General features: G+C 36.5%; 2 protein-coding genes across 3 annotated transcripts; one reads left to right on the top strand and one right to left on the bottom strand.

Annotated features, from left to right (window-relative positions):
• Positions 1-35,955: 35,955 nt before the first annotated feature.
• Positions 35,956-64,419, top strand: TEX9 (testis expressed 9). The gene is made up of 12 exons (XM_033107024.1): positions 35,956-35,995; positions 36,098-36,189; positions 40,503-40,566; positions 42,194-42,273; positions 47,776-47,824; positions 48,583-48,659; positions 50,176-50,351; positions 52,934-53,016; positions 53,391-53,564; positions 59,497-59,631; positions 62,634-62,768; positions 63,383-64,419. Exons 1-12 carry the CDS (start codon positions 35,969-35,971, stop codon positions 63,458-63,460), a joined length of 1,170 nt encoding a protein of 389 aa, XP_032962915.1. The 5' UTR covers positions 35,956-35,968; the 3' UTR covers positions 63,461-64,419.
• An 81-nt stretch (positions 64,420-64,500) lies between these two features.
• Positions 64,501-97,002, bottom strand: MNS1 (meiosis specific nuclear structural 1). Of its 2 annotated transcripts, none has more exons than XM_033107089.1 (10): positions 96,895-97,002; positions 95,918-96,139; positions 86,563-86,690; positions 80,209-80,311; positions 77,367-77,596; positions 75,634-75,850; positions 75,420-75,527; positions 67,488-67,745; positions 66,422-66,547; positions 64,501-64,966 (listed from the first exon to the last, which is right to left on the bottom strand). In XM_033107089.1, the coding sequence occupies exons 1-10, from the start codon at positions 96,895-96,897 to the stop codon at positions 64,874-64,876; spliced, it is 1,488 nt and encodes a 495-aa protein (XP_032962980.1). In that variant the 5' UTR covers positions 96,898-97,002; the 3' UTR covers positions 64,501-64,873. The 2 variants fall into 2 exon arrangements, with proteins under 2 accessions (XP_032962980.1, XP_032962979.1); XM_033107088.1 differs by having other exon boundaries at positions 96,880-96,967.
• Between the last annotated feature and the right edge of the window lie 47,177 nt (positions 97,003-144,179).

Below are 144,179 nucleotides of genomic sequence, written 5' to 3'. Positions count from 1 at the left end.
CTACTGCTCTTGATGTGAACATAGTTTTCCTTTTTACTTGGTAAATATCTAGGAGTTGGATTGCTGTGTCATATGGTAAGTATACATTTAAATTGATAGGTAAGTGACTGAAAACTCATTTCCAAAGTAGTCATACCATTTTAAAATTTCCACCAATAATGTATAAAAATTCCTCATCTTCATTAGCCCTTGATATTGTCAAGTTTTTTTGTTTGTCACTCTAGTAAGTGTGTAGTGGAATCTCATTGCAATTTTAATTTGCATTTTCCTCAAGATTACTGATGTAACACATCTTTTTTATGTGCTTATCCATCTTTTTTGATAAAGTATGATCTCGAATCTTTCACAAGATTTTTTTTCCTGAGTCATTTGTATTCGTTTTAGTGAGTTTTTAGAATCGTTATATATTTGGGACGTGAGATCTTTATAACTGATAAGCATTTTTCAAATATTTTTTTCCCAGTCCTATCACTTATCTTTTTATTTTCTCATTATGCTCTTTTAAAGAGCTGAAGCTTTTAATTTTGTGGAAAAAAGTATCAATTTTTTTCTTTTATGGTACATGAAATTATTAACTAAGAAAATCTGTCTCTGAGATTTGCATAACCTAAGAACACAAAGACTTTATCCTGTATTTTATTGTAATGGTTTTATAGCTTTACATTTTTTCATATATCTATTATTCATTTGACTTAATGTTTTATGTCATTTGTGTTATGGATTTGAGATTTTGTTTTGTTTTGTTTTTCAAATGGATGTCCAACTTTTCCACACTATATTTGTTGAAAAGATGACTAATACTTTCTTAACGAATTGCCTTTGCAATTCTATTGAAAATCAATTGGCTATATATGTGAGGGTCTATTTTTGGATTACTTTGTTCCATTGATCTATGTGTCTATCCTTTCACCAATATCACACTGTCTTGATTATTTGATTATGTATAGTAAATCTTGAAACCATGTAGGAAGAGTCCTTCAACTTTGTTCTTCTTTCCAATTTTTTTTCTGTACTAGCTCCTTTACCTTTCCATATAAATTTTCTACTTTCTTAAGATAAAACTTAGATCACTGATTTGAGACCTTTCTAATTTTCCAATATAAGCAGTAACACTAAAAATTTCCCTCTAAGAACAAATTTATCTGCATCCCAATAGTTTTGCTATGTTGTATTTTCACTCTCATTTAATTCCAAACATTTTCTAATTTTCTTTCCAAGATCTTCTTTGACCCATTAGTTATTTAGAAGAGTTTTTTCAATTAGCAAATACAATATTTTTTTCAGAAATTTTTCTTTGTATTTTAATTCTGTTATGACCAGGACACATAATTTGTATGACTTTAATTCTTTTAAATGTGTTGTTTGTTTCATGGCCCAGAATACCATGTATCTTGGTGAATGTTTCAAATTTTCTTGAACAGAATGACGAATCTGCTGTGGTGGTTGGAGTGTTCTATTAATTAGGTCAAGTTGGTTGATAATGTTGTTCAGGTCCTCTAATTTTTTTTTTTTTTTGGTCTAATTGTTTTATTGATCATAGATAGAAAAATGTTGAAATAACCAACCACAATTTTGGATTTGTCTATATTTTTTCAATTCTACTAAGTTTTGCTTCATGTGTTCTGAAGATCTTTTGTTAAGTGCATGTGTACTTAACATTTTTTGTGTGTGAGTGGTGAACTGATCCCTTTGTCATTCTGTAATTTTCCGCTTTATCTCAGGAAATATTCCTGTTCTGAAGTCCAATTTTCTGATGTTAACATTGCCACTCCAACTTTCTCTTGAATAGTATTTGTGGGGCTCCTCAAATTTCCAATCTGTCGTGCCAGCCTTTGCAACCACCTAAAGATCCACTGGTTTTTCTTTAATCCACTTTAGTCCCTTTACCTGCACCAAGTCCAATCCTTAATCCAAACCCAGAATTAGCCAGTTTTCCCAGAGAAGAAAATTGCTTGCCAGCACAAACATATTAGAAAGGGTTCTTCCCTCTGTGGAATATTATGCAGTCTTTTTGCTTCCACATCACTGTGATATTTTTAAAAATTTGATTTTTGTCATTTATCCATTTTGTTCTAATTGCTTCATTTGAAACATTGGCCTGATGCAACCTATTAAATTCTATCCATAACTTGTACATATTTTTTTTAATTTAAGGAAAACCTTGTGCGTGTACTTAACTGTGACAGAGATTTTGAAAAATACACTTTGATTGATATTTGCATTCATAAATATGTCACAGGAGTTTATAGTTTTTCATGTTTTACAGAATTTGAATCCACTCACTCTCATGTTTTGTTAAAAAGAGCTTGGGAGGAGAATAATACATAGAAGGCTTTAGCCTCAAAAGTGAGCTATGTGTTAAACATGAGAATTATCAAAGTATAACTTTTTAAAAATTAAGACTCCTTTTTTATACAAATATTGTAGTGAGCATGTATTAAGGATTTCTTAACTCATTACTGAGGGAACCATGAAGATGGTAAAGCTGGTTCAAGGGAGAATTTGAGGAACTCAAGATATATAGTTGTTCAGAAAAAGGAAAGCTGAACTGTATTTGCTAACAGATGCAAACTAATTAATGTCCCACAGGGCAAGAGAACCATAACCATTGGGGTTACCTTTACTTCCAGAGAGAAATCTAAAGTTAATACCTAATTTCACAGAATCTTGCCCCTAATCAAGAGCAAACAGTAAGTCAAGCATAAGTAAAATCCCCACTTAAATAATCCTTAAACAAAGTCATTAGTGCTTTGGAGTGACATGAAAAAGGTATATACTCATCTTTTGCCTTATTTCCAAATATCAGAACATTTTTCTTCACATAATTATATTAAGCAAATATTTCAGAAATGCTAAGTTTGTGTACAGTAAAGCAGATTACAAGGATTGAGAGATAATTTGGAGACATTTTTTCTCCCTGTGATCTTTGCTAACAACTTTAGCTGGCCTTGTGGGAAGAGCCTTTGGTGTCAGAGAAATGAAGGATGTTGTTTATTTTATTATTAAACCCTCATATTGTGTAAGCCTTGAAAAATATATGTGTTCTCATGCAGGAATAATTTTACCAGAGGGATAACCGTCCTTCTATCTTCTCAACATTCTACCCAAAGGCAAATTTTGGAGGGGTAATGATAGATGTAATTTCTGTGCATAAGGAATAAATGACATGAGCCAAGTTAAATAATGTCTGAATGCGATTGATACAAATAAATGCAAGATTATGCCCATTCTATCCAATTTCAAACAGATTTATAAGAAAAGAAAACCTCATCCATAAGAAAGACACAAAAGAACATAACCCCAACAGGACATTTTTAATTTCAGAGAATTGATGTCCTGAAGAAATTTATCTGAAGAGGAACATAAAAGAATCATTGGAGCTGGGAATGATTTCCACATCTGTCAGTCCCTGCTGAATCTTTTAAATTCTCAACCCAGATTTTATGCCTAAAAGTGAACATTAATTAGAAAAACCAATGTTATTGCAAAGCCAGAAGAATAACCAATGCCTGGCATATATCTGCTAAAGTAATTTTTGTGTTGGGGTATCAGTAAGTGGATTAAACAAGAAGCCCAAGCAAAGTTGGCCTTTATAGCTTCAGAAAGACTTAATGAGTTCAAGATTCTTTCTTTTAAATTCAGTGGTATCTAGAGATTTTTTCCCCATGTTTGTTAATTAAGTGATAGAAACCTTGTACTGAAGCATTTGAATGGCATCTGAGTTACTTTCATATTACCTCCAGAATTATAAAAGTGCTGGTATTTCTGAATATTAGGGTTCCTTAAAAGACATTTGTGTCACAGACTGGAAAAGGGAAGACTAAGAACCCTGTTAAGGCAAATGAAAAGACTACTCAGAGGTTAGCATATAAGTGCAAAACACTCAGATAGTCAAAATAAGTGAAGAGCAAAAGCAATCTAATAATTTCAAAGTAATTTTACACTTTGAAAACAATTTTTTTTTTACTTACGAACTTTTAGTGAGAATTGGTGGGACTGACTGTTTGCAGTCAGTTCTTATGGCTGTTACACTTTACACCTCTGCCCCAATACAGTGTTCACTCCTAAGAACTACAGGTTGAGAAATTTGATGCACTCAAGGATAATGAGATGATATGGGTTTATGCTAATCAAATTCACAGGATACTGTTTCTATCTCTGAGAATATGAGTTTTATCAGTTCTTGTTTTCTTAAAATACATTTCCTCATTCCATCTCAAGCATGGATAGGCTATAACCTCTCCATGATTTAATTACAAAGCCATTGCTCTTCCCAGTTTGTCCCACCTTTGAACTCACAGAGCATTTAGATCAGGTTGGAATTTTTTAGCATTTGATTAGAGAATGTTGCAAAAGTCCTGGAACAAAGAACCTATTCTTCAGAAAATATTATACAATTTTAAAGAGGACAAGATTTTAAAGAGGGGAAAATAATTTTATGTGAAAAGTATAAAGAAAACCACCAAATCAAATTAATGATAGTGGTTAAAATAACTTGAGTTGGACTTTTTTGTGGAATCTAATGAAAAGAAAGATTTATGAAGATACATGCCAGCCCTGAGGAAAGATTCTTCTCCGATAAGGTACATAATGCAATAATGGAAAAAAATACAACTATGGATTGAAACCTCACCTACAATGAGCTGAGGATAATATGAGATGGAATCTTTGAAGAGAGAGACCATGTTCTCTCTGGTTCTGGCTTTGGAGCTGAAAATGGGATTCTCAAAGTCAGAAATTTATTGTATTTTAAATACAGAAAAATGAGTTATGGCACTAGGACTAGAATGTCTAAAAGGAGTATGTTCAAATTATATAAGAGCTTCTTATATACATGAAATTATTACTATGCAGTCATTATTATTTCATTGGGGAAGTGAGGTAACCAGCATATAAAGAAATAAAATTAACAGTATAGGGAGCTTTGTGATCAGGCTTTAAAATGATCTAAAAGAAAATAGAAGGAGTGTCACATAAAACATAAACAGCAAAATTTGGCATGAATCTTTAAGACTGGAAGGCTGGAGTTTCAATCAATAAGATATGCTAAGACGAGTGCCCCTCTACTTTCTTTATGGTATAAAAGATTAAAAATGTACACCTGTCTAGGGCTCTTACCATGAATGGAGCTTGCAGGACTGGAAGTTGCTCTGGGTGAGTCAGTGAGTGAGTGCTGAGTGAATGTGAAGGTCTAAGGACATTACTAGACTACTGTACATTTGGGCTAAGCTAAATTTATTAAAAACATTCTCTTTCTTCAATACAGTACTTTTATATGACTGGCAGTGCAGATTTTTTTATAGCAGCATTACGGTAAACACTTAAGTAATGCATTGTGCTACAACTTTCCAACATCACTAGGCGATAGGAATTTTTCAGCTCTGTTACAATCTTAAGAGATCACTGTGGTATATGGACCCATCACTGACCAAAACATCGTTATGTGGGGCGTGACAGTACTATAGCATGTTTGACTGGAATTGGGAGGGAGGGGACCTCCTGGGATGGACTGACAAAAAAGGTGTTTAATTTTCTCCAGCATTTTCTAGGACCGGGAGTCTGCTCTGCCCTGACAAAAGTCTGCTTCTTCATTCAGACTATTGCTGTTGCTGCTTCTTTTCCTTTCTTTTCCTGCATCAAAGAGACACTCCCTTCTCATACCTAACTTTGACCTTCCTTCTCCCTTCAGATGCCAAATATATCCTTTTTGTTTATTGACACATCTGTTATTAGTTTGCTTGGAAATCAGTCTTATCTTAGTGTTGCAGCCTTCTTTATCTGGTGCACATATTTACATGTTACAACTCCTATGCTATTTTTTTATCTCTGGAAATTGAGTTTCTAATTAACCGTAGATTTTAATTATACATATTCCTTTATAATGAAACTTCTTCGTGGATAAATGTACTATGCATCCATAGCATCTTCTTTATTATTTTAAGGATCCTGTGGTAAATTTTTCTAAATATTTATTATCCTAACTAATAATATTACCTCATTCTTTAGCTTTTCCTGTCATCAGGTTTCAGGTGCTTGAGAGTGGTTGGGAGGAGATTTCATGGGAGTGTTTGGTTGCGACCAAAAGACATGGAGGAAATACAGATTGGAATTTGAATACCAGCAGATTTTAAACACAAGTTGTATTTTACTTAGGATTAGTGTAGGAACTGGGGTAATGTATCTGTAGACCAGATGGGGGAGTAAAAACCCTGACACTAAGAAACCAAGGCAGAGATTAGGAAGGGTAGACATTATCTAAAGATTTCACTAATACCTGAATGAGAAAAGACCAGTGAGCATTAGAACATCACAGTAGTGGAGCCTATATCTTATTTTCATTTTGCTATATATACATCTATCAAAGTAAGGTTAAGTATATATGTAAATGATTTTTTTTTTTTTGGCTCACTGGTAATAAACAGTCTATGTTTTATTCCATAATGTCAGTCTATTTCTTCTCAGCTGCTTTCCTGGAAGCAGACCCAGTTCAACAACTTTTTAGCTGAGTGTTTGAGGGCGATCTACTGTACCTCTCTGAGTCTTAGTTTTCTTACCAGTAAAATAATAAGTCTCACTACCCTGTAGGTTGTTGAGAGCATTATAGATAATTTATGAAAAGTGCTTGGCTCAATAGAGGTGCTTAGTAAATGTAGGTATTTCTCTTAGCTCTCATAACATTTTGGGTTTAAAAAAAATCAACTCACCAAGTATCTTTAAGGAAGTACCACTTTGGTGTCCTAACTGGATGTACGAGTTAAGCAGCATCCTCTTTTGAATGTATCCAAGTACAAACTATTTCTTTTCGGGTACTCAATTCTTTCTAAATTCTGAATAACTTTTGGAAGACTGGACTCTTCCCGGTTCCTGCCTTCTATGGCCCTGCTCTTTTAAAGGCACTGACATTCAGCCTCACCAGAGTCCTAACCATCTTGCAGCCATTGCTTTTATCTGTGTCCATAAGAGGTAATATTTTATCAGGTTCAAACCAGAGCTATTGGAGTCTTGGATTAGTCTTACTGCGTTAAGCCTGGGTTTTGTGTGTCTGAGGAGAGCCGTGGCTTCTCATATGCCCAAAGCCACAGCCTCTGGTCATCCCTCTGTATTATCTCAGGCCGTTTGAATTGATTTCTCGCTCAGGCTGTTGAGAATTCAAGCTCCCTCTTTGGAACAGGAGGAGCACTGAACCAAATCCATGTGAATGGGACCCTGCCTGCTCTTGAGGGGCTGGATCCTGTGCTCCATAAACCCGAGGCTTTGTTGGACGTGTCCTGCTGAAATACAAAACCACTGCCTCTCCTGACTTCATTATTTTCTAGTCTCTATACCCTTACCCACAGGAATGGGCCAAATTTCAATGCCCGTCTGAATCAGTAGTGAATTTGCCATTTGAACATTAGCTTGCTTCCCCCGTGACGTAATCCTATAACTGGATCGGTTCCTCTTCCTGTCCCATTCTGGATTTGGGCCCTAGTAGATCTCAGGCTCAAGCTCACACAAGCATCAGCACTGCTAAATGTATTCAAGTATTATATCTTTTAAAAAATTCGCATAAATTACATTCCATACAGTATCTTGTAGAGCTACCTACTCTCTACTGTGTTACCTCTGTGCTTCTTTTAAAATCTTCTAGTTATCTAATTTTGTGACAGTTATTCTAGCTTGTTACGGAGTTTCAATTTCCATTTTGTTTTAGAGCCCTACGAAAACTGGACATGTTGCTTTAATTAGTATTAATTTGGTTGTCAAATTTTCAAGATAAAGCCATTGTGTTTTAGCATTATTTAAAGCTGGGGTATTAAAACTAGCTGGGGATTTTTCAAGAATCACTCATTATAACCCAATTTTAAAGTTATTTTAAATATAACATTAAGAAGAATCATTAGCAAGTCTGTATGCTATCTCTTTGGGCTACAATGTCTCAAAGTTATGTAAAAAGCTAATTGCTAGCCAAAGATATCACTGTTCGTTGTGTAAAATATGTCAACTCAGTTGTCTGTATCATGAGAAGCAGAGGTTAAGTATCTAAAAATAATTTATGTTTGTCTTTGGGATGTTTTTGCCCTTAAATCTGAATATGGGTGAGTCCAATGTCTAGGGACTTCAGGTCAAAATAATGAAACTATATTATAAAGATCTTAAATCAGGAAGCTGATAAGTACAATTATTCTACTTTTTCCCCCTTTTTTTAGTTGCTCTCCCAGTTTGAAAGAAGCAAGTTAAGCAGAGCTCCATTCCTCTTTGGTAGATTAGAATACTGAACACGGATGTTAAATCATGGGTCTGGGAAGAATTCAGTAGCAAATTAGAAGCTACTGAAATAAGAATTTTTAGCTTCCTATTGGGTTATGTGATTAGGCTTTAAAAAAAAGATAGAAAGAGAGAAATGCAGGAGACAAAAAAGGAAGATAGATTGTATGATAGAAAAAATGTTTAGAGAAAATACTGTAGAAATTCTGTAATGAGAACAGGGAATGATATCTGGCCAAGAATTATACTGGCTTAGAATACACCTACCAAGTTCTGCATGTTGTATGCCTTTGGGGGAGAGGTAAATTGGAGAAGGAAATGAAATAATAAACTAATGAAGTGAAAACTAGTGTCTTCGAAAATTAGGACATTTCTTATGTCCTAGGATATAAGAATTGCATATATATATATATACATACATACATATATATATATATATATATGTATATATATATGTATATATATGATATTTAAAAACAAACACTCTTTTGCATCATTTGAATAATTTTTGTATCATCTATATCTTTTATCTATTACCCAACAGCAACAAACTTGAAAAAAGACATCCTGAATTTGAACATATGCAAAATTGAACAGTAACAGCAAATGTTTCTTGTAGTGATAAGTATCACTCTACCTAGCTAGCTTAGTTTTCCACAAAATTTCTAAATTGAAAGACAGCATGCTTTGTTTACTGTCTGCAAGTAGACTGTGCATGACTTGAGGTCAATTATTATGTCATAGTTCTTTATATCTATCACAGGCTTTAAGAAAACACTTTGCACTAGTAGGTGCATAGTTTTTGAATGAATGCAAGCATGTAACTAAATGCATGAACATCTTTGGTTAACTCTTGATGCTCCAAATAACAAGAACACAGCAATCTGATCATTTCAGCCATTTTAATGTCCCACCAAATTGCCTCTTCCATGTTGATTGTGTGATCTGCAGGGAACAATTATGGCTACTGCAATTTCTTTTATTTATACTCCACCTCGTTTACAAAAAAGTATGTAGACAGGACCAAAATTGCTCTATTGATCATGCCACTCTGGTGTTTTTGTTTTGTTTTGTTTTTAATGCTAACCATTTTCAAACCGCTGTGCCATGTATGTTTAGTTTTTTTCTTTCATAGTCATTCATGTTTTGGTAAAAACATTCTTTGCTTCTGCAGATGTACTGATCTCACTTAACTACACTGCACCATCTTTGTTGTAAAATAATGACATGGGACAGTCCTTAATACTTCTAACTATATTTTAATAAAGGAAATTGATTTAATGGTGTGTAGCTAGCTAGGCTTTTAAAAGATGACTTTCTTTCTTCCATTTCTTAGTCATATACAAGGTCGGACAATTAAGTTCATGAATTCATCCTAGAAAAAGTGCTACACACTTCATTGCTGAATATCACTACAGTCAGTCACCTTTGAAGTACTCCCCTTGGGAAGCGATGCACTGATGCCAGCGCCTAGTCCACCTTTCAGAGCAATTTTGGAACTCTTTTTCTGGAATGGCCATCAGAGCTGTAGTCGTATTACCCTTAATGTCTTGCATGTCATCAAAATGTCTTCCTTTCAATATTTCCTTTATCTTTGGGTAAAGAAAGAAGTCATTGGGGACCAGATCAGGTGAGTAGGGAGGGTGTTCCAATGCAGTTATTTGTTTACTGACTAAAAACTCCCTCACAGACAGTGCCGTGTGAGCTGGTGCATTGTCGTGATGCAAGAGCCATGAATTGTTGGTCAAAATTTCAGATTGTCTAACTTTTTCATGCAGCCTTTTCAGCATTTCCAAATAGTAAATTTGGCTAACTCTTTGTGTAGTTGGTACAGATTCATAATGAATAATCCCTCTGATATCAAAAAACGTTAGCAACATCATTGCAACGAGTTTGTGAACGTAATTGTCAGACATCGTATTTAATATTATGTTAGGATTCTTTATTCTCTTGGAACTTAAATAGACATTGTAGTACATGTAGAAATGCTGCTGGGCAACTTGAAACCTAGCTGAAGTTGGAAAGTAAGAATTTTTCCTGGCTCCAAAGCACACAACTGTATGATTTTTCTCTAGCAATGTTCCAAAGCCCAGGTGTATGAAGAAGACAGATGGTTTAATTAATCTAGAGTCAAGGTTTTGCCAGATGTGTGTGAGGGATGAACAAAGGGGCCAAAATAATATTACCATAATTCACACTACAGTGTTAATATCAATCCAGTACATAATCATATTACAAAAGACTATCACATGGTAAAGAGAGGAGGATGTGAAGGATAGTAAGAGGACAGTAAGAAGAATGGTAAAGAGAAATAGGATAAAGGATGATAAAGAGAGGATAGGGAGAAGGGTGGGGGAGAAAATGTCACAGGGTGCTATCTAACAAAAATACATTATGAATGATGCAACTTCAGGTCCTTTTGGAGAGCAGTCCTTCCTGGAAGCCCTCATGTCATATTTTTACAACTTTATAATTTAGTTTAGAATAGTTCATTATGGACAGTGTGATATATATGTGTTTAATTTTAATCTACATCTCAGGCAGGCTAATTACCATTGAGTTGGGTACACACATCATTAGTGAGAAAGTATATGTGGTTCCAATGATAGCCATATTGTGTGACAAATTAGACTCAAGAATTAGAGACGCCAGATTGAAAAGGATTTTAAAGATCCTTCAGGCCAACTGTCCCTGTCAAGGGGTCATCCAAGTTCTGTTCACACACTCACTTGTCACTGACTGAAATGCTCTTTACCCAGAGACAGTTAATTCTTGGGGCAGCTTTAACGTTCTTATTTGAATAAAAACAGTTCTTATTTAAATAAAAATACTTCTCCTTGTGACTTCCACCCACTAGACTCTTTTTCTTTAGTTTCTTTGGTGTCATGATGAATAAATACATCCAATTTTCCTTTTACTTATCAGCCCTTTAAATATTTGAAAGTTCTTTTCGTGCCCTCATCAGAGCTTTATAAAGAAATTATTGAAGAACACAGAATGAACGCTTAACTTTTCTTCTGATTATGCTTTTATACATCTGATATATAAAACATCTGACATAAAATATTTTAAAACTTTTATTAACTTTTTACATAAATAATCAAGTTTAGTAGAAGTATTTGAAAATTACAGATAAATATGAGTATTCCCAGAAACAGATGAGACAAAGGTTTGAGTGTAAGCAGATTATTTGGGAAATGCAAAATATCTTAGGGGAGTGGAGAAGTAGTATAAGGAAGAGAATCCGGCCAATGAAAAGTGTGTTATTAAGCCAGCCATCACAGTCTGCATCTAGAGAGAAACCTCATGGAGAAACACTGGGAAACACTGCAAAATAAGTGCCTCAGAATTATGCCACCTCAGGAGTGAGCTACTATCTCAGCATTTTCAGCCTTCTCACAGACAAGCTGTCTTCCACAGTTCTATAATAAAAAGCTCTCAGGCGCCAAGGAAGCCATTAGAAGTTGGCTCGATTTGTGCATGGGACACTGACAGGATCTGGGATAATAAGCAAAATAATGATAATTATAACTATTAATGATGAATATTTTGATGGACTTCCATCCAGAATTTTTTAAATATTTAGATTTACCAGAATATAAATGATCATAAAAATGAGGTCATTGTACGATATTAATTTTCAGCCTGCTTTAACACTTAGTAATACCATATATTACAACTTTCTATGTCAATAAATATATATCTACTTATATCATTTATTTAATTCCCTGGTTAGACATTTAGATTGGTTCCAGGTTCTTGCTGCTCTTAAGGGAGATGCTTTATTTCAGTCTCACTGAACAATGAATTATATTTGGTTCAGTTGCCACTTGACTATATATTTATTATGATAATGCTTGAAAGATATAAACAGTGTGGGAAAGAGTACTATATATTCAAATTCCAATGATTCATACTTGCTTAGAAATATTAATACAGATAAGTTTGAATTCAAAATACTGTTTTATATCTTGTGATTGTATCACAAGATACAGCCATTTAGATTACAGAGATTCAACTTGATGCGTTTCATTTAACACCACTACCACAACTTAGGATCCGTTTCTTTATATTTACAAAGATTGATTTGGATTTTAGCTCCATATCACAGTTCAGATCCATCATGGCCTCTCATGTGCAGTTATTTAGTGGGAGTACTTTCCTTTCTTCTCAGAGTGCTTGCCATTTGTTAGTTTACAGAAATGCTAAATTATGCATCGTATCTCCATGGTTTCAACTTGTTCAGTGAGTGTGATATTGTCTTAGGTAGGTCTCCTGGGAAACAGACAGATGGAGATTTGCATGCAGGAGGTTTAATGGGGAGTTGTCTGAGAAACATAACTTGACCTCATCTGGAAACAACTTATCCTGGATTCTAGATATTCTTTTTTTCTTGGAGAAATTTATAAGAAGATTAGTGGGAAAAAATTCCAAATCCTGACGTTACATTTGATCCTGATATCCATCACCTCTCTCCTCTTCCACACACCCCATACCCCTTAACATCCAGTTAGCCCTCCTGTGGGACTAGGTGGCTTGTCTGGTGGGGCTATCCAGACTCACTTCCTTGAAGGATCTGAGCCACTAGTTACCATGTCAGTTGTAGGCTGTGGATGCTACATGTATCCATTTTCTATCCACATTGGTTAGGGGAGTTATCAGGAGATATTCCAGTGGATCACCTCAGGACTAACTAGTCTTGCTTTCCCCCACTGTGTAACAGCAGCGCCATCTCATTCCAGTTAATTACCCTGCCAGGATGGGAACTCTTTTCCTTGCCTGCTAGCCTTTTGGCACAATCTGAATCTGAAATGACCAGGTGGCAGCCATAGCTTAAAGTTTAATGCAACTCATTACTGGGTCCATTTTTGGAATCGTGTTCCCTGTGCAAACTAGAACCTCTAGGCCAGCAGAGGATGGAGCTGCAGTGACAGGAAGCACTTGGAATGCTGTTGAGAAAAGGTCCTCCTACTTCACAACTTTGGGTTCCCTGTTGGAAAATATCACCATACAATGGTCGTTGATTTGAGGTGTCAACCCTATCCTGAAGTATAGTGCCCATCCACATATGATGCTGTGCTTTCAAAAGTCCATTCCACCTATCAGGCCTCCAGGTTTTGGGTGGTGCATTATGTAATAGGATCAGTGAATCCCATGGTCACAGGTCCACCACCACACCTTGTTTGTAAATAGCTCAATTGGTCTGCGACAGTGATCCTTTGTATAATGGTGTTGGCTGAGGCACTTTGGGCAGGAAAATTAAACCCGTACCTAAAATAGATGTCAATATTTAATTTGGAGGGGATGTCTCAGCAAGCCCCAGAGCACTGGACCCCTAAAAACTTCAATGACGTGGGTAGGCCGGAATTTTCATAGGATTTGTCTCCTATGCTCAGGAGTACATGTGTCTTACCAAGGTGTATGGAGTACTTGCCCATGTCACACTTATTAAATCCAACTAACATCTCTAATGTTATAGAACAATGTGATGTTCTATGAGATGTCCAGATGGTCCAGGTATTTTCCACTATATTATAACAAAGTGTAGAAGAGTTAACTTATTTCTGAGGCAAGACCATTAATGTATACTATTGTCCATCTTATGAAAACCAAACTGCTAATGCTTTTCCGGCTTGCTAGGTATTGAAAACAACACATTTGCCAGATTAATAGCCCCATACCACTTATCCGGGGCTATGTTAACCTGCTATAACAAAGATATCACATCCATCACAGTAGATACAATTAGGGTTACAGCTTAGTTAAGTTTGAGATATTATCCAGTTTGCATTTTAGAGGCCAGACTAGACAATTACATAGGGATATGATGGGTATCATTTAAGTCTTTGAAGACGGTACTGACTTCTATGAGTCCCCCTAGAAGTAGTATTCTTTTTTATTTTACTGTCTTCCAAGGATGTAGAGGGGAATTTCAGGGGTTTCCACGTGGCCTTTCCTATTATGTTAGCTCTTCTTTCATGGGTCAGGAAACCAATGTGAAGGTTCTGCCAATTGCTGAGTATGTCTACTCTAATTGTGTATTAAGGTACCAGGAAATCACCATTAGGTCATTTATATTTACTTTTATTTTTGGAACCAATGGACTCACTCTGAGATGGACTTGGGCCAAGACTCCACTTACTACCTGACCTCCTTTCTTATTGCAGCAGATGTGTCATGATAACACTTTGGACCACTGGGTATTCAACTCAGTGTTCACTCAGACCTTGTATCCAACATTGCTCAAAAACTTCTATATATTCCCTTTCCTCAGTTTATAATTACCCAAGAAAAGACTTTTTGGAGAAGCACTGGGGAAATCACTATTGTATACACTTACTACTGTGTTGCAGTGTCCTTCCTCAGGGGGCCTGCTTTCTCTTTTAATTGATGTGTTCTGAGTCTGAAAACTGCTTCAGGTCTGGAAACTAGGCAAGGTCTGATATCTTCTCACTGGGGCAGCTGACCCCAATCTTCTGCTCCTCCTGTGGATATTGTATATAGTAAGCAATAGCCTTGTTGGATGCCTGTCTTGCTCCTGGATACATGTTTTATTAGCCGTCTCCATAGATCACCTTGGGTCAGGCTTCCCTGGCTGCCATTCTATCCTCGCTGCCCAAGAGAATAATTACACCACCTTGCTTCTGACAATTAAGTGCTACCACATGGCTTCTATTCCAGAATCATACCATTGCTATCAGGGCGCCCAGCTCTGTTACAGAATTTCTCACTCTCAGTGCCTTTTCGTAGAAGACAGGCACTACAGCGCATGTGCGTGTTGCTGCTGCCCATCCTCACCACGATGTTACTTACTGCCTTGGTAAATGGAATATCCTCAGGGCCAAACCAAGGAATATAATTAGATGTTGAATTTTCCACTTCATTTAACATAGGTCATTGCTTTTCCCAAGCTCCTAAGAGCCATCCCAGCCACTGATTAAAACCGGATGTCAAGATCCTTGCCAGAGTGTTAAATCCAATGCCATGGTAGAGTGCCTCTATGTCAACAAACTCTCCCTTATTCTGCTTTATATTCTACTCCCCTTGATTCAGCATCCTTGGAATCTGCGTCCTTGCACATGATCCCAGTTCGTGTCGCTACATGTTACTGCGATGCTACTGCTCATTTGTAGCTCATCCCTCTCCTGCCTTAGCAGACCTGGCACTTCCTGATTATGCTGAGATTTGACCCTAGTTATTGGTCTGGTTGCCAGGAGAAGAGTTGGTGGCAGATCCTAAGAAGGGCAAGTATTGTCTTATAAGCCACCTGCCTGTCTGAAATATCTGCTTATTCTTCAAGCAAAGCAGTACCCACCTTCTAGTAAGAACGAGTGGAACATTTCTGCAGCCTAGAGGATTTAAACATAGTAGAGGTTCAGAGTTCTGAGATGATCTACCCAGAATCCTTAACCCAACTCTCAGGGTCTCCTTCCTTCTATCTCAGGGCCCCGCCTTTGGCATAGAAAACTTTTAGGGTTGAGAATGAAATCTTTTCTATAATTCTACTACTCTTAAGATTAGGCCGTGAGCCAACGAGGTCTTCTTTAAGTGCTACCTAGTAAGATCTTTGGTATTTACACTTTGCTTTGAATTGATGAGGGGGCATCCTGAGCCTATTATTTCTTTTTTCACTTCAAAGCATTGATGGTGTTCAGCAACAGCTATACAATTCACAATCCTTATAATTATAATGCCAGAAATATTGCACAAGCCAGTGCATCCTCATCCAGAGCCCATCCCCGTTAGCCACAGTTAGAAAGCCTTAATGATTTTAGTGCTTCAGCATGCCAGCTCTACCTACCATTAGAAATGAGGTCCTCCTTGGCAGGCGGCCAGCAAGTGATCCGACTCCTGAATACCATCCTTAGAGTCTGCTTCCTCTCCCATTCCTAATACCAGTGTGTCATGGGAGGGGTTTTCTAGCGGCAGAATTTGAGACAGGGATTCAGGTGCAGATGCCTTACTGTAGCGCCCTTCAGGAAAACCCTAAAAGAGATAGAAGGAAGCAGGATAGGGAAGGGGAAAGGACATTGCTGTGATGTGATCGCAGGTTAAGTCTGACTTTTGCCTGAACAGTGTGGGTGGGCCGTCTGAAATATAAATCATAGTGGGAGTTTTCCCAGCTTGTGGTATGGGGCCAGGCTTTTAGATTCCTGTATTAATAATTTATTTGCACCTCCACTACTACCACGTGCACGTGGCATGGAACTTTTGTACTTTAAGCAAAAAAGGACATATACTTTAAGCATGTACTAGACATCGGGATAATTTTTTTTTTTAATAAGTGGTCTCAGACCTTTCCTGCTGTTTCCTTTATTCCAGGATCTCCTGGTTAATTCTATTGGAAAGTAGTCCTGAAACCAAAAATCTGTAGCTCCTGAAGGATTTCCATTTGTCAAACTATGATATTTAAACAACAAAATAATAGTGTTAGTAATAAAAATTATTTAAAGAATTGATGAAAAAGGTGAGACTGTGAAGGTCATGTGTGGATAAGAATATGCAAAAGAAAAAAATTCATATAAAGTATGCAGAAAGGTAATTATAAATACAAAAATGTTGATTATGCTAGACCTAACGTTAATTCTAGATGCACGTGGGAGTTGATGATGGGCAAAGATGCTGATAATTTTAGGAATAGAGGTGGAAAAGATAGTTCTTTTTAAAAAGTTATGAGTTCATAGTGATCTTCCCAATTTACCATATGTGCCTATACCCAACTTTTCTTATCAACTATGTTTTTTTGGACAAGTGAGATTTCCTATTACATTGACACAGATTCAATTTTATGCTCATTCCTGTGATGAAGCTCAGAGTCTGGAATTGTGAAAATTCAAACATGAGCTTTCAACTCAGTACTGAAATATCATTCCTTCCTCTTCACTTGGCACGATTATTGGTGGTCACTTCTCTTGTGGTTCCATAAAAACATAACTAATATATGCCAGAGACTCTTTTAACACTTCATATTATTGCTCTTACTCTTCACAGTAACCTTATGAAGTAGGAAATATTGTTATCTTGATTTTTCAAATTAGAAAATTAAGGCTTTGAGAAGTTAAGTGAAAAGGTTGCACAGCTAGTAAACAAATGAGTCACACGGCTATTGCCATTCATTGTAGAAAATGAAATCCCAAGATAGCTGGTTTTCAAAAATAAAAAAATGAAGAATAATTTTTCTTTCTGTGTTCATCTGTTTTACTTGCAACAACAGCCTTCTATCTACCCATCTGTGGCAAGAAAAGAAGTAAAAGCAACTATTATGGTTCAGAACATTTAGTGTTTAAAAGACAGAAAAGGGAAGCTCAGTTTGCAATAGAAAAGTTGGTATTAGGTTGGGGGGTGGCAGACATAAATACACCTAAACACTGACCCAGTGCAATTACTTCCTAAACAGATGGCAAATTACTTTAAAAAACAAAACAAAACAAAACAACAACAACAACAACAACAAAATGCCTTTATACAAGAAAACAAGCATGAAGTTACATTGCACTAAAATGCAATCCACAGAAACAAATACGGCTTTCTTAAGGATACTATTCAAGAAACTTCCTGTAGCTGCATTTAAAATGGTAGCTCCTGGAAAGAGAGGAAAAAAAAGGAATCTCTCAGCTCTTATTTCAGTTAGTAGGATGTATACATTCCTCCTGGGATAAAGTTCCAAGTTACCTAACTCCAAACGTTATCAGCAAGGTGAGGAGAGAAATTAAACATAGTACTCCCAGCAAAATGGTTTTAACTTTCTCCTAAAGGGACAAATTTACCTTGAAATGTGCCAGGAGCTATGTAATGCTCCAACTTGCCATTCCAAGAGGCTATTGGAGCAAGCAAAAATAGAATGCCAACATAGCAGGAAAAAGTAGAGAAAAGGAGTTAAGGCCGTGGAAAGAAAATCCTATGATTAAGAGAATAAAAGCCAAAGATGTTTATAAATCTAATTTTAAATAATTCATGGATCAAAGAAGAAATTGCCACATAAATTAGAAAATATTTGAACATACGACTTTTCAAAATTGTTGGATGCACCTACTACAGTACCTAGGGAAAATTCATAGCCAACATACATTTATCAGAAAACAAGAAAAGCTAAACATCAATTTTCTAAGCTTTCAAGAAAGTATAAAAAGAATATCAAGTCAAACCTAAAGAAAATAGAAAGAGGGAAATAATAAAGCTAAGAGCAGAAATCAATAGAAAACAAATATAGCAAAAAAACAACAACAGTAAAAGTTGATTCTTTAGGGCAGGCCCGGTGGCTCAGGCGGTTAGAGCTCCATGCTCCTAACTATGAAGGCTGCTGGTTCGATTCCCACATGGGTCAGTGGGCTCTCAACCACAAGGTTGCCAGTTCAACTCCTCGAGTCCCGCAAGGGATGGTAGGCTCCGTCCCCTGCAACTACGATTGAACACGGCACCTTGAGCTGAGCTGCTGCTGAGCTCCCAAATGGCTCAGTTGGTTGGAGCGCGTCCTCTCAACGTCAAGGTTGCCATTTCGACTCACACAAGGGATGGTGGGCTGTGCCCCCTGCAACTAGCAACGGCAACTGGACCTGGAGCTGAGCTGCACACAGCTAAGACTGAAAGGACAACAACTTCAAGCTGAACGGCACCCTCCACAACTAAGATTGAAAGGACAACAACTTGACTTGGAAAAAAAAAAAGGCCTGGAAGTACACACTGTTCCCCAATAAAGTCCTGTTCCTCTTCCCCAATAAAATCTTAAAAAAAAAAAAAGTTGATTCTTTGAAAAGATTAATAAAATTTATAAACCTTTAGTAGGACTGATGAAATAAAAAGGGAGAAATGGCAAAAATTACCAGTATAAGGCAGAAAGAGAGCACTTCACTACAGGTCCTACACTAATTAAAAAGATATGAAAAAGATGAAAAAGTTTATGCCAATAAACTGTATTAAATAATGAATAAAAATTTGGATGAACTGGATAGTTACCTTAGAAACATATGTTACCATATAGAAAGTGAAAAGACCATTCAGAGGATGGGAGAAAATTGTTGTAAATCACATATCTGATAAGGAACTTGTGTCTAGAATATAGAAAGAACACCTAAAACTCAATAATAAAAAGATAGACGACCTAATTTTTTAAATGGGCAAAAGATTTGAATAGCTATTTTTCCAAAGAAAATATATGCATGACCAATAAACACGTAGAAAGATGCTCAACATCATTAGTCATCAAGGAAATGCAAAGCAAAACCACACTGACATACCACTTTACACACACTAGGATGGTTATAAACAAAAACATAGATAATAACAAATATTGGGAATGATGTGGAGAAATTGGAACCCTTGTACACTGCTGGTGGGAATGTAAGATGGTGCAAACACTTTGGAAAACAGTTTGGCAGTTCTTCAAGTGGTTAAACATAGAGTACCTTAGGACACTACAATTTTATTCCTAAGTACATACCCAAGAGAGTTGAAAACATATGTTCACACAAAAACTTGTCCATGAATGTTCATAATAGCATCATTTATAATAGCTCCAAAGTGGAAACAACCCAAATATCCATTAGCTGATACATGGATAAACAAATTGTGGTATATCCATGCAGTGAAATACTATTCAGCCTGGAATAACACAATAGGTAAACATTTGCCTCTATTATCTTGTATATACAAAGCCTAATATGAAATTTTTTGTTTGTTTATCTTTTTAAAATTAAGAATACACTTGAAACTTGGAAGAAAACAGGAAAGTTAGATCCTTTTTCATTAGTAAAACTTGTTCCTGTCCAAAAATAACACTTTGACCCATCTACGAAGCTGCTATTATACATTACTCCAATGCAGTCTACTCAGTAAGCAGGGTAGATAGCAGCTTTGTATGGTTTAGAGAAAATATCTTCATCTTGTTTGTTTGTTGTTTATTCATTTACTTAGTTACTTATCTATCTTTTTTACCTATCTGAATTCTTCACTTTCTTCCTCACATCAGTGGTAATCTTGTAAATGTAGATATTCCTAGAACTTTTTGGATCAACTCCCATAGTAAGACATCCCCATTGAATAAATACAAATTGGGCATGGTAAAGTGAGTGAGTGGTGAGACAGTAGATATTTTGGAAGCATAGACATCAATATTAGGGCAGTTCTCTATGACATAGTTGGGGGCTACAGTCATAACACAGCAGGGTAAAAGGGCAGAAATTGCAATGCCAACCAACTTGTAATATAATATGTGCCTGGAGAACTGTTGAGAAGGATTCTGAGTCTGTATCCTAGATTCAGAGGGAAAGTGTTTCCTGGCTTATTAAGGGAGAAAAGGCAGCATGTCTATCAGCCAAGTTCCATTCCTTCAGTGGAGGTTTCCAGAGCAAGAGCTGCCTGATTGTGGGTAGTAGGAAAACTTGAACAAAGGAACCAACCACCAACATTAGGCAAAGGTTGAGATAACATGACCTAGATTATGGCAATATTATGAAGGAATCAGACCTAAAAAAGACTGGATCAATGAGTAATAGCTGTGAAGTAAGGAACATTCAATTCAATGATGCAGATGCAGAAGGGGAATACTTTTCTACTCGTAGTTTGGGGTCCCTGTGCTAGAGGTCTCTGTTTCTGGCTCAGACACTTTGCTGTGTTATTCTGAAATAAATGTGGCAAAATTTCAGAGCTGGAGTACAGGAAGTCCTTCTACAGTAATGATCAGGTACTATCACTCCTCACTTTACCTAGTTTGTGATCCAAACAGAATACCTAGTGTAAAAAAGTATAAAAAGTAGCAGCCGGGAGAGGTATCCAAAGAAGACTTCAAAGATTTGACACCTAAGAAGAACACAGATGCTTTTAGATTTCATGAGGGTGTGATTTCATGAGGGTGTGTAGCCTCCAAAAATTGAGTAATCAAAACTGCATGAGGTCCTCAAGCTGTAGAGCTGTTAATACTTGCAGAGGCTATTGGATTTCCAGAATCCAAAAATGTATCCATCACTAGTATGGGTACATTCTGAGAATTTTGGACCTTTGGGAGACTGGAGATACTGAAAATAATTGCCATGAAGTTGGCAATAATTCAGCTAAGCTTTTTAGTTGGAAAGAATACAGATTTTCAAGGGACTTCAAGAAATGTGGAGTCGAGTGTAATATAGGAATAGAAATGGGACAATGAGGAAGATAGGGATTTCTGAGGAAGTAGAAAACAGGGCTGTACGAAACTTTGCTTTATAGAAACTGGCACTGGAAAATCCTCCTCATTCATTTTTTAGTTCATTTATTTATTCCCTCACCCAACAACAAATCTGCTTGAAATCTGTCCATGGATGTGTAATTCAGTGGTCAGCTGGGGATTTGGGTAGAGTGTATACACAGAATTTTGGACTCTTTCTCTCTGGTGCTCTTTTCCTGTTGCCCCAAACTCTATCCTGTGGTTCTTTCAGCCAGGAAGACTGTGGGTTGTGTTTTTTTTTTAATCATAGTTTTAGCCGCCCTGTGTTGTGCCAACTGTAGCTTGTCCTCAGGTTAAAATCTATAAACATGGGAAACTAATTCCATGCCATTCCCTTCAACCAAGTATAATTTTTCTTCCATAAATTGTCTGATTTTGGTCACCCTCCAGTGTTGTGTTTTGTTTAGTATTGTGTCCAGAGTTTAGTTATGTGCACGAGGGTTGGTCCAATAGATTACTCAGCCATACCCAAATTTGAGCCTCTTTCCTTATTTTTTTTTTTTTACCAAAAAAACCATCTATTCACTTGTCAAGAATCAGTTAAGACATTACTTTCTCAGAGAAACCCTCCCTTTCTCCCATCTCCTGAAAGTTATTAGCTACCCAAGGGGTGGTTAGGTGTTCCTTTCATAGGATCTTGTGTTCAATTTGCTTATTGTGTATATTTCTTTTACAATTGACTATAAGAATTTGAGCTTAGGGACCCTAGTTTATTTATCTTTATATCACTAGTGGCTAGTATAAGATCAGTATATAGGCTAAATATGTATTGATAATACATATATACATACATGTATAATTTATATATATATGTGTATATATATACACACACACACACATATATATATGTATATATATATATATATATAATTTCTATATACATACAGATTCTCTCCCTCTTGGTAAGTGTGTAGTATCCAGACAATCAAGTCACAGAGTTCAAGGGGCATGTCTAATCTAACTTTTAGTCTAGTAAGGGTAGGATGGTTATGGAAAGGGTCAGGTAGACTAGGGTCGTAGGAAGGGTTCCAGACCCAGCAGTGGGAATGACCATTCCAACTAGGAATGGAGGTAAAATTTATGTCCTGTTAAGCAGGCACCGATGGTACAGGGGCCAGAGAAGAAGGCAGTCACAAGGTAGGTCTATACGAGTGGGTACCATGAGAATTCTCATTTCATTCACACCAACTAATTCTAAATTCTACACAGTTTTGGATAGCTTTGGGACTGGGTGAGTCTGGCCTTCAGTCTGGTGATCTTCAACCATTAAAGTGTATTTCTTCTAGGGGATACATCAATCCTGGTCCCAGAAATGTCATAATTTTTTATTCATTTCATTAGGCCTTGAGCTTGTACGGGCCCTTAAAAGGCCCCTAACTTAAGTGAAAATACCTGTGGCAGAGATCACAGTTTAGATGGTAGTCAATAATTGATAGCTGATGCCAAGATCAGGCAAGAATGTGATACATGATGAGTGTTTAAAGAAAGCGTTAGCGGTGTATGTGGCAGTGTAAAGGGTAAGATGAAAAACCAGCAACTGTAAAACATCTCCGTAGCTTCACTGAAGGTCACTGTTTCAGGAGACCCTTGGTCAACTTTCCCTTCATAGGCTACCAAATCCCAGATACTTAAGATATAATGAATAATATTTTCCTTCTCTCTTATGAAAAAGAGGAAAATAACTTGTGGCTGTTAACCATGATTTGTGAGTAAGTCATACCCAGATTTTGTACACCTTTCTAAGAAACATAAATTTCACATTATGGTATCAAACAAAGCATCATGGATCTAAAGTGACTTTGTTTGAAATGTATGCTAAATTGCTGTTGATTGTCTCTATTAAAGGACAAAGAAATACCTGCCTAGTAAATCTATCTCAAACGAGATAATGGAGTTATGATAGGATACCATTACTGTTGAACATTTCAGCCCAAAAATCAACTGTAAGAAGGTTAGAACTCCATCCTCCTTAGAAGAAGATACTCGATGGTAGGCAAAAGACTCTGGTTTTGCCCCCAAAATGTCGGGGTGTGCAGTTCCATTTGAATATAAAAAAGTGTGTGTCCAAGCAGAGGACTGAAACTACATAGGAGTTGAACGGCCAATGTGGTGGTGTGCATATTATGCAATATTATTTTGAATAGAGAAGAATGAAGGGACAGCAGAGTAACCTTTGATTGATCTCTAGGTCTCTAGCTAGGCAAAAAATTAGGCCTAGCTGAAGGTTATTAACTCTAGTTTCAGCAAATGTGAAGCAGTCAGACTTAGCAGTGGCCAAAATATTGAGCTAAAAACATTTCTGGTTTCATGAAATCATTTTAAATGTAGTCCCAAGGCTTGAGTTAATAATATTTTATGTGTGAAAGAGAGAACTGCTATTATATTTGGCATTGTGAATTTCTTAAATTCCAAATAGTATTTTCAACTAAAGTTCAGGTATACAAAACACTTCCTGTTTGGTTTCTCTAAGTCCTATTTCTCTAAGTCCTAGTATGTAACTTTGTAGACAAGGCGCTTTAGACACTATGGTCATCCTCCTTAGTAGTCTAGAGGAATGGGAGGGGATGCATGAGAAGTGTATCATGAAGCTCTTGGTCTGAAGGTATGCCTTTAAGTGAGCTTAAAGCTATTCTAAAGTCAACAGGATTGAAAAAAAGCAGCTTCAATGCTTTGGATAATGAACTTAGTTTCCAGGAAGTTCGCATGTGCAGGGAATCCCAGAGAGGAGTGAGTTGGAAAGTGCTGAGTGATGAGGTGTTAAAGGCACACCCAGATGTTAATTGCTGCCTTTCTATTTCAAACTTTCCATGTGTTTTCCTATTTAATTTACCCATTTAATAAGTATAAACCTATTTAATTTACTCTTCTTTTGATAATGCAATGGCTCTTCTCTTCTTGTTTATTATCTCTTTTTTCAATATTCTTGTATGATGCTTTATATCAAGTTACTGGAATATATTCGTTGTCATATCAGAAATATATTGCTCTAAAATTAGAAACTAAGCTTTTCATGCAGAAAATTTTAGTTACTCCTCCCAATTTCTGAAATAAGATACTCAGTCACTTAATAAAGATTGAGTTCTGTTACATAATTTCATACTATATGAGTGCTTGAAAAATACATTTCTAAATACCTTTGAATCATTTTCCCCTCTCCATCATCTCTCCAACTCAGCTCATTATCTAAACCACCAAAGGTAAATTCTTTTCTATTCTTATGAAAAACTGATGAACAAATATTTGAATCTGAGTGATATAGGGTATAATATTTGAGTAGCTGACCTGCACACAGCCCCTTTCTGGACTAGACCAGAAGCAGCCCTTAAACATAGGTGGCCATGCTTAGGTTTATAGGATCTCTATATGCTAACTACAGTTAATTAGATCCAAAGGTAGCAAACAACTTGGCAAACAGGTGAGTGAGCCTACCATGAGAGCTTTGTCTAAGAGTGGTGCCCTCATGCCCAATAACTGGTCAACACCAAGAGACTTCTCTTAGAGAGTGCGGATGAGACACCTGCTGTGAAAGGGCGATTTCATTGTAATTGGCAGGAACAGTAGCAATATAGTAACTGAATGGCCGAGTACTGCTAGAATTGGGAGCAATACAAGTCCACTGTTGCAGTATGATGAAGTAAGCAGATTGCTAGTTGTGTTGTTTCCTTAATGATACCCCCGTTCCCTATGGCCTGGCTGCATGGTTCTTGAGACTAATTCCTTTTCTTCCAATGATCTCTCCTCTGTATATCCACAATAGAGCTTCATTAATTGAAATAAGAATGTTCCTTACCGTCATGCGGAGCGGCCTGCGGGGTCTCTGGTCCCACTCCCCACATAAGAACGCAGGACATGGTGAGGCCAAAAAGGAGCACCCACGGAGCCATAGATAGGGGAGTCATACCACTATACTCTCACTGGCAGCTGGGTTGGAGACACAGGAACCAGGAGCAACACAATTCTCAACCCTCACTGTGCCGCTTGCAGACTCAGCCACCATCTTCTTGCTAGCTTCCCCCTTTTCTTTTTGCTAGTAGCCTAGCCACGGCAGTTATATTCATGGCTAATGGCTCACTGGTTACAGCTGACGGCCAACTAGCCACAGCTGCTGGCCATTTGATTGCAGTCGATGGCCATTTACTACCTGAGCCAGCACCTTTCTATGTGAGGCTGAGAGCCTGGAAACTGCTTTTTGGGGCTCTGTCCCCACACTTACAATCTTAAAAAGCCCAGAGCGGTGCTTCTCAAATTTTAACATATACACTTGTACGTATCTCTTAGGGAGTTTGTTAAAATGCAGATTCTGATTCAGTAGGTCTGGGGTGTGGCCTGAGATTCTGTCTGTTACAAATTTCCAGGTAATACTGATGCTGTTAAGCCATGGCTGTGGACAGGGCTTAGAGTACACCTGTTCTGTGGGCTACCTGCTGAGTGATTGATTAATCATTTATAAGATCCTGCTAAGACATACATCTATAAAGATCACTTCAAAGTCTTCAACAATAGAAGTTTAACACTGAGGAACCATCTAGTTCCATGCAGGCTTGTATAACTGGGGGGCGTATAAACAGCAGAAAGTCGTTTCTCACAGTTCTGGAGGCTGGAAGTCCGAGATCAGAGTGGCAGCCTGATCGGGTTCTGGTGAGGGCCATTTCCAGGGCTGCAAATGGCTGACTTCTAATTGTATCCTCGCATGGTGGAGAGTAGAGAGAGAAAGCAAGCTCTGTGGTGACTCTTCTAAGGGCACTAATCCCATGCATGAGGGCTCTGCTCTCATGATCTCATGTAATTCTAATTCCTCCCAAAGGCCCCACCTCCTAATACCATCACATCGGTAAGTAGGGTTCCAACATATGAATTTTGGAAAGACACATTCAGTCCCTAACAAATGTCTCAATCGATGCATCGATCTTTTCTACAAAATTCCATGATGTATATATATATAGTCTTATTCACCTTCTGCTCGAATGCTTATTAGCGATGAAGAATTCACTACCTTACAAGACAGTCCATTGGATTGGGAAACAACTCTGGTTATGAGGCCTCACCAAGTCAGGGCCTAATTATAGCAAAGCCTAATGAAAATGTGTAAAAACTACGAATCGTAGAGCATTTAAAAATAATTGTATCCAGCACCCATTGATTGTCATAACAACTTACAATACGGGTTTCTCTGTTTTACAAATAAAAATTGAGGCTCAGGGTAGTTATTTACCCAAGGTTGCACAGCTATTAGGTGTCAGAACCAGGAATCATGCCCCGATGTGTCTGTGGCTAAAGTGGGTATTCTTTGTACAATACCATATTGTCTTTCAAAGTATAATTTTGTTTATTTCAAATACTTTAAATGTCTGGATTACCAAGATAGTTTCTTAGCTAGGACACCTACACACAGTTTCATTCTACCTATCCATTTTATTTACTGCTGTTAGGTGAATTTTCCTTAATTTTTTTTTTTTTTTAACTATGGTACTGCTGCCAGGTTCATGAGCCTTCAGCGTCTTCTGATTATCCTTCACACCTTGTTACTCACTGCTGCCCACCATAGACATCTGTTCCAGACATCCAGTCTCTTCCCTTCTCTCCTTATCCAAATGATTCTTGTTCCCCAATGCTTGCCAAATGTTACAGGTTCTTTAAAACCCAGATCAAATACTTCCTTCCCTGTGATGCTTTTCCTTATTTCTCAAGATTTCCAGTTTTCCCTTCTTGATTTCCTATAACATTTATTACATGTTTCAGTCATTATTTAATCACACATTCTGTCAGGTCATTGTCTTGACTTTTGCATTTTTTCAGTCGCATTTCCTCCAACATCATTTTAAACATTTTATGAACTCCTAACACCATTTATATGTAATGAATTTCCCTATCCAGCCCAGTTCTCACCTCTAAAGTACCAGGTATATCATTTTTATTCATATTATTTCAATTATAAAAGGTCAGCTGGACATATAATGTCAGAATAGAATTTTTTCTTAAACTTTGTACTTTTAGCATTTCTAAGGATTACATTTTGATCGTGAAACACATAACAGAAAATACAATAATTATACTGGTTATAAAAATACTACTCTAAGAAATGTTTGTAGTAAAAAGAGTTACAAGGTTAGTGTCATAAAACTTGGCTTTTAATCCCAAATCTACTGTTAATGAACCATGTAACTCTGATTGAATTTTTTAAATCTCTCTAAAAATTGATTTCCTCATTACTGTAAAATGAGGGACCTATGCCAGATTATATACTGTTCTAAAATTCTATGATTCTGTAGTACAATTTAATCAGAACTTCAAAAAGACATTATCTTGAGTAGATTGGGAGTCTATTCATAACAAATATTAAGGACATCTTAGACACTCTTATTTTCCATGTTGTATTTGCTTCACGAACACATTGAACTGAATTCCCATTATATCGCATCCCCTCCTCCATTGGCTTTGTCTCTATCCTGTTACTAGCTCCATATTATTGAATCAATGTGGATGTTTATTCAGGTCATATTCAAAGTGATGAACTTTATTAGATAAAGATTGAGAATTCACAACATCCTTTATAAACCTCATTTTTTCACAATGTTTCCAAAAACAAATGCTATATTTTATACATTCTCATTACCCGGAAACATTATTTCAAAACAGGTGTGGTTGCTACATAGAATTATATAACTTTATATAAAAATATTCAAGTATTTGTAGAATTGAATTATGGGAGACTAGTTTTGAATTTGTAAGTTTTATTTATAGTGTAAGTAATCAAAAACATTGTTATCACAGAGTACATCCTTATTTGAGAGAGGCATGTGAGAGGTGATCTGTGCCATCCGTCACTTGACTTACAGCCGATTCTTTTGTGATTTAATAGGTAAGCAAGTATTATCTGAAAGACACTGGAAAATCGGTATTATCAAGGCAGGATTTGAGGAGACCTTTGTCCTTTGGGGGATGACAGATCAAACTATGGTGCAACTTTGCAATTTGCAATTATTAATCTAATAATTAATGCCCATAAACACTGACATAGAGAATAGTTTGCATAATTACAGCTAATGTTCTGCATTTGCTCAGGAAGGACTACAGATTTACCACACTCTTGTCTGACCTTATCTGACATTAATTACACAATTGTTGAAGGTAAGGAACAGCTGCTAAAAAATACATAACAAAGAATAAGGGGTGTGAATGTGTCTTGTTTGCTGCCAATTGTCAATCTGATGAGAAAGAAGAACATTCAGAAATCACCCTTCCCTCCCAAAATAAATTGTATAAACATATTTAGGGAGAGCAGTGAAATGGAAAAAAAAATTTTCTTCACTGTTCGTTTTATGTATTCAGCATGACTCTTATAGGAAGTTGACTTTTCTATAGCCTATTACTCTATAGTACTAGACTAGTCTGTTTCTTAGCACTTAAAAAATATTTTATTCTGGTAATAATTGTAAAGCAAGTTATTTCAATAAATAGATTGGTTTTACTTAGGCATCTACATTTATTATAAAATACCAAAGAGATAACCCATATTTTAATAGCCATAGCTTTTTCTATAGCTGAAGAGAAAGTGAGAACTTTATATGAATTTGCGTTACAAAGTTCTTTGATAACTGAAGCTGAAAATCACATTTAAAGCATTTCTATTAAACTTCTAACCAAGAAGAGATAAAATTAAGTTGGTTCCATAATCCTTCTCTTATCGCCCTGACTGGACTGGCCTTGTTTCCTTTTTATCCACTCATAACTACTTTATACATTTTAATGTATATTTGATTGATTATATTGTTTGCTTTCCACTTGTTTTAATTAAATTAATGTATATGCTGTTGTTTTTAGTTCTGGCTATTACCCTTTAGAAAGCAATGTTGAAAAATTAATAGTCACTTCCCAAGGGTTCCACAAAAAATGTTTAGCTTTGGATATTTTTAAATAAAAAAAGGAAAATAACAATTATTACTCAATTTCTGATATCGCTATAAAACTATTGGGGAAAATATAAAATAATATCAGTAATCTAATAGAGAGCCCTCTTGAAAATTATAACCTGCAGCTTTCTGAGTTGTGAAAAACAGCTTTTTTTAAGGTTACATTAATTTAAAAGAAATCAAATAATCATTATAAGAAACTTTTGACCATGATTAAAATTGTCATTTAAAATTATTTTAAATGAAATCCAAAAAAGGTAGAAAAAATATAACAAAAGGAGATGATGTGGTAACAATTTAAAGTGACATGTAAAGAAACCAACATGAGGCAGTTGAGTTGGTCAGTCCTCAGCCTCAGATTTTTGGATATGGACCGATTCAAAAAAAATTTGCAATCATCCTTTGGCACCAAATTCCTCAAACATATTGTTGTAGTAATTTCCTTCCACTCAATTCCCTTCTAACGTGGCTTCTAATTTTTCTACTTTACTATAAATATCTTTCCTGAGGCCAGCAGGAACTTCTTTCTTGCCAAATCCAGAGGCCTTTTCTCAGTCTGCCTATTGCTCAATCTTTCCATTGTATTTTAGATGGTAGCCTCATATTTGTTTCATTTTATTTTTAGCATTCATTCTAAATATTACAAAAGTAACATATATTCTTTGTAGTAAATTAGAGAACGAATTTAAAAAATCATTTGTGTTAACCAAGGCTAACATTTTAGTGGAATCTTTCCTGGCTTTAAAACACATTTATACACTTTACACACTTGTATTCTGAGTTTACTCAGTTGGGGTGAGAGATAGGACTCATTCTCACATTAATACTCAGACATTGCTGGCTCTTGCTCTCCCTGCTTACAGAGAACATTGCTCACTTCTACACTGTCCTTCAAATATTTCTAGTCCCTACAGCTGTCCCTAAGACTTACAAACAAGTCTTACCTTAACTGTACTAAAGCTGCTCTGGGGGTATCCACCTCCCTCTTACCAGGCATCGTGGGCTCTGCTGAACAACATTGGCTCTTTAGAGCCCGTGAGTTGTCAAAGCAGGGCTGGTCTCCAAAAGTAAAGAGATGGGGAAAAGACAGACCAAGAAAGTGATGAATCAAAAGAATGCTAAGTTAGTTATATTTATGTCAGATAAAATTGACCAACCCAAAAGCATTTTTGGAGATAGATTATTACATAATAATAAAAGGTTCATTTCACCAGGATTTAAACCTTATTTGCTTTTAACACATTTCAATTCCAGATGCCACCACAGTGCAATTGAAGACACTCACGAAAGAGAATTTCCGGAACTGCTTCAGAAAGTGGCAAGAACGATGGCATAAGTGTGTTCGAAGTGAGCGGGAGTATTTTTGAGGAGCATTAATGGCAATGTGTCTTTTACTGTAATAATTTTTTTAAAATTTAAATATTCACCATATTTTCTGATCACACCTCGTATTTCTCCTTGTGTAAGTTTTGGTAGTTTGCATCTTTCAAAGAATTTGTCCATTTCATCTAATTTATCAAATTTGTAGGTGTAGAGTATTTTGTAGTATTCCTTTATTATCCTTTCAATGTTCATAAGACAATTAAGGATGATCCCTATTCCATTGCTGATACTGGTTTTGTATTGTTTATATTTTAAAATTTCCGGTATATTATGATGTTTTGACATCTTAAAAAATCTTTCTGGCTGGGAGAGACTGTTTCTTCTGGGGTGAGCCAGTTCTCAGAGATAGCACAGGGCTCAGCCAGAATTTGATATGCAAACTAACCAATCCAGTTGTACCTATTCTGTCTGTCCTGTGTACCCCAGACACAATATTCCTCTGCCTTAATCTCCCAGGGCTAGTTACCAGGCACCTAGTGACAGCTCTTATGCCCCAAGGCCTGCCAAAATTATTCTAACCAGCCAATCTTAAACTGTGCTCCTTGCTTCTCCTGCAGAAACCCCAATAAAGGCTCTATCCTAGGTTTCCCCCTCACTCCTGTTTTCTGTCTCCTGACCACCCTGAAGCTTTTCCACGTAGTCCTGTGGGTCATGCAGTGCCTCTTTTGACCACTTTTTATTTACCCATTACAGTTTACACACCTTTGTGTATAATAAGCTTTGTTTTCCTGAGCCTCTCCTGTCTCCTTGTGTGATCGTACCGAACTGACCATCACATAAAAGAACACAGAACACGTAATTTTATGTCTTCTCTCTTTTTATTGTGGTTAGCAGGCTAGAAGTTTATTGATTTCATTGATTTTTTTCAAAGAACCAAATTTTGGTATTTATAATTTTCTCTATTTTCCTGTTTTGAATTCCATTGATTGCTGTTCTAATTTTTATTATTTCTCTTCTTTTGCTCTCTTTAAGCTTAAATTGCTCTTCTTTTTCTCATTACCTGAGGTGGTACCTTAGATTGTTGATTTTAGATTTTTCTTCTTTTCTAATATATGCTCTTAGTGCTAACCACCCTGTCTAAGCACTGCTTTTACTGCATCCCTCAAGGTTTAATAAGTTGTGTTTTCATTTAGTTCAAAATGTTTTAAAATTTCTCTTGAGACTTCTTCTTTGACTAACGTATTATTTAGAAGTGTGTGTTTAATATCCAAAAATTTGGGGATTTTCTAGCTATTTTTCTGTCATTGATTTCTAGTTTAATTTTACTGTGGCCAAGAACATGGTTTGTGTGATTTCTGTTATAAGTTGAATTGTGTCCCCCAAAAGACATGTTGAAGACCTAAACCACCACCACCCCAACCTGTGAATATGATCTTATCTGGAAATAGGGTCTTTGCAGATATTATCAGTTAGGATAGTTAGAATGAGGTCAATAGGGTAGGTCCGTAGAGCAAGTGCCTGGCAATAAACTTTTTCAAATTGTAATATGTGTGCCTGACATTAAGGTTTTGGTTGCTGGTACATCCATTTCAAAGATGTCCATCTTGAATAAACATACTGCCATCTGGAATGACACAGCTACTAGCTAAAAAACTAGATAAGGAGCCAGTCCTCCTTCACCATGAGGTTCCTCTTTTAGAAAGTCCTGGGTAACCTAGATAACTGACTGTCTGAGTGACCCTGTGTTTCCCTACCTGTACCCTAATTCCTACTCTTATGTTTCAAAATTCACCAATAAAAGATGAACCTGCAAAACCCTAGTCACCCCACCCTCAGCTCCAATAAAGGCAGAAGCCCAGGTTTGAGTTCTCTCTCTCTCTCCCTTTCCACCCCCCCGACCCCACCGCCTCCTCTCCCAACATGGCCCTCAGGCTTGCCATGTATTCTCCAGGACTTGTGAGTAATAAACCTTGTCTTCTCAAAGTTCCATGATGACTGTGGCTGAGGTGCATCTTGCAATCATAATAAGAGCCACAAGGTCTAATCCAGCCACAACACTGGCTATGATTGGGGAAATATCTGTATGTAGGGGGTGTTTGTGGGGGCTCACCACAAGTAGCAAGGGCCTAGATGAGTGTTCCTAGGCATTCCTAGCTCATAGCATGTGTCACTATCAATAAGCTGAGACTGACATAAAACTGAGTCCTAAGCCAATAGACTGCAGTCTTTATGAGAAGAGGAAATGTAAAGACAGAGACACACAGGGAGAACGCTACGTGAATACAGAAGCAGAGATTGGAACGATGCAGCTGCAAACCAAGGAATGCCAAGAAGTGACAGCTGCCACTAGACACTAAGAATTGGCAAGGAAGGATTTCCCCTACAGGTCTCAAAGGGAGCATGGCACTGCCAACACCTTGATTTTGGACTCAGCCTCCCAAATTGTGAGACAATAAATTTATTTTCTGTTACGCCACCCAGTTTGTGGTATTTTGTAACAGCAGCCTGAGGAAACTAACATAATTTCTATTCTTTTAAATATATTAATGTGTATTTTATGGCCTAGAATATGGTCTATCTTGGTGAATGTTCCATGTGACCTTGAGAAAAATGTATATTCTGCTGCCTTTGGGTGAAATATTTGCTAAATGTCAATTAGATCAAGTTGATTGATAGTGCTGTTCAGTGCAATTATATCCTTACTGATTTTCTGCCTGCTTGAACTATCAATTACTGAAAAAGGGGTGTTGAAGTCCTCAAATATATTATGGGATTTATCTATATTTCTTTGCAGTCCTATTACGTTTTGCCTCATGCATTTTGACACTTGATTTTTAGGTGCATACACATTAAAGATTGTTATGTCTCCTTGGAGAATTGACCTCTTTATCATTATAGAATACTCTTCTCTGTCACGGATAATTTTCCTTGTTCTGATGTTAGCTTGGTTTGAAATTAATATAGGTACTCCAGCTTTCTTTTTTTTCTTTTCTTTTTTATTTCATTTTAATTTATTGGGGTGATCAACTTTCTTTTGATTAGTGTTAGTATGGTGTGTTTTTCTCCATCTCTTGACTTTTTCATTTTAACAATTTATTTTTAATGTTTCAACAACTTGATTGATGTGTTTCATATACCTACAATTCACCCACATAGTGTAGTATTCATGGCTTTTAGTATACACACAGAGTTGTGCAACCATGATCACAATCAATTTTAGAACATTTTCATTAACCACCCACCCAAAGGAAAAAAAAAATAAAACCTTCTGATTACTTAGCCAACCCCTCATCATCTGCCACGGCTAGGCAACCACTAATTTACTTTTTGTTTCTATAGAGTTGCCCGTTCTGGACATTTCATATATTATATGGTTATATTAGAATAGAATCACATAATATGTATTTTTTTTGTGAATTGCTTCCTTAATATAGCATGTTTGCAAGGTTCATTAATATTGTAGTATGAATCAGTACTTCCTTTTTGGTGCTGAAGAGTATTCCATTGTATGAATATACCACTTATTATTTACCTATTTTGGTTTATGATTATTTGGATTATTTTCACAAAATTTTGGCTATTCTGAACAATGCTGCTATAAACATTTGTGTATAACTTTTTGTGTGTGGTATATATTTTCATTTTTCTTAAGTGTATACTGAAGAGTGGGTTGCTGGATCATGTTGTAACTCTATGTGTAACTTTTGAGGAACTGCCAGACTGTTTTCCACAACGGCTGCACAATTTTATATTCCTGCCACAGCATGTGAAGGTTTGAATTTCTCCATATCCTCCCCAACACTTGTTATTGTCTGTCTTTTTAATTACTATATTGTCATCCTAATGAACTGTTATCTCACTGTGATTTTAATTTGGATTTCCCTGAAGACTAATGATATCGAGCACCTTTTCATGTGTTTTTGGCTATTTGTGTATCTTCTTTGGAGAAATGCCTATTTAGGATCCTTCCCATTTTTCACTTGGGTTAGTTGTCTTTTTGAGTTTTAATAACTCTTTACATATTCTAGACACAAGTCTCTTATTGAATGTAAGATTTGCAATTATTTCCTCCCTCTCTGTGGTTTCTTTTCACTTTATTTATAGTCTCCTTTGAAAAAAGATGTCTAATTTTGATATTGAGTCTATTGATTTGTGGCTTGTGTTTTTGATGTCAAATCTAAAACATCATTACCTAATTCAAAGTGGTGAAAATTTACACCTATGTTTTCTTGGAAGAGCTTTATAGTTTTAGCTCTTAGGTTTAGGTCTATGATCTATTTTGAGTTAAGCTTTATACATGGTGTGAGATAAGGGTTCAACTTCATTCTTTTACATGTGGACATCCACTTATCCCAGTACTATTTGTTGAAAAGACTATTCTTTCCCCCATTGAATTGTTTTGACACCCTTGCTGAAGATTAAATGATCCTAAAGGTGAAGGTTTATTCTAGGCTCTCAAGTTTATTCTCCCTAAACTGGACTATTTTTTTGATTAACGTTTGTTAGGGTGACAATTGTTAGTAAAGTTACATAGATTTTAGGTATACAATTCTGTATTATATCATCTATAAATCCCATTGTGTGTTCACCACCCAGAGTCAGTTCTCCTTCCATCAGCATATATTTGATCCCCTTTACCCTCATCTACCACCCCGCTAAACTGGACTTTTTGACTGCTTACTGTGTTCTAGACACAATTCATTTACTCTTCATAGTAACTCTGAGAGATGGGCATTATTCTTGCTCCCATTTTACAGATGAAGCAGTGGATAGGGTGATTTGTCCAAGACTGACTCTACAGCTAGCAAGTAAGTGGCACAACCTGGACATAAACTTAGACCCACTGACTTGAGAGTCTGAGCGCTTACACATGCTATAAATAAATGTGAGAAATCAGAACTTAGAATTCCACTGAATAGTTGTTCATTGTGAACAAAACAGTGGGAGGTCAGATTGGCCACAAACTTTGGAAAAGCACAACGGAGTAGGGACTGTACTATCTTGCTTTCTATTGAGTATTAGAAATGGACCTGCCTTTCTTGGCTGACGTAAGAATTTATAAGTTAACGCACTACGTTGGCTTCTTGTGCTCATTGGGCAGCGCAAAGTCGCGTTTGCGGTTACCGCTATGTGGCAGAGGAGGTGATGGCCACGCCCACACCCGTGCCCCAGCCTTTAGGCTCCGCCCAGCTTTTAGGCTCCGCCCCAGCCTGGGGCGTGAGGCTGCACCAATGAGGTAGCTCTCGCGGGAAGTTGAACTGTTACCTTGGCAACGGCGTCGTGGTCGCGAAAGATGGCGGGACGAAGTCCTGGCGTCAGGGTCAGTTCACCCGACTCCTGGATGGCGAATGGGTTACTGGAGGGCCAGAGATCGCCGAACCTCATTTTACTCCGGGTCTGAAAGTCTCGATCTCTTTTACAGAGACAGACCGGTTCAGGGACTCCGCTCCCTCCACGCGTTCAGCAACCTACCACATCTCGACGGGACCTCCTCGCCAAGGAGGAAGAATATAAGTAAGAAATTTGGCGTTTCAGCTTTTCCTTCTTTCTTTCACTTAATGAAGCTGCTTACAAGTACTTTTCCTGGTGCCTGGCTGAATCTTGGGTACCACTCACTGGCCAGCATTCTCTTCCATCATCCCGCTCGCATGCCCTTCTTCATCTTTTCTGTTTAACTTGAGTTCGCCTGCGTCCTAGAGGGTATTTGAAGTGTATGAAAATCTAATTTAACCCAGTAAACATCCTCGTTGGTTAGATGACACTGTCAGAAGTGGTTTGGATAGCAGGAATTGCCTCCAATAGTTCAGTTTCTAGTTTAAGGAATTCCACTTAATTCCCAGTTCCTAGAATTTACGTATGTAAATTTTTTTAGGCTTGGTTTCTAAATTGAAAGCATGTTTCAGGGCGTTTGGAATTACCGTTCTCTTCCATATTTGGTGGAGTTGGGAGAAGGATTTCCTTTCCTTACCCGTTCTCAGTGTAACTACAACTACCTGACAACATGTGCTTTCATTCTTGGACCATTTCTCTCTTCATCCTCCAGTTTTTACACAGATGCCAAAGAGTAATCTTTTAATTTGATCATGAAACTCTCTTGCCTAAAACTTTGCAGTGGTTTCAAAAGCTCTGTCAGATCTGGCTTCCGCCTCTTGTTTGATCTTGTGCTCTCTCCTTTTTGCCCACCACTGTCCAGCCTAACTGGCTTTTTAGTTCCTCAGGCTTTTCCCTTTCTTTCCTTGAGGGCAATCACATATGCTTTTTACCTATAATACTCAGAGTGGCCTTTCTTGGCTATGCTAAGTAGGCTCCTGTTACTAGTTTTTTGTCTTAATTTTTCTTTGCAGTTAGCATAATGTTACAATAAATTCATTTGTTAGATGAGTTCCGCAAGGTCTGAGAGCATGTCTTTTATTTACCATGGTATATACTCTTTACAAAAAATCGTATTTTAGCAGTTCACTTTCTTTTTAAATTTACTAATTTAATTTCAATTTGTAAAAGATTCTGGCAGCTCTTGAAACTGTTAAACAGAGTTACCATATAATTTGTACCGAAAATTAAAGCATATTTAAAGTTAAAACTGAAGTGTGCTCTTTTTAGATAAACGAGACACATGCCAACTTGCCATAGCATGTGGGAATAATCATTCTTTTCTATTTGATGAAATGGTCTATAATTCCAGTTCAAGAGTATACTCAAGCAACAGATCCGTTGTTTATATACAATTCTGAATCAGCTGTATTCAACCCAAAACCGTTATTTTCGTTACCACATACCAGATAGCACCAAATACCTGTATTGATTAGGTTAATTCATTTGTTTATTTAAGGGTATATTTTGCACCTGGCTCTGGCATGTAGTTCGGGATATGGTCCTGCTTAAAGGCAGACCTCTACAGGAGCTGTTCTATTTTAGCAAAAGTTGTTTTGTGGTAAAAGTACCCAGGCATTAATTGTTCTGTTACCTGTACTCTGGTGTGCAAATATGAGGCATTTGAACAGAGTAGTTCCCAGGCTCTGCCTGAAGCTTATTGATCACTTCTCTATGGAGACGAGTAAAATGTCTGGCCTTTGTTTTCTTAAATTGTAGTAAAATTGGTGTATAATATTATATATATTTCAGGTGTACATCATTATAATTCAATATTTGCATACGGTACATAGTGATCACCATTGTAAGTTTTAGCTATAATACTTCCTCCCCACAACCTCCTGCCCCTCTGGTAACACCAGTCTGTTATTTGTATCTATGAGTTGTTTTTGTTTTGTTTGTTCATTTGTTTTGTGCTTTTTTTTTTTTTTTTTTTAGATTTCACATAAAAGTGAAATCATATGGTATTTGTCTTTGGCTGTTCTTATAGGAAAGAACATGAGTTCATGACAGTATTTTGACACACGTTTTGGTGTTAAGCAAAAGGGTGTCTTTTCAGTCAGGTGGACACAGGACTTCCCAGAGTGGACCCAATCAGCTCATGTCAAACAGAAGAAATGATCACTGAAAGGATAGATTAAGGAATATTCTGATCACTGTAGTCAGTAGATTTTTTTGCAAGCTTCATGCATGTATCATAAAACCAGAAAGCTAAAGAGATTATGTGACATCTGTTTTAACTGGTCTTGATAAAAGGTAGGGCAAGCCTCTACTCACCTGCACAACCCCCCTCCCGCCTTTAAATGCCAATTACATTGTATTTATAGATTAATTTGCAGAGAACTGATATCTTTATGCTATTGAATCTTCCCTTCCACAAATATGGTACAGCATTTACACAGGGTTTTTTTTGTGTCCTTTAATAATATTTTATCATATTACTACATAAAAGTCTTACATACATAATTTTTTTTCATGGTACTTTACAGTTTTTGTTGCTGTAATGAATGGCTTTTTTTCTACTACATTTTCTAATTGATTAGATGTGTAGGAACATTATTGAGTTTTGTATGTTGATCCTACATCTATATTTATATAGATATAGATCGTCAGCTCTGCTGAACTTTTATTCTGTAGAGTTACTTGGATTTTTTATAAAGACAGTTATATGCAAATTATGATTGTTTTGTCCTTTAATATTTTTTCATGTATTTTTTTTTCTCAGTCTGGTTAGAACCTCCTGTTCAATGTGGAATAGAAAAAGGGGTGAGCATCTTTATCTTGGTTATGATTTTAAGGAGCCCACTTTTTAATACTTTATCACTGTTTGATGTTTGCTATAGAGTTTTGACAGATTTCTTCTATCAGACTGAAGGACGCTGTTTCCCTTAATTACTATTTTGAATGAACATTAAATCTTATCAAAACTTTTTTCCTCAAATTGATTTAGGTGATGAAATGTTTCTTTCACCCCCTTGTTTAAGGTTTTAACATACTGAACTATAAAGACAGATTTCTTGTTTTCCTTTAAAGACTGCTGGATTTGATTGCTTTATTTTATGTAGGTTTATTGCATCTCTAAACAAAAATGAAATTGGTCTTACACTTTTTTTATGGTCTTTTCCTTTCTGGTTTTGATATCAGTTTTATCTTTGCCACATGAAATAAGCTGAATGGTTTTCCTTTTTTGTTTTATCCCATTCTTGGAAGCTTTTTGTTATCAGGGATCATCTGCTCTTTGATTAAAATTATGTAACAGTCGATGTGGGGTTTTTTTTGCTTATCAGTTTAGTTTCTTTAAAAATTGTTGCTTCCAGAATAAATTTTGGTTATTTGATAGTTTTCTAGAAAAGTGTCCATTTAATCTATGTTTTAAAATATATTAGCCTAAATTTATTCTAATTGTCTCATGTTTTAAATCTTAACTGTGTGTGTAACCTTATACACATCTTTTTAGGGACTTGCCAATATTGTTTATTTTTGTTTTTTTCTTTCTTCTGTTAGTCTTTCTGGGAGGTTTATACTCGTATTTTGTTGGTCTTTTCAGAGAATTAGCTTTTGGTTTTATTGCTAATCTTTATTTTTTTAAAATTTCATTAGTCTTATCTTAATTATTTCTATCTCTTCTAATTGTGGATTTACTTTTTTCTATTAGTTTTATTTTTCTTATTTTTTCTGGGAGTTGGTGTCATAAGTGGTTTGTTACTTCTGAATCACATATCAAAAAAACAACAAAATATCTCATTTTAAAAATGGCTCAACATATTTCCTTCATTTAACTTCAAAAGACTGTAGGTGGTATAGAAATGTGGCCTATGAATAGAATAAAAAAGTTATGTGTTTTTGAATATGTTTATTATAGTGTTAACCTTTAAAAGTCAAAAAGGGACTTGAACTAACAATAGGAATATATTAGTACATTATGTTAACTTCAACTCATTAGAATATTTTATAGCCATTTAAGGCACTAATTATAAAGATATAAACATATTCTTTCTATTTGTTATGGGAAAACAGTACAAAATTGTGTATATGCTGTAGGTGAAAAATAGAAAGGAATATTAAAAATAAAAATGTCACAGCAACACTCCAGACCAAAGCAGGCCTCTCCCCCCGCTGCCCCACTCCTGTCCCCAGTTGGAGTTGATCTCAAGAAGATAAAGAGTGGAATTGAGTTGAACCCACCAGTTTATTCTCCCCCAGACAAGTCATTCCACCTGAAGTGAGGGTCAGAGAGAGGCCAGGAGTTAACACTGTTTGAATTTCTACCACAAAGGAGGAATCCTGGGGAGTTGGAGATAAGTGTTCTAATAGTTATGTTAATTTTAAAATAAATTGTCATGTGTTTGTTTTGGCATTTGTTGATTAACTAAAGTGTAGTTAATGAAATTTAATTACTTTTATTTTTATTAGAATCTTCAGTATATCCCAATTTTTAAATTATTATCTGCTTTTAGGCGGTTAAATGCAGAATTGGAGGCAAAAACAGCTGATCTTGTTCGACAAGCTGAGGAAGTAATAGTAAGTAAATGTACAGTTATTAGTAATTCCATGGAAGTGCTAACATTTTAACTTTTTAATTTGATTTATAACATACATACTAAAAAGTACCCAAAGCATTAAGTTTTCAGCTCAATACATTATCACATATTGAACAGAATATATATATAGGTATGTGTATATACTCATATGCATTTATATGTTTTTGATAAGCACACATTTTCTAAAAGCTACTAAAAACGTGTTTTCCATTTAGATGTCCAATCATCTAATAAGAACATTAATATTTAATATTTCCTACTATTTAAAGATTAATATTTGAGAGTAGCTATATAGAATGAACACTGGTAATTTAGAAAAGAAAGAAAGAAAATGGTCTCTGGACAAAAGTTGAATGAAGGATAACAATCCAGATGGTAATTTGTTTCTTAAACTCTGCAATTGGATATAACTCAAATTTTTAGGGCTAGACCATAGTCAGATTTACAGTCACGAAGAATGTAGTGAGGTTATAACACTGAACAATGTAGCATGATTTGGCCTAATTTGGGTACCAAATTGGTTATTCCTACTTTCAGCATCCCTCCTTTAGCATCAGCATTCCCATTATTAATTGATAGGATATAGTAGTATTCCTTAGAGGAATAAAGTGGCTGTTTTCAAGCTTTTTAAAAAGTTTTTATTCTAATTTAATTATAATTCTTTCTTTTAAACTCCAACCCCACCCCACCTTGGAGTTGATGGGGGCAGGGAAGAATAGGCAATATTTTATTTTAATGCCTTATATAGCTCCACCATTATTTGTTAGCTTAGGAATAAGTAACATAAATATATATGTAATTTCAGGTAATATATTTAGATAATGGTTGCAGATTTGCTAGTTGCATTTGTAATTAAATATTTCACTAAAAAGAAATATTTTTATTACATCTTTTAGCTTTTGCCAGTGTCTGAAAAGCAGGAAAATACTTGAACAAAGAAACCCAATGTTGTAGTAGTATGAAGGATTCGTTATGTATTCTGCCGAAGGAGCCCTCTAATGAGGACTTATTTATTTATTTATTTTTTTCTTTCCAGAAAGAGTAGAGAAGAAAACTGGGAATGGCTGGGGAAGGGATAGGGCATTCCTGTCCCCACAGAAGCTAATGGATAGAACTTTTGCCATATTGAATTGTTTACTCACTTTTGTTTCTTGATATATCTTTGCCAAAAGCTGTTCTTCTTAGTGCTTCCTTTTTAGAATTTTCATGGTTTTCTTAACATTGAAGCTTTGGGTGATTTCCGACAAGTTTTCCTACCCAATAAATGGATTTATGCTTTTATTTCTTGTGAGTCTAATTTCCTTTGCATGTTACACAGATGGAAGACGCTGATGTAGCTGGGGAAGCAGGAGTTGGCTAAGATCATACGAAGGCATTGGTACTCTTACATTTTTTCCCTTACAATTGACTTTCTTAACCCAGAATGGATGAAAGGTTAAACTACGTTGTTGCAGACTGTATTTTCATACCATAGCATTTAGAATGCTGTGCCTTGATTTCATGGAAACTGGACAACTCTGAAATGATTAACGATCATAAAGGCACTTGAATAAATCCTAGTTTTGTAGGGGTTTTTCTATATGACTTATCTTTATTCATTTAACTAGAGAAATCAGCAAGAAGTACAATCGAGGCCTATTTCAGCACAAATTAAATCACATGAAGGGGAAGATGACTACAGCTTAAGGTACGTGACTTACAAGTCTCAAACTTTTTTTTTTAGATGCATAAATGCTTTAAGATTGCTTTACTATTTTTATTTTTTTTTTTTTTACTAAGGTATAATTGTCTCATTTTAAAAGTAAGGAAACTATAGCTTAAGAGTTCAGTAGTTTGCCTAAGGAGGTATGGATAGTATGTGATTTCACTGAGATCCAAACCAGAGTTGATATGATTTCTAAACTTATTTTCACATACTATGCTACCTTTCTTTTAAAATAGCAATCAAGATTAGGTAAAACTAATAAATTTGTAAAAGTAAAATGTATTCAATCTTTTTTTCTTTGAATTTCATGTGAACTTCAGATATGTCAAGAAATTAGAGACTGAGAACATACGTGGGACTAAATTTAGCAGGAAAAAGTATAATAGTAATAGGATTTGTGTGAGTAAAATCTTAGAGACAATGGTGATCACCAAACATTCCAATTCCCTTGCTATGAGCAGAAGACATATTATTCTCTTCCAGGCCTAAACAGACAGGAGTTGGTCTTTCAATCTCTAGTTGACTCTTTCTCTGTCATGATCAGTGAAAATTGAGTTGGTGAAACCTCCCAGCCTGGTCTCTCGGTGACTATGAGGAATGTAAAGAAAAAAAGGACCCTCTCTCCCTCACTACTGCTGCCTTGAGTGTGTTAAGTCACTGAGATTTTGGGGTTAATATCCTAGCCTAACCTAACTAATACAGCATTTGGTATTTAGAGTTGGGTGTTGATTAACAAACTCGAAAATTGTGGCTTTGGCTTAGCAGTTAGGTGGTAGCTAGCAAGGAAACTGATATTGGAGGCTGGAAAGGTAGAGGAATACTTTTATGTACTTGCAATTAATTTAATAAAACTGTCACCTTTGGTAAAGTGGAAGGCAGAACAGACGTCTAATGAACTTGTGCACTAGGGGAAGAGGTCGGTAAACAGTATTAATAGTATGCGCTGTTACTATTAGCTGTAGTTGGCATGGTATTTTAAGAAGGAGACAAGTCTGTGAAAGCATTGGCTGTTTTGCAAGCAGAAACGAAAGGGAATATGGAGATTCTAGGAATTAGAGGCCTTGAATATTGGAAGAGTCACCTGCTTCTAATTTTGATGAGGTCCAATTTATTTTTTTTTCTTTTGTGACCTGTGCTTTTGGAGTCATATCTAAGAATCTATTGCTAAATCCAAGATCACTAAGATGTATTCCTGTTTTCTTGTAAGAGATTGATGTTCTTACATTTAGGTCTTTGACTCATTTTGAATTAATTTTTATATGTGGTATGAGATGAGGGTCAACCCTCATTCTTTGCCATGTGGATATCCAGCTGTCTCAGCACCATTTGCTGAAAAGACTATTCTTTTCCCATTGAATGATCTTGGTACCCTTGTCAAAAATCACCAAAGATACATGATTTCAGTTTTGGACATTGATTCTATCCCATTCATCCATGTATCTGTTCTTATGCCAGTACTACATTGTTTTGATTACTCTGGCTTTATAGAGTTAGTTGCTTGTGGACCTCAAAAATTGAGATAAAATTGAGAAAAATCTTTGAGGAACAAAAGCCTGTTAAACCTCAACCTTGAGGCAAAGATGAGACTAAAGGTGCGGTCTTCACAACTGTTGATAACGTTTTCCAATGGATGAAGGCTCTTCAGGACGAGGATCATCATATTTCAATGGCACCATAGTCCCAATTGAATGAAAACGCTCAGGGCAAAGATGTAACTATAGGTATAGTCTCCACATAGAAGCCTGATAACCTCAAAGCAACCCATTTTTAAACTGGGGTGGAGGTAAAGGAGACAGAAGAGAGGGAGGGGGAGAAAGGTGTTCAGGGTAAAGGAATACAGTCTTGGAAAGAATTGTGGCTGTTCTCCTGGGACATGGAACTGACTGGAATCAAGGAAGAAACGGACTAGTTTTTGAGAGTGCTGTACCAGCACAGAAACTTTAAGAGTGAATGGATCTAAACTGCTATTGTTTAAATCTTAAAATAGCTATGGATCCTCCCAGTCGGCTAAGATGAAGAAGCAGGCTGTGAGAGTTGCACAGCCCTCATTGGGTATAATATTTAAACACCTTAGAGGACTTAGAAACAAAAAATAAATGTACGTAAGCGGCAGTATATTGGGCTCATAGTTGAAATATTGGAACATTATTCAGGTACTCAAAAGTAATTATTGCATACTATCCAGCAATTTCTCTCTAGCTATTTAACCAAGAGAAATGAAGAAAGATGGCCAAGCAAAAACTTGTATACAAATGTTTATGGCAGTTTTTATGCCAAAACCAAGTGGTGAATGGATAAAAATATCACGGTGTATCCATGAAATGGGATACTACTTGACAGTAAACTCACAGCAGTGAGTTACTGATAATGCAACAAAATGGGTGCTAAGTGGAAGAAGCCAGACTAAAAATGTATATTTTTATTATTTTTTTTCAATATTAAACACAAAAATGTATTTACATATTATCAAATACAACCTCTTAAAGAACTAGAAAAAGCTGTGGAAGAAAATAATATCTTAAAATTACAGAGACTAAAGAATCTCACATATGACATGAAAATATTTTCAAATTTTATGTATGATTCCATTTATTTGACATTCTGGAACAGGTAAAGCTATAGGGACAGAAATCAGGTAAGTGGTTGTGTGGGGCTAAGGGAAGGGGATTAACTACAAGGGGGCACAAGGGAACTTTTTGGGATGATGGAAATATTCTCTATCTTGGTGTTTTTAGTGGTTACATGACCACATAAGTTTGTTCAAATTTATGCAACTAAGATGTATACCTAAAAAGGATGTCTTTTACTATGTGTGAATTAAAGTTCAGTAAACCTGAAAAAGTCGTTTTTGAATACCATTAGTGCCAGGTATAGCTACTAGTGGAACAATGGTAAGTAAACAGATCAGGACCTGTTCCCAAGGAGTTGATGTCCAGTGTGTTGCTTTTTAATTTTATTTTGAAAAGTTTGCATAAAAAATATTTTTTACATCATTTGATAGACACATATCTATGTGTACATGTAACATGAAACTGTTTGTCCTCATTATATGTAATGCTCTGATATTTTATGTAAAATGTTTGCTATCAAAGTTCCAAACTTTGGATTACAAATAAGATTAGGCATGGCTTTAAAAGATTAAAATGATGGTAACAACACCTGATCTCTAGTTTCTGTTGAAGCAAGCGAGAGACTGATTTCACAAGCATAAAAATAAATCTGTTGATTTTCTTTTACTAAATTTTCCTTAAGTGCAAATTGGTGATGAGACTTCTGTTTACCTACTAGCTCAGGTGGCTTTTTTTTTTTTTTTTAAATGATTCTGTTTGAACAGATGGCTTTTACCACATGAAACATGGCACTTGACTATTAGTGGGGAATTGCTGAAGATGGGCAATAATTAATTCTGTAAAGAGACAATCGACAATCCATTTCAGCTTGGAACAATGATATTTATCTAAATTATTATAATCAGGAAGTATGTAATAGCTCTTCACCATCCAGGGTTACTCTGCCAAACAATATGATAGAAAAACCAGAATTTAGTTTCCTAAAAGTCTAGTGTACATATACTTTAGTCTGCTGGAGCAAGATTTACCACACAAATCATTTGTGGGTTTTTTTGTTTTTTTTTGAAAATTGAAAATTGCTTTACTGCGTTATTTCTTTAAGCTGATGGTAATTTTTTTAAACATTTTTAAAATTAGTTTCAGGTGCACAAAACAATGTAATAGTTAGACATTTATCATTTATATCCCTCACACAGTGACAATCCTCCTCCTGCCATCCATTACCCCTCTGACATTGCACACAGCCATTACATTTCCACTGTCTCTATTCCTAATGCTGTACTCTGCTTCTTGTAACTATATATACATATGTGTATATAAAATTGTAGTTGACGTTCATTATTGTTCAGCTTCAACTTCAGGTGTACAGTGCAGTGATCAGGCATCTACATCATCCCTGAGGTGGTCTCCCTAATGAGACAAGTGTCCATCAGAGACCCTACAAAATCTTTACGACATTATTGATTATATTCCCCAAATTGACTTTCATATCCCCGTGGCAATCTCCACACAAATCATTTCAATCATATTACACACCAACCTTTCCTGGAGATGTTTAACAAAAATTATTAGAATACGTGTACTTTGTGTTTTAGTTCATTTTTCTTGGAAATATAATAACAAAGTAATAGCATTCTGCTAAAACTGATGGAGACAGATAACCATTAAATGTCGTTTGGCTGATATGTATGTGTATGTGGCAGGGAGGGGAGTGGGAGATGTGAAAATGTAAGAAAATGGCAAATACTAATTTAAAATGAGGGTGATTAAAGAGGACACTTAAAATTGGTATAAAATTTGGAAATATTTTCATGTTATATGTGAGAATGGTTCTTTAGTCTATGTAATTTTAAGATATTTTGAATGCCATTTTTTTCTTCCAGAGCTATTTCTAGTTCTTTAAGAGGTTGTATTTAATAATACCTATCTAAGTATATCTTTGCGTTTAATATTGAATAAACCTACATATAACTAATTCAGTAGGTGGTATCTGATGGAAAGTAATTTTGTTTTTATGTCCTCTGCTGTGGTTAGGGGATCTTAGAGGATATGATGGAGTTTCTTTCTTTTTTAAAATTTTATAACAATAGATACTAATGTAGTAGGTTTTCTGAAATATTAAGACGTGTTAGAGATGATCTAGAAAATTGATCAGAGGTAGGCAGACTTTTCCTGTGAAGAGTCAGACAATAAATAGTTTTGGATTTGTGGGCCATACATTTGTCACAACTATTCAACTTTGCGGTTGTAGTATGAAAACGGCTATAGACAGGATGTGGGTGGATGCGGCCTGTGGGCCGTAGTTGGCAGACCTCCACAGATACTCTTTGTTTTAACTACTAATATATTTCGAAAATTTTGTGCATAAAAGCGAGTTGTATTTTATGTGTATTTATTTATACATCTAAAAATATGTAATAAATATTAACACCAATTTAAGAACTTATATGCCAGGTACTATGGCAAGTACAATGCATAGAACAGTGAATGGTGATTTCTGTCATCATGGAGTTCACAATGTAATGGAGAACAGACACTGACCAAGTATTTAAATGCATTAGACAAAGGATAACACTGAGTGAGCTCACAATATAAAGCCCTGTGGTGAATCATTTTGTAAAATAGATAATCCCTGTGTATAGTCAGTGATTTTCCATTCATTAAGATTTGTGCTACATTTTCCTAATAAAATAGTATCATTGTAGTGTATTTTATCAAAGGTGAATTATTTAACCAAAGCATTTTATTTGTAACACTCATTTAAAATAAATGTGCATGTGCCTAAATAGAATTATACCAGTCTACTTGATGTATATTTTTCCTTTCAAATATAATTATTATTGAATTTTATTGTGTCTCAGCTTAGTTATTAATCATCTGTTATTAATGTGTAATGTTTATTTTTGATCTGTAGAGGTCTATTATTGTCTGAAGGGACAGTTCATCTACATTCAGAAACTAAGGTATGAAATTAAACTTTTTGTGAAAGTAATTACATTCTGTAGAATTTAGGTTATATTTTAGACTTTTATTAGACAAGACAGAAGGGTTATGACTCTAGAAATAGAATATAAGTCTTGATACTAAGAAGAGATGCCTTCATGAAATGTTGCTCATAAAATAAATTGAATCCTTTTTTGTCTCAATTTCACTGAACAGTTTGGAGATTCATTGGAAAAAAATTCTAAGTGAAATGAGTCTGTAACCTAAGGATTTTTAGTTTTCTCTCTGAAGCCCAAATTTCCTAGATAGAAGACCTGAGAAAGTGTGTGATTTAAAAGGTTTATTCATTCATTGAAGTATTTACAGTGTAGAGATCACTATCGCAGGTGCTGGGCTTACTGGGATCTCCAGTTCCCCACCTCTGGGCATTTAGGCTTATGTAACAGTGTACCTGAAGGACTGTCTGGGGAATAATCAGTAAGAACTAAATTCTGTGAGTCAGAACATCCAGTTTAACATTCCACCAGGTAGCTGAATATCCTGGAATCTTTGGGACTCATTTTCCTTATCTGTGAATCTCTTGGTCCGAGCGATATCTAGGTGTTTTCCAGCTGTACAGTTGTGGGATTGTTTAAAATACATTTTGATTAATTTCATGAAAATAGCAATTCTTTTATGTAGCAAACTAGCAAGTCTGTGTATTACAAAATTGCTTTCGTTGGCAAATGGTTAGAATCTAATTAATCAGTAGTTTAAATTCTTTTCATGTAAACCAAAGACCAAAAACGTGGATCCAGTCAACAAGGTTCAAAACAAACTACACTCTGCAAGTCAAGCAAGGAAAACAAATTCAAGGTACAGAGCAGTTTTAAAAGTATACTTTCTTTTTAAAATTTTATAATTCACAGTATCATCATTCTTAATTATTAAGCTCCTTCTGTTTCACCAGATCTTTTTATACCCATAATATACAAAATTACATTATGTGTATTTATCCACATTCAATAATTTAAAACATTTTTCTACTCAGAAATGTTCTTGCAGCTGTTAATTTTGTATTGTTGTCTTAAGCAAAATCACATTTCAGATTTTTAAAGTGTTATTTTTAGTGAAACATTTTCTTAGAACTAGAGCTAGAATTAGAACTCTGCCTAGTTTTCTCAGACTTAGTCATATACTTTTTGAGCATTTAACAGGCACTATACCATATTGTATATATTGAGATACAGAATGATTTGGCATGCTCTAAGACTATAGTATAATTATAATTTACATTCTGTTGTTTTTGATGAGAAATAATCCAAAACTGTTCTTAGTATTTTAAGCATAAAATGGGACCCTAGAGACTCTTTGGGTTGGAGACCTTCTAAAAAAGTAGGGTCACACCTGCAGTGGGTTCTTATTCACAGTAAGTTATTAAATTTATGTCTATTACTTACCCAAACTGATGCTTGCATTATAATTCTGGAAAAATCTTTGTTAATTCTTGTGTCTTTTAGTTGGCTAACTTTTTGTTTTTTTCAATAAAAGAGAAAAAAATAAAAGTGCCAGGATAGGAGGAGAAAATCTAAAATTGATTGAAGAAAAGAGAACATGTACTACATACATAAATACATACATACAAAACTGGAAAGGGTTATATTATTTTTAGACTTCAAGTTTACTTTTTAAAGAAGAGGTTTTTCTAAATAGAATTCAGAAAGAACCCTTTGCTTATGTGTTAAAAGTAAGTTAGACTTAAAATAAGTAAAAAGGAATTTTTGAAACCATAAACTTGATGGGTTAGGCCTGGCACCTTCTGCAGTGCCTTTAGAAGTGACTTTTATTTCATACTCTTCCCTTTATAAAAAAGATACCAAATCCAACATTTTGGTCAACTTTGATCCTGATTAGAATGTATTTCTTTAGGTAAAAAAGTTTGAGTTTGAGCTAATAACTGTTCACACTGTAATTCTTTCCCAAGAGTTATTATTCTTCAGTATTTGCAGAATTATGACTAGAGTGCTATCAATTTGTACAGTTCTTCTCCAGCATGTAAAATTAAAAGCCACAGACTAGTTTTGACCTAGGAGGCCAAGTTTTGTGCTCTTAGTTTTGATGCTCACTTGTTTGGAGGCAATATCTAAATGAACTGTCTTCATAAAGGCTTCTCTAGCTCTGTGGTTATGTGATTCATAAAGGTTGAAAGTCTAAGTGTCTTATAGCCCTTGAAAGTATCAATTATAGATTTGATCATAAATTTAAATTTTATAATTTTGATCTTCTTTGTTATTTGGATAAAAATTGTATCTAGGAGTCATACCTTCTTTTTATATTATATATGTATATATAATATATAATATACATTTACATATGTATTTTTCTTTTTTAGTATAAAATTGAAATACTCTGTGCAAACTGCCAGTGATGTTGCCACTCTGGATGATTTCTCAGACTTTTCTCTTGCAAAAACAGTTAGCAAAATTGAAGGGCAACTGGAAGAAGAAGGCTCACCTGATTATATAGATGATGATATTTTTTGTGGTGTTAATAAAGACATTGGCACAGGTAGGTTTTATTATCTTTATATCAAAATTACTTAGAAAAAGATATTTAACTATTTTTTGCATTTAAAAATGTATTGTGATATCTTGCATTTGTTTCACAATCATCTAGTGGGACGTGGTGGGAGGAATGAGTGGAATTATAGATAAAATAAAATTGGTTATGAGTCAAAAATTGTTGAAAATGGATGATGTGTAAGTAGGATTTCATTGAACTTGTCTCTATTTTTGTGTATATTTGATATTTTCCATTATAAAAAATAAAAATAAGACTATGTGGTGTTTCATTGCCCACTTTTCAACTAAGGTTAAAATACCCCAAAACTAATTATTAAAATATTAAAATGTAAAAAAGTTTCTTTGAAGTTTTTACATTTATGTTACTGTTACTGTAGTCTATTTATTGCATCTTAACACATGCAAAAGGACAAATGAATTAACAATCTAGCATTAGGTAAAATGATCAAATGAGTTTTCTAACGAATATAATTTTCTTATAAACTCATTTTCTTTATACTACTAGAAAAATAATACTAAGTTTAATCTAAAAACATATTAGTTACCAGTAATGTCTCTAAAATTGTTAAACTTATGAGGTGTCACCTATGCTATATTGTAAACAAAAAATAAGACAATTGAGTGTATATGAACCGTGTTTCCCCGAAAATTAAATAAGACCGGGTCTTATGTTAATGTTTGCTCCAAAAGACACATTAGAGCTGATGGTCCGGCCAGGTCTTATTTTCGGGGAAACATGGTAGTTAATGCTGAACTATAATTGTGAGTTCAGGCAAGCTACTTAGACCCTTGATAATAGCAATTTATTAGTTTGAAAATTTAGCAGTTTATATTAGATGATCATAAAGTTTATCTTTAAATTTCTCTGCTTCTGTGAAAATCATAACAGTTATATGTATAATGATTATTGTGCTGCATGCTAGTTAGTCATAAATGAGGAGCAATTTAATTTATGCGTTTATTCCATTTACTGACCTCTCCAGGCTTTCTGGGCTAGTTGTTGGGAGGGAAATTAAATGAAGCAGGAAGTTGCCTTTACATCTTTGTTAGTAAGATGCCTTCAAGGACGGACACACTGGTTAGATGTTGGCTGTTCCTCAGTGCACAGTACCTAGGATCCTGCTCCCCCTCCCAGATCCAGGAACCAGCACAGACTACCTTGAATTGCTACTTTTTCTAATTGCTAAATCACCTCTCTGCCACTTTGCCAACCTATCTTCCCTTTTGAGAATTTTTGGCCTAGGTTTCTCCCCTTTTATTCTTTTACTCCAGATGATTGCCTAGGGTTAGATGGTGGGGGCGGAGATCAAAAAGTAGTTTAGCAGCGCGGATTGCTCTGTAAGACTAAAGTTGGAGTGGGATGGGGAGGGTTGGTTAATGCTATGGACCTCCAGAGATAAGAGCATTCCGTTCCTTTACGATACTACTAAGGTTCGAGTTGGGGAGAGAAAGAGATGGGAAAAGTCATGTTCTCCCATTCTTCCTCCTTTTCTGCTAGAGACCAACTACTGCAAACTGTACACTCTTGAATTTATCATTTAACTTCTACCCCCTGCTAACCAGAAGTTACAGGGGAGGCTAACAGAAGAGTTGAGGCTAGAGAGATCTAGGTGGATTAGAGTCAACCATAGCTCCTCAGCTCCATGGTTACACTGGAGACACATCGTTAAGAAATGCTTTGGGACAGGAAGTGTGTGTGGAAATGTTTTGTGCTGTGCGGGATTTATCCTAATGATGTCTCAGAGACAATTCAGGATGTTTACTCAAGCTCCATGATGGCAAAGCTTGTCTTATAATATCCCTACTATGCTTGGAACATAGTAGGGACTTAATATAGTATATTTTTAGAATAAATGATTGAATGAATTACGAATGAGTTCTAAGTTCACTTTCACTTTATTTACTTTTATAGGCCTATAAACCTCAAAGATTTACTGCTGATGTTATTGAATAAAGAATTTTTGCTAGCAATGAAATACTATGAGGGTTTGTGGGAGAAAGCTTTGGCAGTAAAGTATTAGTGTTATTTCTTTGTTTCTAAGACACATTCAGTACACTTTAACTTCTGTGAAATTGGGATGTATCTTACAGTCAAAGGGATTGTATAATCACAATGGCTGGATTTGAAGTAGAGTTTTGCTAGATTGGGTTTGTGTTTGTTTCTGCCAAACACTTGGGAACATTACTGACTTGAGATCACTTTAAATTCTGTTTGAGGTGTATTGGACCACCTTGGTAAGTCTGCATACTTATTTGGATTTCAATCTGCATACTTATTTCAATATTGGTTTGTGGTTCAGATTCTCAGGAGTGGTTTTTGGGTTCCCCCCCATTTTTACTTGGTTCCATTGTTGAGATGTGAGCAGTTCATTTCTGTTGGGTGGATTTGTTTTTCATTTACCTTTTTACATTAGGGGTATTTAGGTTCTTTAGTGTTCCCAAACAGGGATCTCTTGTTAGGCTCCCCATCTTGAGCATTCTTCCCCTCATAATATAATGGTCTGTCTTACAGTTGATGACATCTTAGATTCAGTGAAAGGCAATAAATATAATTATTTAAATCCGCAGAAGCACAGATCAGATTTCTGAAGGCCAAACTCCGTGTCATGCAGGAGGAATTGGATAATGTTGTATGTGAATGCAATAAAAAGGTAAGTTTTTAAAACGGCTCAACATAAATGCTCTAACATTCAAATTTTAGGAGTAATTTCAATTATATTTTTAAAATAGCTTCATTGAAATATAATTCTCATTTAAAAGTTGAATTCAAAAATTATATGTAAAAACTGTATTTTATTCTGTTCTGAGATGAATTTGCAGAGCTAAATAATTTAAACTACTTGTTAGCAATTAGGATTCTCTATATTTAACTTAAAGTGTAAGCTATTAAACACAAAACATCTGACTTCCATTTTTGAGGATGAAAATAAAATGTCACATGAATTTCCTTTTTGTTTTCCTGCTTTAAGTTTTGATACCAAATCTTGTGTGTTTTTTCACATAATCTATAATTTCATAACTATAGGAGGGTGAAATTCAGGATTTAAAGTCTCAAATAAAAAATTTTGGAGAAGACTGTGTGAGACAGCAGCGAACAATTAATTTGCAACAGTCTCAAACAGAAAAATATAAAACTCTTTTCGAAGAAGCAAACAAAAAATGTGATGGACTGCAGCAACAGCTGTCTTCAGCAGAAAGGGTAATTATTTTGCTATTTTTCCTAACCTAATGCCTGAGATGCAGTAAAACATTGAAGTCACACATTTGTATAGACACCACTTTTGGTTAGTTATTTTGTTAGTATCAACTAAAAACTCTTCCCCCACATATGGGAGAATATTTTTTTAACAGCTTTATTGAGATACAATTCATATACAGTACATCTCACCCTTTTAAAATGTACAATTCAGTGGCTTTTAATATATTCGGAGTTGTGCAGCTATCACCACTATCAGTTTTGGAACATTTTCATCACCCCTGCAAAAGACACCCCATACCCTTTAGCCACAGTACCCTAACCCTCTTCCCCCAAACCCCTCTAGCCCTAGTCAACTTCTAATCTCTTTCTGTCTTGATAGATTTGCCTATTTCATTTACATTTCATATATTTGTCTATGTTAGGTTAGTGCAAAAGTAATTGCGGTTTTTGCAGTTTTTAACCTTTTAAACCACAATTACTTTTGCACCAACCTAATAGAATCATACAAAGTGTGGTATTTTGTGACTGACCTTTAGCTTAATACAATGTTTTCAAAGTTTATCCACACTGTGTAGCATTTATCAGTACTTCAGTCCTTTCCATCGAGTATATAGCTATAACAAATTTTACCTGTTTATCAGTTGATGGACATTTGGGTTGTTTCTACTTTTTGGCTATTTTGAATAATGCTGCTGTGAACATTGATGTACAAGTTTTTGTGTGGATGTGTTTTCATTTCTCTTGGGTATGGACCTAGGAGTGAAATTGATGGATCACATGCTAACCCTACATTTAACCTTTTGAGAACCTGCTGACTGGTTTCCAAACCAGCTGCACCATTTTTACATTTCCACCAGCAGTGTGTAAGAGTTCCAGTTTCTCCACATCCTAACCAACACGTTAGATTACCTGTTTTCATTATAGCCATCCTACTGATGTAAAGTGGTTATCTCATTGTGGTTTTGATTTGCATTTCCCTGATAACTACTGATGTTGGGGATCTTTTCATCTGCTTATTGACCATTTGTATATCTTCTTTGTTCAGATCCTTTGCCCATTTTTTAAATTGGAATTTTTAAATCGTTGAGTAGTAAGTGTTCTTTATATATTCTAGATAAAAGTCCCTTATCAGATATATGATTTGCAAATATTCTCCCACTCATTGGGTTGTCTTTTCAATTTCCTTATGATGTTCTTTGAAGCATAACAGTTTTTTATTTTGAAGTCCAATTTATCTAGTTTTTCTTTGGTTGTTTGTGCTTTTGGTGTCATATCTAATACTCTAAAAGCCTGTGCTGTCCTATATGGTAGCCACTCACTATATGTGACTAGTCCAAATTGTGATGTTCTATAAGTATAAAAAAATCAGATTTGAAGACTAAATACAAAAGAGAATAAAGAGTGTAAAATCTCATTTAATATTTTTATATTGGTTACATGATGAAATAATATTTTTGATATATGGGGATAAGTGAAATATAGTATTAAAATTAATTATACTTGTTTCTCCTTAAAGTGGCTACTAGAAAATTTATACACATGTAGTTGTGTACTCTCACAATATTTTAATTATATAGATCTACCCCTTCCCCTGTGTTATTTCCTTCTTCCTCAGCTTAGGTTCCATGATACACAATTATCCATTGTCTGTTTTCTTAATTTGCCTGTCAATGTAGTGTATGGGCAAAACCCAACCCTGGTTAGCCTAATTTTCCCCCTACTGCAGGTCTGCTCATGACCAGTGAATTATGGCTGGACAAAAATGCACTGCCAAGTGGATTGGTACTACTTTAAAATTATTTACAAATATCAAGTGTAATGCCATTTTCCTCTTCCACTTTGAGAGGTCAGTTCCCTCTCCTACTTTCAGAGGTGATTTTTTTAAACAGGTGATCTTTTCACCTCAATTTTCCAATACCTCTTCCAACCTTCCCATCCTTAGTTCATGACTTTGCCCCCTATTTTACTCAGAAAACAGAATCAAGAGATAACTCTTCCTCATCCTATCACTAAATCTATCGACTTTTCTGCCTCTATGCTCATCTACTGTGCTTTCCCCCTCGTTACTACCTCTTCTGTCTAAAGCTGATCACCGTACACTGGATCCCGTGCCCTCTCTTCTACTTAGGGACTTTGTTCCTGTACTTAACCCTTTCTTCTTCTTCGTCTTGCAAAAATCAGATTTACTCTATTTATTGGATTATTCACATTAGCATACAAACATGCCATAGAACCTCTAATGTATATATTTTAAAAACCTGTAGCTTTCATTGTTCCTCTTTACAGTGAAGCATCTTAAAATAGCTGTCTATATTCAGTGTCTCTATTCCTCATTTGCCGTTCTCTCCTGCAACTATTCCAGTTAGGCTTCCACCTCTACTCTGCCTCTGAAACCATTCTTAACAAGGTCACCAGTAATCCACATTGTCAGTTCTAGTCAGGTGTTGTTCCTCATGGTAATTTGTATCTCAGTAATATTTGACATAGTTGATTACTCCCTCATTGAAACAATATTCATTTAGCTTCTCTAGCACCACAGTCATGATTTTCTTCCTAATTTTCCTTACTTTTACATTTTGGAGTACCCAAGGCTCACTCCTTGGATCTCTTCTCTGTCTACACCCAACTCTGAGATGCTCTCCATTCATTCCCATGGCTTTATATACCATCCATATATTGATCAACCTCACGTTTCTATTTCTTGCTCTGAGCTCTTCTTTGAGCTCCAGACTCTTACATCTTGCTGCCCACTTGATATCTCTACTTGGTATGTTAAAATTCATGTCCTAAACGGAGCTCTTCCTTACCTGTCCTCTGTAAACCTGCTTCTCTTTTTCTCTCTCTCAGTAAAAAACATTGAGTTGTTCATGCCAAAATCTAAGAGTCATCTTGATCCTTCTTTCTCCACACCTAAATCCAATCCATCAGCATGTCCTGCCAATTCTGTTTTCAAAATACAGAGTTAACTTGAACCACTTCTCAGAAACACATTACCCCGCCCCTAGCCCAAGTTCTCTCTCGTATCACTCCAATGACCTCCTAGGTTGGTATTCCTACACGCAGTAGCAATACCACAAGAGCTAGATGAAGCCTTAGAAAAAACTCTCTCTCTCCTTAAACCTTCCAAAGGCTTCCTATGTCATTCAGTATAAAATCCAAACTACCAGGTCCACCTAAGCTCCCCCTGCCTGTTTCTCCTACCTTAAGACTTAGCACTGTGCCTCTATCACTCAGCAGAAGCCACATCGGACCACCTAAGTGATCTTTGAATATACTACCGTGTTTCCCCGAAAATAAAACCTAGCTAGACAATAAGCTCTAATGTGTTTTTTGGAGCAAAAATTAATATAAGACAGTGTATTATATTGTATTGTATTGTATTATATTATATTATATTATATTATATTATATTAAAGACCCAGTCTTATATTATAGTAAAATAAGACCGGGTCTTACATTAATTGTTGCTCCAAAAGATGCATTAGAGCTTATTGTCTGACTAGGTCTTATTCCTCTATAATGCAAGCTTTATAAGACGAAGAATTTTGGTTAATTGTGTGCCCATCATGAATTATACCTGGCACATAGTAAGTGCTTGATAAATGTGTTGAATAAATAAAAACTATTAGGTACAGATATTATTTCTCCCAATTTCAGATGTGGAAACTGAGTCTATCACAGCTGGCAGGCTGTCAGACTTCAAGTTTATTGCTTTTTTGTTCCTTAGCCAATTGTTTCTAGACTCTTATCTGATTATTTGTCCTCCTCTGATTATCCCTCATCTGAATTACTATGATTTGTGTTGCTCTTAAAACATGGCTACTGAGACATACCTTTTTCTCTTCTTGTCCTCTTATAAATGCTTTAAAAATAATGAGAGAATGACAAATTATTTCTTCTTGGATCTTATAGTATTTGATTTGAGTTTTAAAGTTAGACTTGATGTCTTTTTAAGTATCCAGCTTTTCTTTTAAACTAATGGAAAATTCAGGGCTTAAGATTTTTAATAAATTTTTTTCTCTAGCAATATGAAAACTTAATTTTTGTAACAATAGATGTACTTTATTGAGCATTTTTCAGGATGCAAGCTGTCATAACAATATTGGTATCCTGTCTGTACTTTTTAAAAAGTACTTGAGTGTTACTGAAAATAGAAATGTTTTCAAGTTTTTTATAAGGTTTTTCCCTTTCTTTAGTGGATTTACTTATACAGGAAATCTTTATTTCCTAATTTACTATTATTCTATCCTTTTTCTTGTTCACTCTCCCAAGAGAGGGGGCAGGCAGTGTTGCTTCGGGAGTAGGGGGACATCATGTGGTGAAGGATGGTTTTCATTTTTCTAAGAAGTAGCTTATAAAGATAGGTAGAATGGTGGACTTTGTAGCTAATGAGACTCTGCCTTTCCCATGTGAACAGTGAGATAAATCAGGCTTGGTCTTAGTGTAAGCTACCACCCACAAAGCTGTGAAGAAGGCTGGTGATAGCAGATGGTATCCATACACAGTTTGATTTGTTTAGAAACCTACATAAAGACAGCATGTGTTTTGTTTTGTTTTCCCTTTAATTACTCAGAGCCAGGGAGATCCGTTTTCAAATAAAACATAGTGATTCTGCCAGGAGAAAAAAATTATAAAGGAAGAAAGCAGACAACTGTATTTTTAACTCCATCATTTCAATTCCATGATATTTATTATGGTCTGTGTATAAGAGTGTATAGTAGGCATTGTAGGTTATGCAAAGAAGAATGAATTAAGTATTACAGAATAACTTCTATTCAGTAAACATGTCATTAGTGCCTCTTACATGCCACTAAAGTGCTGGGAATATAGAAATTAAGACAGTTCTTGTCCTCAAGGAGCTTATACTAGTGTGTGTGGTGGGGAATGAACTACTAAGTGGATAGATTCAGTTCCACACAAGTACTATAATATATGTATATCAAGATGCTATAGAAGCCCTGAAGAAAGAGGTTACCTAATCCAACCTGGGAGGATAGTGAGGAAGATAGTAAGGGAATGCTTCTGGGAGGAGGGAAAACTCTAGTGAACAGCCCTAGCTGAGTCTTGAAGGATGAGTAGGTGCTAGCCAGGTAGAAATGAGTAGGGAGGGATCAAGACAGATGGAAGAACGTGAGCCAAGGCTCAGAGGGGAGAAGCATCATGGCTGTTTGACCAAGATTCAAGTTCTGCTGATACAGCCAAAGGTAACATCTATGGCAGGAAATCAGATTATGGTGCCAAATTATCGTGGTTTGGAGTTTATCCTATATGTTAATGTTTCTTCATGTGTGGCCTGTAGACTCTCTGTAACTGCATCTCTTAGAATATTTGCAGAAGTGCAGGTCTAAAACCACCCCAGTGTGTGGAAAATAATCCATAGGGATCTGTTGTTTTTACTCAGAATTGGGATTTCCCTATAAGGCTAATGTAGTATGCTCTGTATTTAACAAATTTATTTTTTTTAATGATATACCTTGTCAGGTTTACACAAACAGTATATATGAGAAAGTTTGTGCTGTACATTGGTGTTTTGGGAGGTTCCTGAAGTAAAAACCATAGTTATAAAGAGTTGCTTATAAAATATAGAGGACATGTATACTGTATCTTGTGGTCAATAAAAAGAGGCCGAAAATCCCAAACAAAAAATACTTTGAAAGCCTAATTTGCGACTATAAAGCTATATTTTCCTAATACCTACTCAGGGTAAGAATTCCCTGAGACCTCTATCACTCAGTGCTCAGGCTCTAGCCGTGTGTGTGTGTGTGTGTGTGTGTGTGTGTGTGTGTGTGTGTGTGTGTGTGTGAGAGAGAGAGAGAGAGAGAGCGCGCGCGCGCAAGTGAGCGCAATTTGGGAGAAAGCAAGGGAAATGGAAAATGTGCCAAAATAATACAGGAAACATTTATAAATGTTCCATATCTCTTTTACTTTACAGGAATTAGAAAATAAAAGAAGACTACAAAAACAAGCTGCCACTAGTCAAAGTGCCACAGACGTTCGCTTGAATAGAGCTCTAGAAGAAGCAGAAAAGTATAAATTGGAGCTAAGTAAATTAAGGCAAAATAACAAGGTATGGAAAAAAATTAAATAGTTTTGTTAGTGATCACCTTTGGTAACTTCCTCTTTTATGGAAGAGTCAAAAATAAGTTTTTAAGTTATAATTCTTGTTGTCATAGTGAACATGTCTTTTTTCAGAAGAAATAGATTCGTTATCAGTATGTACATTTTCAGTAAGTTAGGATTTATTGCTTGGGCTATCGCTATATGTGGATGATAGTGCAACTGTTTGGAGGATTCATTCCTTTTTTTTATCCATCAAATCTTTATGCATTCCCTTTTTCACCCAACACATAGAATATTGGGCCCAAATATTATATGCCAAATACTTTTGTAATCTCTGGGGATAAATGGTGGGATCAAGTCTCTTGTGTATCTCAAGTCTGTTATATCCTTCTTTGAGCCTCAGTTTTCTAATATATAATGCAAGAGGCTATTTTCCAGGGCAGTGGTTCTCAAACTTGAGCATGTATCAGAATCCTTTGGAAGGCTTGTTAAAACATAGATTGCTGGGCTCCACCCCCGGGGTTTCTGATTCAGTAGGTCTGGGGTGAGGCCTGAGAATCTGCAATTTTAACAAGTTCCCACTGGTTCTGAGATAAAATTTTGATAACCAGTTATAGAGTTATTGTAAGAATCACCATTGTGTTCCAGTATCTAGCTAAAGATTGACCTAGAATTAGCACTCTATTCCTAAAATATCTGTTGAATAAGTGAAGGCTTAAATGTTGCGTGTATTTAAAACTGTTTTACACTCTATAAATATTGGCTATTAGTTTTTGGTTTTGTGTCAAGCTAAAAGTGATGCTCCATTGGAATCTCTTCCTTAGGACAATATTTAGTAATTTAACAATGGCTTGGGTGATGAAATTAGGAGTCACTCTCATTACATACACAAAATGACATGTTTTGGATTAAATTAGTAGCATTATAGGGTATAGAACAAAACTGATCTTGGTAAGTCCTCCAACATGTTAACAGAGGCAAATATTACAGTGATTACAGAGTTTTAAGATATCTTCTGTGAAGCAGTTTATACTATATGATCAGACGTACTCATATTCAGGAGCCATCAGTGATGGTATGGTGATGGGGATTAATAGAAGTTATGAAATGAACAAGTTAGGAAGTCTTTACAAACTTGCTAATAATTAGCATGTTAGTAGAGTATTATTTCCAATTTGATGCACTCTAAAGGGATTTTGAAGAAAATGAACTGGAATAACTAATGACGTCAGGATTTGCTAATTCTGTTTGTAGATTTGATCTCTATTTTAGCACACATTAGAGAAGTAGAAAGAAAAACTTGTTTCCATGACAACAGATAACTCGCCGAATTCTAGCCAGCCATTTTGCAAATTCAAGTAATGAGACTTGGTATGTGAGCATCGCAGTTTGAAACTATCAGTTTACACACAACTTAGGTGTGTTCAAGACACACTTCCCACCCTAGGCCTGCATTGGGGGTGACCGATTTAAACAGGTGAAGTTTTGTGTGTATATTACTTACTATTTACGATCAGGTAGATATTTTGAGATCAGAGTTCTTAAATGTAACTTATTTTAGATTTCTGAAAAATCTGTATGTATCTTAAGTTTCTGATTTTTCAATTATTTTGCCTTATTTCTAACTTTTTGAGGGATGTGTTTGGGATATGCAATCAGTTTTTCCTTGGAGTCTAATAAGTATATAAGGTTTTCTTTTCTGAGCTGGTATGTTTTTTTCCATTTTAATTCTTTGTACCTTGCTTCTCATTCTTATTAGATATGTAATTAGGTAAGCAATTAAAATTAAATTTATTCTCCACAGAGGTTAGGAAACAAGTAATCTGGCTTTAGAATAACTTAAAATGAAGTCAGTCAACTTAAACCAGATGCTGCATAAGTGCAGGAAACCCAACTGTCCATTCACTGCTGTGCCTCAGTGCTTGGAACATAGCAATTGCCTCTGAAACACACCAAAGGAAGGAATGATGAAAGACAACTGTGTGATGTTCTGACAGGAACTCTACTTAAAAACGGGGCATTTGATTTGATGGTTGTTTGACGTTCATTTAAAATATGTTAACCAAGTCCATGTCACTGCATTTAGGAACAGAAAATTTTAATTCTTCATTAATTCACTTAGAAACATCTATGAGGGCCTGCCAGATCTTTACTAGAGGCTGGAGATATGAAGATGATAAATAAAAGTGGTACTTACAGTGAAGAAGTTATTTAGACCATTCATCCAGCAAAACTAAGGGGCAACTGTGATAACTTCCTTAAAGGAAGTTACATGGTGCTTTAAGCAGGTAACCAGGTCAGTGAATGCTTTTTAAAAATGTAATTCTAAGCTAAGACCTGACTGAGTTATGTGCCAGGAGAAGAGATTGTGGACGCATTGTCCATAAAGTGCTTCAGAGCTCTTCCAGTTAATTTTTACCAAGATTACAAACTCAGTGTCCCTTGTCAGGGGCAGTGGCAGAATTCTCTGCTCAGCTCTTTAGACCAAAGCTGTTGCTTTTTGTGGGTTCCTAGGAGTCTCACCCTGTACCTGTTACTTAGGTATCTGCCAAGGATTTGAGGGAAATACATGTGCAGATTTTGAGGATCTCCTTCTTTCCAGGTTTCTCACCTGGAAATTTCTACCACCCTGACAGCCCTGTTCCTTTGTTAGCCAAATAAGACTGGGCTGCTGCTTTTTGCTTAAGGTCTGTGAACCCATGAACTGGAAAGTGCTTTCAGAAGCCAACTGAATGTGGATCTCAATAGTATGCTTCACTTACTATTGATTCCATTCGTCTGTTCCTTCAAATGTTTTTAAAATTGTGTTCAGAGTTTGTATTTGCTACTGTCAGGAGAATTGGCCTAATACAAGCTACCTTGCTATTATTGGAATTAGAACTTTAAGAATGTTTTTTAAAATGTGAGATTTGAGCATCATTACAAGTTATCAAAGAGAAATTTACCAGAATTTTTATATTTTAGTTAAAAGTTTCCATAATTTCTATAATGTTTTTCTTCCTTTTGTAGGATATAGCCAATGAAGAACACAAAAAAATTGAAGCATTAAAATCAGAAAACAAGAAGCTAGAAAAACAAAAAGGAGAATTAATGATAGGGTTCAAGAAACAATTAAAATTAATTGATGTTTTAAAAAGGCAGAAGGTGAGTCTACCCTAAAAAACAAGGTTAAACCATAGATACTGTTTGGACCGCTCTACTAAAATATTTACTATTTGTACTTTAGGTATGTTTGACATGCTTAGGCACAAAATTTTATCAATATATAAGATTTATATGTAATGTTACCTAAGTAAATGGATATTTTCATGACAGTAAATCAGTAATGTGGAAAACGGGACTGGTAAATACAGTATGGGTATTCCCTAACTAAAGAAAGTACCCTATACAAAAATATCTATTAGAGGAAAATTGATTCCAAACTACTATTGTTCCATTCGCTACATGAGTTACCTGGTAGTGAGAAGAAATGAATTCATTGTTCTGCCATGTTCTCTTTTTGCAAAGGTTAGGTATTACAATATTGAATTGTTCTCTCAACAGTAGGTTGGTACAATCCCACCATTGAACAAATAGGCTTTTTTATAGACTGACCCCTGAATGTAATTACCGTTTCAAATATGTTTATTGGAATTACAGTACACAGTCCTTCAACAGAGATTATAACTTCATAGCATATTATACATACACTTTTACAATTTTCCTGTGATCTATTCTTGATACTAAATTAGACAATATTGATTTTTTAAAAAACACAGATGCATATTGAAGCTTCCAAGATGCTGTCTTTCACCGAAGAGGAATTTATGAAGGCACTTGATTGGGGAAATTCTTAAGTGATCTACTTAGTCTCTAGAACCGACAGTGTGTGGTGGATATACATAACGTGTACTGGTTTGAATTATTTTTACTCTTAATAATAAAGATATTCGATAATGAAATCAAAAGAATTCCCTGTTTATATTGGGGGAAGATAATATTGGGGGAATACAAAATTGATATGTAATTAAAAGGAATTATTTTGTAAAATAAAGCAATAGGAATTTAACTTTTGATTCTGCTATCTTATGACCTACTAGCCCTTTCCCAACTGTACTTTATGTTCTGGAGATTCAGCTCTAGATAATTTATCTGAGAGAAATTATGTCTTTAATATCTTATTGACAATTAAGCACTTTGAAATTTCTCACCCTTTACTTTTCTCCTCCCTTACAGTAGACAGAAAAGGTTTTTTTTTTAAAGTCTTTTTAACAGTATTTACATTAAAATATTAATGTTTAAAACTACATACCATGTGAATAGAGACTTAACTTTGGATTAGTGTGCTAGGGTGCCATGAAAGTACAATGGACTCAGTGGCTTATACAACAGAAATTGTCTCACAGTTCTGGAGGCTGGAAGTCTGGTCAGGTGTCAGCAGGGTTGACTTCTTCTGAGGTCTCTCTCATTGTTTTTTGGAAGGCCATCTGCTCCCCATGTCATCACATGTCAGAAAAAGATGTTTAAACCCAAAGTAATTCTAAATACTTATTTCCCTGGACAAATCAGGGAAGTAAAATTCCTAAACACAAACAGAGAACTGTAGCTTGAATGGAGATACAGAAAAGCTCTGAACAGTAGCAGTGGTATGGAGAAGTTAGTCTCCTGGGTTTGGCCTACAGTCTACCAAGGGTACCAAAAAAATGTATTTATATGACTTGTATTTATTTTTTGTTATCGGTAAATATTGAATATTACAATTTTAATAGCTTTTTCCTTTCTTAAAATGTGTATACAGCGGTACCTCGGTTTTCGAATGTAATCCACGAGTTCTGAAACGTTCGAAAATAGCCGACAGCTAGGCCTCAGGATCAGCCGTGTGACATGTTTGACTTCTAAGTCACGTTTGAAAACTGAAGCACTTACTTCCGGGTATACGGCGTTCATAAACCAAAATGTTTGTCAACGGAGACGTTCAAAAACCGAGGTACTACTGTACATTATTTTTGCACCCTCTGTATTGCTATATATGGAGTGTTATGATATGGTGGTGTTATAAAACTCAGATATTCAAATCACTCAGTAATTTTAATTTTTATCAGAAAGCAAATGTTTTCTTATACATAAGTGTTTACAAATGAAATACAGAGGTGTTTTAGAAAAATCCATATAGACAATGGAGTCCTATCACTGAACTGTAAAACAAAAGTTATACTGACATCTAGTGGTACCATACAAAGGAATCCAGGTTTTACCAAATCTTGATGATATCACTTCTCTTCACAAATTTCACTCTTTTTCTGATATGCTTTCCTAAATTCTTCACCAAGCTTATCAATATCATCCTCTTTTTTGAATACTCCCTAAAAGAAAAATATTTTGAGTTACTTTTAATGCCAGAACAGATCACCAAATGCTTCTAAGACTAACAAATAGACATGAAATTTGTAACATTATCTCCAAGATAATGAAATCTATTTAATAGATTTATGAAAAAATAATTTTCTGAAAATTACGACCACACACACACACACACACAGAATATTCTTTGACTGACTTGATTTCCCAATTTATCAGTTCCGTTGTTGGAACTTGTCATAGGAATCTGGGCCCTTCTATTTTACTACAATTACTACTGCTTTGATTGGCTGAATGGGAAGGAACTGAATCTACCCTGTACTCTGTTGAAACAGCGCTACAATACAATATGAGGGGCTCAGGTGAAGAGACTGAGCTTTGCCAGGTTCCTGCCTCAGTTCTATGGCTAATCAGCAAACATTCAGTCTTATAGGAAAGAATCCAGGTTTGGAGTTAAGCCATTTAAGTAAGCCCTTTGAAATTCTTTATTCTTTTCTTTTCCCTTACAGTAAAAGGCTCTTTAAAACAAAACAACTTAAATATTTACTTATAATTAAAGGATCTAAAGAATAATTTAGGTCATTTGGGACCATTAGGACCTAAAGGATAAAAGTCATTTTAGGATATCAGGTTTATTAGGCTCTCTCCCCATCTCCACAACTATTTCCCTACAAAAATATCTAAACCTTAAGATTCTTCCAGAATATGTAGTCTATTTCATGGAATTTATCAGTTCCATATGGCTTTTGTCATTAATACATCATTTTACATTCATAATCCTGTCTAAATAATTAGACTATAAAGTCCTGTGGACAGGCAGTAATTACTCATGTTTCTCTTTCGCCTTCCTTCCTTACTTAGCACTGAACTAAACACAAAATATTCACTTGATCCTTCCAACTGAATAAAATATCAAATGGCATAATTTCTGTATTTGAAGGGTAGAAATTTTATTTAAGAGTCTAGATGTTTATGTGGCCTATGAAACTCAGTTGTTATTTTGTAGTCACAATGTATCTCAGATGTGCATGAAAATTTGCTATCTTCTTTTAAAAACTGAGGTTACCTGGTACCTAGTTATAACAGCCTCCTACTATAGAGCAGATCTGTCATAGGCTAAGTTCAAGTACTGATAACAAGATTTTCTTATGTATCATCACTTTGGTGTACAGAGTCTCACAATTACTTTACGGTAGTTACGGTAGTTTAGTTTTAGACCTCCTATACTGAAAGGGGAGAAAAGAATCTCTAAAATTTAAATTCAACAAATCTAGCTCATACTTCTAAAAATGTGCCAAGACCAACTCATTTTGCAAATGTTCACTGACAAGCCAAGATTCCACTGCTGCTTGGTGACAGCAAGAAGTGAGTGAAAACCCAGGCCGTCTGGAATCCTAAGCCATGGTTTCCTCCACTAGTAGAGGTCATGAGCATTACACTTTGAGTTCAATCTTACTTACTTTAGGGAGATAGCCTAGTAATTTTACAGCATGTTCTTTGAGAAGTTTCAGTCTTTCTTCTTCAACAATTGCATTAATACAGCCTTGTCGTCTTTGCTGCAACTGCCACTCTTCCAGTTCATGTTGCTGGAAATGTAAGTAAAATTTTATGGTCACAAAATACAAAATGTTTTAAAAACTTATCAAAACTACTTCTGCAGTGAATTAGATAAAATTGATGAACTATTTTTTGACACTTCAAAAGATACTAGATAGTATGTATATATATCTTATGTGTATTATATATACATATCTTTTACAGTCACTAAACTATTCCTTTAAAGTTACAAGAACAATAATTATGACTGGGATTTTAGGGAGGCAAGTACATATTTTCACGACAATATCTTCATTACCCAGAAAAAATGTTTGAAGAAGTTATTTCCTAATTAATTGAACAAATATTTATTGAATGTGTACCATGCAGCAGGTGCTGAAGGCAGCTTACAGTGTAAGACAAAAAAAAAAAAAGTGGCTAAAACAGAATAGGGATATCTAAAAGACAACTATTCCTATATATTTCAAGTTTTGAAAACTCTGTATGAAGCACAAGAGTAGCAACAGGAGTTCTACAGGGAGAACCAGTATTAGGACCAAGTTCTGAATACTCAACCACACCAAGTCTGTGCCACATGATATGGAAGAGATATGTGCCACTCGTTTTTAAAAATTCTGGGGATTAAAAGAAGACTTATGGAAATGTACCCAGAAAATCCTGTTGGATAGGGAAGATGCTAAAGGCAGACCACTGAAATAGTGATGAATTTCTGCCAAGAATTACATTAAAGTAGTATCAATGCAAAGCTTTTCTCTGAAATAACTAGTTTACTAGGGTCACTATTTCTTCAGACCACTCCTTGTCAAAATCATGGAAAATAGAAAGGAAAAAAATTTATAGGATTCGTAAACATATATCTAACATCATCTGGCACATAAAAGGTTCTCAGTTAATGAATACATGAGGTGATTGCTGTTAAAAGATAGTAACCAAAAAAAAGCCACCAAAAAACAAAATATTTTTTCTTACTTTGGCTGCAAGGAACTGGTTGCGACGCTCTTCAATAAGTTTTTCCACAGCCCTCTTGTGTTCTAGTTGCTTCATTCTTTGTTTCTGAGCATTCATTAATTCTATTCGATCATCTTCAGCAAATTTAGCTAACATAGCTTTTCTAAAGATTTCCTCTTCCTCTTTTGCAGCTTGTAGTACTAGTTCCTTCAAGGCCATTTGGTCTATAAAATTTTGCTTCAACTCCTTTTGCTTTCTCAATTTCTCTTCTGCTTCTTCCTAAACAAAATATATATAAGTTCATTCAGTAACTGTTTCTTTATAGCAGATTTATAAAGGGTGGGAGAATTTGGTTAAGCTTAGAATTGTATTAACAATATGAAATAAAACTAAAACTGCCTTTTCAAGATAATATTTTTCTTTGGGATAATGGGCGTATAGTTTGTGTTTATTTGCCACAGAGTACATAGAAGTCAAATGGCTCATTGAACGGTAGAGATACTGTCTCAGTCTTAAATTCCTCCAGAGATTCTCATAATACTTTACACACAGGAATTTAGTACATATTGAACCAAATGAACTGCTGCCATTTCCCAGCATCCATCTCCCATACAAATTTTAGTTTAATCCAAAGAAGACATCTAGCTGAAAAATAAGGAAGTGTTTCGCAAAATAAAACAATTTGTTACATTTTCTCACCTAGAAAAGAGTTCAAGTACTCTGTTATGTCTGGGTCAGGATAATATCGTTATATAAACTGCATAATTTTCGATCCTTTTCTGTGTTCTAAAACCCATTATGTGCTTTGAGAAATAGTTGTTCACTGAATGTTTGAAATAATTTTCTGTAAAACTACTCTGAGCCTGCAAACTTTTAGAGATATCTTAGTCTGGGTTTTCCTCTGAAAGCAGAGCCTTAAACAAGGACTTGTACATAGATATTTTATAGATATTTTATCAGGGATGTAATCTCAGGGAGCAGCAGTGACAGAAAGAGTGAAACAGAGAAGAAAGAAAAGCCAACACGGGGGTACCTCACTGAGCAACTTAACCACCAGGGGTAACGGAGGCTTAATCCTGCCAGGACCTATGAGGAATGCATGGAACACCTTTCAGGACCTTCCTTCCTCCACGCCTTCCCAAAGGCCAACAGGAAGAAGCATTTGTCCTTTAATTTCTGTCCATTGTTTTTTGAGGGATACCCCAGAGGATGTTAATTCCCTGCCCCCACTTACATGCCCACACTTTAGGAAGCTGTCAGCACAGAGTCAGTCTAAGCCTTCACAACTGTCACTAAAATCAGAAGTGAGGCTGACAGGCTGTGAGGCAAGGCACAAAAGTCTTTTGATGTAGGAAATATCCTTAATCTTATTTTATCTGATTCTTCTACATTTTTTGAAACCACTATATTTTGAAATCAGAAAATTGTGCCATTGAGATTTTCACATTACTAGTGTACAATTGAATGAACTTTCACTATTTTTCTAATCTTTTTTATAGACTCTTTATTCCTTCAAATTGTTTTCACTTTTTTCTTTTGTATGTCTTTTCCAGAGTAAAAGCTTTCCCCTCCAATATTAACCAATTGGATTAATTAATGCTAATGTTTTTCTGATTTTCAGTTTATTTCCACCACTTGTATCTTTACTATTTCCTTCCATATTCTTGTCTCATACTTGAATTTGTATTGTTTTTCTAAGTTACTGAGTTGATTGCCTAGATAATTTTTCCAATATTCTTGTTTAATAATTAATTTGCCTCAGAAATCGGTTTTACAAAATATGATAGATTTTGATATATAGTAATCTCATCCTCTAAATTGTCTGCTAATTTTCTCTTCAACCAATCTTGAAAAGAATATTTTTAGATTTTCAGTTGGTAGGTTGAATTATTTGTTATTAATTTCTAGTGGTGTTAAACACTTCCCCTTGCATTATTCTGGTAAATTTTCTTTGGAGCTCTAGCAACTTTTAAAATTATGTACTTCAATGCAACGTTACATGGAAGATTAAATGTTCATTATTGATTATACCTTTTATCTGTGATATCTGGGTTAACTTTATGTTCTACTAATCTGGTGATAACCCTCCTGTTTCCCATTTGTTCATATATATATCTGTAATATCTTCATCCATCATTTAATTCTTAACATTTTGGGGTAATTTGATATTAGCTATATATAAGAGGGTTACATTGTTTTTAAAAAGAAATATACACATTATATTCTTATATGCAGTTAATCATTAAGAATATACATGCAATAGGTTTTGATATCAATACATGATATCTGTTTCTTCCTCAATGAAGAAACAGTGTTATCTAAAATAATGTTTTGATATAGCTGAAAATATTTAAAATAATTTTAAAAAATATTTTAATTAATAGCTATACTTTAATAGTTACACTGATAGCTATACTTTATTGTGTGCTTGACTATTCATATATCTTGTTTTATGAAGTGTGTATTCAAACTTTTTGCTCATGAAAATAACTGGGTTCTTTATAATCTATTATTGAGTTATAAATGTTCTTTATATATTCTGCATAAAAGTTCTTTGTAAGGTGTATGTATAGGGAATATTCTCTAACAGACTGTAGCTTACATTTTCATTTTCCTAACAATGGTAGAAACTTAATTCTGATGAAGCTCAATTTATAAACTTTTTCTTTTATGGCTCATGCTTTTTTTATTCTACTAAACATTTTTCGCCATTCTCAAGTTCATAAAGACTTTTTTCTGTTTTCTAGAAATTTTGTATCTTCAGCTTTCTTATGTGTCACTCATTTTGAGTTCATTTTTGTATATAATATGACAGAAAATAACAAGTGTTGACAAGGAGGTGGAGAAACTAGAACCTTCCTACACTGGGAGTAGGAATGTGAAGTGGTGCAGCCACTGTGGAAAACACTTGGGCAGTTCCTCAAAAAAGTTAAACACAGAATTACCGTATGACGTAGTAATTCCATTCCTAGGTTTACCCAAAAGAATTTTTAAAAAATATTCAAACAAAAACTTCTAGACAAATCTACATAGCAGCAACATTCACAATAGTCAAAAGGTGGGGGTAAAAAAAATATCCATCAACTGTTGAATGGATAAACAAAATGTGGTATATCCATACAATGATTTTTACAATGGTTGGTGCAAAAGTAATTGCGGTTTTTGCAATTATTTTTAACCTTTTAAACCGCAATTATTTTTGCACCAACCTAAGCCAAAAAAAGAAAGGAAGTACTGATACATGCTACAAAATGGACGAACTCAAAATTATCCTAAGGAAGAAAAGGCAGACACAAAAGGTCACATACTGTATGATCCCATTTGTATGAAATATCCAGAATAGCCAAATCCATAGAGACAGAAAGTAGATTAATAGTTGCCACAGGCTAGAGGGATGGGAAGGGGGATTGACTGCTTAATGGGTACAAGGTATCTGTATGGGATAATGAAAATGTTTTGGAACCAGAGGTGATGGTTGCAAAACACTGTGAATGTACTAAATTAAATGCTGCTGAATTGTGCACTTTAAGAGTTAAAGTGGTAAATTTTATGTTGTATGCCTTTTACCTCAATAAAAAAACACTTTGTGAAGGGAGAAATACACAAATCCACAATTATGGTTAGAGACTTCAACAACTCTCTCTCAACAATTGAAAGAACTAGATGGAAAATCAGCAAGCATATAGAACTCAACACCACCATCAACCAACAGGATCTACTTAACATTTAGAGAATATTTCCCCCAACAACAGCAGAATACACATTGTTTTCAAGTACCTACCTAACAAATTTAAAGGAAATGAAATATATTGTGTTATTTGTCCACATGGAATCAAACTAGAAATCATTAACTTTAAAAAAAACCCCAAAACCAGGAAAATGTCTGGACATTTGTGGGCTAAGCAACACACTTTTTAAAAAATCCATGCTTCAGAGAAAGTCTCAAAAAAAAAAAAAATACATTGGAGTTAATGAAAATGAAATTAAGACATATCAAAACTTGTGAGATGCAACTAATCTCTGTTTTAACTAATTAAAACAACATTGAGGGAAATTTATAACACTAAATGCATACATTTAGGAAAATACATTTATAGCAATAAGTTCATACATGTAGGAAATGTCAAATCAATAATCTAACCTCCTACCTCAAGAATCTATGAAAAGCAAAGTAAATCCAAAACAAGCATAAGGAAGGAATAATAAAGCACAGAAATGAATGAAATTGCAAACAGAAAACCAATAAAAAATATGAATGAAGCAAAAATGAGCAAGTCAGACTACATCAAACTATAAAACTTCTGCATTGCAAAGGAAACCATCAACAAAATGAAAAAGCAACCTAGTGTATTGGAGAAAGCATTTGTAAATCATATCTGATAAGGGGTTAATATCCAAAATACATGAAGAACTCATACAACTCCATAGAAAACAACAATCCACTTAACAGAAAATGGTCGGAGGACCTGACTAGACACTTTCTCTGAAGAGGACATCCAGGTGGCTAATAGACATTGGAAAAGCTGCTCAACATCACTAATAATCAGGAAATGCAAGTGAAAACTACAATGAGGTAGCATTTCACACCTCTTAAAATGGCTATCATCAAAAAGACAAGGTAAGTGTGGGCAAACGTGGAGAAAAGGGAACCTTTGTGCACTACTGGTGTAATGTAAATTGGTGCAGCCACTATTGAAAACAGTAGGCGGTTCCTCAAAAAATTAAAAATAGAACTACCTTACCATATGATCCAGCAATCTCACTTCTGGATATATACCCAAAGGAAATGAAAACAGGATATTCGAAGAGATATCTGCACCCTGTATTTCAGTGCAGTCTCAGTCAATAACCAAGATACGGAAACAACCTAAATGTCCATCAACAGATGAATGGATAAAGAAAATAGCTGTGTGTGTGTGTGTGTGTGTGTGTGTGTGTGTGTGTGTGTGTGTGTAATGGAGTATTATTAAGCCATAAAAAAAGAAGGAAATTCCGCTATTTGTGACAACATGGATGGACCTTGAGGGTTTTATGCTAATGAAGCTGGATAGAGAAAGACAAATAATGCAATGGTAACACTTATATGTGGAATCTAAAAACCAACGGTCAAATTCAGAAACTGAGTAGAAAATTGGTTGCCAATGGCTGGAGGGTGGGGAAAATAGGAGGAGGTTGGTAAAAGAGTATAAACTTCAGCTCTAAGATGAATAAGTCCTGAGAATCTAATATAAAACATGGTGACTATAGTTGATAACACTGTATTGTATAATTGAAATTTGCTAAGAGAGAACTGTCCTCACCAAAAAAATAAAATAAATATGTGAGGTGATGGATGTATTAATTAACTAGATTATGGAGAATCCTTTCACAATGTAAACATATATCAAATCACCACGATGTACACTTTAATCTTACACTTTTATGTCAATTATAATTCAGGAAAATGGAATAAAAAAAAAATCAGTGAAATTGAAAAACCTAAGTCCAGAGTGACCAAATAAATGAAGAAACAAATGACCGATATCAGGAATGAAATATGGGATAGCACTAGAGACCCTGCAGACACCAAACGATACTAAGGGAATAGTATGAATAATTCTACAGACATAAGTTTGACAACTTAGACACAATGGGTCACTTCTTTGAGAAATACAATTAACTAAAACTCACCAAATATTAAATAAGATAATTTGAAGAGCCCTATAACTATTAAGGACATTGAATTAATAATTTAAAACTCAAAGACTTAAACTTCAAGCCCAGATGGTTTCACTGAAAAGTTCTACCAAACATTTAAAGAAGAATTAACACCAATTCTACATACTCTCTTCCAGAAAATAGAAGAGGAAGGAACACTTCCCCATTCATCTTATGAAGAGAGTATTATCCTGACACCAGTATAAAAAAACAAAAACAAATGGGAAAAAAACCCTAAAAATCAATATTCCTCATGAATATGATGCAAAAATCCTTAACACCATATTAGAAAATAGAGTCTAGCTGTATATTAAAAGGATTACACAACACGACCAAGGAGAGTTAATTCCAGTGATGCAAGGGGATTCAGTACTCAAAAAAAGCAATGTAATCTACCAGGCTAAAGAAGAAAAAGCACATCGTCGTATCAATGGATGTAGAACATTCATTTGACAGAACTTAACACCCTTCATGTTAAAAACCTTCAGGGGAAAAAAGGCATAGAAGAGAACTTCCTCAGCTTAATAAAGAGCATCGACAAAAAAACAATTAAGAGAACGCTTCCCCTTAAGAAAAGTAACAAAGAAAGTTGATGTCTACTCTCATCTCTCTTATTCTTCATAGTGCAAACCAGGACTAGAAGTTTTATCTAGTGCAACATGGCAATAAAAAAAAAGGAAGTAAAAGGTACACAGATAAGAAAGCAAGAAATAAAATTGTCCTTATCCATAGAAGACAAGACTGACTACGTGGGGGGAAAGAAAAACTCCTAGAGCTATTCAGTGAATTCAGCAAGGTTACAAGATAAATATACAAAAGCTAATTCATTAGCAATGAGTAAACACACACTGAAATTAAAACTAAAATTCCATTTACAATTGCTAAAAAAGAAATAGTAGTAAATCTAACAAAACATAGGATCTGTATGCTCAAAACTATAAAATGCCAATGAAAATGGAGAGTCCGATCGTGTTCATTGATTGGAAGACTTGACATAGTGAACATGTCAACTCTCCCCAAACTGATATTCAGATTTAGTGCAATTCCTATCAAAAATCTCAGAAGACTATTTGTAGACAGTGATAAGATTATTCTAAAATTTATATGGAAATGCAAAGGAACTAGAAAAGCTAAAACAATTTTGAAGACTCACTATATAGCTACAGTAGTCAAGACCATGTGGTAGAGGGACAGACATATGGATCAACAGATAAAATAGAGATCCCAGGAATAGACCCATACAAATATGCTCAACTGTGTTTAACAAAGGTATTGCCAAAGCAATTCAGTGTAGAAGAGAGAAGCTTTTTAAAAAGTGGTGTGGAGCAATTGGACATCCAAAAGCAAAAACTGAACCTTGACCTAAGCCTCATATCTTATACAAAAATACAAAAAATTACCTGAAAATGGATCACAGGCTTAAATGCAAAAGTCAAAAACTTTTAAGGGAAAAAAAGGAGAAATTCTTCAGGATCTAGGCAAAGACTTCCTAAAATTGATACCAAAAGTACAAACCATGAAAACAGAAATTGTTCAGTTGGATAGAAATTAAAAACATTTGCTCAGAGAAAGACCCTGTTAAAAGGATGAAAAGACAAGCTACAGACTAAGAAAATATTTGTAAACCACACACCTGACAAGGACTAGTATCTAGAATACATAGTGAACTCTGAAAATTCTACAATAAATGAATAACCCAGTTAGAAAGGCAGCAAATAATCTTGATTTCAGGTCAGGTTTGTTGGTATTGTTGTTCAATACTACATCCTGTGGTTCTCTGACTACTTATCCTATGTATTAATGAGAAGGGATATTGAAATCTTCAGTTATAATTATGGATTTGTCTATTTCTCCTTTTGGTTTTGCCAGTTTTGCTTTATGTATTTTGAAGCTTTATTTAGGTTCATACACATTTAACCCTATTATCACCATGATTTCTACTCCAGCTTGCTTTTGATTAGTGTTTGTATGGTATATCTTTCTCCATCCTTTTGCTTTTAAACTATGTGTCTTCATATTTAAATTGCGTTTCTTATGAACCACATAGTTGCATCATGCTTTTCATGGAAGTTTGTGAACTGCTGCTAGGGTTTAGCGTTTTTTATCCATCCTGAAAATTTCTCTCTTAATTGTAGTATTTATACCATTTACATATAATGTAATTATCAATATGATTGGGTTTAATTCTGTGTTTTACTGCTTCCTCTCAAAATGATATTCTCTATGTTAATCATGCTTTCAATTTCCAAAACTTACTTTTAGTTTCCTATTATGAATTTCAGCTTGTTCTTCCTGGTATAATTCTTGTCGTACTTGTTCCAAATCTTCACGTTGCTGCAGCATCTCTTCCAATTTCTGAGTCAGCTATTAAATTAAAACAAAACAAAACCCTTAAACATTTATAGGAACCAAATCCTGTAAGAAGCGTTTCAGAATTTCTCCAGTGTTAAAAAAGTGGTTATTTTAATACCATATTCTGAAGCTGTAGTCGTTTTTCTTCATTTTCTTGAACTTTTGCCATCCGATCTTCTTCTCTTTGTTGCTGCATGTTGGCAAACTCTATGATTTTTCTGTTTTCTTCTTCCATCTCCTCACGTTTCTTTTTTCTCCAGAGAGCCTGCTCTTTCTGAAACTCTTCTATATGTCTTCGAGTTGCATTCATTTTTTCTAACTTTTGTTGTCTTTCCCTAAATGCAACAGTGAGTGCAGTTTTATAGCAACAGAAATAATAAAATATCGAAAAATAGGTGTTATTTACTTCAGTCAGTAATATGGAAAAAGTGGCTTACCTATTTATAGTTTGTTCATTCATGCAACATAGTGTTTACAATGTGTCACTAAGTATGACAGGTATGAATTTTCTCTGAATATAAAATACTACCATGCCTCGTCTCTAACCTATTAATGAAGTTTTATGATCTCATTTCAGAAAAGCTACAACCTGTTTACATCTGCCTCACAGCACTCTATATACTTCAAGTGTCCACCAAGGAAACTCATTAGAAAACAAGTCCTTTAACATATGATACGGGCATATTTAAGAAAAACAAAGGACTAATAAGTACTTATTAATTACCAGATAATTATCATGCTAACAAAGACAGTTAAGAGTTGGTCTCAGTTTATGTGGTCATAACCTATGCTAAGGACTTCCTGTGTATCAGGCACTGTGTAGGTACTTACCTCTTCCAAACAACCCTGAGATCAGTTTAATGTAAATATATGTATTTGGTCTCTATTTTATTTTCTCCGTAACATTTCTCATTATCGGAACCTATCTTAAGTATCGACTTACTTGATTATTTGTTTCTTACCAGTCCCCTGCCACCAGAATGTAAATTCTATGAGGAGAGGTACCTTTATTTATTTTGTTCATCAGTATTTCCCCAGTGCCGTAAAGTGTGCCTGACACAGAGTGGGTACTAAAGTCTGGGTTGAAAAAAATGAATGAAAAAGAATGAGTATCTGAAGGTAAAATAGTCATTCACTTCCAGCCTAGTACATAATTGACACTGAGTGAATGAAAAGGTCAAGTCGTTATCCATACAGTTCCTATGAAAAACAAAGCATCATTTTAAAATGAAGTACAATAATTAACAAAGGGATAGAGTCTTGTCAGATGGGTAATACACATAAAGCCTTTGAACTGTTATGTCCTGGACGTTTTCGTGATCACTGTGATGTTGGCCTCAGTCCAGCACTAACGAGAGGGGTGTCCTGAGTTCCAGGTTGACCTGACGGTTTCACAGCTTCATATACGAACTGTCCATTTTTCAAGGAAAGGTTGGTTTTGTTTTTGTGCCTGGCTTTCTGAGAGCTGAGAGGAGGCAGTTTATGTGGTGGTTTGGTGTATGGACACTAGAATCAGTTGTCATGTGTTTATCCCTGTTCACTACAAAAATGACCTTGTGTGAGTTATTTTACCGCCCCCAAGTTTCTTCTTCTTTGCCTATAATCCTACAGCACTTGCCTCATGTCTTAGTCTGCTTGGTGTATTGTAACAAAATACCATAGACTGGGTGGCCTTTGGGAAACCCAAGGTCAGAGTGCCAGCATGGTTTATTCAAGGCAGGACTCTCTTTCTGGCTTACAGACAGTCATCTTCTGGCTGTGAGTGAGAGAGAGAGAGAGAGAGAGAGAGAGAGCGAGAGAGAGAGCGCTCTGTAAATCTTTAGGTATGTAAGAAAGTTGGGATTAACTTACAATTGATCTTCTTCATAGATTTTCCTAACAATTTCATCAATCATGAGTTTCTCTTTCAGCAATTGCTCATAAGCTTCCTGCTTTTTCTTTTCTTCTTCTTCAAGTTGTTTCTCTAAGTCAAGATAGTATTGTACTTTCAATTTATTTCGTCTGTCCTCTGCAGCATTCTCTTCCTTTATCATTCTCTCGTGTTCTTCCATCATGGTTTTGGCTATTTCAGCATCACGTTTCTGTTATTGAAACAAAATTCATCATTCCATTTTCAAATCTGAGCATAGTATGATAGACTATTAAACAGATGTAACTGAATATTGTAAAGCCTGTTACAGAAATATTTTCATCTGTCCAGGTAAAAAGCAATGGTAAGTCACAGTCACCTGAAGCGTTTGAATGACAAGTCAGACCCTAACGAGGCTTTCTTATTCCTTCAAGTAGCTCTCAGGACAATGCATAATAAGGAGAATTAATACGTCAATCTTTGAAAAACAGTAAGTAAAATTAGAAGTACTTTATTAATAACTATGTTAACTGTCAAAGCAGTAGTCATCTTTTTCTTGTATTTTTTATTCTATTTAACGTTGGCAGTTTTCACAATTTTTATCTCTATTGTGTATCAGCTGCTATCTGGAGTAAGGAGAGTACAGGCAGACCTCAGAGACACTGCAGGTTCAGTTCCAGACCACGTAAGAAAGCAAGTATCGCCATAAAGTGAGTGGTGATCTTTTTGCTGGTGGAGGGTGTTGCCTCCAATCTGTAAAAAACACAGTATGTGTGGAGCACACTGAAACAAAGCACAGTAAAATGAGGCGTGCCTGCCCTGTTTTCATACAGGGCTGCTATGAAATCACTCTGCGCAACAAGTTTCTCCCAGCTGAAACCTTCTCCCCTGCCGCTGGCCTTTGAAGTCTCCCTTTGCTCATTTATTAAAGGCTCTTTGCAATCACCTTAACTTAAAAGGGTCACATATGTCACTGTTTGTTTTCTGCAGCTTTTATTTCCCTCATTCAACACCAATCCTTCTGCGTGAGAGACAGTCTTGCTTCTTGAATGGGTTAAACCCCTTATTTGTTTTGAGCATTTTGAAGTCATTTAACAAAATGTAAGTTTTAACTTAAATATATTGGGGCAATTTTAAAAATTACCCTTTACCATTGTGATCACATCCCAACTGGTTTGATGCTCAAATGGTTAGCAGCATCAAACATAAAAGAAACAAATTCAAATACAAATGTTAAATGCCGTTCCTGATCTAACCAATGCCTTTAACATAAATGCTGTTAATATGACTTGATTAAAATTCTGTTTTCTTAGCATATGTTGTACTAGGTTATTCAAAAATATATAAAATGCCAAAAACATGTATTATAGATTACCACACACTTACAGAAAGACAACATTCTCATTTCACAGATTAAAAAAAAACAACTAAGGCATAGAAAGACTGAGCCAAAATTAGACCCTAGATATCCCGACACCTAGTCAAGTCCTAGGGGTATTTGACTTTATTTTTTGTGGATCAATTTTCTTTAGAAAATAGCAATTCTTTCATGAACCAGATTAAAATGTCTACAATTGCCCTGAGCAACCTCAATTATCAGGGCAATTAAAACTGCAAACTACTGGCCAAACAATATATTGTTTATGTTCCACTGTATTTTGGAAAGGGTAGAACTATATGGCTGAGGGAATGAAGTCTCACCCTTTCCTACCACGTGCCAAGCACAGGCCATCACTGTTAACAGCAGGCTGTGTAACTCTCCAGATGTTTCCTAACACACACGCGCGCACATACACACACACACACACTGTCAGCACTGCTCTTATTTGATGCCTATATTGCAGTGCACCAGTTAAATATTTTATATCACCCCTCTAATTGTAAATATGTATGAGCATGTGTTGCTGTATACAACACGTGTATATATATATGCACACATGTATGTTGATATCCACATACATATAGAATGTACAGGCTTTTAAAATAAAAATGGTCTACAATATGTATTATTCTCTAACTTGATTTTTCTGCAACTTTCCTTTTAACCTATAATATATTCTGTCGAACTTTAAAAGCCAGAACATTGACCTCTACCTTTTTCTTTAATAGCTGTATGACATCTTTTGAAAGGGATCTGGGAGAGAGGGAACTCTACCACCAAAATGCTCTATATAATAGTAGAGAAATGAGAGAAAGGAACTTAAAAGCTGTGTAATATTGCAATCAGGCCTTTTCATCTATGTTTAGCCTTTCTTTGTGACAATGAGAGCTCAAGTGATGACGTGCACCTGCTTGTAAGTGTTAACTCAGTAAACCCTATTTTGTATTATATTGTATAACCACTGGTGAGTGTGTCTGAAACGCCCTCACCCATGAGTAACTCTTGCCCTGAAGTTGGCAGTATGTCAGGAGTTAGAAAAGGGCATAAAATAGAGGGAAACATGATAAGAAGAGATTGCTGTTTATAAAACAAAAAAGTTTGCTATCTAAAATTATAAAATAGTTTATTTTTTAGGACACTTTAAAAAATTAAAAAATTAGTAACAACTTGTACTGTATTGGTTTGTCAAAGACCATAAAGAATGCTGGAGTTACTGAATACAGCCACTCATTTGAAGCAGCAACCCAATACTTTGTGTCTCTGAAAGGCTCTAATATTAAACAAGGCTCAATAGTAAATAATCCATCATTTCCTATACATTAAGGATCTATCTGAAAGGTATAAAAGCATTTGAGAAATCTAGCAGTGTAAATTCTTTATAAATGCAACAATTTTCAAAACGTTCTTACTTTTCTAAATGATGCTAAAAATACAGAAAACATAATGAGTAGAAACATGATTACCATTTGCTCGTATTTAATGGCATCCTTTTCAGCAATCTGAGCTGCCCTTTCTTTATTCATGTAAGCTGCTTTTAATTTCTTCTCCAATTCTCTGAGCTCAATACTGTTTTTAAAAAAGACAGAAATTTAAATTTGAGGACCATATTGCTCTTACTATTTTAAAAATAATCTATATTTGAAATTTAAAATTCTTTCTACATGTGTAAAACATATTTACATTATTATTTAAATATTTTGAGAAAATATCCCTTTCTCCATTCATCGAAAGAAAAATCAGAATGCATGTGAAATGGGACATTGTAATTAATTTTTTAGACAAACCAACCCTTTTATTTTCAATAATCATCACTAAGAGTCTTTTTGCCAGTGCCTGGCTCTGAGAAGGTGCTTCATCAATATTAGTTAAAATTTTTGTCCAGCTACTAATACTATCAAGCTAAAAGAACTGTAGTGGTGGGGTTTAAACCTAAGCAAGTTACTTAAATTTTGTTCCTTGATTTTACTATCTGTGAAAGGGGTAGTTGTGGGAATTAAATTAGTTAATTGTGCATAAAGAGCTTAGAAAAGAATCTTTTACACAGTAAACACTAACACTCTATAAATGGTAATTATTTTTTGATGATGATGAAGAGGGAGTGACCACAGGAAAGTTTGCTTCTCTTCTCTGGGCTTGTTTACTTACCTGCTTAAAAATGGGAATTGAGCTCAGATCATCTCTGAATTACTTTTGAATCTATCATTTTCTTAATCTTAATGAAAACAATATGCTATACAAAACTTCATTTTAATATGCCAGTCATAATTCTAAATGTGACAGAATATGAGAATTCTGAGTTGGAAGGGTCCTAATATGTCACCTAGATGTACTTCTGAATTCTTACAGAAACACAGAGGGACTTACCTAATTAGAAACTCAACTTACAAGTACCCCATATCTACGAAGAGAGAGTCGTAAGGAGTAAGGAAGAGAGATAGCCCTGGTGTTAGGATTACGTCCTTGCCTTTACTGCTGTACGTGCAAAGGTGTATGGCAGAGAATTGTCCTCTTTCATAAAAATATTATAAATGAGGATTACATTTCTAGGTTAGTCTATATATTTTACTCTACTAAAAGGCTGAGATACATTTACAAGGGTTTTTTTGGAGTTGGGTATTAATGATTGTGAGCCAATGTACAACCCAATCACAATTTATAATATTGCCTCTACCAATTTATAATATTGCCTCAAATTTCAAATAGCCAATGTGCAAATAAATGACATTCATTTGAAGGACAAGTGCACACATTTCTATAGAAGTGAAATTTCTGAGTCACAAGGTAGACTATGTTCAAATTTAGTAATAATGCTGGTTTTCCAATGATTTGTACAGATTTATATTCTCATAAAGAGTCCCAAAATGTTTCCACTGCTACACATCCTCAGTAACACTTTTTAGGCTAGGCATTCTTTTAAATTTTAACCACTTTTGTGGGTGTGTAATACATGATTGGGGTTTGAAGTTACGTTTCCCTATTACTAATGGAACTGAGACCTTTTCATATATTGTGAGTCATTTATATCCCTTCTGTGAAGCTGTTGTTCAATATTTTTTGTCCCTTTTTACACTGGATTGTCTACTTATTGTTGCATAAAAGTTATTTATATATCATGGATACAAATCTCTTGGTTATATGCATTGCAAATATCTCTTTCCAGTCTGTGGTTACTCTCATAGTGATTAAATGAAAAGAAGTATTCTAATTCACCAGTCTTTTTCATCATTGTCAATGACTTTTGTGTCATGTTTTCATAAATGATGCCCACCCCACAGACATAAAGATATTTTCTTATATTAGTTTCTCAAAGCTTTGTTTCACCATTCATTTTTAGACTACAACTCTTCAGGAATTGATTTTTGTGTGTGGTGTGAGATAGAAACCAACTTCATATTCTTCCATACGGATATATAATTGATCCAGTACCACTTTATATTTCTGAATGCTTTGCAGTATCAGTTTTATCATAAAGTAAGTGTGCATACATGCATGGAACTGTTTTTGGATTTTCAATCCCAACTTTCCTAAACTGGGGTTCCATAAGAGTATTAAGCCTCACAGAAAATTGAGTAATTGTATTTTTAAAAATTTTTTCAATGATTGTATGTCGCTGGTATTATTTCAGATCCGTAGAAGGTTAAGTTAACTCATTACATATAATGGATGCCTTAGGTCATTAGGGCTAAATTTTCTGGTTTGGAAGAGCTGCTCTATTCTATTCCATTGATCCATTTGTTTATCCTGTACTAAAACGACACTATCTTAATTATTATAGCTTTAAAATAAGTATTTATATTCTGGAGAAGAAGTCTCTAATTTTGGTCTTCATAAAGACTTTCTTAGGAGACTTCAGGTCAAAATGGCAGAGTAGGTAAACGCTGTGCTCGCCTCCTCCCACAACCATATCAAAATTACAACTAAATTAGAGAACGATAATTGAGAACCACCTACTTGACAACTAGCTGAACAAAATTCCTATAACTAAGGACATAAAGAAGCCACATCAAGACTGGTAGGAGGGGTGGAAACATGGATCATCTGGCCCCACACCCACGTGTGGCAGTTCAGAATCAGAAGGGATACCTCAGCTGCAAGGTTCCGCCTGAGGAGTGAGCAGTCCCAGCCCCACACCAGACTCGCTAACCCAGGCACCAGTGCTGGGAAGAGGAGTCCCCATAACAACTGGCTGTGAAAACCAGTGGGAACTGCATCCACATGAGGAGGAGGACAGCTGGACACCAAAGGATTCTGCTTAAGGAGCCCACACACAAACTCGCTCGCTCACAGACTCGCTCACAGACTCACTCGCTCCCAGACTCACTTGCTCTGGGCTTCAGCGCAGGAGCAGCAGTTCAAAAAGCACAATGCACACATGGGGAGGAACTAAATTGACTGACATCAGGACAAGGCCTGGAAGGGCGGGGTAAGGGCAGCTTTCTCCAGGGAAAGAAGCTGTTGTTCCTTTGCTGAGTGCTCCTTCCACCCAGCCGACAGGCACCATATCTAAGTCTCCATTAACCCCGCTAACACTGTTGGCACTGTCCTGATGATTCCCTGAGATCCTGCCCGACTCAACTGACATGTGGTGCCCAAACCTCTTCTAGCAGCTTTCCCATACAAGCAGCCTGTATTGGCTCATGCTGTGGACTGTACCACTGGGCCCCACAACACACTTACTACATAAGGTCACTTTGACAAGACTGGGAGACATAGCAGCTCTACCTAATACATAGAAACAAACACAGGGAGTCAGCCAAAATGAGGAGAAAAAGAAACATGTTCCAAATGAAAGAACAGGGCAAAAATCCAGAAAAAGAACTAAATGAAACGGAGACAAGCAATCTACCAGATACAGAGTTCAAAACACTGTTTATAAGGATGCTCGGTGAACTTAGGGGAAGGATAGATGAACTCAGTGACAACTTCGACACCAAAAAAAGGAGTTAGAAAACATAAGAGCAGATTAGATGAAGCACAGCATCAAATCAACGATCTGGAGAGAAGGTAGCAGAAAACACCCAATTGAACAACAACATATAAAAAGAATTAAAAAATAATGAAGATAGTATAAGGGACCTCTGGGACAACATCAAGCATACTAACATTTGCATCATAGGGACTTCAGAAGGAGAAAAGAGAGAACAAAGAATTGAAACCTCATTTGAAGAAATAATGATGGAAAACTTCCCTAACCTGGAGACAGAAAGAGATATACAAGTCTAGGAAGCACAGCAAACAAGATGAACCCAAAGAAGTCCACAACAAGACACATCATAATTAAAATGCCAAAGGTTAAAGACAAAGAGAGAATCTTAAAAGTAGCAAGAGAAAAGCACACAAGGGAGCTCCCGCAAGACTGTCAGCTGATTTCTCAACAGGAAATTGCAGGCCAGAAGGGATTGTCATGAAATATTCAAAGTGATGAAAAGTAAGACCTACAATCAAGATTACTGTACTGAGCAAGGCTATCATTTAGAATCCAAGGAAAAATAAAGAGCTTCCCAGACAAGAAAAAGCTAAAGGAGGTCAGCACCACTAAACCAGTATTACACGAAATATTAAAGACACTTCTTTAAAAATAAAAAAGATCACAAATATCAATAAGAAAATATAGAAAAGAAAAATATTCTCATTGAGAAAGGCAAACAATAAGAGTGGATCAATCAACTATAAACCCAGTACAAAGAGTAAAAAGCAGAAGTAGGAAGATCATGTGTAATTCAACAATAAATGAAGGGATACACACATACACACACTAAGGTAAAAAAAAAAGACAACAAACATGAAGGGAGTGAGTAAAAACTGTCAGTGTGTTCAAAATTAAGCAACCATCAATTTAAACGAGACTGCTATAAAACATAGCTGGTATATATGAAGCCCATGGTAACCACAAATGAAAAATCTACAAGAGATACACAAGAAATAATGAGAAAAGCATCCAAACACAACATTATAGAAAGTCATCAACATACAAGAGAAGAGGGCAAGAGAATAAAGAACAGAGAAGAACTATAAAAACAGTCAGAAAACAATAAAATGGCAATAACTATATACCTATCAATAATTACTTTCAATGTAAATGAACTAAATGCTCCAATCAAAAGACATAAAGTGGATAAATAGATACAAAAAAACAAGACCCATACATACATACACAAAAACAAACACTGAAGTGCACAAATCTGAAGCGTACAACTTGTAGAATGATGTAAAACCCCTGGCCATATGCTTATTGGCCAAACTCTGCTTCACTTAACTCTCAACCATATTTCTGGAATCATCAGAAATCTACAGGAGAAATGCAGCTATAAATGCCAGGCTCTCCATTCTGGTTTCCTTCCTCTCCCAGACCTTACTTTTATACTTTCTCCAGATAGTCTGTTCTCAATGGGAGCATTTATCTGAATCACCTAGTCTACAACTGCTAGAAATGGAAAGCTTCTCTATTTAATTCTTGTATCAGTGAATTAGACAGACAGGGTGAAATATTTCACCTTCTGATAATATAAAACCATGAGTGACAGCTAACAATGATTGGCAAATTAAGGTCCAAAAAGATAGTTTGAGACTAGAACAACATGAAGATATTAACAGTAATTCTAAATCTTTTTTTTATGAATTAATCCCTCAGAGAATTTGATTCAGAGAAGTTGTGGACCTAGAAAAATACACATGGGTATATTTGCCGAACATATAAATACAGAGGGTGCCAAAAAAATATATACACATTTTAAGAAAGGAAACAACTGTATTAAAATTGTAATAATATATACTGATAACAAAGTCATGTGTATACATTTTTTTGACACCCCCAGTATAATTTAATGAGTCTAAAAATCCCTGAAGCTCACCCAAGGGTCATATCAGATTCTGCAAAGCCCTGCTCAGTTAAAATAAAACGTAACTATCAAAATAACTTTCCAATGTATTCAACTATACAAGTACAGAATGGGCATTTAGTTAGCCCTGAGTTTTAAACAACAGGATGACATGGCTGCCTCTAAAAAGTAATTCGATTTTAGGCAATGACATTAAGAACATATTCTACAACAATGTGGGTTAACAGTCCCACTACTAGGGGTACGAAGCAGTACCCTGAAGTACAATGATATAAAGAAAGAAATTGTGGGGGCAACATATTGTTAAGGACCACCGTAATCTAAATAGATCTACAGAGAGAACCCGAATGGTGAACAAATAAAGGAAGGAATGAGGGATATTTAAGTTAGAAGAAAACATTTAATGGATTCATAAATACGAAAGGATGTCATACAGAAGAACTAAATTTGGGTGGGTTTTTTTTTTCATCAAATAGCAGAACTGAGATAAATGCATGGATGTTACAGGGAATTTTACTTTGAGACAACAGGGGGAAAAGATTATTCATGTTAGGGCTGAATGAAAAAGGAAGTTCCTATCACAGTCACCTAGAGGTGTTGACCACAGCTGACCAGCCACTTTCCAGAAATACTGTAGAAAATTTACTTAAGGATATAAAATTAAATGAGGTATCACCTAAGGTTTCTCTTAAGAACAGGATTCATGAGTCTATTTTTTATAAGAGGTCACTTTAAAAATTATGTTTAGAGGAAAGAGCAAAGGAAATTGATTTTTTTTTCACCTTAAGTATTAACTTCCAAGAACACAATTCTTCTCACAAATGAATATATATACGTGTCATAAAAAGCAACAAATATTTCCAGGCAAAATATTAGCTAAGTGCAATGATGAAAGACATTTCACTCTTAGGTGCTAAGCATTACATAAAAGTTTAAAGATAAAGACTAACTAAATGAAATTTATAGAAACCAGGATACCTGTTTTCTCTAACTTGTTGCCTCATCTTTTCATCCTTTAAACTTTCGTGTTTTAGTTTTGCCAATTCCATAGCCAATTTTTCTTCTTGTTCAAGCTGGAGTTCCTTCAATCTTTTGTTTTCTTCTGCCTGAATGAAAAAATAAATAACTTTAGTTATGTCCTCCAGAATCAGATTTCATTTTTCATCTAGGTTTAATTTTTTTGTAACAGAAAATGACAAGTGCCTTCAGAGCAACAATCAACTATTTTAAAATACACGCTATTCAATAAATACTTTTCTAAATATTCCAAGTATCATAGAAAATTTCAAACATCCAATAGTGAGAAACTATTAAAGTACACCCTCAGGTAGCCATCAGTCATCTTCAACAATTACCAATATTTTGCTAATCTTTTTTCTGTACTCTTCCACTCCACTCTTACTTTTTCTTTGTTTTTTTTTTTTTTTTTTTTTGGTAGAGTATTTTAAAACAAATCCTAGACATGTCATTACCATGTATATAATTCAGTATTGATCTCTACCTAATAAGAATTTCTTCCTTTAACAACCATACCATTAACATATCTAAATAACAATAATTCCTTAGTAAGGTCTAATACCTTGTCCATATTCAGGTGTCCCCACTTGTCTCAGAGATGCTATATTTTTTTTTTTTTTGGTCAAATCAAAATCCAAACAAGGTCCACATATTGTTTCTAGTTATCATTTCTCCTAAGTCTCTCTTATTCTGCAATAGTCACCCCCAACCCCCATACACAAACACTCTTTTTTCTTCCAAGCCATTGATTTATTGGAGAAATTAGGACCTAACTCCCAGAGAATGTTCCACATTCTCAATTTGACTGATTGCATATCCAGGATATCATTTAACTTGTTTCCATTTTGTGTTTCCTGTAAAATGGTAGAAAGATCTAGAGGCTGATTAAATTCTGTATTTAGGAAAGAATAAGCACATGAATAAATGTTCAACATCAATAGTCACCAGGAAATGCAAGTTGAAATTACAGTGATATATTACTACATACCTATTGGAATGGCTAAAATAGAAAACACTGGCAAAACCAGATGCTGGTGAGAAACTCCACTGTTCACACATTGCTGGGAATGTAAAACGATACAGTCACTCTCGAAAATAGTTTGGTAATTTGTTACCAAGCCAATATGCAATTGTCATATAACTGAACAACTGTACTCTTAAGCATTTATCCCATAGAAATGAAAACATGTTTATTTAAAAACCTATACCCAAATGTTTACAGATTTATTTAAAAGAGCCAATACTAGAAATCCTTCAACAGATGAATGGTCAAAAAAACTGTGGTACCGCCATACCATAGAATACTACTCAGCAACAAGAAGGAATGAAGTACTGATACAAGCAACAACTTGAATGAATCTCTAGGAATTATTCAGTGGAAAAAATCCAACCCCAAAAGGTTACATACTGTTTGATCTCATTTAGATAATGTTGGAACGTGTTCTTTATTTTAAACTCGAGATATTCAGAGCATAAAATTCACCTTTCACAATTCACAAGTCAATGGTTATTAGTATATTCCCAGTGTTGTGCAGCCATCACCACTATCTAACTGAATTTTTTTTTTTTAATAGACTAGTTTTCTGGAGTTTTGGGTTCACAGCAAAATTGAGAAGCACAGAGTTTCCATTGACCCCCCGCCCCCACACACCATCAGCCTCTCTGTCGTCACCCCCCACCAGAGGGGGACATTTGTTAAAATCAGTAAAGCTCCACTGACACATGATCATCTCCCAAAGTCCACAGGACGCTTGGCTGTGGTGCTGGATATGCAAACCTACATGTTTACATTAGGATTCATTGCTGGCATTGTATATGACATGGTTTTTAGAACTGTATCATGATACGTATCTACCACTACACTATACAGAGTAATTTCCCTGCCCTAAAATTCCTCTGTGCTCTGCCTATTGTTCCCTTCCTCCCTGAAATCCCTGGCAATAACTGATCTTTTTACTACCTCCATCGTTTTGCCTTTTCCAGAATATCATATACTTGAAATCATACAGTATGCAGCCTTTATAGATTTGCTTCTTCCATTTAGTAAATATACATTTAAGGTTCCTCCATGTCTTTTCATGGCTTAATAGCTCACTTCTTTTTCGCACTGAATAATACGCATTTTCCATTGTCTGGATTATTTACCCGTTCACCTCCTGAAGGACATCTCGGTTGCTTCCAAGTTTCGGCAATTATGAATAAAGCTGCTGTAAACATCCACGTGCAGGTTTTTGTGTGGACATAAGTCTTCAATGTTCCAGAATGTATCCATCATTCCAAAAAGAAACCCCCATACCTGAGAGCAGTCACACCAGTCCCCTCATACCCCACCCCTGGGAACCATTCATCTACTTTCTATCCCTATGGATTTGCCTATTCTAGATATTTCATTTAAAGGAAATCATACAACATGTGGCATTTTTGTGTTTGGCTTCTTTCACATAGCATAATGCTTTCATGGTCACCCATGTTGTAACACATATCAGTAATCCATTCCTTTGTATGACTGTATAATATCCCATTGTGTAGATACAACACATTTTGTTTATCCATTCATCAGCTGCTGAGCATTTGGGCTGTTTCCACTTTGGGGCTATTATGAATAATGCTGCCACGAGTATTTGTGTGTGAGTTTCTATGTGTATATATGTTTTTCCATTATCTTGGGCATATGGTTAGGAGTGGAATTGTTGGATAATACAGAAACTATGTCAGCTTTTTGAGGAACTACCAAACTATTTTCCACAGCCACTACAGCCCTACATTATTTTACATTTCAATGTAACAAACAAGGGTTCCAAGTTCTCTCTATCTTTTCCAACACTTATTTTCATTTTTTTAAAAAATTATTACAATCCTTGTGGGTCCGAAGTGGTATCTCATTGTGGTTTTGATTTGCATCTCTGATGACTAATGATGCCGAGCATCTTTTTTGTGCATCTTGCTCATTTGTATACCTTCTTTGGAGAAATGGCTACTGAAACACTTTGCTCATTAAATTTTTTTCTTTTTGGCTTTTGATTGAGTTGTGTACACAACATTCTTAAAATGACAAAATTATAGAAATGGAGACTATATTAGCAGTTGCCAGAGTTAAGGATGAGGTAGAGGCAGACAAGGAAGAGATGAGTTTGCTTATAAAAGGACAAAATCAGGGATCCTTTTGGTCACGGAACTCTTATGTATCTTAACTGGGGTGCTGGAAATGCAAACGTATACATGATAGATTGTACAGAACTAAATACACACACACAATACTAAAAAATGGGCACAGGTAAAACGGGGGATGTCTGAACATGATTGATGGATTGTATCATTGTTGATACCTTGTTTGTGATACTGTACTATAGCTTTGTAAGATTTGCCACTGGGAGAAATGTAGTACAGGAAATATACAATCTCTCTATTATTCCTTACAACAGCATATGAATCTACAATTATCTCATTAAAAATTTTTAATGAACAAAAAGCAATAGCAGATACTGGTGAGGACACAAAGCAACTGGGATTCTTACACATTCCTTAAGGAAATGCAAAACAGCGCAGCAACTTTGGAAAGCAGTTTGGCAGTCTCTCATAAAATGAAACATACACATTCTATATGACCTAGCCATCCTACTCCTAGATTTCTACCCAAAAGAAATGAAAATGTATGTTCATACAAATGTTTGCAATCAAATGTTTACAGTAGCTTTATTCATAATTGCCAAAAACTGGAAATCACTCAGATTTCCTTCAACCTGTGAATGGATAAACAAACTGTGGTATATCCATATAATGGAAAACTACGATAGCATTCAGCAGTTAAAAGGAATGACTCATGCAATAACATGGAATCTTAAATTTGTCTTGCTAAATGAAAGAAGTCAAACCCATATAATTCTATTTATGTGATACTATGGAAAAGGTGAACCTATTGTGACAAAAAAGAAATCAATGGTTTCCAGGAATAGGGGAGTGAGCAGCTGACAATAAAGGGGCAACACGAGGGGACTATGGTGTAATGGAATTGTTTTGCAAGACATTGTGATGGTAGAAACAGAACTCTATGCATTTGTCAAAATCCATAGAACTGTATATCACAAAGAATGAATTTTATAATATGAAAATTAACAACAAAAATCAACCAGTACATCCATACCATGTACTACTGCCCAATAATAAAATAATTATTGATACGTCCAACAACATGGATGAATCTCAAGAGCATTATGCTGAGTTAAAGCCTACTCAAAATGACAGACATATGATTCCACATGTGTATGGAGTCATAAACATGATTACATTCATACAACATTCTTGAAATATGAAAATTATAGAGATGGCAAACAAATTAGTGGTTGCCAGGCATAGTGGGGACTGATGGCAGTGTGACTGTAATGGGGTAGTGGGAATGAGGTCTTGGTGGTGATGGAACAGGCTCTGTATCCTGAATGAGGTGGTAGCTGAACAAATCCACACGTGATGAAATGACACAGAAGCATATAAGCATACTGTACCAACGTCGTTTTCCAGGGTTTAATATTGTACTAGTTACGTAAGATGTAACCACTGGGGGAAACTAGACCTCTCTACTATCTTTGTAACTTCCCAAGGATCTGTAATTATTTCAACATAATTTTTTTTAAATGAAATACACCAGATGTGGGGGAACAATGGAATGCAGACTATGAAAAATTAACTGTATTAAAAATCAATCATAACCACAATGCAGGTAGGAGTGGACATAACTTTGGAAAACTGACCAGATATTGTAAGGCTAAAGAGAAAAAGGAACTGTACTCAAATCTGTATTGTAAATTTGTTCACAGGAGTGCAGGTTAGCAATTCTGAAATTACTTTATTTGTATAATGTGGTGGAAAGAATAAGTAAATATATTGTACACAATGACAGCCAGCTTTCTTTTTGTTGGAGAAACTAGTTACAAATAAGGAAACAGAAAAGGCTAAAATGACCACTGTGGTGCCAGATTGTAATCAGCAGTACCAATGTAGTCTCATAGGTTTTTTTATTAATAAATATATACAGGTAGACACAAAAGTAAACAGATCTACGTATATGCATTAATTAGTGTGCATTATTTTCTATTTCTTTCCACTTAGAGGGAGTAGAGCAGTAAAACCCCAATAATAATGAGCACACCTATCATTCAGATCTTGATTTCTAAGTACCATTCTCCAACAAAAGGAACCAAGCCTCTTTAGAGAAATGGTGGATCTCAAGGCAAGGCAAGAATAAGCTGAGCCTGGAACATGTTGAGGTGCCAAAAGGCAAGTAAATGCAAAAACAAAATAAACAAAAAAAAAAAAAGAAAAGAAAAAGTAGCTCGTGATGTCAGAAGGACACAGAAGACAACTTGAAAACAGTTTCCAAAGGCAACATTGGAACAACTGGAATAACAAAATAAGGAACAATAGTACTGGGTTATAACCAAAAGTATAAAATAAATATCAAATAATCCACACTGATATAAATAAATAACTGAATAAATATATGGGGAAAAAGGACAACTCTTTCTTATAGAAAAATTCCAATTAATAAATGAAGAAGGAATGAGGCACATAAAAAATTACCTTTAGAACCTGAAAGTAATATTTGGGAAGGTAAGATTCACCAATGAATGCTAACATTAGTGCACAAAAATTTAAACAGGAAACAGGATATATGCATAGTCTCAAAGTGTCTTCTTCAAAATATTTAGTATTTACAAAGTACAAAATAATTCTAAAGTGTAAAGCTTTATAGATGAGAATACTGATAGATACCACCTTAACCAAGTGATCAAGGTTAAAATCAAGAATAATACACATCAATATAATACACGAAAAGGCCATTACAGGCCCCGGTCAGTTGACTTTGAGTTGATCAAAAGGGAGATTCCCCCGGGTGGGCCTAACCTAACCAGGTGAGCTGATGCAGCTGAAGTCACTGCCCTTTGGACCTTAGGGGAGCAAACTGCCATGTTCTGGACAGGATTGTGTGGCATGGGATGTCAACAACCTCTGGGAGATGAGGGCCTCAGTCTTACAATTACAGAGCATGAATTCTGCCAACCCCAAGAGGACTCCAAGATCCAGATGAGAATGCATTCCAGACAACACCTTGATTTCAGCCCTTTGAGACCGAGCAGACAACCCAGCTGCACCACATTTGGATTTCTGATCTACAGAAACTGTGAGGTAATCAATGGATGTTGTTTTAAGCCACTAAATTTGTGATAAATTGATATAGAGCAACAAAAAAACGAATATAACAAATGAACTGTAGTCTTTAAAATTGTCAAGATCATAAAAGACAGAAAAAAGTGAGGAACTCTCATAGACTGAAGGAGAGACTAAGGTTGGAGGACACTAAGGAGACATGACAACTAATTCTGATCCTGGAACAGAAAAAAGACATTAGTGGAAAAACGGATGTAAATCGGTGTTTAAAATCTGAATAAATCCTGTACTTAACAGTTTTGTACCAAGGCTAATTTCTTCATTTTGATAATTGTTCTACAACTATGTAAGATGTTAACATAAAGGGAAGACAGGTGAAGGGTATACAGAAATTACCTATACTGTTTTTGTAACTCTTCTATAAATCTAAATTTATCTCAAAATAAAACGTTAAAAACATGTATATTTCCAAGTTCCATCTACTAAAAAGACCTGGAATTAATGATAACCCAAGAATAACAAGCACATCTAGTACCCAAATTGTCTCTACATATTATTTCCACTAAATGATAGCAGAGCTCCTTGGTACAATGGTTGATTCCAGATGTGAAGCAAGAAATTTACAAGATGAGCCTTCCATTAGGCCCGGTTTTCCCGAGAAACAGAACCAATCGGATAGGAATTGGTTCAAGTGATTATGGAGGCAGGCAAGTCCCAAGGTTCTGCAGGGGAGTGGGAAAGCTAGAGACTCAGAAGAGCCAATGGTTTAGTTCAAATCTAAGTCTGAAGAATTGAGAACCACGAAAACCAACGGTGTAGTTCCTGGCAGGCTTGAGACTCACAAGAGTCGATGTTTCAGTTCAAGTGTGAAGGCAGGAAAAAAGCCGATGTCCCAGCTGGAAGGCTGTCAGGAAAGAGGAGTTTCCTCTTACTTGGCCTTTTTGTTCTACTCAGGCTTACAACTGATTGCACGAGCAAGGCTCACTCTCATTAGAGAGAGCAATCTGCTTTACTCAGTTTACAGATTTAAATGTTAATCTTACCCCAAAACACCCAGAATAATGGGTGTTTGACGCATATCTGGGCATTCCATGGCCTAGTCAAGTTGACACATAAAATTAACTATCACTAGCCTGGAACATTTTGTTCTGACAAAAAGCAAGGAAACTATCACAGATTAAGGTCTTGTCAAAAGGACACAGAAACAATAAAAGGGGATCCACTGGCCAAAGATGGGACAATTTGAACATCCAAAAGAGTAACAAATGCAGTTAATTCAAGTATATAAAGACCCATGAGTCCATAAAGATAATTTTTCAGAAAGTCAAAAACTAAAGAAAACAAAATTTTAAAAAACAACATACGCAGATACCAATAGAAGTGACTAGGGCACCAACTCTTTACTCTGAAAATCAACTATCTCCCTTTCCAGTAAGAACTATATTTAAGAACTATATTTTAGAGTACTAAATAACCTTGGTTGATGAGGGAACGTTCTTTACAGAGCAATTTCAGGTAAATGTGAAAGGAATAACAAAATTAGAAAATCAGTGTTTTGCAACCTCTGATGAAGGAAAAGATTCATTGGTGAAGCCACAGATGAAAGTTTGATGGGGATCTTTACAATGGAGGAGCCAGGCTATCTCACTAAACCCACTGATCACTGAAAGTGGGACAACCAGACGTCATGTGCCTGCTGATGTGATACAACATCAAGGATAGCATCCTCTGTGGCGTCGCCAAAAATGTTATACACAAATCTAATCATGCCTTTAGGGCTAACTTCCATTTAGAGGAAATTTAAGAGATAGTGGAACAAATTAAAGGAACCAATGAGGACACAAACAGGTAAATTCAGAATGTGGGATAAGCCTACACAACAATTGGCCTAGTTTAACAAATTACAAATATGATGTTAAAAAAAAATGAAGAATGAGGGAGGGTCTGTTTTAGATTAAGACGGACCTAATAGACATAACAACCAAATAATATTGTATGAAGCTTGTTTAGATCTTGATTAAAACCAACCAACCGTAAAAGCAGATTTTTGACACAATTATGGAAATTTCATTATGAAATGGTATTAAATGATACCTACAAGTTATTTATAATTCTATTAGGTAAGGTAGTGACATTCCTTATGCTACTACTAGTAAGAAAATATTTTATAACATGCATATTGAAGTATGCAGGAGAGTCATATAACTGGGATTGTCTTTAAAATTAAAAAAAATAATAATGAAAAGAATAGGAAAAAAAGTCAAATCCCTAGAATCTTACTCAAGATTAAAAAAACATGTCTAAGCTTCTGGAATTTGGAACTAACAGGGATAAATACCACTTTTAAAACTTGTGTTAGCAACTCCCCACAACTTTCTACAAAATGTTGAACACACAGAAGGTACTCAAAAAATACTGAAATAACAAAACACCTTTTTAACATTTACAAGAACTCATTTCATACCAGTTTCCTTTTTTCTACCACCCTCATCCTTTTAAATATTTAGAAATCTCCACTGAAAAATTATCTCCATATTTTAGGAATTATATACATATAAATTGTACCTGAAATCTTTAAGGCAGTATTTCAAAAATCAAAAATATGAGTAAATTCATAAGTGCTCATTTTCTACCCATTAATAATATACATGTTTAAACTCAATAAATTTTTTTAAAAGCTATTCTTAAATTTTTGCCTTTAGAATTTTATGGAAAGCAACTGAATTGTACTTACATAAACAAAACTGTGGAAGTTAATAATTATGGATTTTGTATTTATGGGAAAAAAACACCTGAGTGCTTACTCTGTTCCAATGACTATTCCAAGAGCTTTGCATATATTAACTCATTAATTATTTTAAAAAATCCTATGAAGTAGGTACTATTATTATTACCACTTTGTAGATGAGGCATAAAAAGTAAAAGCTGCCCACTCAAGGTTCTACAACTAATATATACCAGAACTAGGATTCAAAGACAGTTTAGCTCCAAAATCCCAGCTCTTAAACACTACACTGGGCTGACTTACAATGAGGTATCCTTTGACTGATGATGTCATTGTCTATTTACTCACTCCAGCATAGTAGTTGGCTTTCATCATTTCCAAGGAGCAAATGAAGAAAAAAATGATGTAAGAATGAATAGTAAAACTTACCTTTTGAATGGCTTCTTCCATATCCAACTCAAATTGTTCATTCTGTAATAATCTGAGGAATCTCTTGCGCTCAACTCGGTCATCAATTTGATTCTGCACCATTTGGTTCTTGACTTGATTCTCTATCTTTTTCAGTGCCTCAATATGCAATTTTGTGCAGTAGTTTTTACCTACTAACTTCTGATGCCTTTCACTGAGACTCCAGGTTCCCCCTTTGGAAGCCTATAATGCAAAAAATAAAAATAAAATAAAAGTATGCATATTTTGGTATTCTAAAGTCTGATTTTTAAAAACATATTGATATAGGCGCCAGTAACAAATGATACAAAGATAAGTAACTAATAAAAGAAGGGCCTTTGGCTTCCTTCCTAAATTCGGAGAAATATACCTAATAAATGAGTAAACATGGTAGATAAATATATTGTTATATCAGGGAAGTAGGGAATATTATTTTTACCCATCTTATAGATGAGGCGTGAAAAGTAAAAGCAAATTTACCCAAGGTTCCTCAGCTAATAAATAACAGCACTAGTATTCAAGACGTGCAGTCGAGCTCTCACAGACCAGCTCTTTATCCAGGGAACTCCTCTCCTCCTCCCACCCTACAACCCCCACCTCGGCCATAAAGCTCTGTTCAGATGCCCGTCAGGTCAACCCGCTGCTACTTAAATCATTCACTGTCCTGGACTTTTATTTCCACTCATTTGTTCATTGTTTTTTACATCTTTTCCTAAATTTCCTGAAATATGCGAAATAAGATTTTTAGTAGGCAGATCTAATAGTGTGGGGGAAAGGCAACAAAGGCTGGAAGCCACCAAGAGCGTCCCTTAAGCACCTGAGGCCTATGAAAGCAAATACAAGTTTCCCACTAATTCTCAGGTTTGGCACTTCAAATCCTTTTTGAGAAGCAGGCTGACTCTAAACTACAATTCAATCAATAGATAAACAAATTGTTTCGAGACCTCCAATCGGCTCACCATCTTGGCGGAGAAAAACGCTTCTCTCCTGCTACCACCTCCGGCCGCAAACGCAAAGGCCTACTGAGCTCTTTGGCGTCTACAGTGTTTCCCGGCAACGGCCGCGGTGGCGCCGTCAGCCCGACAAAGGCGCAGCCTCCCATTGGACAAACAAGATCCAATAGGCCATGAGCTTCTTGGGGGGCTGGCGGGGAGGCTATTTCTTTACAACTAAAGGAGACGAGCGGGAAGTTCAAATTTTATGTCCTGATGCAATCCCTTTGCAGTGTATTAGGGAGCTCAAGATGTCCCTCAGGCGGATAGACTCTGGTAGGGTTGAGGTCTGTGGAAACGGTTTACACAGAAATACACAAATTCCTTTCTAGTACATGAGACTACAGTCACTTTCCACGCACAGAACATCCTGTACTCTCTCAGTGCTTACCTGTTCTGCCTGTGTTGACGATTGCCTTTGTCTTCAGCAGTGGGAGGCACAATCACTGTCCCCCTTGCTGGGTAATTGTGAAACACTTGCATGCTGGAGCCTTCTCACCTCCCACAGAAGCTTTTGGTAAACTTTGGGAATAAAATGTATAGACCACGTGGATCTTTTGCTGTGAAATACATGGTCCAGGTGCCAATGAGAGGACAGATGATAGCAGGATGTTGGTCTGATTTATTCTATTGGCAGGTTAGACACTAAAGTCCTTTTTTTGTCTTTTTTCCTTTTTTAAAAAATTATTAGTCTCAGGTTTACAAAGCAACATAGTAGTTAGACATGTATATCCTTCACAAAGTGATAACCCCTCTCCCCCAATCTACTACCCCTCTGACATCTTATATAGCTGTTACAGTTCCACTGACTCTATTCCTTATGCTGTATAAAGTCCATTTTTAATGAAAGAATTTAAGAACAGGAATGGGTCAGAGAAATTAATCAAGTATATTGATTTTAGAGATGACATTTAGAAAAATCTCATCAAAACTAAAAAAAAAATTACAGTAGTAAGTATGAGTACTTTAGTTTGTGTTATTTAATTTGACGTCCACCTTATGTAACAATATGTCTGTTTAAAGATTAATGACCAAAAGGACTTCCAGTTTCAGCCCCAAAATATAAAAAGCTTAGAAGTTGTCATGTCCATCCTTACTACCAGAAAAAGCTGAATAAACTGAAAAATAATCACTTTTCTTGGACTAATCATAGAACTGAGGTTACAGGCAGCCCACCACCCTGAAATCTGAAGAGAGGTGAAACTCGGGAGTCACAGTCAAGACCTACTCACCTGGAGCAGAAGCCACTGAAACCATAAACTAGTAACAAATAGTAATTTTGATGAAATGCTGGAGATTGAGTATGGACTAGCGTGACTACTGGAGGCCGCAGTCTTTGGGAGCCCCCACACTTCTATGGGTTTTGCCTCCAGGAACCCCCAGCAGGTTCTTACAATGAAGAACCAAGAAAGATCTCCTGTAGGATGAGAATAATAGTCATTGTGAAATATGTCTAAAGCCTTCTCCATAATAATAAAGTCCTACTTTCCAGAGGAAACTATTTTACCAGAGCCTTATCCCATCTGGGGCAAGGACATTTCTCAGACTACAGCCCCTCCAGCCTTCCTGTCTTACCTAAGTGGACAGAGAGGAGATAGGAAACACTTGTGTTAGAAGTGTTACAGTGTTGTATTAGAAGGTCACAGCCCTACTAATAGAAATTTAATCATAAAATTATAGAACATTTTCCCTTTTCCATGCTTTACCACCACACCAACAGTGCTCCAGTGTAATTACAGTTGATTACAGCTGGGAGAGCTACAAAACTCACACTCTAACAAGAAATTCTTAGAGAAATCCAAAGACAGCAGGAGACAAAAATAAAAACACGAGAGGAATTTGAAACCTCTGGAACTTATAGCTACAGTAAACATTAAACACAGCCTAACTTCTAATGATATAATAAAAAAAAACCTCACACCTCACTAAAGCCCTATTTACCTCAGTTCCTGTTACCCAGTATACCAGGTTCAGCTTTCAACAAAAAAACAAGGCTAAAGGCAAGTTGCTAAAAGGCAAGGAAAAATACAGTCTGAAAGGCAAAGCAAGCATCAGAACTAGACTCAGCTTCGACATACAGTTGGTGATTATTAACCAAGAATTTAAAATAACTATGATTAACATGCACAGAGCTCTAATGGAACATGTGGACAGCATGCAAAAACAGACAGGTAATGCAAGCAGAGAGATGGGAATTCTAAGAATCCAAAAGAAATTCTAGGGCTCAAAAACACTAACAAATGAAGAATGCTTTTGTTAGGCTTATCAGTAGATTGGACACCCCTGAGAAGAGAATCAGTGAGCTTGAAGATATTTCAATAGGAATGTCCCAATTTGAAATGCAAAAAGTTTGACAGCAAAAAAAAAAAAACCCTGTTGGGCTTGGAGACATCACCTTAGACTCAAACTATTTTCCTACAATAGGACTTTGGGGGTCGGGGTAATGGTCAGGGGATATTGTCAATGTTTCAGTCTTTTGGAGGCCTTATTATAAACCCCGTTACCACAAAATTAAACTTGACTACAGGATGTGTACAGTGCAAAACATTTTGAAATCAGGATGCAACTGTAATGTGCATTTAATCCCCTGTTAATGAAGCACTTCCACAAGAACTCTACAAAAGACGTGGTTTATGTATAGCTTCTCATAAATTAGCCTCTAATTAAAACTTGTTGGCTAAGCTGTCACCAGAAATTTTTATTTTGGACACTGATGTATCCCAAGCATTTAAGATAGTACCTGGCATATAACTGGTGCAAAATGAATATTTGTTAAATGAACAAATGATTGAAATTATATTACTATTATTCATTTGGAGAAAGTTCAAATAACTTTGAAGAAATATTGTTCTCCATCTTAGTTTTATCAATTTTATTTATATTTTTCAAAGAGCAAACTTTTGTCTTTATTAATTTTTTCTATTGTTTTTCTATTTCCAAGTCCACTGATTTCTGCTCTTATCATCATTAGTTCTTTCTCTGCTTGCTTTGGGTTTAATTCGCTCTTCTTTTTATACTTTCTTAAGGTGGAAGCTTAAATCTTTATTTAAGACCATTCTTCTTTTCAAATATAAATATAAATTTCCTTCTAAGCCCTGATTTAGCTGCCTCAGACAGATTGTGATATGTTGTGCTTTCTCATTCATTCAATTCAAAATATTCAGAGACCTTCTTTGACCCAGGAATTTAGAAGTGTTTTGTTAACTTTCCAAATATTTCAGATTATCCAGGTGTCTAATTGTTATTGATTTCTAATTTAATTCCAATATGATCAGAAAACATACTCTGTATGACTTCAAATCTTTTAAACTGGTTGAGGTTTGTTTTATTGTGCAATGTGATCCATCCTGGTGAGTGTTTCATGTGCACTTAAAAATAATGTATATTCTGGTGTCGTTGGATGTGATGTTCTATAAACACCAATAAGGTCAGGTTAAGAATGCTATTCAGGTATTCTATGTTCTTACACTATTTCTATCTATTTGCTTTATCAATTACTGAGAGGATTGTTGAGATCATCAAGTGTAATTGTGGATTTGCTTATTTTTCTTTTCAGTTTTTTTCTTTTTTTGCTGCATGTGTTTTGAAGTTCTATATCATTAGGTGTATACACCTTTAAGATTATGGCCTGATAACATTTTGATATTAACATTTTAAAATGACTTCTTTATCCCTGGTAATATTTTTTGTTCTGAAGTATATTTGATATTAACATTGCCACTCCAGATTTTTTTAAACTGATGCTTACATGATATATTTTCCTCTATGCTTTTATTTTGAATCTGTCTTTATATTTAAAATGTCTTTCTTGTAGATAGCATATAGTTGAATGTTACTTTTTTATTCAGTCTGACAATCTGTCTTTTAATTGGTATGTTTATGACATTTACATATTATTTATATGGATGGATTAAAATCTAGTTTTGCTAATTTTAAAATATTTTTTACATCTGTACTTTGTTCTTTTTTTCCTACTTTTTCTGTCTTTTAGATAATTTTTTGTGATTCTATCTTATTTTCACTATCAGTTTAGTATTTACACCTCATTTTTTAGTGGTTGCCCTAAGATGATATATATATATATATATATATATATATATATATATATATATATATATATAGACATACATACATACATACATATATTTAAATATTCATATATTGTGATTCTGCTTCATTTGTTATGTATAAACCTTGAAACAGTATAATTCCAATTCCTCTACGCCATATTTTGTGCTATTGTTATTTTACTTTTACCTATATAAATCCACAATACGTGTATTTCCACATATATTAGACTGTTTGATATTGCCTCAAAACTCTCAAATGCTATTTTCTTTGCTTTTTCTCCAATCTTTTTCTCTTTGTGTTTCTGTTTGGTTCATTTTTATTGATATATTTTCAAATTCACTCTTTCCTTGGCTGTGTTAAGTCTTCCATTGAGCCTGTCAAAGGCATGTTTCATGTTCATTACTGTTTTGGTTTTTAATCTAACACTTTCATTTACCTCTTTCTTATAATTTGCATTTTCTCAGCTAATATTACGCATCTTTTCATATATTGTCTGCCTTTGCCATTAGAGGCTTTAACATGTTAATCATAGTAATTAAAAATTTCTGTCTGCGAGTTTCACCATCTGGGTCATATATGAGTTTTGTTCTGTTGATTGCTTCATTTTTACACACTTTTTACAATATTTTTTCTTGCTTTTCTTGTGGGTTTCATAATTTTTGATTAAATGCCAGACATCATGTGTAAAAGAGTATAGATTACAATAAACAATATTTATGCCGGAAATAAACACACCTGTTCTTCTGCTGTAACATTAGTGTAGGAGGTTCAGTCAATGTAGTCAGGAGTTGAGCTGGATTTGAACTTTGCTGTTGCTATGGTTACCATCAGTGCTTCCGTATCTTCAAATTTCTCTAGCATTATCCTGTGCTTATACTGGGGGCTAGTTTTTTTGTTTAGAAGGCTTCTCTCAATGTTCCTGATCCATCCTTAGCATTAGGCTTTCCTGCACATCAGAAAGTGTCTCTCTCCACCCTCTGACTCCTGCCCCTAGCAGTAGATCCTGGCTTTTGTTGCTCATGCTAGCTAGGCTAGACCGGTGGTGGGAGGAGGGATGTTCGCGTTTGTTCTGGTTCAGCGATAGATAAGCTAGGTCTGGTGTGTGTGTGTGTGTGTGTGTGTGTATGTGGGGGTCTAATAAACTGGAAATTTTTCCCATAATGGTAAGTTTTCACTGTTTTCTTATTGCCCTTAAAGAAAGTTCCAAAACCCTATCCTAGCCTGTAAAGGTTTGTATGTCTACTTCTCCAAGTTCCTTCTTCAAATATTAGTCACAGTGAACTTCTTTGAGCTCCTTCCTGCCATAGGGCCTTTGTATGTGTGGGTCTCTGCCCTTAATAAGACCGAAACTCCACCAGCCATCTTGTCAATGAGATAATACATGCTCTGGATGGCAAAGCAGAAAAATAGAAGGAGCTTTGGTTTTTCATGACCAAAGAGCTACCACACCAGCCCTGCCCTGCCCATCCTGACCGCATGCTATATGAAAGAAAAATAAACTCATAATTATCTAAGTCTGTACCTTCTTTTTCACCTAGGATTCTACTGCTATTAGACAAATGCAATTCCTAACTATTACAAATACTATCTCTTTTCACTTTCATGGGTGAAAGTGTTAAGAAAAACAAAACTTTTTGAAGCATTAATTACTTTTTTAAATCAATTGTTTGATTTTAAAGGTTATTAGTAGGTAGAGTGGAAAACTTCTGATTTCCTTTCTCACATTTTCCTCTTTCCCTTTTTTATCTTCTAGAAGCTACTGGCCAGTTTTTTCCTTGCCGTAATCCATGTGCTCTCTCAGAGTCTTGATCAAAACATTCAATCTTTGGTTTTGTTTTCCAAAATATCCATGTGACATGTTTGTCTAGTAATTTGATAATTCCCAGAGTCATGTCATTTGCAAATTGAATAAGCATGCCTTTATTTTCAAATACTTCATAGATAAAAATGTAGACTTAGACTAGGTGAACACAGGGCCCTGACATTCACCACGATCTTTTCCCTGGCAAATAGATAAGCAACCTCTAAGTAGGATCAATCAACTAGCTATCAATGCACCAATTTTACTAATATACCGCCAATATTTTTATACCTTTTTTGCAAGAATTTACCAAGACAATTCTCCAAGAAGACTTCACTAACATCTAGATATATTATGATTTCTTCATTTCCCTCATCTGCTTAACATGATGCAATGATTGCTTGACAACCAAATGATAATATTTTTGGTTGAATAGATTTGGATCAACATTACTCACCTGAAATGCTCACAGATCAATAAATATAAAAGTCTTTAAAACATTAACAGGGCATAAATCTGATCATTAAAGGTTTAGTTACTTGATAAAGTTAAGTTCTATCGTGTACAATGAACTTCTAAATCACACTAATTTATTTTTGCAAGGAAATATTTCTAACTTAAAGACCAATTCATTAATCAAATAAACAAAGTATTTCACTCCTCAAAACATAGATTATCTGTTTAGTCAGGCAGTTAAATATATCAATACCACTTATTTCTTATAACATGGGTTATTTCAGAACACCACACACAGCAAGCAATACTTAAATGCATTAGTAATTGTTTAAATTCACCAAAATGTGGCTAGCACAGAGCCCTGAACATAGTATAGCTTAATAAATATACATTGAAGGATTCAGAATACATTTAAAATGCAGTAATTTGACTTTTAAGATTATTAGGAGGATAATTCCGATGGGGAATCTATTGGGTAGAAAGAGGGGGACACTTTGCATTTAGTTAGAAATAAACTAAGGGGAAACCAAGTAGGTCACCAGAAATTATAAGACAAGAGAGACAAAAGACAAATTTTTAAAAGGCCAAACTGTGGAATGATTGGCATGTTTAAATCACAAGAGTAAAGGAGCTGAAAAACCAATAGGATTCTGACCAAGCAGAGTTCAAGTTCTTGGTCACAGAGTGCTAGCAAAGGATTCCGACCTTAACATAATGATATCATAATAAGAACAATGTGCACTAATGAAAAAAACAGTGATTACAGGTAGCGCCATACATAATCAAGTTAAAATACATTCATATTGAAGGAAATTCTTGTAAGAAGTACGAGAAAGGTATATATGTGGCAAAGACAGAAAGGTATACATGAGGAAAAGAATACGAAGCATGAATAAAACACTTAAAATTCTTGAGCCTTGGAAGAGTTCTTGTGAGCTGCAAAGCTTTTGTTACTCTCTCTGTCCTTGGGTCTTTCATCCAAGTTAATTATATCTACTACTCTACTCATTAGCGATGCTGTCTGAGAGGAACAGAGAGAAGGGACAAGCATGCCCTCTTGGTATTCTGTATAAAATGACCTGGGATAAAGCAAAGCAGGTAGTGCTGCAGACTTCTTGACATAACCGTCTCCCCCAAAGAGTTAAGCTCCCTGTCGTGAGTGGGAGGAGATGGGGCAGGTTCACGGTAAAAGTTTGTATAGATTTGTTATTCCTAATAGCGAAATATGATGCAGCACTGCAAAATATTCTAGCAAATATGCAAGCTTTTCATTATTGTTTGCTTCCCTAACTAAGGATCTTTGGTTCTAAAAGGAATTTTAGTTATAGCTCTTTGTTTTCAGTCTACCCACAGATACTCTGGATTCTACAATAATTTATGTAATTTAATAGGTGGTCTGTCAGAGAAAAGGATTTTTGGCCTGAATGTCATCCAAATCAAAGGTAAATTTAATCAATTACAACAATTAGTTGATCTTACCTGAAAAAAATAGCCTAAAAATTATTTGTTAATTAACAGATTGCTTTTTAGAGCAGCTTTAGGTTTACATAAAAATTGATAGAATACAGAGTTCCCATATGGCCCTGTTTCCTTCCACACACACAGTTTCCACTATCCCTAGTATCATACATTAGGGTGGTACACTTGTTACAACTGATGAACCAATATTGATTCATTATTAACTAAAGCTCATAGTTGACATGAGCGTTTACTCTGTTTTGTACAGGTTTATGGGTATCCACCATTACAGGATCATGCAAAATAGTTTCATTCCTCTAAAAATCCCGAGGTCCACCTACTCATCCCTCCTTTCTTACCCCCGAGCCCCTGAAAACCACTAATCTTTCTATCTCTATAGTTTTTTTCTTTTCCAGCATGTCATGTAGTTGGAATTATATAGTATGTAGTCCTTTGAGACTGACTTCTTTCATTTAGCAATACGCATTCAAGGTTCCTCCATGTCTTTTCATGTCTTGCAAGCTCATTTATTTTTATCACTGAATAATAGTCCATTGCACAGCTTTTTAAAAAACAATTATTACATTTAAAGATGATTTCTCATGATAAATTATTACTATCATGAATTATATTTCATTGTTAAGGAAGGATTTATGCCCTCCCAACATCAAGGAGAAATCTTCTGGTTCATTTCCCTTTGGAAGATAGCTTTTCACCTACAGGTCTAGATTAAAGGTCTAGAATACTAGAGAGAAAGAGATTTTCCTGGTAATGAATGATGGATTATGCTGATTAATGATTCCCAATAGTTACAACATAACAGGGTTGAACAGATCAGAGTTGCTAAGCTGAAATAAGGCAGGTTAATAGGTACACACTGTAAGTTCTAACTATACAGTAGAAATTATTTACAAAATTGGAATGCTTTATAAAATGAAGCAATTAGAACCAAACAATTTTTCTTTCCTTCGGAAAAATGCCTAAATCTAATCTAATTTACTGCAGCTGGACACCACCTGCAGATAACTGTTTAAGTACTCGGAACATTACACACTTATCTTTTAAATATTGATAATGCCATTTTTCATTTCTCGACATGAAATCCCACAGGGAATCATTATGCTAATAAACCTTAATGATTCTTGCAAATAAATGATCAAACCAAATTGCTACTGTTGATTTATATTAATGGGTGCCTTTAGGACGAGATTTGCCAGTACGGTGCTGCCTCTTGAATCTCAATTCATCTTATTTAGCTGAAGAGCGTACATAGTTTGTTAAGTAGATGAAGTGTTTAAAATATAATGTGTTTGTGCAGTTTTTGCACTTCATAATGTTCAAGCATTACCATCTTGCCTTGTGGCAAATCTGCATTTAATGGTTTCATTGTATATAACTTCCTTTCTTACTTTTTCTCTCTGTTATATGTGGTTAGGAAGTGACTACATTCTGGTTGATTCCAAATAGGCAGCTTCCATATGTTGAATCTGATTGTTTCATTAAGACAATAAGATCTGCCTCTGGATATTTTAGCCACCATTATCTGGCAGTCATGTTGACTATGTGATCAAATGCTAAATAACTGGGGGTGGGGGGGAAGGGCACTACTAAATGGCTTGTTGCCCCAAATTAAGCCTGGATTAGTGGGTATCTTCCTTTTCCTTCCTCTCACTTTCACTCTTTTTCTTACACCCTCACCAAATCTATAGGATTCACAGCAATTTTCTAAAATAAAACTGGAAAATAACTCCTGAATTATTATCTATGCACTTCCAAGGTTGGGGAACACTACACAGAAAGAATGCTTATTTATTGTGGATATGAATTAAAATTTTATCTGGGTAATTTTGTAAAAAGCCACTTTTATTTAAAGTACTACATAATTTTAAAAAATGAATTTCATCTAGAAAATTGCCTCGATTGTCAATTTTTGTGCATTAAAAGTCACATTCTGAGCATAGGAGGAAAACAGTGGACACAGAACAGGTATAGGCACAGAACTGAATAATAAGCAATGTAAATTGGTAGTTAAACAGAGGACGGAAATATATATATATACACATACACACACAGAGAAATATATATATATCCCTACATATATTGAAATTGAAATATATATATATACACACATACAGGATTGAAATATATATGTGTGTGTGTGTGTGTGTCCCTAAGCAATTGTTATGTGACATCACAAGCTCCCTAAATGGTATAAATGATTTAGGGAGATTGTGATGTTACATAACAATTGCTTAGGGATTTGTCATGTGGGATACAGAAACTGTAATTTGGTTAGTGACCACATTCAATTCATAAGACCAGAGGAGTCTCCTTCTGAAATATAAAGCTCTTACTGATTTTAAAAATATGTCTATACATAATATATATCTGTAAACTACTTGTAGAAAGGTGTTGTTTTTTTTCATTTCTTAACTTTAGAAAAAGTGCCTAATTTGATCAAATTTGGTACATTTATGGCAATTTTTTTCCTAATGAAAAATTCACCAGACCAAAAATGTTAAATCACTAAATGAATTATTGTATTTGTTGTAGACTTTTCTAATTTAGTAAAAAATACGGGGCAATCCAAATATGTATTGATCAGGAAATGATTAAGTAAATGATAGCACATCAACTAGGTACCTAGAGAAATGTGGGTGTGTCTGGAGGGCCAGAGGGGTAGGCCAGGGAGAGGTGATTTGTGGGGAGCCTGGGCAGCCTCGTAGGAAAGGAGAATGGCTGCACACTCAGTACCTGAGCAGCAACTCTAAGGTCTTACTGAGAAAGAGGGCCACAATAACCCTCCAGGAGGAATGAAGGATGAAGAATGCAGAGTCAAGGAGCCCTCGTTGGCTGTGGGCACTTGAAGGCAGGGGAGTACTGGTGCAAGGCTGTATAAGCTGTCCTCAGACCCCATCCTGCTCAGTCCATTGCCATGAGAGAAAGGGGGCAGGGAGGAGGATTGTGCAGACAGAGAAAGAGGGCTGTATTAATGAACTGAAAAGCTACCAGGCAAGAATGGCCCTGAAATTCGGTAACAACCTTACCTTGAGATAATAGAGGCCAACACATAAGGAAATGCAGGGGCAAACATTTGGGTAATATTAGAAAGTATTATCCTGCTACCTTATCATTTATTGAGTACCTATCATTTATTGAGAATGCAAGTTCATTTTACATATGAAGAAAACAAGATTCAAAAGAAGTAATTTGCCAAGTTCATGGAAAGGGCCAGTAGTGGGACAGTTTTGTACCAAGACTGTCTTCCTAGCTTATGCTCTTTTCATGAGTTCAGCAGTTTTCAAACTGTGAATCACAAACAGTATTTAAATAAAAATAGAATAGCCCAGAAAATATTAGAATACATCAAATCTAGTAAACTAGGTATTGATTCGTGAAATTTTTAGTGATGGATGACAGATAGATAGATAGGAAGAATGTATGCGTATATTGGATCATGATGTAGAATGTATTTTCCACTATGCACCAAAGTCAAAAAAGTTTCAAAACAACTGAATTAGATCATATCGCCTCTCTTTCCCAATCTTAGGGAGATTCTCTTAACTTCTTAATTATAGCAATTTTGTCATTTTATGGAATATTTTCTACAATGTCTAGGGCATTACTCCATGCAAAATTATTTTTTCAAATAATCACTGAATTAAACATTTGAAGTATTTTCCACAAAGTATAATAATCCTTCCAATAATTATGGCATAGTATATCAAAGTGATCCCCATTGATTCTTTCCTAGGCAAACCCAACTTTCATTTTATAAAAATATGTACTGTAATTAATGACTATAATAAAATTTGTCATGTTAGCAATATATCATAGATTATGTGACTATTTATATACAATAAATGTAATATACTAACTGTATATACATTATATATGTTCTACATAGTATTTATACGAGGTCTGACAATTAAGTTTGCGAACTTGCCACCTTGCAGTTACATTGGCAGCCCTGTACAAACAGCTCGGCAAGGTTTCATAACCTTCGTATATCAGTGTCTCACAGCTGTGTTCCTGTCAACATGGGGTGGTGTCTTGCTGAGTTGCGTTCATTGTTGTTGTTGCGTGTTTTTGTGTGCTGTCGCGAGAATGTCTGAGCTTGAATTAGAGCAACAAACAAACATTAAATGTCTTGCTCAACTTGGCAAGAGTGGAAGTGAAATCAGGTATATGTTAGTCCAAGTCTATGGGGATAATGCCATGAAGAAAACAGCAGTGTACAAATGGATTAAATGTTTTTCTGCGAGGAGAGAATGCGTCACTGATGAAGAGAGGACAGGGCGACCAGTAACGAGCAGAACTGATGAAAACATTGCAAAAATTTGTCGAATTGTGCATCAAAATTGTCAGCGGACTGTGAGAAGCATAGCAGACCAAGTAAATATCAATAGAGAAACAGGAAAATCCTAACTGAAAATCTTGCCATGAGAAAGGTGTGTGCAAAAATGGTCCCAAAGGAGCTTTTGCATCACGACAATGCACCAGCTCACATGGCACTGTCTGTGAGGGTGTTTTTAGCCAGTAAACAAATAACTGTATTGGAACACCCTCCCTACTCACCTGATCTGCCCCCCAATGACTTCTTTCTTTACCCCAAGAGAAAGGAAATGTTGAAAGGAAGACATTTTGATGACATTCAGGACATCAAGGGTAATACAATGATAGCTCTGATGGCCATTCCAGAAAAAGAGTTCCAAAATTGCTTTGAAGGGTGGACTAGGTGCTGGCGTCAGTCCATAGCTTCCCAAGGGGAGTCCTTCGAAGGTGACCATAGACTTATTGCTCAGCAATGAGGGATGTAGCACTTTTTCTAGGATGAGTTCACAAACTTAATTGTCAGACATCGTAGAACAGAAATAGTAACTATTTATTGAGTATCCAGTACTGGTTGATTTGTGCTCAGATTAGAAATAACTATCATTTTTTTTTGTGAGGCAGAGACTTTCCAATTTTGAAAAGATAGGGAAAGCTAGTAGAAACTGATCCAGGCATAAATGCTGTGTCTGGAGAGAAAGGAAACAAAGAGTTTAAACCTAATTTTAGAAGCAGTCAGTGCAAAGAAATCCAATTTCAGATAAGCAGATATATCTCTTGGGAATCCAGGCAACAGATCCTTCCATCTCACCCGTCTCCCTGGACACGGTTGGGAAGCTTACTGAATTTGCTTGGTCCTTCACTCGGCCCTTCCGACCACATATCAACATGGGGTTCAATACAGATAGTGAAAAACTTCATTGTCATATGTCTCATTATACAAGATAGTGCTGGGAGTGTGGCAGAATAATCAGAACTATAAGGTGACTATGGTCTATAAGGAAATATCAGTCTAAAAATAGAAAGGAAAAAAAGAAAGAAAAGGAGCAAAAGAGTAAATAGAGTCAGAAGCAAAAGAGTACATGTTCTTGCTTCCTATGATTTTTTAATGCTTCATTGGATCTCTAGTTATTTCTATACTAACATATCCATAGCCATAGTTATCCACTATATATCTCTCCATCATATAATTCTGCTCCCTAGGGGTTTCTTTTCATTTCCTAGTAGACATACCTAATAAATAGCCAAATAATAACTGACAGAGGCTGATTTAGCGCCTTAGTTCTTTAGACTCTGTTACAGCACCTGGCATCTGGTGACCCGAATGGAGCAAATGTATTTTAGTGAATCTATTATACTATCAATGGTAGGATGCACCATTATATTATTCATCAGTAAAGACGAAAAAAAATCTCTGGCACATCATCTCTTTTAAGACCCATCCCAATTTCAGAAAGGTTAAAAAGAAAAAGAGAAAGAAAGAAATTATGTCTACAATCTATGAAACATGGATTTTTTTTCATTGGAAGTAAATTTTACTATAATAGTCCATATATCCTAAGGCCACAAAGGAGCACAATTAAGAAATTGTAATAATGGCAACAGTCACAACCCAACAGAAACATTACTATCAAGCCCCCACAGCAAAGTAGGGTCCTAACTCTCTCTCAAGTCATTTTTTATCCCTCCTTGGCATCACCCATGGTAGTTGCTATACTCTGCATCCGCGAGTGTCTCCTGAGAGGCAGATGCCAAGACAGAACTGGCAGTCAAGAGGGTTGTCTGAGGGAAGGCCTCTAAGGAGAAAGGGGAGGGGAAGTGGCGGAAGGCAGGGGGCGCCTTCAGAACTGATACAGCTCTGACGTGTAGACAGAGAGGGGAAAGATGAAAACAGGAGCATCAAACAACAGCAAAACTGAGAACATCTGTGCCAGGCCCGACGAAGACTTCCCATTAGAGATTAGAGCCCAAAAGTCCTGGCCCCACCACCCTGGCAGTGCTCAAGCATTTGCTAGGAGCACCTGTGGGAGGGCGCCCTGTAGGAGGGTGCCCCCGTGGGAGGGCACAGCCTCAGCACTAACACTGCAGCAGAGCCAGATGGGCAGCTGCCGGAGATTCTGGGACAACCACTTTCTGTGCAGCAGGCTCCCTAAAGGGGAGATTCGAGCAGAGCATCTCCCTGGCTGCCTCACTGACACATGGCCTGACACCACACTTTCCACATTATAGTGATTGCCATTTCCTTTGATCTTCTCTTGGATATGTCATCTTCGTTATCATTGTTGCCCTACTGATATCTTCTCTGAAATACTCACATGCCAGCTTTCTCTACTTATCTCTTGGAATCAGGCACAAAGGATCCTTAAATTATCCTTTGGGGATGGTACCCTGCTCGGCCTGCAGGGTACCACCAGGGTTAGGTGTGACTCACCCTGTCACACTCTGGGACCACTGTTTGTCCTCAAGTACACACAGGGCTGCTCCTGTCTCCAGAGTTCTGTGAGTGTGTCTGCTAGGACAGTGGCTCTCCCTCTCCCCCTTCTGCTACATAAACATTAGGGAACAGGCTTCACATTTTAAAAACTGAGGCTTAGAAACCCTTGCAAGAAGACATTCGTGAGATGAATTTCCAGGTATTTTGTGCAAGGCTATAACATAAGAAAAACCTGGGTTCAAACACTATTTCATGATCAGATGCAAAGAAACTCATACAAGATATGATCAAAAAATACGGTGAATGTTAGAATTGAAAAAATAAATTATTACAGTAAAAACACGTTGCCGTTAATCCCCTTCAAAATACTCCCCCTCGCTTTGAACACACTTATCTCGTCGTTCTTGCCACTTTCTGAAGCAGTTCTGGAAGTCCTCTTTTGTGAGTGTCTTTAGTTGTGCTGTTGTGGCTGCCTCAATGTCCTGAATCATTTTGACTTTGGGGAAGAGCCAGAAGTTGCACGGTGCCAGATCTGGTAAACAAGATGGATGAGGACACAGCATAATGTTTTCATTTGACAGAAATTGCTGTACAAGAAGCGATGTGTAATACAGAGCATTGTCATAATGGAGGATGAAGTAAAGACACTCATGAAAGAGGACTTCCAGAACTGCTTCAGAAAGTGGCAAGAATGGTGGGATAGGTGTGTTCAAAGTGAGGGGGAGTATTTTGAAGGGGATTAATAGCAATGTGTCTTTTAAAGTAATAATTTTTTTATTTACTTAAACATTCACTGTATTTGTTGATCCCACCTCATAAAGGCTTTAAGGAAGCAATACTGAATCTATTTACAGGATGCAGTGGCAAGGAAAGACAGACAGTATCTTTGACCTTGAACAAGTCATTTAACCTCCCTGACATCTGTTTCCTCCTCTATAAAAAGAAGAGGGTGGGCTAGATAATCCTTGAGGCCTCTTCTAGCACTAACATTCTATGAAATGCAAGTCAACTTAAAGATTAATTGGGTTTCTGAGCCTCAAGCAATTAATTACACTGTCGCTGCCCTTTAACAGACCCATCACAAGAGAAAATTAGATTCAACTGACAGATTTTAGTCTTTACCAACTCATGCTGTTTTTAAGTCCAACATAATTTTTTAAGATTTACAAATTAATGCTTACACAAAAGATTCAATGCTTTCTGGGCAAGGATCTTGACCTGATACACTTATAATAATACTAAGTCCATTCTTTTCATTAAAAAAAGTCATTGTGATGGCTTCCCCCCCATACCTCGTATTCAGAACCTCAGCAGACACTGTACCAGAATTTTATAAATGACAGACAGCGGTTTTTACAAAATTCTTTACCAATTTCTGAAGAGCTCAAGGACAACTGAGGTCAGAGACTTTAGTTGTGCCCACACCCACTTCGTCTAATTTCACTATTATTTTCTTATTCTTCTTTGGCATCTGCATTTTCTTACCTTGCTTTTACCTTGGGTCAACATTGAATTATTAGTAGAAATAATAGTAGTTCATATCTAGTTTAGATTTTAAAAATTAAATCCCACATTTATGGAACTTTGATTTCTGATATCTTGTTTCCACAGTTGTGTCATGTCCACTTTCATTGGTAATAGCTCCAACATACAGAAAGGTATGGAGAATAATATGAACAGCCATGTTTCCATAGCCAGCATAAGAATAACCGTGAAAGCTGTTTTTGTGCACTGGTGTACATCTTCCTGTCTCATTTCTTCCCCCTAGAGATAACACTATTCTGTACCTAATAGCATTTATCATTCATTCCCATGCAGGTCTTTATACTTTTAATACCAGCAGTCAACCTCTAAAAAATATGTGACATTTTGCATGCTTTAATGATAAGACTGAGCTATACCTGCAAATTACTCTTAATTCCACATTATGTTTATGAAATCATTCCATGGTATTGCATGTACATCTATTTTGTTTGTTTTCTCCAAGCTATGACTTACATTTTCACTTTCTCTAAAATGTCTTTTAATGTACAGAAATAAAAAATCCAATATAGTTAAATGTATCAATTATCTCCTTTATGTCTTATGTGGGTTTTTTGTCTTATTTAAAGAATCCTTTAACAATGTGAGCTCATAAAGTTTTTCATGACCTATCTATATTTCACATGGGGTTTACATATTTTTTAAATGATGTGCAATTTTATAATTCTTTTGTCCACATAGATAACCATTGTCCTAGCACCATTCTCTTTCCCCATTGATCTGTAATGTACCAATTTCACAGTTTTAATTATAACACATTTATAATACTTGATACCTAATACAGCAAGCTTTATCTGACTTATTGCTCTTCAAAAATATTTTGACTATTGTTTGCCTTTCAGTCTTGTACATAAATTTAGATTTCCTTGCCAGTTTCCAAGAAAAGAAAACATAAGCTGTTGGAAATTTGATTGGAATTATGAATCAATTTGGAGTAAAACCAATCTCTTTATGACAGTATGTCCTCCTATCTATGTAGAGGGTATATCTCTATACTGTCTTTTATTTAATGTATTTTAATTAAGTTTTATAATTTTTCTGTGAAGATCTCATGCTTCTTTTTGTTAGGTTTATTCTCAGTTCCTTTTAATTCTTTGTTGCTGTCATAAACAATATCTGTACCATTTAAGGTCCAAGTAGGAAAATGTCATCCTCATTTAGGTCATTTACAAAGATGTCGTCAGGGCTTAAGGAAAGCACCAGAGATTGTACCAGCGCCCCGTGGCCAGTAACTCTGAGAACCATCACTCCTCCCAAACCCAAGGGCAAGCAGAGGAGGCAATTTTCCAGAACCCAAAGACACAAAAAGCTATGTGGAGAGAAACCTTTGCCGAGAACGGTGCCGTTCTGTCAAGGCATACAGCCAGCCAGGAACAGCCCCACAGGGAGAGAGGTGAGGTAATATAATCCTCATCCTCTTTTCTTTCTTCCTTGATCTCCTGCTGGTGCTACTGCTGACTGAAACTAAGGAGAAGCCAGAGAACAAGGGGGCCTGGCATTGCGAGTCAGTAAGTCATTTCCAGGTTAGACAAGGGTGGGGAGTAAGTCTGGCGGGGCAAAGAGGTGTCCAGCACTGGCTCTCTTACAAAATTAATTTTCTGCTTTTCGCTGTTACATAGGAGCACAGATAGGTACTGTATATTTACTTTATATCCACCAGTCTTGCTGAAGTCCTTTCAGAATTCTAATCATTTATCTATAGATTCTCTTGAGTGTTACGTTCATAAACATGTTTTTTTCTTTTCTTTCTTCTCCTTAATACCATTAATTTTTTTTCTCCCCTTACTGAACTGGCTAGAACCTACAATAAAATTATAAATAGGAGAACTAATAGGGGCATTGTTGACTTATGTTTGACATATCACCTCTAAGTATGATGTTTGCTGTAGATATTTTTTTGTTTTTGCTTTTATTATAGCAAAAGCAGTAAGTGTACATTGTAGAAAGAATACAGATGACTAAATATAAGACCAGAGTACTATATATCTATCACCCAGAGATTTTAACCTTAGAGACCTGCACACATATATATTGATAGATGTTTAACAGAAGGAAATTATACTGTATATGCTGTAATCTAACAGTTATACACTGTAAACTGCTTTTCATGCTGTGTTTTATTCCCTTGTTAGTGAAGAGATGTCATCCTGAACGGGAATTCAATTTTATCAATTTATTTCTACATTCAGACTATCATAGTTTTTTCTCATTAATCTGTTAATGTCCACCAGAATAGTTCTGATAACATTTCTTCTTACTTGGTTGTTTTGTGAGAATGGGTGTAGGTTGGGCTTGTAATCTAAAGAGAAAGCTTTCTAGCTCAGTTAACCTTGGGTACACTGATTCCAAAACATACTGTGTTAAAGTGGGAAATACCTTTATCTTCTTTGTCTTAAAACTTTTATTCCACCTTCGTTTAACAAATTTTTAAAAAGTTTATTGTATTTGATAATTTCATTATATATAGTTGTTGGAGAGCTAAACTGATGGTTGCCAGAGGAGCGAGGGTTGGATGAAAAAGGTGAAGGGATTAAGAAATACAAATTAGTAGTTACAAAATTGTCACATGGATGTAAAGTACAGCATAGGGAATAGAGTCAAGAATATTGTACTAACTATGGTTCCAGGTAGGTACTAGACTAAGTGGAGGGAATCACTGCATAAATTATATAAATGTCTAACCACTATGCTATACACCTGAAACTAATATAAATAATACTGAATATCAACTATAAGTGAAAAAAATAAACAAATTAAAAACAAGTTCTTGGGGACCTAATTTTGCTGTTACATTTTTCTGCTGACTCTCACACTTGGTGATTATTTCCTTGGATATTTATAATTTTGGATCATGAGCTCATTTTCAGAGAAGCATTATTTATGATTTTTTTTGGTTGGAGTTATTTGGAACAATTAGTAGATGTGTGAAAAAAGCAGAGAAAATATAAAAATTTTACTATTGTGGGTAGCAGTTATTTCACATTTTAAATTATCCTCAAACAGTAAACATAATCAGGTTAGCACATGAGAATTTTGTATAAATTTTTGTCTCTGTGTTTGGCCCTTTTACCATTTTTACCACAAAAGGATCACCTGATATTTGGGGGACAGGTATACTGGCTGGATATCACTGGCATAATATAGTTGTTCACAAAGAACAAAAATATCTGTGGAACTTTAGGTAAAAATACAGCTGCCACATGTAAAAATCTAAAGTTAGGCCCTTACTACACCAAATACAAAAATTAATCCAAAACGAATCAAAGACCTAAACCTAACAGCCAAAACTGTAAAACTCTTAGAAGAAAACACAGGGGTAAAGGTTCATGACATTGGATTTGACAATGACTTCCTGCATATGATACCAAAAGCCCCGGCAACAAAAGTAAAAAATAGATAAATTGGACTACCTCAAATAAATTTAGGGGCATCAAATGACACAATCAACAGAGTGTAAAGGCAACCTATGGAATGGTAAAAAACATTTATAAATCATATGTCTGATATGGGTTACTATCCAAAATATATAGACAACCCTTACGATTCAACAACAAAAAAAGAAACAATAAATTTTAAAATGGGCAAAGGATTTGAATAGACATGTCTTCAAAGAAGAGATACAAATGGCCAAGAAGCACAGGAAGATACTCAACATCACTAATCATTAATCATTAGGGAAATGTAACTCAAAATCATAAGATACAACCTCACACCCCATAGGATAATTATTTTAAAAAAGAAAGAAAGAAAGAAAGAAAGAAAGAAAGAAAGAAAGAAAGAAAGAAAGAAAGAAAGAAAGAAAGAAAGAAAGAAAGAAAGAAAGAAAGAAAGAAAGAAAGAAAGAAAAACAGAAAACGACAATTTTTGGCAAGGGTGTGGCGAAATCAGAACCCTCATGCACTTGGCAGGAATATAAAATGGTGCTACCGCTATGGAAAAGTTTAGTGCTTTCTTAAGAAATTAAAAGTAGAATTATCATATGATCCAGCAATTCCATGTCTGGGCATATACCTAAAATAATTGAAAGCAGGGTCTTGAAGAGGTATCTGTACACAGATGTTCATAGCAGCATTAGTCACAACAACCAAAGGGTGGAAGCAACCTAACTGCCTATCAATGGATGAACGGATAAACAAAATGTGGTATACATGTACTCATATGATGGAATATTATTCAGCCTTAAAAAAGGAAGGCAATTCTGACACATGCTACAACATGGATAAACCTTGAGGACATTATCCTAAGTGAAATAAGCCAAAAGGACAGATACTGTACAATTATACTTATATGCGGTACCTAGAGCAGCCAAATTCATAAAGACGGAAAGTAGAATGGTGGCTGCCAGGAGTTAGGGGTAGGGGAAAGGACTGGGAGGTTGTTTAAGGGGCACAGCTTTTCAGGATGAAAAGAATTCTGGAGATGGATGATGGTGATGGTTGCACAAAAAAATATGAATATACTAATGCCAATGAACTGTACACTTAAAAATGAGTAAGATGGTAAATTTCAGGTTATGTTTATTTTACCACATTTAAAAAATATATGCAGATGAATGAACCCCAACTGGCCAGGTAGTCTAATTCAGGAGGTCAGAGGTGGAGCCCTGGCATCTCTCTCTCACAGCCCTCACAGTAAAAGCCAAAATAAACTGAGATTCTCTTACGTAAAAGGAAGTAGGCTGGAAGAAGAAGAATGAAATGTAAATAAATAAAATACCTCACTAAAGTTTGATTATTTTCCATTTCTACTGGATGCTAATCTTCTCTTTTGCCTTTAGTAAAACCCTTACTTTATATTTTAGAAATTACTCTCACCTGTAGTAAGTCAGGATATCAAAGCCTTTACTAACATAGTTATAATTTCAGAGAAAGATAATAATTTTCATTTTAACTTTCCTTTTCTCTGACTGTTCCATCTACCCCTTTTCTCTCTGAATATTGCATCTTGACCTTCTTGTATTTCATTTTTTAAAAATAAAGTTTAACTCCTCAAACTTCTTAAAACTTGATGTCTGGAAAAAGATCCACAAATTGTATCATTTATTCAGGCTGAGATTATATCTGTAACTAACTTTTTTCAAATAAGAGAAACTGTATGACTGGCAACCACATTGCTCTTCGCATCCTTGTCTCCACTACAGACTATGGCAATCCTTTAGCATCAATTAATAATAAAGGTGTCAAGTAGGTACACAATACCATGTTAGAAATAAGGGAGGTTATACCAGAACACCATAGAAATATGGTCCCAATTTCAAAGAAGCATATTCAATAGATTTAATCATTTCTTTTAGCTCCACTCAGAACACTCCCCTATCATATAACTGGTTCATATTGGGCGTTCAGTAAATAGTTGTTGAATGAATAAATATGGAGCAGAAAAAGCAGTATGATGTGTAAGAAACTTCTCTAAAGCATTAAAATCAACAGGCGTTCTAACATAAAAGTTTAAAATTTTTAATTGAAATACCTAGAATGGGTAAGAAGAGTGGTAGAAATGTATTAAGTTTCACAAAAACCCGTTCCTCCTGTCTAGTTAATAATACCTTAGTGGAGCACAGCCTAAGTTGGCTTCAAGATCAAAACGTTAAATTCTGGTTTGGGGGGATGTTTTGGAAAATAAGTAAACTATTACTCATAAATCAATACTCTCTTGTAAGAAAAGCAGGTTGTTGACTTTGGCGAGTCCACATCTTGTTCTGCTCAGCCAGGAAAGGCCTTTTGGTATAGAAACGTCTAATTCTTTGACTGACTTGTAGCTTTTATGACTGACAGAAATGTATTCCTGTACTTTCATGGACAGCAATAGCCATTACTAACCTAACATTTAATACAGCAGTTCTCGAATAATGTTTCATTCAACGTTATTTCCTTATAACATTGATGAGCTACAGTAGGAACTTAACTCTAGTTTATATCAATTAGCCTACGGTAAAATTGGTTTTGTTACATGTTATTTCACTTAAAGTTGCAGAACCTATCAATTACGTTATGTGAGGACTTAGTCTATTACCTTTGCTACCAATAAATTGTCTAATCCAGTTCCCAGTTACATCTAACTTTTAAAGAGTGAATCTGTCTCATTGGTTTTAACTCTGCATAGAAACTCTTCTTCTTTATTGCTATTTACTTAATTGTATGCATTCAAAGAATTATCAGCTCAACCAACGTTAGCTGCCTCTCTGTCCCAGAAATTGTCCACGTGATTCTTAACCTAATCTTATACCTCTGAACTCACTCCTAGCAAATAATAAGACCTAATATTTACTGATTTTACTGCGTGCCATAAGAACTTCATATGTATTGTCTACTTTAATCATTTTAGCAACTCTAAGAGTAGGCACCATGGTCATTGTTAATGTCGAGAGGAAGAAACTAAGGACCAGGGCAGATCATTTGGATACACAAGATAATACAACGACTAAGTGAAGAAGCCAGGATTTGAGAGTCACATGCCAAGCCACTGGACCACATTGCCATCCAAACAAAACACTGAGTAGGGCAGACCAATAAACTGAAGCTGCGAGGAAGCAGGTGAACTTCTCCCATCATCCTCAGATGCTGGGAGTAGTACAGGAAGAGGGAGTTGGGCCCAAGAACCACCTGGTACCAGCTCCCTGTCCCAACCACAACATTAGAATTCCAGACAAGTAGACCATCTCTAGTAACCTATTATCTGCTTAATGCTTGCTCAGACATATGTAGAATTTACTAATTATATACTTCCTTGCCTTTCATGTCCACATTTTCTGCAGAGATGAACAAGTTAAGGTGCACGTTGGTCTTATTGCAGAGATTAAATTTGCCAGGGTGAAAAAAAAATCACAGTAGAAAGAAGGTCCTTTTGTTTTTGTTCACTGGCTAGGCCTGAGCAATAAAACCTACAATCATGGGTCCTTATTGATTTACTTTCACAGTAAGAACCATTTTTTCCCCCTCGTGTGGGCCATCTCAGTCTTATTTCCCACCTCTGAGCCACAGAACACATTAATTCTCAATTACGCTTACTCAGGGCCTGACAACAGTCCTTACAGACACAGAACTATAACAGGAAGCCTGAATAATTAGTTCCTCAGACACTGTCTAGGCTGAGGGATTTATTTTGTTTGTTTGTTTATTTTAAGGAAAACTCCTGGGATTTGGATTCAAATGAGTCTGCAGCATTAATGAATGGGGAACCTTATCTTTCTAATCGGGCCAGACTGGCCCCTGCAGATGGCTAAGAAACCATCCCAGGAGTCTGGTGCATCCTGTGAATGCTTCACAAAATGTTAACTAAGAATGACAATAACATCAACAAACACTCTTATCTGCATGATTACAGTATGTATTATCGACAGAAAAGTGGAAGTATTTCAGAGGCACAGCATTAACAAGAAAATATTTGGCAGCAGTAAAGCCAACTCTTAGTACATAATTTACCCAACTGCCCTACAATAGATACCCAGAATAATGTTAGCAACCAGAAAGCAACATCAACGTGAAAACACTAGGTGTAATGGATGCTGTGCCCTGTTGCCCAGATCTGTCTTCAGGTCTAAGTACTTATTTTCCTAGATGCTGAGAGTGCTGAGACACTCCTCAGCAGCCAGCCCTCTCCAGAAATTGCCCATGGCTACAGAGCACCCTCTCTCACCCAGGATCAGCGTGAATCCAATGTCTGGTTGATGTGGGAGTGTGAACGCCTAGTCACCTCACTGCAAGGGAAGTCAACTCTAAAGGGTCATCCTGGCTATTTGGAAGAGCTCCCCCCGGGGCGTAGCTGAGGCGGTTGCTGAGACTGCACTGACCTCAGCTCTTCCCTCTGCCCAGTTCTGCCTCCTTCCCTTCCACAAATGTCGATCCCAAGGGTACTTCCTAATGCATACTCTACACACTAATCTCTGTCTCTGAGTCTGCTTCTCGGGGAACCCAGATTGGAACATTAGGGAAATCGAAGTCTTTGTTTCTAACATATTATTAAAATATAAGTGTTACCTTATAATGAGAAAACATGTTTTTAACCAGCATTTAAATATCACATGGTTTAGGTATTTTAGAACCACCTGCTACAGAACTACTCTCCTCTGGATATAGGTAGGGCTGGTTGATTTACTTTGATCAAAAACAATCTGGAGGGAGAGGAGCATTGGAGATACATTACCAAATTGCCAAGTTCCCATACACAGGAAATGACAATGGGGGTTGGGGGTTGGAATTGGAGGCACCTAGTGGAGGGAGAAATTAGGAGGTGGCTAGTCCCAGTGGAGTCCACACAGGGAGTTTTTTTTGTTCACGCCTATACTCATCCAGCTTTCTGCAGGACCGATTTCCTCCCAGGGCTCTGGCAAAGACATTATGGTGAAGAAAATTTAGTATATCATCTGCCTTCCCTCTGTTCTTAGTCCCCTCCGTTCTTGGTCTGATTGCTCAGAAAATCTTTCTTCCCTAATCTTTTATTAGCCAGCAGCCACATGCTGAGGGTATTTGAATTCTAGTACAGAATTCAAAAGTAGCATTTATCTGTATCACCAATGGAAGAGTTTCAGACACTGTGATGAGAGAAAGACAGGAAGTTTAGGGCAGACAGTCTGCCCAGAGGCCAAGCCAGATACTCTCCTAAAACACTTTTAATAGAGTCTTTCATTAATCTTGATTTGTGCTGAGATTAGCCATCCACCTCACAGCGACTCCTTGCTTGGCTGTACAGTCTGCTTCACTATTGGTTTGCATGTCAACTCTGGATTTAACAATTAGTTCAGCAGATAATTATTGGTAACCTACCTGGTGCCAGAGACCCAGTATTAAAACAGACAAGGTCCCTACCTTCTACTAGGGGAGACAGAGAAGTAAACATATCAACAAAGATTATAATGTCTAGAATGTATTTTAGAAATAAAACTAACAGGAACTTGATAAATTAGATGCGGGAGCTGATAAAAAGAGATGACTCAGTGATAACTCCAAGTTGTCTTTGTCAAAACAACTGGACAAATGATAACGCCATCAATTGGGATGGAGGGCAGGTTGCTGAGGAAGAATAGATTTGGTCAGGGGAAAGGGGAAAAAAGTAGGTCAGGGGAAAGAAATCAAGAGTTCTATTTGGACCTGTTAAATTTGAGATGTCTATATCCCAATGGAGATCCTAAATGGGAAATTGTACATACAAGTCTAGAGGAGACACTGGGGCTAGAAGTATATTTCTACAAGTCAACATGATAAGAACACTCTTGAAACCCATGGGACGAGGCGTATAGCCAGAGATGGGGAGGGATTTCAGACTAAGCTCTGAGGAACGCTAACATTTGCAACAGTGGTTTATACATTAGAATCCCAAGAGAGCGTTAAATAAATATTGACCTTGTGCCCACTCCTCAAAGATTCTGATTTAATTGGCCTGGGGAGCAGCTTGAGTATCAAGAGATTTAAAAGCTCCTGGTGATTCTAACGTGCAGCGAAGGCTGAGAACCATTGATTTAAATATTGGGAATAAGAGGTTAAGCCAAAAGGAGGAGAATAAAGGAATCGTCAGTAAGGTAGAAAGAAAATCAAGAGAGTGATGTCTTGGGAGTTAAGTGATGGAGTGTTCCAGGAATGAAATGGTCAATGGTGTCAAACGCTGCTGAGAAGTGAAATGAGGGCGAGGAGACAAAGCCAAGAAGGGTGGGAGTGACCGACCTGTGGGAAGCTGTGCTGCAGGCCTTCCCGGGTGGATTGGAGACACTGGGTAGTAGGGAAGTAGCTATCTCTTGTATTTCCTCTGCCCCAGGACCGGGCTGCCCCTTGTCCAACGGCTTGGATATCCAATGCCTCTTAAATAACATCTCAACTATGTGCTCATAAAGCCAGTCAACAATTTATTCCCTAAACTCCTTTAGTACAGGTTGAGCACGTGTATGTGCTGATCATTGCCAGGCCGCGGGGATCTCAAGTCAAATGCAGTACACTTCCTGCTCTCCTGGGATCTTCAGTCCATTGAGGGGGGGAGGATCACGATTACAACAAAACAGTCATCTTGATTCGACGTCCACAGCGTCAATCTACTTTCCATTTCCATTTCCACTAACCTAGTTTAGGCCTTGGAAAGGAATAGCAGTGTCCTAACCAACCGCCCTGTATCCCATGGCTCCCTTCTTGCTGATCTAGTTTAAACCTTGCTGCCAAATTTCTCTTCCTAAAACACAACCCTGTTCATGCCATTCATTAATTTAGAAAGTATTAATTTAGCACCTACTAAAAACAAAAAGAAATACTGCCGTCTTCCCTATGACCCAGGGTCAACTTCTGGTTCAAAATCCTGATTGTCTAATCCTGATTGTCTAATCTCAATTAGAAGTAATCTTAGCAGTTATCTAGTCCATGCATGAATCTCCATGATGAATCTCTATAAATTATAAGTGGATAGCTGGAGAAAAGCTCATCCAGTTGGTACTTAAACCTCCAAGGACGGAGAAGTCACTTTTTTAAAAGGAGTTCAATACACATATAAGAGGCTGGATATATTTATAAGTTCTTCCCTTATAGTGCCTCCTGCTTGCCAGTCAGAGTGCAAACTTCTCGGCTGGCACTTCAAGGTCTGCTATAATTTGACCCTAAGGCATTCCACTCTTAGCTTCTGCTCTTCTCCTTCACATTTCCTTCCCCAAATATGCTTTCACACCACCACACTTTCCTCCCATTCCCTCATATCAAACCTTTCAAGATTGGGTTCAAGTATTACCTTCTCCATGAAACCACCCTGAGTCCCTCAGCTGACCCTTTATCTCCCTCACCTGAGATCCCTCAGACTTATTTTTTCCTTCCTTCTGGGTTCCCACCTTTGGTGATCGGGGCACATGTCCTGTGTTCCATGCCTCACTGAAAGGTCCCTGAGAGCTGGACCTACCTCTCGATGTCTCTGTCTCTGCCATAGAACCCAGCCCAGTGACTTGCAAATTTCATTAGACACTGGTGGAGTGAATAAAGCAGCAAGTCTCTGGACCTGTGTCCCATTTTGTGAAAGGAGGAAACTATATTAGCTTTCCAAATGAGTCTAATATTCTGAGTTCCAAATTTAAAGTATTTGACACTTACTGCATGCCTGATGTTGTGTTTTTCCCGTTTTAAAGTAAAAGACACAATTGTGATTTGGGGGGAAGAAAGACAACACACATGAAACAATTCTCTTATAAACTGAACATAATACAATGTTACTTATAAGCAACAGAAAATAACAAATGAGCTCATGGGGGACTTGCACGTGGGCAAGAGTCATCATGGAGAGTTGAGTAAGAGAAGTTAGTTGAACTGGGCTTTGTATCCCCATTTAAAGAGAGTTAAGTCCTAGGCATTTTAAGCCTGAAACAAAGGCTGAGCCAGAGACACTAGAGGGAGCCAAGGCCTGCAGGCTGGAGAGAGAACTTTCAGGCTCAGTTGGCCTTGGGTTCCTGGATTCTAAAGTGTTCGCTTAGTGAATTGAGAAGGACACTCTTTATCACACATTCAAATGCTTCCATAGGACAATTTCAAAACTGAAACTTATTTTGAGTCTATTTGCAGTTTTTACTAGTGTTAAACTTCTTTTGAGGAGACAAATACCAAGTACTTGATGTCTGTATTTCATGTCATATTTGCCAGTGAATGCTCCTGAAATCTTAACTGCAAGCTAATCTAAGACAGTAAACGACCCCTAGCAGGGCTGTTGTGCGGTCCAAGTAGAAAAGGATCAAGTAGGACCCTGTTCCAGTGACCTCCCTGCCCACCCAATGTGACCACCAGTTAGAGTTGTCACATCACCGCGCCAGGACAGTGGAGGTAGCTGCCTGTGCTTTCAAATACCAGGCCTCTGGGCCCGGTTACGACACAAAGATCACCCCTCCAGCCTTTTCACTGGGTCGAAATCCACAGGGTGTTCCAAGCAAGCATTTAAAAGGTACCCGGAAGGTCAGGGGCAGCAGTGTGAGCTCAGTCTGGCTATCAGCACTGCCAATGACGGCTGACGGTATGGATGGCGAAGGCCGAGGCTCCCACCCACGAGCAGGTGGTAAGGGTGAGGAGCAGCTGGAAGGTGGGAAAGAGCAAACTGGGGACCTGGGGACAGCCCTGTATCATTGCCCTGCCTCAGAAAGGGTGACTTGAAACAATGTGGAATCACACATCTACCAAAGGATTAGCACTGGGTCATCTATTTTGCCACATATAAATGTTTACTTGTACTAAATTGTGGAACTTAAAGAAATACAGGAACTGAATACTGGAACTTAAAAACTTAAAAGGGAGAAAGGGGTATCACAACTCCAAAGCAGCAGTGAGTTAGAGCTCGCCCAGGCCTAGGGCAAAGCCTCAGGCCCATCCCAGACAGAAGCCTAAGGAATCAGAGGGCAGGAATAACTCACCAGCTGCTGGACAGCCCAGAGGCTCCCTTCTCATCCAGATGTCACTTTCACAAAACCATTCCTGTTGATGTGGTTGTCACCAGCTTCCAGTTAAATTGAGGACAAGAAGCTGAAGACCCCAGTCTAGAGGGAAGAATGGAGAGGAAATTGTGGGGGCAGGCTTTTGAGAGGCGCTTTATTCAGCATCTCTCTTGCCCCCATTCCCCTCACCATCCCCCACCCACAAGCTGCTGTCTTGGCGTGCTGATACTTTCCCTCTCCCCCTAAATCAAAGGGAACAGGAAACGGAGACAAAAGAAAGCAAGCAGATGTGGAGGGTGGAGATTGCTTTGGCCTCTGGAGATGCCTGGTGAGGGTGAGCCTAGGGAGCAGAAGTGAGAAGAGGCTAAAGCTCCTACTCGTGTGGGTGGGGTAGGGCTGAACCGAGTCCCAGTCAGGGTCAGGGAGAGTGACCAGGAGCGTCCTGGTCAGGCAAAGGACCCTCTGTGCAGAGAGGAAGGCTGTGGAGAGCCAACCTGAAGGAGTGAGGGGACAGGTGAGGGCTCAGGTGCTCTTCGGCATCTAAATCAGACTGGCCGCTCTCCAGGGAAAGTGCGCGCCCCGAGGCAGAGTGCAGACAGAACTGAGCGAGCGCTGTTCCGTCGCCAGGGTGCTATTTGAACCGTGCGATAACCAGGCTCAGGCCTGAGGCAGGAGGTAAATGCACCCCACGTGTGGGCAGAGAGGAGCTGGGCCCGCAGGTGTGTCCTGGTCTAGCGGGGGCTGGGCTGACAGGATAGGGTGGGGCCCATCTCAGCCAGCCTGCTGCCAAAGGCAAGTGGAACTGCAGGCTTCCCTGCACTGGGTGGGGGTGGGAGGCGTGGGAGGGTGGGGGTGGGGTGGCAAGTAAAACGAGAAACAGGAGGAGAGAGACAGCTCTCTCTGTGCATGGGGAGCTGAGGACAGCCACATCCAGGAGCTCTGATTCTGGTGGATGGAAGGTCTTCCTTCACCTAACCCTCCGGACGCTCACGGTAGCTGGGAGCCAGCGGATTCCTGTGGTCTGGTTTTGAGTTGAAAACCAGCTTGGCAAAGTCCAAAATACATTCACACTTGAATACTGTTTCCCCACCCCCACACAGCAAATCCTTCAAGATCAGGTTGAGGTACCTGATCAAACCACCCTGAGTCCCTCAGCTGACCCTTTATCTCCCTCACCTGAGATCCCTCCGACTTGATTTTACCTTCCTAATGGGTTCCCACCTTTGGTGACTGGGGCACATGTTCTGTTTTTCATGCCTCCCTGAGAGTTGGGCCCATCTCTGGATGTCTCTGTCTCCTTCACAGAACCCAGCCCAGTGACTTGCAAGTTTCATTAGACACTTGTGGAGTGAATAAAGCAGCAATTCTACGAATCCGTTTCCTATTCTGTGAAAGGAGGAAGGTTTCTATAAGCTCTTATTTTCCAATTCCTAATTTAGATGAAGTATTGTACAACTGCTACACACGTAACACTGTGTGTGTCTCTCATTTCAAGGAAATAAAAGACACAAATGTAATCTTGTTGTTTTGACACAAGGAACAAGTAGATTGTGAGACCTAATATAATAAAATGCTAAAGAGTACATTGTAACAGGGGCTCAGAGGAGGGAGAGAAGCATGGGGTCTGGCAAGGGCCTAGAGGGCTCAGAGGAAAAGCTGTCAGCTGAGCCAAGCTTTGCCGATGGGTGGATTGGCCTGGGTCGGCAGCCCCACAGGTGTCGCAGCCCTTGCCCTTGCCCTGCCAATGGAGCTCTTCTGCTGCTATTACCACTGAGTAAACTAGAGGTAATTCAGGAGCCCAGAGCCACCCCTGGCAGAACAGGACACATTTCCGGGGCTATCCTGTCCTCTTGATATTCAAGGCACCTTGGCGGAGGTGGCAATTGCCGAGAAGGATCAGCCATCAGGACCCTCCTTGGATTTCTGCAACTCTGACCTTGGGAAACTGGGGTGGAGTGGCTGGGAGACTTCCTTGACCTCACCTTCCTTCTCAGCTAAGCAGCGTGCGCTTCACTGTAACCCTTCCACATAGACCTTTCCTGGTCATCAGACGGAAGCTTCCAACTTCTTATGGGGCTGCCCATACTTTTACCCTTGCGCAAGCCCTGGGCTGTCTTTTTCACAGTTGTCATTGCCTAAGTATTGGGGAGTGATTCCAGTGCTCAGCTGGTGGCCACAGGAACTCAGCTCAGGCATCCAAGATGCCTCTACCCCTTTCCTAAGAAAAGAGGGCTTCCTTCTCCAGACTCTGGTCCATGTCTGGTTTACTAGGTAGGAAAGTCATACACCTGCAGGGCATAGGCTTGCTGCCTTATCTGTCAACAGGAGACAGGATGGGGGAGAGCTGCCTAGAAACCCGTCTTGGGCCCCAGTGTTGCTTCATCCAGATATAACAATTGCTCTGGGATGACATGTTCTGCAGATAGGCGAACCTTAAACTCAGCACGCGGGCTGCTGTTGTAATGGTGGCATGCTTTATGGCTTCCCAGAGTTTCACTGTTTCCTGCCATGGCCCCCATCTTCCCTCCCCACGTGTATCTTTATGTCTCTAGTGCCTAGCGCAGAGCCTGGCATGCGGAAAACATCCTATAAATGATGCTGAATCCTGAGGGAGACGCCAGGCAGATGAATGACACTAACTAATACAGCCTTACAGGTATAGTATAACACAAGGATAAAAATAAATATCCTCTATCTCATTTTGCACCAGTAAATCTGAAACTCCATCTTTTGGAAAAGCATTGTCTTCACCGTGATGCCCACGTCAAATGATCCTGCTTATCAAATTCTGCTGAGTGAGTGTGGAAGGAGCAGCTCCCTGTAATGTATTTACCTTAAGGAGCTCAGTCACGTGCTCAGCTCACAGCCCGTTTATCAGGATGAAAGATGCTCTCTGGAGAGAGCAGACAGCAGGACAGGCCAAGCTTGGATGACAGTCTGCCCTGTGGAGATTGACTTTAATGAAGCACAGAATAAACAGGAAGATTAAAAGGGTGCAAAAATCAGTGACAAGTTTTGAGTTTACCTCTCTGTAGGAAACGAAAGGTTCTCTGTACAGCTGAGAGCTGTCTCTGGGTTATAGATGAGGGCATCTGCTTGGTCACTAACGAGCCTGTGTTATCTAAATCAGCCTCTGTGAGAGGAAAGAAAAGTTTCCTCTTAATTTATAGACCCACTTCTGTGCAATTTAAATTCAGCCACAATGTGATTTGCTTTACAGTGAATAGAAAGATTGGAGTTATGAAAGGGTTTGAGAAATTATGTAATAGGCTAAAATGTTAGCCTGATAAATAGGGACTGAATATTTTTCACATTGCTCTCTCATACATCCCTCCACTTTGTGCTGAGAACTCACGCTCACTCAGAGGTTCATGACTCAAAGATATTGTCAGAACTGTAGATAAGGCTCACATGATGGAAGGACTAATTAATTCATTGGAAAGAAACAAAAACAAAAACTAGCGTTCCTCATAGGACGGTGCCATTTCCATAGGAACTTAGTGGCAATCAGTCATTTTATTATATATTGCTTCAGCTCTTTATTTCAAATATGACTTTTTTCAATAAATAGACAGGACAGAGCTTAGAATTTGCAACTTTTTTGGAGATGATGGTTTCATTTGGATCCATTGGTAGGGCAATTTTGGAGGATCCAGATGGGAATCTTTTCTTATTTCATTGTTATTTCTTTTTTGAAAACATAGATCTTACTCAAGGTGGGAGAAAAGTATGGCTTTGATATAGTATATTCCTTATTCTTTAATCAAACTGTGAGAGCTTATGTGTGTGTGTATTGAATACGTACATTCATTTGGCAGAATGGAATCATGTTGATAATATTGTAGCATTTATACCAGTAGATGGCACTCTGTTTCAAATTGATATTCTGAGCTTCCCATGGTCCAGCAGTAACATTTATTGAGCACTAACTGTGAGGAAGATACTGTACTAATCAGAGGTACCCAAGGAACAATGTGTGGCAACACAAAAGGAACTCAAAACCATATTTGAAAGCGATTTAAGGAAAAGATGACACGTACACGGATACAAGTCACAATCAAAACAGAGTCATGAAAATGTCTGGAACGAGATGGGATTGTTGGAGAACGCCTCCATGGAAGAGCTTCCCTAAGTAGAGCGCTTGGATGGAGTAGAAGGGACATAAAGCAGCAAGACACAGACATTCCAGGTAGGAGAGTGGCCTCTAGGAAGGTTTCCTGGGAGCCAGAGAAGTGTGTGCGAGGAATATGAAACAGTTTGGGTCTACTTGAGAAAGTTATCTGATGCAGACTTAAAGTCAATAGCTAAACTTCGTATCACGAGAAGAAAGTGGCAGGGATAGGGATGGGCGGGGCGAACAAGAGAAACACTCAACTTTGGAAAAACAAACAAACAACTACAACATGGTCAGCCAAAGTTATGCCTTGCATTTGATTTTCACTTTTAATTATTCATTACCATAAATAAAATTCAAATCAGCCAACTGAGCAAATATCTTTAATTCCTGGTTTTATAGAAGTGTAAGTACTTGCATTTATATTTTCCATTTTGTAATTCTGGAGATGGTAGAACTCGTCCTAGTCAAATCTGAACATTAAGTTTTCTATCTAAATGTAGGACTCTGAACTCTGTCTCCAGCACTTCCAAAAATACTTTAAGTTTTTTTTTACCGTAAAAATTTCTTAATGTTCTGGCTGTCTCCTGAAATTTCTGTGTATTGTTTATTTTGCCTAAGCTTAGGATAACAGAAAGGTCATAGTATAAAGAGAGAAATGTATTTGTGGTGGGGATTTAGCTTGTATTTATTTTTAAAGCATTTGAGGCAATGGAGGAATCTTAATTGGCAGTGTACTTTCAAATGCAAATTCAAAATTAAAGCAGTAAGGAGGTGTTTTAAATAATTCAGCAGAAACTGCACCAAATGAACAGTTAGTTAAATCTCTTTAAGGTCTCAAGTATAGTAAACCATTAATGGGAACTATGCTGCTTAATCTACAGAAAGTGTTATATAGTCACAAAATATTGCCAGGACTATCATTAAAATAGTAGTTTATTATGAAGACGAGTCTTTAAACTGCTGTGCTGAGGCCCCAGGTTCTGGAATCACTGGCTAGGTCAGCACTTTCTGGTTTTAAGCAGTGATGTGCCTTTGGTAAGAAAAAGAGAATGAGGTTCTTTAATTCTTGATGTGCCTTAAACTCAGAAATACTGTACTTTTTTTTTTTTCCTGGAAGGGAGAAAACCACTCTTAAACAAATAGGTTAAATGTTCTGACTGGTTACATCTCCTCAAGATTAATAATGTCTCCCTTTCAATATGAATGGGTGTTCCAGACAAGCTGTCATCAGGACAGGGCTCTGCGATTTGCTGGAGGGAGGAGTTTCTACTTGGTCCCTGCTGTGGTCACCCTTCTGACCAATAGGACCCATCTGCAAGAGGACCGCAGTGAGGCTCCGTGGTAGCAAAGAGTAGAGGAAATGTAGCCCTCAGGCTGGGAGTCATGACCAAAGCCTTATTAGCCCTGCCATCTCTCACTGAGAAAGTCAGTCTCTGCCCCAGCTGTGCAGTCTTGCTGCCATCGTACAGCAGGTTTGCTGGCCTTGGTATCTGAAGATAGTCCCGAGGCCGTATTTCTTTTTCTTTTCTTTCTTTCTTTCTTTCTTTCTTTCTTTCTTTCTTTCTTTTTTTTTTGGCTAAGTTTCTAGGCCATATTTCTTGAATGTGAAAATGCTTGTTCTGTTAAACTGAGCTTGTGTAACTGGAGGGAGGTGTGTAGCTGAATTAGGTGGGGTGAGTGATACAGGATGAATCGGGAAAGACAGGAAGAAAGACAATCGCAGTGTGGAGGGCCCCGGGCCCAAGGACTGGGGGTCTTTTAGGATCAAGTCAGGGAGTGAGGCCACACATATTCTTACATGTAGTCTCAGTTGTTTATGACATCTTTGCCAAAGCAGTTGCAGCTTAAATTTTTTATTTGCAACCATAACCCGTGAACAGAATCTTATCGCCCTTAAAATATTCATGTTATTGCTGCAGCATGTTCATGCTAAAATTTGAGGGCTTGCCTTCAGCTATACCTTAGCATAAAAGAAATCGTAGTAAAAATAACTGGCATAAAGCCGTCTACTTGCTCATTTGCTGTCTTTCACTGTAAGACAATAAAGGAATTAAATGATGTCTCATTTGGCTTCCTACATTTGCATATTTAAATGTTTGGATACTTCCCTGCTAAGTATGTATATTGGGTCTGATCAGAAAAGCTAGTAGTGGGTGATTACCCAAAATTTTCAAATGTATTAATTCCTTCTGTCTGTGGATTACTAGTAATATTGACTATTATAGTATGTCAATGTTATATTGTTGAATGGATGAAAACAGGTTAACAAGAATGTATGCTACTTGTGAAAAAAGTTATATGCATGCTACTTATGTTTTTCTAAATACATGTAGTATGGTAACACACACACACCCACACACACACACACACACCAGTATATCATACCATCCTGTAAGTACAAATTAAGTCATATCACTTAACGGCCAAAATACAATGGCTTTGAGCTCTTCTGCTTTTACCCAGTCTTTTACAAAGTCCACTTTCCAAACTATTTCTGAGAGCTCTAGGAGAGCTCAAATGCATTAAAAAAATATTAGTCTTGGGCCCAATGACCCCATTAATGTGTAACCCCCATCTAGGTTTCTGCCAAATTTGAGATTTGTTCACACAAAGCAAGAAGTATGAAAAAAAAAGGTTCTGATGTCATTACCTATCCCTGTCAACAACAGCATAGAGCTTTCTCATTTCGTCCAGGGATGTTTCCCCACCATCCAAGATTTCCCAAAGCAAAGCAGTTTGTTTCCCAAGTGGTACACACACACTCATACTCACATACACATACACACATTATCTTTCTCCAGTCTATAAGCCATTCACAGGAGCAACTTTCTTTCATTCTCTTTCCACTGAGAATTGCATTCATTTCCTTCCTTCGTTGTCTACCTCCACTATTCTTATAACAACTGTAAATGCCTCTGTGAGTTAGCAATACTCAAATTGGATACAGAGGGTTAAAAAAAAAATTCCTTCCCCCATCACCCAGCTCATTCCCAAACTTGTTTCACTGACACTCAACTCTGGATCAGGAGATTTTAAAGTCTATATGGCCAACTTTTGTTGAGATTTTTAAAAATCAAATATAAAGATTTAAGTGACAAAATTCAGAATTTGAGACTACTACCTACCTACCTTCTACTTGAATATACACTATCTATCATGTATCTATCATTACTAAGAGAGGTACACTTCTTTCTCAAGCACATATGAAGTATTTACACAAATCAACTACGTAGTAGAACATGGCATAAGCCACAATAAATTCCAAAGAAACAAATGATACTGATCATTTGATTCTTTGGAATTTATTTGGATCAAATATTAACTGACCATAGGCAATAAAATAAGAAATCAGTAACAAGAAAAGAAACTTTAAAATATACATGTCTGGAAATGAAAAAAATGTACCAAAATCCTTTGGTTAAAGAGTAAACTTAAATGGTACTAAAAATAGATAGGTCAAAATTTGTAGGACACACTAAATCACTACTTAGAAGAAAATTTATAGATTTAATAAACTTATATTTGTCAAAAAACAAGAAAGATTTAAAACTAATGGACTAAGTTCTTAGGAAGTTGGAAAATGAACATGAAAAGCCCAAAGAAATATGTAGGAAGGAAATAATAAATATAAAATGAAAAGTCAATAAAACATTGAACAACAGCAACACCAAAATATAGAGAAATTTAGTTAAAGCAAGACTTGAATTATTTTTAATCAATAAAATAGACAAGCTTTTGTCAAGAATGATAAGTGAAAAAGAGTGAGAGAGAACTGGAATTATACAAAATACAGAAATGAGAAATTTAAAATTATACACACACACATATTTGAAAACCTAGACAAGATGAATAAATGTCCATAAAAGTATACAAATGCCAAAATTGATGCAGGATGAAATCTAAAATGTGAATAGAATAAAACCACTAATGAAATTGGAAAAATAATGAAAGAATTCACCTTTCCATAAAAAGAATAAAAAATCCTCCAGCCCCAGACTGTTGTTATACAAGCAAACTCTACCAAATTTTCTAGAAATACACAATTCTTAACATAGGCAAGTCATTCCAGAAAGGAGAAAAGGAGCAAAAGTTTCTCAACGCACTTTATGAAATTAGTAAAACCTGGATTCCCATATAAAATAATGGTAGTAAAAGAAAACTATACCAATTTCAATATATGAAAATGAGTGTAAAATCCTAAAAAAAAGAAAAGTTAATAATCTAGCAGTGTGTTTTTAAAATAACATATCATAATAAAATAGGATTTATCTTAGGAATGAAAAATGATTTTATAACAGGAAATCTGTCCATATAGATTACCATATAGAAAACTAAAAAGGAAAAAAGTTACACAATTATCTCATAGAAACCTAAAAAGCATTTGAAAAAATTCAACAACTATTTGTAATGTAAAAATATAAACTCTCAGATAACTAGAGTAGAAGGGAATTTCTGGAATTTGTTAGGGCTCTATATTGCCACCTGCAAGAAACGTCATACTTACTAGAGAAACTTTAAATGCAACCATTTTAAGATCAGGAAAAAGGCAAGAAAACAAGTATCACCTTTATCGTTCAGCATAATTTGGGAAGTCTGGTCAGTGTAATATGACATAAAAAGAAATAAGAAGTAAAAGTATTGAAAGGGAAGAGACTTTATTGTATCATTATTTGCTGATAACATGATTACCTACATGGAAAATTCTCAGAATCAACAGCCTGTCAGAATAATAAAGCTCGTATTTTCATTATACTAACACTAACAACTAAAGAGAAAATATGATTTAAAAAGTGACACCATTCACAACAGCAGCTATATAACACCTAGGAATGAAATAATAAAGTATGCATAAAACCTTTTAGAAAAAATCTAAAACTTTTAGAGGGTATAAAAAATAGTCTGGATAAATGTAGACATTTTTTCCTGTTAATCGATGAAATGACTTACATGTTTTAGAATATCAGTTCTCCCCAAATTAATCCATAAATGCAAAGCAATCCTAATTTAAATTTCAGCAGCAATTTTTGAGGAGTTCGACAAGCATTCCAAAATTTACATGGAAGAATACAAATCCATAGATAACATCAATTTTGAAAAAGAAGGATGGGGTTGGGGGACATTAATCCTATCAGAAATAAGAGATATCATAAAGCATTGTGGTGATGCTATAGAAATAGACAAATAGAACCATGGAACAAAATAGAGTCCTCAAAAATAGATCCCTGGGTGTGTGGGTACTTGATAAATGAAAAAGGTGACACCACATCAGTGGGAAGGAATGGAGTCTTTAGTAGGTGGAGTTGGGGTAATGTTGGAGGAGGTCATGAGAGGACATGACCACCCGTTGAGCCGAGAGCTGGACCCAGGCAATCAGAGGCTCCTCATCCCCTCCCCTGTCCTTGGAATGTCTGATCTGCCCACCATTCCCCCTCTAGGAGCTATTTCAAGGACATAGCCTTGAGATAGTAAGTCTCAACAATACCATCTAGACTGAATATGTGACTGAACCCAGTTAAGGCCTCTACATAAAGTCTGCAGGTGGATGTAGAGATCTACTTATCTGTGGCCACCCAAGATAAGCCTCTTAGGTAACTGCTCTTGCTTATTAAAACTTCCACCTACCAATCTGGAGTGTCTGCCCCTTTCTTCAGTCCGCCCTTGCCCTCTGTGTATGAGGGCCAGTTTGTGGACCAACAGGTAATTCTCTCACTATGTGAGGAAAAACAAATCTAGATCCCTACCTTATACCATACACAAATATGAACTTCAGATAAATAAAAGATTAAAACTATAGAGCCAAAACAAGAAAATGTAAGAGTGTCTTTGTCCACTTGGGGGATGGAGAGAACTTCTTAAATAAGACCTAAAAAGTATATATAGTAAGGTAAAGAAAAAAAACCCTGATGGATTTGACTTTATCAAAATTGAGTATTTTTGTTTGATGAAAAACACTGTGAATAAAATTAACAGGTGACACCTTTGGAAAATATGTTGCAATGGTTAAAAGAGCCAAGGGATAAATAGCTAAATATATAAGGCATGCCTGCAAATAAATAAGAAAGAGAAAGCCCAGCAGAAAAACAGCAAAAGTACATGAATGAGAAATTCATATAAAGGGAAATCTGAACAGTTACCAAATCATTGAAAAGATGTTCAATTGCTAATCTGATTGAACATCTTTTCAATGATTTGATAACTGTTCAGATTTCCCTTTATATGAATTTTGCAGTCATGTGCTATATATATATATATATATATATATATATATATAGAGAGAGAGAGAGAGAGAGAGAGAGAGACAAAAAAATGTATACACATTTTAAGAAAGGAAAAAACTGTATTAAAATTATGCTGATGGTAACCACTTTGAGCACCTCTTGTAATTGCAGAAGTCAAATGTGACTTTTTTTTTAAACATTTTTTTATTAGTTTCAGGTGCACAACACAATGTAATAGTTAGACATTCATCATTTATATCCCTTACACAGTGACAACTCCCCTGCCCCCATCCACTACCTCGTATTCATCTTTTGTTATCGATATATATTGAGTATTACAATTTTAACAGTTTTTCCTTTCTTAAAATGTGTACACATTTTTTGTCACCCTCTGTATATATACTATATATATATTAAAATGAGATGCCACTTGACATACATAAGTTTGACAAAAATTACGAAGTCAGAAAATACTACATGTTGGTGAGGATGAAGGGACATGGTACTTTCATGTATTATTAGTGGGAGTGGAAACTGGGATAATTGTTGTGGAGAGATATCTGCCGGTAATTATAAACTAAAGGTTCATAAAGCTCAGACCTGCAACCCCAGGCTTGATTATATATCCTAAAGAAATTCCTACCCAGATCCATAATAGGACACGTATGAGGATGTTTATTGCTGCACTATTTGTTCTACAGGGCATTGCCCCTCTTGTTCAACTTTAGGGGAAAGGATCCAGAAATGTGAATAGATTCTGTGGGATGTCATGTAAAAGTAGGAAGCAATAAATTAAATATACATAAAGCCACAAGATCATAAAACAGTTTTGAATGAAAAAAAGTTGTATAACAATACCATTTGTGTGAATTAAAAACACATACACATAAAAAAGAGCACAGCATAAGTTACAAGGATACAAAAATATCGGAGGACATCTGCCAAATCCATCAGACTGGATGCCTCTGTGGGGAGGAAGCAATGGGTGTGGGGATCACGGTTGAAGGGGGAAATGAAATAAAATTAAAATATAATATAATGAAATCAGTGAGAGGCTATGCGTAGACCGATGTCAACAGGGTGCCATGAACCAGAAGTGTCAGTAACACAGCTCTTGGCGCCTGAGGGGAAGTGGGGCCCGTAGAAAGAAAGAAATACAGTGCAGAGCACTAACTGGCCTGAGACGAATCTCTATTGCTTCATAGTTGAAAGGTGTCAGGAATCTCTCAACCTCCTTATCACCTGTAAAATAATACCCAAGCTCCTCAGCAATACATTCAAAACTTTTCATCATCTACCTCATTGAACTTTCCTATCCATCTGCCCCCTAAGGTGGCACTGGACTGTTTCATTCCTCTGGGTCTTTGTACGTGCTACTCTCACTGTGTAGGATGCTTTTTTCCCACCCGTCCAGCTGACAAACTGCTTACTCATTCAACATGGCCCCCTCCATGAACACCTTGCTTGACCTTCCTCCTCCTGCACCCGCTCTTCCCCTCATGTATACTCTATCAGGGCATTCATCACATGGCATTGCCATTCCTTGTTCGTCTAATCTCTCCTGGATTAAATCATGAATTCCTTGAGGTCATGTTTCTGTTTTATTTTGGCATTCTTTGAACATGCCTAGAATATACAAGCTTCCTATTACTATTAATTGAATAAATGAATGCATGCTAGTCGTGGGAATTTATAGAGATTTTTAATGAGTGTCCATCTTTAGGCCCAGAGAACCTCTTAGAGAGGTGTTGGGAAAACACCACTGTGTAGAGTTACGGAAGCTGGAGTAGTGAGAGAGGGGAATTGTGAAGCTACAGACATAGGGAAGTTTCAACTTGTGTCAATGGTCCTGCCACCTCCTCTGCTTTTTGTGGAATTCCATCTCTACTAACTCTATAAATAGCAGCCAGCACCATGTTAGGAGCCACTTTCTTAGCATCTCTGACTACTTGATTTTCCCTCCATGGACTGGAGTGCTTGCCGTCTCCTTTGTGCCCTTCCATCTTGCCATCTTCCTTCAGTCTTGCAAATTTAACCTCACCAAACTTAAACTTGATATTCTGACTATGGGTGACCTGGGCTAGCTCATCACTTAGATTAGGTAAGACTTGAGGGGCTCTGATCTTTCAGTGCAGCTTCCTGCTCACAATGATCTCCCCAACTGTCCTGTTTCCATGATTGATTTCTCGCCATTAGAATCAGGCAAGCCCCAGGCTGCCCAAACCCTCACTGTAGACTTTAAGACAGTTACCTTGCAGACACCAACATTTTTACACCCTCTATCATCACATTAGCAATCCCATTACCTGGGCCAGAGATCCAGAGGTACATCCTAATGAGGATGAAAGAAATGGCAGGCAGGAAGGGGAGGTTAGAGGAGGTATCCCTGGACCAGGTACACCAGGAAGCTAGGAGAGGGCAGAGAGCATTAGAGGAAAGAGAGATTGGGCATAGGATGGACTAAGGATCTATGTTACATTTCTCAAGTTTACTTCCTGTTTCCCACACTTCTTCCATTCTCAGCATGGAGAGCTTACCTGGGCTGCCTCTGTGGGTATACTTTTTCTTCCCTTTTGTCTCTGTCCTCATTTTCGTAGACAAAGGTTCTCCCCAAAGTCATCTTTCCTCTGTGCATGAATTTTCATCCTGAAACTCACTGCTCTCCAACGTCACTATCCCCAATAAACTCTCAATGTAAAGTTAAACTGATTGAGCTGAAGGTCAGTCACATCACACTTAAATAAGCATAAGAAATATCAAAAACATTAGGAAACACAGTGCAGATGTCTGCAGCTACACTTTGATAAGCCCAGCAGCTGTGACCATTTGAACTCTCTCATGGGACTTAAGAAACTAAAATCCATAAAACAATCTTCAGGCAATAACATTGAGTGTGCCTCCCCACAGAGAATAGAAACCAGTGGAGTAAGACTCAGCATCAGTGAGCTTAGTACCGAATCTAATTATTTGCTGGTGTGAATTTGTTGTGGGAAATGCAACAATTGGTACTAATTTTTAAACAGTTCTGAACCTATTTATTATCTGACTCCATACACCAATGCATTTCCCAGTAAGTATTATTGAGAATGAAGCCCCCAAAACGGTGGGGGGTGGGCAAGATTTTCTTGTCTGTTTATTGCCAGAGGGACAAATAGAACTAATCCTTAAAACTATTGAATTGCTTATACATATCTGAAACCGACTCCTTTCTTGACAGGAACCATAGGGCCTAAATGTCAGTTTAGTCAATTAAAGTGGTATGTTCTGTTGGTATGTGTCTATTCTTTGCCAACCAAGAATTATGATTTAAATAATGAAGAGGCAAAAAAAAAGTTTTATAGAAAGAGAAGACAACTATACACAATTCTTATCACAAATTGTACTCTGTATCCAGTACCAGCCAACCTATCACTGCTTTCCTCTGCTGGAGTCACCTACAGGGACTGAAGAAACACAGTCTAAGGCAGTGGACGTTTCAGAGGCACTGTCCAATTCGAACCAAATTCAATTCAATTCACTAAAAACCCTTTACAAGAACACAGTTTACAAAACACAGTTGTAACTAACCTAGTTCGACTAGTTCGACTACATTAAAGACATTTTAGACTTCTACCGATAATAGCTTTAGCTATGAAAGTCCATTTATTGAGCATGCACTATGTATGTACCAGGCCCTATTCTAGGCCGTTGTTTTGACATTACACATAACAAGCTAATTTTAGAAATAAGGAAAATTAGACTTATAAACAGTAAAGGAGACCACTGATTTCATAGCAACTGTGGAGCGAAGCAGAGAGGACAATGTGGTTCTGTGAAACCCTAACAGGTAAGTTCTTTGCTCCACACTCTCTTTCAGAAGTGCCAAAGGGCCACCAATACATGTTTCTGACATCGTTGGATAGGGAAGCGGTATCTTTTGAGAGTATATTGCATAGTAAACAGCCCAGAGACATTTGAAGCCCCATGTGCTGAATAAGGAGAGTGATAAATCCTGATTTGAATAAAAGATATTAATAAAACAACCATTTAGAAATGAGGCTGCTTTTCCGGTGTATCTTATACAGCTACTTCATTTGACTTCTCCTTTCACTTGTAATGGGTAGAATTTAGAAAATAAAATACTGATATGCTTTTCTCATTTGCTTCCCTGAATACAAGACTTTCCCCCTAGTCTTGTACCTCCTTACACTAGAGGCGTTTACTGGTGGTGTTGGCTCCGAAAGGCAAATCAGAAAAGTGAAGACTGTGGTCCATGGGTCAAATCCCACCCGGTGGCCCATTTTGTAAATAAACACCCATTCATTTCCAGGTTGTCAATGGCTGCTTTTGAACTGCAGAGTTGGGTAATTGCAACAGATTGTAGGATCCACAAAGCCTAAAATATTTACTATCTGGTCCTTTATGAAAAAGTTTGCCAACCTCTGCCTCAGACCTTATGAAAAGCTGCAGGACAAACTGCAATGAGGCAAACGAGAGACAGTGCCTTGGATGTCAGAAGAGCCAGAGGTACCAGCAAAGTCAGAGGACCTAAACTCCTTTCCTTAGTCCCAAGGTCACATGACATACGCCAGTCCCCTCCCTCCATGTACCCAGAAGCTATCCTGGAGAGAAGCTGAAAAGGAACTAAAGACGAACTAAGAAATTCAAGAGGCTGTTTTTTTGACCTAGAGGGACTGGACATTATCAAAAGGGATGGTTCTATCATTTCATTAGATTGGCCTAAATATAGTTTCTTCAACACCAAAGGGTTGAGATTCACGAGGAAACACACATCCATCATAGATAAAGAAATTACATTTCCTTTGACCATCACATAAGTTTTACAACCCATCTACCAATTTATACATTATGAGACCTGATAGAAACGTTAGAGGTACTTTAAACCTTTCCTCTCATTGTACAGAAAAGGAAACAGGTCCCTGAAGACCACGTTCTTGCAGGTAGGTAGGGAATGAACTGAGACTAGAATCCAAGTCTCTTGATCCAGTGGTTCCAAATTCCAAATTTTTGAGGGGTGGGGGTTGTTAGTGCTTTATCCTCAAGGTCTTGGTCAGAAAGAGCAATCAAACATCAAAGACATGAAGAGAGTTTGATAAGGAAACTGTTTACAAAGGTATGGCCAAGGTTTAGGTATACAAACAGGGGGAGTGCAGTATGCCAGGGCTAGCGATACGGGGAGCCAATACGGTCCTGGGGCTGGGGTGAGGGGAGGGGGCTCCTCCGGAGAGAGTGCCTTAGGAGAGGCACATCAACAAGAGTGGAAGGATGCAACTCACTCAAAGAAAAAGGCATCTGGAAAAATGCAAGGAAATAAGTCTCCTGGCTACACTCTCTTTCTACATTTTCATCTTCTTGCTCATTTATTCCAGTAGCTGAATCCAGAGGACACAGAAGCCCTATAGAGAAGTGTGTAAAATCCAGCTTTCCAACATACTGAGAAGGATGAAGATAATACCTAGAGGAGAAAATAGAAAAAGAGGAGCACCATCATAAAAAAACAATGCCTGGAAGCATTTCTGACCTATAGTAGGCACTCAAATAGTTTTTGAATGAATGAATGAATTTTACTGTTGATCAAGCCATCCTTCTGAACTTTTGTGTGATTCTTGCAGTACAACATCTAGCAATCAGACCATCCATTCCAGCAGGGAAGTTCTAAAAAGAGACATCTCTTCTCCACAACGGAATATGGAGCGCCTGTAGCTGTAAGAGGTAGGCTTTGCAGTTGTGATTATATTAGTTTTCTATTGCTGAATAAAAAATTACCACCAATTTAGCAAAATAAAGCAACAAAAATGTATTATCTCATAGTTTCTATAGGTTAGGAGTCCAGGCGTGGATAAACTGGGTTCTTTGCTCAGGATTTCACTGGGCTGAAATCAAGGTGTTGGCTAGGGCTGGGGTCTCATCTGGAGGTTGGGAGTCTCTTCCCAGCTCATTCAGGTTGTTGACAGGATTCATTTCATTGCAGCTGTAGGAATGAGGGTGCTGTTTCTTGTGGGCTGTCGGCCAGGGGTTGCTCTCAGCTCCTAGAGGCTGCCTGCCCTTAGGTTTGCCTCCGGAGCTAGGGCTACCTCCACAAACCCTCTCACAGGTCCAATCTCTCAGGTCCACCCACATAATCTCCCTTTTGATTGACTTAAAGTCAATTTATTAGTAATCTGATATGTGATTTCCCATATTCACAGGTTCTGCCTATAATCAAAGGGAAGGGATACATAGCGGGTGTGTTTCAGGAGTCAGGAAACTTTAGGGCCACTGCTGAGTCCCACCTTCCACAGTGATGCAAGTTCTGGTGCTCTTCAAAATTCTTAGATCCCCCCCCCCCCAAATAAACAGTCTGTTTATGTTTGTCACCTTGACCCAGAAGCTTTCAATTCTAGAATGTTTGTTTTGGTTTAACTTGAGAATGGTAATCCATTTGTATTTTCAGAGATGCATGCTGAAGAGGCTGGGGTATCGGTGGGTATGCTTGCATTTTAGAGCCACTTCTGATGAGGGAGTATGGCGGATCTGATGTCATTCACAAAAGAAGAAAGAGTAGAGAATGGTGGCTTTAAATTGTGGAAATATGATTATTCGAAGCACCAAGTATACCTTATAGAGTCTGATTGTAATTCTTTACATACTTAGCCACACTTGCTTGGCTCCAAAACTTCACAAGCATGATAGCCAGGATCTACAACAATTTGTAGACAAAACCATGAAGAACTAAACCAACTACAGAACGTTTACAACCAAATCAAGATAGCATTAATCGACCAAATAACATTTAAACTTAATACCAAAAATAAAAGTATTTTTATGTTTTCTTGAATGATCTATAAGATAAAAGGATTTATGCAAAAGGCCACATTAGACTCTTTTTAAAGGTTTTTTTTTTTCATTTAAAAATGAAGAAAAATTTCCACTAATAAACACAGGAATTCAACTTCAGAACTTTACCCTCTCTGTATCTTAAAAATCGACATGGGTCTTGCACAAGGTGAGATCATATATGAATGTAGACTTTTTAGAACTATAAGGAGGAATGAATCAGCCATATCATCTTCCACAAAAACTTTGCATATTCTCTTTGGATTTTGTTTGGATTCTATGAGAAAAGATTAGAAATTTCAATGTCCACTTAAGGTTTGCTTTCCAAATCTCTGCTCTCCTACTGAGGCCAGGGAAGGAAGCAGAGGCAGCTGTGAGATGGTTTTGGTAGTTGTGTCCTCACTGAAGCTACCATGTTGGTATGGACTGATTTTGTTACTGTGATGATCACCTTTTAGGAAAAGTCCATTAATGGTTGCAGTTTGATCAGGGTATGAAGAAGCAAGGGGAAGAAATTGCTGTGATTATTTTTGAACTCCTTGCTCCTCCCACTTTCCTAATCTCTCACCACCCCCATTTCCTGCAGTATCAAGCATAGGAATTGAAGCAGAGAGAAGAAAGAAGAGAGCAGGGAAAAGGGAGAGAAGTACTAGGGGGAGTGCTGTGGAAATCACTCAGAAATGGTGTCTACTTCCTCATAAATGGAATAAAAAGAAAGTCTTCAAATATAGAACTGGTTCCCCCTCTTCTGAGGTTAACCTGCTATGTCAGAGGGTTACCACCATCACAAAACACTACTTTTGACCACTGGGGTTAGCTAATATGTTTAGGGAGGTATATACCACCAAGGTAGATGACTTTTCAGAAAGAGATTCAGGGAGCTATCCCCTTATAATCTAGACAAACGATACTTTTCCTGATGGTCCCACTCAGTTCACTTTCTCTTGAATCTTATTAGGCCAAACTGGATCACATTGCTACCCATAGCTGCAGGAACGTGATCTTTAAAAAAAACTGGCACATGGCTGCCACAATCAAAATGGAGTTCTGTTAATATAAGGCAGGGATCCACAAGCTTTTTTTGTAAAGGGTCATAGAGTAAATATTTTAGGGCCCGAAGGTATCTGTTGCAACTGCTCTGTTCTGCCCTTGTACAAGCATGAAAGCAGCCATAGGCAATACGTGGTGAGGCTGTGTTCCAATAGCACTTTATTTATGGAAAACAGGCGGAAGCTGGATTTAGCCCACAGACCATTGTTTGCCTATTCTCAATTTGGAGAACAATATTAGGCAGGTCACTAGCAGGGAACCATCCCACCTGTCTAGTTTTTGTTTTGTCTTTTTAAGAAAATGCAAAATTTATTTCAATACTACATAACAGATGTCTTTTTAAATATAAAACAAACACTTCAGCGCCATATGCAACCACAAACAATAATATGCATACGGTACAATGCAATACAACATTCAGGTATATATCCAGGTGAGTCTTCAAACAGCTGTCACCCACTAAAATGGCTGTCCCACTCACAGATAAAAAGCAAATACAGAGATTTTTTTTTCCAAGGTCTTATAACACTATATACACATTATTCTGTTTTAGAAATTTTATGCAAAACACAGCTTATATACTG

Source organism: Rhinolophus ferrumequinum, chromosome 6, assembly GCF_004115265.2.
Source record: "Rhinolophus ferrumequinum isolate MPI-CBG mRhiFer1 chromosome 6, mRhiFer1_v1.p, whole genome shotgun sequence".
NCBI classification, from domain to species: Eukaryota; Metazoa; Chordata; class Mammalia; order Chiroptera; family Rhinolophidae; genus Rhinolophus; species Rhinolophus ferrumequinum.
The sequence above is the reverse complement of the archived record's forward strand: the minus strand, read 5'-3'. Positions and strand labels throughout refer to the sequence as shown.

What these genes read in the sequence shown, in the direction of transcription:
- TEX9 (XM_033107024.1), top strand. Translation starts at nt 35,969, where the DNA reads ATGGCGGGACGAAGTCCTGGCGTCAGG. An exon ending in ATCTACATTCAGAAACTAAG is followed by an intron (nt 47,825 to 48,582) that starts GTATGAAATTAA and finishes TGTAAACCAAAG; the next exon opens with ACCAAAAACGTGGATCCAGT. An exon ending in TATGTGAATGCAATAAAAAG is followed by an intron (nt 53,017 to 53,390) that starts GTAAGTTTTTAA and finishes TCATAACTATAG; the next exon opens with GAGGGTGAAATTCAGGATTT.
- MNS1 (XM_033107088.1), bottom strand. An exon ending in ATCTATGAAGAAGATCAATT is followed by an intron (nt 75,851 to 77,366) that starts GTAAGTTAATCC and finishes TGTTGCATTTAG; the next exon opens with GGAAAGACAACAAAAGTTAG. An exon ending in ACCAGTTCCTTGCAGCCAAA is followed by an intron (nt 66,548 to 67,487) that starts GTAAGAAAAAAT and finishes TTACATTTCCAG; the next exon opens with CAACATGAACTGGAAGAGTG.